The 105,136-nt window shown below is 51.7% G+C and overlaps 8 protein-coding genes across 8 annotated transcripts; 2 read left to right on the forward strand and 6 right to left on the reverse strand.

Moving 5' to 3' along the window:
• Positions 1 to 23,861: 23,861 nt before the first annotated feature.
• Positions 23,862 to 26,253, reverse strand: LOC133104187 (cystatin-9-like). The gene is made up of 3 exons (XM_061209839.1): positions 26,012 to 26,253; positions 24,723 to 24,849; positions 23,862 to 23,954 (listed from the first exon to the last, which is right to left on the reverse strand). The coding sequence occupies exons 1-3, from the start codon at positions 26,251 to 26,253 to the stop codon at positions 23,862 to 23,864; spliced, it is 462 nt and encodes a 153-aa protein (XP_061065822.1).
• A 3,649-nt stretch (positions 26,254 to 29,902) lies between these two features.
• LOC133104188 (cystatin-9-like) lies at positions 29,903 to 32,099 on the forward strand. Its single transcript, XM_061209840.1, has 3 exons — positions 29,903 to 30,152; positions 31,125 to 31,255; positions 32,007 to 32,099. The coding sequence occupies exons 1-3, from the start codon at positions 29,903 to 29,905 to the stop codon at positions 32,097 to 32,099; spliced, it is 474 nt and encodes a 157-aa protein (XP_061065823.1).
• A 3,792-nt stretch (positions 32,100 to 35,891) lies between these two features.
• Positions 35,892 to 45,762, reverse strand: LOC133104387 (cystatin-13-like). Its single transcript, XM_061210104.1, has 3 exons — positions 45,535 to 45,762; positions 37,702 to 37,815; positions 35,892 to 35,975 (listed from the first exon to the last, which is right to left on the reverse strand). Exons 1-3 carry the CDS (start codon positions 45,760 to 45,762, stop codon positions 35,892 to 35,894), a joined length of 426 nt encoding a protein of 141 aa, XP_061066087.1.
• Positions 45,763 to 56,641: 10,879 nt separating this feature from the next.
• CST8 (cystatin 8) lies at positions 56,642 to 64,134 on the reverse strand. Its single transcript, XM_061209841.1, is given in 3 exon segments — positions 56,642 to 56,722; positions 60,689 to 60,802; positions 63,904 to 64,134. Coding segments are annotated over 3 exon segments (426 nt in total).
• A 6,586-nt stretch (positions 64,135 to 70,720) lies between these two features.
• On the reverse strand, positions 70,721 to 74,809 carry LOC133104004 (probable cystatin-15). Its single transcript, XM_061209637.1, has 3 exons — positions 74,562 to 74,809; positions 71,809 to 71,919; positions 70,721 to 70,867 (listed from the first exon to the last, which is right to left on the reverse strand). The coding sequence occupies exons 1-3, from the start codon at positions 74,754 to 74,756 to the stop codon at positions 70,721 to 70,723; spliced, it is 453 nt and encodes a 150-aa protein (XP_061065620.1). The 5' UTR covers positions 74,757 to 74,809.
• A 4,180-nt stretch (positions 74,810 to 78,989) lies between these two features.
• On the reverse strand, positions 78,990 to 82,246 carry LOC133104283 (probable cystatin-16). Its single transcript, XM_061209920.1, has 3 exons — positions 82,046 to 82,246; positions 80,815 to 80,925; positions 78,990 to 79,121 (listed from the first exon to the last, which is right to left on the reverse strand). Exons 1-3 carry the CDS (start codon positions 82,244 to 82,246, stop codon positions 78,990 to 78,992), a joined length of 444 nt encoding a protein of 147 aa, XP_061065903.1.
• Positions 82,247 to 89,674: 7,428 nt separating this feature from the next.
• CST11 (cystatin 11) lies at positions 89,675 to 92,254 on the forward strand. The gene is made up of 3 exons (XM_061209660.1): positions 89,675 to 89,899; positions 90,472 to 90,576; positions 92,171 to 92,254. The coding sequence occupies exons 1-3, from the start codon at positions 89,675 to 89,677 to the stop codon at positions 92,252 to 92,254; spliced, it is 414 nt and encodes a 137-aa protein (XP_061065643.1).
• Positions 92,255 to 96,727: 4,473 nt separating this feature from the next.
• On the reverse strand, positions 96,728 to 99,993 carry CSTL1 (cystatin like 1). Its single transcript, XM_061209749.1, has 3 exons — positions 99,778 to 99,993; positions 97,469 to 97,582; positions 96,728 to 96,811 (listed from the first exon to the last, which is right to left on the reverse strand). Exons 1-3 carry the CDS (start codon positions 99,991 to 99,993, stop codon positions 96,728 to 96,730), a joined length of 414 nt encoding a protein of 137 aa, XP_061065732.1.
• Between the last annotated feature and the right edge of the window lie 5,143 nt (positions 99,994 to 105,136).

The following is a 105,136-nucleotide window of genomic DNA, read 5'->3' on the forward strand; positions in this document are numbered from 1 at the left end:
TCAGATTGGCAGCGTCTAAAGAGACCGTTTTGAAAAGAGCAGCGGTAAACACTGCCCAGAGCTGTCAAAATGAAAAGTCTGCAGGTTTCCGTACAGCGTGAGAAAGTGGCCCGGGCGGGACAGCCCCAAAGGCCCAGGCAGAGGGGCTCCGGCCACGAGGGAGGAAGGGAGGCGCTCGGCTGGCGGACGATCGCGTGGATCCTCTGCCTGATTTCATCCCAGGATAGAACAAGAGCCCAGGGCTGCTGACTTGGGCGTGGGGCGGGGACGGCGGGGTTCCGGGACCCCCAGTTCAGCGGGGCTGAGAGGCCACACACCACAGCTGCCTACGCCCCTCATGGGAACCTGACCCCAAGCCATGTGCAGGAAGAGGGGAGGGGCTGGGAAAGCTGAGTACCTGCTGTGGGGTCAGAACACAGGGACTGTACCCCGAGCTCCCCAACACGTGGAACTGGAAGCTGGGAGGGCGAGTTTGGCTGTCAGAGCCTTTCAAAGAGGCAACCATCCTACTCGATTCTCCAGGATGAGTTTTCTTGAGCTCTGATCCCAGCGTGAATCAGACCAAGGCCAAGTAGCAACGCCCGCCCCCGTACCTGCGTCCACCCCATCCTGGGGACCTGACAGGCAGTGATGGAGCCTGCAAAGCCCTCCTCTGCTGACCCTGTAACTGAGCAGGACCCCATGGGGACTTCCCTGGGGGGACAGACCCCTCCCCCATATCCTCTGCTTTAGCTCCTCTCTGAAGTACCTAGATAATAGTATTTGATGCACATTTCCTGAGTTGTTTTGCAGATGTAAACCACCCCCCCCCCACCGCAACAAATGGAAGATGTTCACTGCTTGGTGTCCAAGAGCACATAGCCCCAGGCCTCCTGGAGCCTAAGGACTGATAATGTTAACCCATGTGACACCGCCCTGCTACCTCACCATCAGCCAGTCAGAGAACTGTGCACAGGCTGATCACAGACCTGCAAGCCCCCTCCCTCACCTGGCTTTTAAAAGTGCTTTGCTGAAACCCTTCCCGGGAGCTCGAGGCTTTTTAGGGCATGAGCCACCTGGTGTCCTTGCCTGGCCTTGCAGTAAACCTTTCTCTGCTCCAAATTCCGACATTTCGGTTTGTTTGGCCTCACTGTGCGTAGGGCACACGAACGTGCGTTAACAACCCTACACCCCGTCGCACAACCCAGAACCCCAGTGCTCACCGCTGGTGACGAGGGTGGTCAGGACCATGCCTGGCTCCCAAGGGACGCTTGTCCCATGACCAGGGAGAAGCATGGGCGGCACGGAATTGCTTGTCAGCACCTGGCTCTGCCAGGGTCTCTGCGGTGCCATCCACACATTACCTCGTTCATCTCATAACCACCCTCCAGGCAGATGCCGGGTGATTCGAAATCTGTGGTCGTGGAAACAGAAGCTGACTTCAATCAGAAATGTGTCCCCGGGGCGGCGAGTAGGAAGAAGTGTAAATGAGGCCCCAGCTCAGAGGTGTCAGCCCCGAGGGCCTCCGTGGCCCTGCTTTGCCTCCCCCTGGTCCTGTGCATGGCCCCCACCTCCCCCTGCCGGCTGGACCAGTGGAGGAGGCCTCACAACCTTTGTGGTAACATTTATATTTTTCTTCTTCTTTTTGTCATTTTCAGATGCTGTTGTAGCTCTTCTTTTTCAGTTTAAGTTTGCTAGAAGTCTAAATGGCATTCCTTAAGTGAACAAAACTCAAAGTCATGTGATACCTGCGCTAAACGGGGGGGGGGGGGGTGTTGGGGCTGGGCCCGCGCAGAAGGGCTGATCCTGATACCGTCCAGGGTTCTTGGCCTTCCCCAATCAATAGAAATTGATCAGAGGCCAGACAAGACATTCAGGCACGGCTTTGTTGCGGCCCCCGCTGCAGCAGGGGGGGAGTGAAGACAAACAGGTTCCCTTGCTTGCTCGCTCCCTGAGGGGGGGGGGGCGGAGCTTGTTCCTTATATGGGGTGAGGGTAGGGGTGTGTCTAGGGGGTGGGGCTGGAGGTGTGGCTCAGGTGGTTTGCCCACCCCTTAGGTGGTGGTGTGTGCAGGGGGCATGCGCAGTACCTTGCTTGTGCTCCAGGATCTTCAAAAGTGGCAGTTGGGTTTTTTGGCCTCTTTGTATCTTTTGTCCCGAATTTGCCCCAACTTCCCATGCATGCAGTTATTTTTAGTCCCATACAGTTTCTTTGTATTTTGTTGCTGGAGGAGAGGTGTGTCCAGGTGCAAGCATCGCAGAACTGCAGCAAAGAGTCCCAGGTCCCAGCCTGTCTCATTCCCCCCTGAGAGACTCTACACCCTTATTCTTAAGGGGTAAGGGGCTAACGGTTTCTTCTTCTGAAAATTCCTCCTGCTGGACAGGGACCGCAGGCCCTAGCCTACCTAGAGGTGTAGAAGTCCCTTGCTGACTATTCCAAGGACCTGTAGGGACCTGAGCCACTTTCCACTGGAATGGGCTGAACTCCTTGAGCCATCATGAGCCTTACTTCAAACTGCTGCAGCCTAGAAGACTCAACTCAAACGAAAGATTAAATAAGGGCCATAAAGGAGAAGAACGACAATAGCTATTAAAGGGCCTAGAAAGGGAAGGAACCAGGTTAAATCCGGGAGGGCTTCCTTAATTGTTGACCAGACAGGGGAGATGTCACCCCTGCCAAGAAGCCATTCTGCTTGGGTGTATGTTTTTGTTAATCTCAGGCTTAATGTTTAACATGTTTCTCTATTTTTAGAATGGAAGGTCTGGACCTGTTGGTCCCAGGTCTCCTTCTTGAACTGAAAAGTCTGAGTCACAGGTTTACAACAGTAGGGAAGACAACTGAGCACTAGATGAAAGACAGCATAAATCAGTACGACTGAAAGGAAAAGGGTTATAAGAAAATGAAAATCTCCTGCCAGAAGGTTTTTTAAACCTTGTGGGATCCAAGAGAACAAACTAGAGAACCAGTTTTTAACTTCCCCACCCATATTGAATAGCGAGGATTGGTGGTTAATTGTCTGCTGAAGCCAAGTGGCTTGTTGTCGAATTTTCTCAATGTTCGTTGCTACGTGGTATGGGCATCAGGGCTGCTTTCTTTGCCTCCTGATCTGCCCTGTGGTTCCCTTGGGTAATTTGAGAATTTTCCTTTTGATGCCCGTGGCAGTGAATGACTGCTACTAGTTTTGGTTTCTTTGAGCCGCTTCTGTGAGATGTAAAATCTCAGCCCCATATTTTACAGGGGAATTTTTTGCATTTAAAAGTCCTCTTTCTTTCCAGGTAGCTGCGTGGGCATGTAAAACAAGGAAGGCATATTTTGAGTCTGTATATATATTTATGATTTCCTTCCCCTAAGGTTAAGCCTCAAGTTAGGGCTATTAGCTCAGCCTTCTGGGCTGAAGGGTTAGGTGGCAAAGGCTTTGCTTCTATAACACTATAAGCACTCACAATAGCATGCCCTGCCCTCCTGACTCCATCTTTAATGAAACTATTGCCATCAGTAAACCATTATTCCTCAAGGTTTTCTATGGCCTGGTCTGTTAGGTCAGGCCTACAGGCATAAACCTGGTCAAGGGTTTCAAGGCAAGAATGTGTTAGCTCTGGGCTTTCCGCAGGCATTAGTATAGCTGGGTTGAGGGTGTCACAAGTTTTGAGGGTTACCTCTGGGGAGTCAAGGAGTAAAGCCTGGTACTTAGTTAGGTGGCCTCCAGTTACCCAGTGGTGGCCTTTAATCTCCAGAATCCCTTGTACTTGAAGAGGGGTCTGGACTTGCAGCGGCTGTCCAAAGGTAAGCTTGCTAGCTTCTTCCACGAATAAAGCAGTGGCAGCTACCGCCCAGAGGCAGCCAGGCCAACCTCAGGTCACAGAATCTAGTTGTTTGGAAAAATAGCCTGTAAGCCGAGGAACTTCTAGCTTTTGCACAAGGACCCCCCAGAGCTGTCCCCTGTTTTTCAGCTACGTACAAGATAAATGTTTTTTTTTTAAATTAGGGACACCCAGAACAGGAGCTCTGGTGAGGGCCTGTTTGATATTATTAAAAGCTTTTCCTCGTTTCCCAGTCCAAAGTAATGGTTCTGTATCTGGGCCTTTAGTGGCTTCATATAGAGGCTTAGCCATCAGTCCAAATCCTGGAATCCAAATTCTGCAAAATCCTGCCATGCCTAAGTACAAAGATTCTTTTTGTCTTTGGGGCGCTTAGGCATAATATAGCTTCTTTTCTAAGCTTCTTTTCTATCTGGAGATAACTGTCTACTTCCAGGGTTTATAATAGATCCCAGATATTTAACTTGTTGTTTTGAGATTTGTGCTTTTTTCTGGAGATTCTGTAGCCCCGGGGCCACAAGGAAATTAAGAACTTCAATGGTATTCTGATCTGAGGCCTCCATGGTGGGACTTCATGTTCATATGTCATCTACATACTACAGAATAGCCCCTTCTTTTAGGTGTATTTCCCTTAGTTCTTTTCCTAGGGCCTGGGAGAACAAGTATGGGCTGTCCCGAAACCCCTGAGGCAATACTGTCCAGGTATATTGTTGCATTTGGCCTGAGTGGAGGTTAGTCCACTCGAAGGCAAAGAGATACTGTGATGAGGAATGAACTGGGGTGCAAAAGAAGGCATCCTTGAGGTCAAACACTGTAAACCATTCGGCAACTCCAGGAATCTGGACTAATATATTAAAAGGATTGGCCACAAGGGAGTGTATAGGGACCACTGCCTCATTTACTGCTCTAAGGTCTTGCACCCTTCAATATTTGGCTTAACAATTTGGCTTAACAATTGGCAGAATAGGGGTATTGCATGGAGACTGACAGGGCATCAAGAGGCCATGTTTTAAGAATTTATCTATGAGGGGTTGCAAACCTTTTTGCTTCCAACTTTATGGGATATTGTCTCTTGTTAGGATAAGTGTCTTCTGGCTTAAGTCTAAAGTTTACAGGTTGGGCATTTATAGCCTTCCCAGGGATTCCTTTGACCTAAACTACAGGGTTTACTGCATGTAGAATATGGCTGGGGACTAGGCCCTTGTTCTTCCAGCTGGTTTGTCTCAGTCAGAGTCAAGAAAAGCGGCTGCTCGGGGCCTCCTAACCAGAGTATGGCTCTGAGGGAGCCCAGAATGTCTCTTCCAGTGGTGGGGTAAGACACTCAGGCACAACTAAAAAGCCAAGTGAGATCAAATGCTGTTCAAATTGGCAAGTGAGAGGCCCAGTGAAGTAACAGGTGCAAGGCTTTCCATCGGCACCAGTCACAGTAGAGCTTTTGAAGAGGCCCAGAATGAGAGATCAGGACAGAGTAAGTGGTGCCCGTATCAATTAAAAAATTGATTTCCTTACCTGCCATGTCAAGGACCACCTGGAGCTCCTCGATGAAGATGTCCATCTCACTGCGGGGGAGCTGCCAGAATCCCTGGGCCACCTCAGGCATCTATCATGGCCATCTCGGGAGTGGGAGCCCCCCTTCCCCTTTGGGACTGGGGACAGTCCCACTTCCGATGACCTGTTCTTTTGCAGACTAGGGATGGACCAGGAGGTTCTTTTTGGCACTTTTGGGCCCAGTGGCTGGTTGACTTACATTTGAAGCAGTCCCCCTTGCTGGTTTTACCCCCAGGCAGATGGCTAAACTTCCTTGGCCCCCTTGGGTTGTCCTACGGTTGTAAGACATGGCTGAAAGCTATGGCCATCAGTTTAGCTTGAGCCCTGGCCTATCTGTTTTTACATCAGGTTCTCTCTTCCTCCTCAGCTTGATCTCATTTATTAAATACCTCAAAGGCCACCTCTAGGAGTTGGGGCATGGGGTTTGTGGGCCTAATTGTAACTTTTGGAGTTTCTGTCTAATTATCAGGGTTAGACTGGCTGATACAATGTTTTCCCAGCAGGGATTGACCCTTAGGAGTAGATGGGTCAATGTTAGTAAATTTTCTAAAAGGCTTCACAAGCTGTCCCTGAAAGAGGGCTGAATTTTCTTTTTCTTCTTGGGTCACTCCTTTAACCTTTTCATAGTTAACTGACTTTTTGATACACTTTCTCATCCCTTCTAATACACATTGGATCATGTGGTTCCTGGCTTCTGCTTCCTCCTGGGAATTATAATTCCAATGGGGCTCCTGATTTGGGACTGCGTCTCCACCCATAACAAAATGTTCCTGTTGGTCCCTGGCAAGCTGGTCACCGTGCCCCTGGGCTGCTGCCCACATTCTCTGTTTTTCCTCAGGGGTACAGCGAGTAGATAGGACAATTTGGACACCCTTCCAAGTTAAATCAAAGGCCAGAGTTAGGGCTGAAACCCTTCAGCAAGCTTACTAGCATCTTCAGAAAATCGGCACAGTCTCTGTTTGCATTGGGCTAAATCAGTTAAAGAGAAGGACACATGTACTCTGTCCCTTCGCCATTTGCCACTTCCCTAAGAGGGCACACTTTTCCTGATCCTGGGTGACAGGAAGTTCCACTACGAGTTACCCGGGAGGGACCAGTCTCTCCCTCCTGGGGTAGTGGAGGGTATAAAGGGACATAGGGAGGCGGAGCGTGGGATTGGTCAGAGGAATCTGAAGAAGTAGGTGGTTCTGGAGAAGCAGGGGAAACTTGGTTTCCCCCCCCTGAGAATTGAGAAAGGTTAGAAGGGGATCATCTAAAATGATGAGTGCTTTCTGATTCCCCAGGCTTTTGATTACACGAGCTGCTTAGAGCGGGATTTTGGTAAAGGACCATGAACATACCCTTGAACATAGGGAACCTCAGTTAATTTTCTCATCTTGTGACAGTAAAGATCCAATTGCAAGATGGTATTGTAACTTAGAGACCCATTTTCAGGCCATTTTTCTCCATCCCCCCAACTTATGTAAAGGCCAGGCAGTGTTACAGTAGAATTTAAGTTTTTCCCTTTTCAGCCTATTTTTAATTTCCAATTTTTAAGGATACATTCCAGAGGTGTCTCTTCTGGCTTAGAAGAGGATCCTCCCATGTTGAGTAACTGCAACCGAGAGCGCTCCTGGAGATAAAGTCCAGTGTCCCAGAGACATTTTACTAGGAGGCTTTTGCCGGAAGGGGATCGGAGTGGCCTCTGAATTCCCTTCTTACCTAATAGGATGTTGAGCATCCTCTACTCTCCCATCAATTCCTAACCAGACGTCTCTCTGGTAGACCCAGTCCCTCGTGCGAGGGGTCCCCAATAGGGGACATTTGAACCAATGCCAGTGTGTTGCCAGGGCTCTCCTTGAGGGGGATCTGTTGTCTATAAAGCTTATGTCCTATAACAATTTTCCCTACGTTGGGGTGTATTCCTCGAGATTAAGCATCTATAAAGCCTAGGATGTGGGCTGCTTGGACCAGCCCAGTAGGGAGTCTGTAACAGTGTATGGGCTGCCAAGGCCTGGAGTGAAGGAGGTGCAAAAAGGAACTCCTAGAGGAATTGGAGTTGGGCACAATGGAAAATGCCACGGGGTGTCAGGACCTGAGGGCCTAGAGTATCCTGTGGGAGTATTCCCACAGGAGATTTTTTTGGACATAGAGTAAGGTGCGAGACTAGACAGCAGAAGAACCCAAAACCGTTTCCCCTATCTGTTTAGCGGCTGTGATAAAATTGGGGAGAGCCTGATGATTCCATCTGACATAGGCAACAGCGAGTTTGGACACTGTTTCCCATGTAATTTAACATACCAAATGGACCCAATTAGTTTAGGATCTCTCTCTCTCTATTGTAAAATATTTACTTATTTATTTATTTTGGCTGCACTGGGTCTTAGTTGTGGCACACAGGATCTTTGTTGCAGCATGCGGACTTAGTTGCAGCATGCTGACGCTTAGTTGCAGCATGTGGACTTCTTAGTCGTGGCATGCAAACTCTTAGTTGTGGCATGCATGCGGGATCTAGTTCCCCAACCAGGGGTCGAACCTGGGCCCCCTGCATTGGGAGCGTAGAGTCTTACCCACTGGACCACCAGGGAAGTCCCAGGATCTCTCTTTAGGATCTGTCTCAAAGGGCTCCAGGGGCCCTTTGTAGCACCCCAAAGTTAGTTGGAGGTCAAAGGAACTTTAGTTAGAATTTGATATTTGGGAAGTCTGTCAAAAATCTCAAAAAGTTTTAAAACACTTGGTCAGATAGAATCATATGTCTCTGTGAAACAATTATTCCTTGAGCTAAGGTGAAAAAAAAGATTTCAAAAATAAATACAGATCACTTAGAGGCACAGAGACTCACAAAATCTGGTATCAAAAGCAGCATTTCAGGAAAACTTTGTTCTCTTATGAGAGAGAAACCAAATCCAGTCTTGCATCAGCCTACTCCTAATAAACTCCATTTACTTAATTAAATTTAATCCAACCGTAGAAAAGCCGGACCACATACAAAATTCTTTTCTCAATATTCCTCTTCCGCAAACCTTCAGCAACTTTCTGTAGCCATACTTTGTCCCTTATTCTTTTCCCATTCAGAAATAGCCAGCTCTAGGACAAAATCACCCTTTTTCCTTTAACAAAATATATTTCCATTCCTCATACTTTCTTTTTTGAAAACACGCATCCTACTTTCCTCAAGCAACCATGAACTGTCTTTTTCATTAGCATGTTATAGATCGGTAGAGAACATCTCAAAGTGGCACCAAACAGCTTTAGTTTCTCTCTCATAAGAAGACAAAAGTAGGCAAACTTATACCTGTTTAGCAATTAATGTTCCAATATTTTACCTTATTTGAAATGGCCCAAATACTCAATGAATTCTTATCATTTAACTTAATTTAGTTTCAGTTTACCAAGATTTGGAGAGACTGTTTTAGATGCATGCTTCCAGGACATAATTATTCCTATAGAGTTTACCAAAAGCTCTCATCCCAGTTACATTTACTTAAAAATTTAATCATATCAGGTTATTTCCCTGTTGACAGATTTTATAACAGGAACAATATGTCCTTCTGGACTTCCAGTAACCCTAGCTACAATGAAAGTATTGTACTTAATGCTGATGACTCTAAAGATGGGTCTGTATTAATTAAATCCACAAGCTTAAGCTAGACAAGTTAATTTCTACAGAACCAGAGATCTCATAGCTTTTCCGCTTGAATTTAAAATGGCCCCTTTTTTCCCTCAGTCTGGGGGACTACAGATGAATCTGGTAATTCCTGAGAGCCCAGGCAGAATAAGTTACATTGTAAAAGCAGAGAGAGATGCAAGCCCCTCCAGCTCAGGCAGAATGAATAGTTACATTGCAAAGGCAGAGGAGAGAGATGCAAGCCCCTTGAGCCCAGGTAGAACAGTTACGTTGCAAGAGCCGAGTAGGGAAAATGCGAGCTCCTTTCTTTTCTTTTTGTTCTCTAAAATCCCACTAAGTAACCCAAGGCTGGAGTCTCAGGCACTGTGGGCTGCGTTTGTATTTCAAGGCTTAAATGCTCCACCGTGCCCACAGTTTTGGCAGAGACTTGCAGGAGCAGTTAGACAGACAAAACTGAGACAGGCTTGGACCTGGGACCCTTTGATGCAGTGCTGCAATGCTTGCACCTGGACACACCTCTCCTCCAGCAACAAAATACAAAGAAACGGCAGGGGACTAAAAGTAACTACGTGCATGCGCAGTTGGGGCAAATTCTGGACAAAGGATACAACGAGACCAGAAAACCCAACTGCCACGTTTGAAGAGAACAAACGGTACTGCACATGCCCCCTGCACACACCACCACCTAAGGGGTGGGCAGACCACCTGAGCCACCCCTCCAGCCTGACCCCTGGACACACCCCTACCCTCACCCCATGTAAGGAACAAGCTCGCGGCCCCTCCGGGAGTGAGCAAGCAGGAGAACCTGTTCTTTGTTCTCGCTCCCGCTTGCTGCAGCAGGGGCCCTAATAAAGCCTTGCCTGAATTTCTTGTCTGGCCTCTGATCAGTTTCTACTGATTAAGGACATGAACCCTGGTCAGTAACATATTTTGTGGCCCCCAATGTGGGGCACTTGTCCACTTCTGGGAGAGGATCTGGACACCTCCGGGACCAGCGAACATTGCTTCCCCCGTGGGTGACAAGCGGCCACCTGAACCTCTTGTTTCAGCATCACTGCATTTGGTAAGTCTGCCTTCCTGGCCCCTGGGGGCCTCAGTACCCTCATTCAGGCAATGCTTTCCCTCCCCTCCCCCTTTTCCCTTTCCCTCTCCTGAAATCTCTCTACTTGTCTCTCTCTGTCCTATCCTTCCGAGAGAGTGGACATCAGGCAGCTACAGCATCACTCCTCTCAGATTGTGAGACCTGCTCCCTCTGGCCGGCAGAGGCTCACCTTGATGGGTGACAGGCAGAGGTGGGAGAGGCTCGCCTCACACAGTGCAGACTTTGGTCCAGTGGGCTCTCCCTCACGGCAGATTTATGAGAGTGATAGAGGTTCAAACCTCATATGGCAGAGTGGCTGGAAGTCCGATCATCCCAATATTCTCGACTTTATTTTCCTGCCGCCAAGAGAAGTCCCGTTGGGAACAGGCTGAAGCGGCAGATTTCTATATACTGGTGTATGCGGGGGTGAGAGTCCCACCTGTGGGTTGCTGTCCCACAGACGAGGTACAGCTGGCTGGTTTCCGGGCTTGATCACCCCGGTGGGCAGGGAACAAGGTCCTCCCTCCTTCACTGGCCCTTCCGGAAGCGTGCAGCTTGGTGCCTGAATAGACACCCACAGAGGGGCAGGTTGAAATGGCAATCTCTCTTTCTGTCTCTTTCTCTTTTTACAGTTTTTTCTGTCCCTCCTCCCTTTACCTCTCCCTTGGTCCTCATACCTGCATTCCCATCCCCTTCACCCTAAAAACTTCTTATTTGTGTCTTTAAGTTTTGTGATGATTGGTATCTTTGTGATGTAGTTCTGTCTGATTTGTGTCTTTAAGTTTTGTGATTGGTATCTTTGTTTGTGATGTAGTTCTGTCTGTCCAACTGCTCCTGCAAGTCTCTGGCAACATTGTGGGCAGTGAAACATTTAAGCCTTGAAATAGAAACAGCCCACATTGCCTGAGACTCCAGCCTTGGGTTACTTAGTGGGATTTTAAAGAACAAAAAGAAAAGACAGGAGCTTGCACTTTCCCTCCTCTGTTCTTGCAACGTAACTATTCTACCTGGGCTCAGGGGTCTTACACCTCTCTCCTGTTCCTTTGCAATGTAACTGTTCTTCTGCCTGAGCTGGAGGGGCTTGCATCTCTCTCTGCTTTTGCAATGTAGCTGTTCTACCTGGGCTCTCAGGAACTACCTGATTGATCTGTAGTAGGGGGAAAAAAGGGGGCCATTTTAAATTCAAGCAGGAAAACTATGAGATCTCTGGTTCTTTAGAAGTTAACTTGTCTAGCTTAAGCTTGTGGATTTAATTAATACAGACCCATCTTTAGAGTCATCAGCATTAAGTACAATACTTTCATTGTATCTAGGGTTACTGGAAGTCAATAAGTGCATATTTTTCCTGTTACAGAATCTGTCAACAGGGAAAATAACCTGATATGATTAAAGTTTTAAGTAATGTAACTGGGATAAGAGCTTTTTGGTAAACTCTAGGAATAATTATGTTTTGGAAATGTCTATCTAAAACAAAACAGTCTCTCCAAATTTTGGTATATTTGAAACAATTAAATTAAGTGATAGGAATTAATCGAATATCCGGGCCACTTCAAATGAGATAAAATATTGGAACATTGATTGCTAAACAGGTCTAAATTTACCTACTCTTTTTTTTTTTTTTTTTTCTTGTGAGAGAGAAATTAAGCTGTGAGTTGCCACCTTGAGATGTTCTCTACCAATTTATGGAATGCTAATGGAAAAGACAGTTAGTTCATGGTTGCTTGAGGAAAGTAGGATGCGTGTTTTCAGAAAAGAAGGTATGAGGAATGGAAACACATTTTGTTAAAGGAAAAAGGGTGATTTTGTCCTAGAGCTGGCTATTTCTGAATGGGAAAAGAATAAGGGACAAAGTATGGCTACAGAAAGTTGCTGAAGGTTTGCGGAAGAGGAACATGGAGAAAAGAATTTTGTATGTGGTCAGGGTTTTCTAAGGTTGGATTAAATTTAATTAGGTAAATGGATTTTATTAAGAGTAGGCTGATGCAAGATTTAGTTTCTCTCTCTCTCTTATGAGAATATAGTTTTCCTAGGAATAGGTTCAAAGTTAGCCTCTACCTCTGCCCCACAAGGCATTTACCCCCTTCGGGAAGTAGCTGATGGGAATGGAGGGGCTACTAGAGTGCATGTCCCCTTCTCGATGGGAGACTTAGGAATCTGTAAGGAGAAGTTTGGCAGGTTCTCAGACAACCCTGACAAGTTTAGGGATGAATTTATCAGGCTGGGATTGACATTCTCTCTCACCTGGCAGGACATCATGGTCATTCTGGCCCACTGTTGCACCCCAGATGAAAAGGAGCATATACTGAGAAAGGCCAGGGAACACACAGATGGCCTACTGGCCACCAATCCACATCACCAAATTTATCAGGTGGGTGGGGATGCAATCTAAGAACATGGCCCACACTGGGACTATGAAGATCGTGTAGGCCAGACTAGGATGAGACATTATATTACTTGTCTATCAGGAGGAATGAAAAGGTGTATGGTGAAGCCTGTAAATTATGATAAGGTCTGAGAGGTTACACAGGAAAAAGGTGAAAACCCGGCAGTCGTCCTGAGCTGGGTGACAGGCATTCAGGAAGTACACCAATACAGAACCGAGTCCACAGAAGGGAGGACACTATTGGCCATGCATTTTATCACCCAGGCTACTCCTGATATCAAGAGAAAATTATAAAAGCTTGAGGCTGGGCCCCAAACCCCATTGTCAACCTTGGTAGAAGAGACCTTCAAGGTCGATAACAACCGAGACTTAACGGAGGAGGCCAATAAGGATAAGTGGCTGATAAAGAAAACACAGCTTTTGGCTGCTCTGATTCGCCCACCACCCCGAGGGGACCCTGGAGGGCCGAGAAGGCTGGACTGACCACCAAGAAGCCACCTGGGCCCGAGCCAGTGTGCCTTTTGTCGGAAAAGGGGGGCACTGGAAGGGGGAATGTCCTGAGCGCCGTCCTGTGGGAGGCCCAAGGGGCAACCCCGACCTGCCCCAGTTCCTTGCGATTCCCGCACACCAACTGAAGGGGCCTGAGTGCCTGCCCAGCTCCAGATCCCACTCGATCCATCCTCATTACTCCAGCGACGCTTCGGGTCACCCTCCACATGGCAGGTAAGAGAACCGAATTTCTTGTAGACACTGGAGCCACCTGCTCTGTTCTGACTTGGGCAGCTGGCCCCCTCTCCAACCGTGACTGTACTGTGACGGGAGTTGATGGACGGCCAAAGGTAAGGCGATTTATATCTCCGCTTGCCTGTAGAATCGGCTCCATTATTATTACTCACTCCTTTTTGTATATGTCAGAATACCCTGTCGCTCTCCTCAGGAGAGATTTGCTAAATAAGTTAGGAGCTAGTGTGTTCTTAGGACAGGGTGAAGTCTAAAGAGGTAAAGAATCCAAACAGAGAATGCATGTATTAGTAGCCCCAGATGACCCACTTGCTGGGTATCAAAATATTCCCCAAGACATCCCCCAAGAAATTAGAGAACAGGTAGATCCTACAGCTTGGGATACCTCAGTGCCAGGAAGGGCAAAATGTGTTCCCCCAATAAAAATAAGGTTAAGGCCTGGGGGAAAATACCCCTGGAAGAGGTAATATCCTTTAAAGCCCGAGGCCCTGAGGGGAATCTAACCGCTGCTCAGCAAATTCCTAAAACATGGACTCATTAGGCCCTGCCAATCCGCTTGCAGCACCCGATCGTCCTAGTATAGAAGCCTAACGGGGAGCGTCGGTTTGTGCAAGACTTACGAGCAGCGAATGAGGCCGTCATTCCTGTTCACCCACTGGTGCCAAACCCATAGACCCTCCTCGCCCAAGTGCCAGGGAGCCCTCAGTATTTCTCTGTTTTGGACCTCAAAGATGCATTTTTCTGTATTCCCCTACATCCAGACTCTCATTACCTTTTTGCCTTTGAGTGGAGGGACCCTGACCCCCTGGAGGCTGCCCAATATACATGGACGTTGCTTCCGCAGGGTTTTCGGGACAGCCCCTATCTTTCTGGAAGTGCGTTAGCAAGGGAACTGAGGGAACTGAGCCTTGAGAAGGGAACTCTGTTACAATATGTTGATGATTTATTAAGTAGTGAGACCAAACAAGATTCAGATCAAAATACTGTTAGGGTCCTAAATTTTCTGGCACAAAGGGGATATATAGTCTCTCCAATCAAGGCTCAGATCTCACAGCAACGTGTTGAATATTTAGGATTTATTTTGACCCAGGCGTACGAGCACTGGCCAGAGATCGAAAAACAGCAATTAGCACATTACCATCCAACCACAAAGAGGCAACTCCGAGGCTTTCTCGGGATGGCTGGGTTCTGGTGTATCTGGATTACAAATTATGGCCTTATAGCAAAACCCCTCTATGAGGCTCTAAAGGGAGAACAAAGGGAACCCCTCCAATGGTATAAAGACCACCAGTGGGCCTTTGAGACACTAAAGACTGAGCTGAGCAGAGCACCAGCACGGGGGCTTCCACATTTGGACAAGCCCTTCACCCTATACGTTCACGGGAGGTCAGGGGTAGCTCTAGGAGTCCTGACCCAAAAGCTGGGACTGGATCAGAGATCAGTGGCTTACTTTTCAAAACAACTGGACTCAGTGGCCCTGGGATGGCCAGGCTGCCTGCGGGCAAGAGCAGCCTGTTGGTTAATGAGGCTTCCAAGCCCACCCTGGGCCAACACGTAGATGTGTTAACCCCTCATCAGGTACAATCTGTGCTGGAGGTCGAAGGACATCATTGGTTGACTGGAGGAAGGTTAACAAGATTTATCAGGCCCTCTTAATGGACACCCCTGCCATTACCTTAAAGGTGTGCCGAACACTGAACCTGGCAACTCTGCTTCCAACGGTCCAGAGTGGAGACTTAGTGCATCAGTGTATAGAGACCATAGAACAAACTTGCTCCAGCAGGCCTGATCTTCTAGATGAGCCTCTTGACAGCCCTGAGGTTGAATGGTTTACTGATGGGAGCAGTTTTGTAGAAACGGGAACCTGAAAGGCGGGGTATGCCATAGTTAGCCTAGATGAAGTCATAGAAGCCAAGGCCCTGCCACCCCAGACATCAGCCCAGAAGGCCGAACTAAATTGCATTAATGAGAGCTTTGCAATTAGGGAAGGATAAGAAATTAAATATTTTTACTGATTCTGAAGATGGGTTCCACCTGCTACATGCTCATGCTGCCATTTGGAAAGGAAGAGGAATGTTAACTGCTAGAAATTCCCCCTAAAACATAAAAGATTTGATTCTGGCTCTTTTAGAAGCAGCGCAGCTTCCTACCCAATAGCAGTAATCCACTGTAGGGGCCATCAGAGGAAGGATCTTTTGTGAGCCAAGGGAACAGCAATGCTGATGAAATTGCAAAAAAGGCAGCTCGATTGCAGGAACCTGAACAAGTTATGGCTCTAGTGATTGGCCCCCCTGAACTCCCTAGCCTTCCCCAGTATTCCCCACAGGAACAAGAAAATGCTGAGAAGTGGGGCTATGAGAAGGGAAGCACAGGCTGGTATAAAAAGGAGGATAACGTTCTAATCCCTGAGGCCCAACAATGGAAACTCACTAAGAGCTTACATGATGCCGCCCACTATGGGCGGGATGCACTATGGGACTTGAATGCAAAAGGCTTTTTCAGGGAAGGGGCTTAAAAGAACAGTAAAACAAGTAACAATTGCCTGTGATTTATGTGCCTGTAATAACCCACAGACCCATCCGATCCCCCCCTTCCTTACTCGGGCCAGTTCAACGCTGAGGGACATACGCGGGGGAAGACTGGCAGTTAGATTTCACCCAAATGCCCCCATGATCAAGATATAAATATCTTCTGGTGTTTGTTGATACTTTCACAGGATGGGCTGAAGCCTTCTCCACTGGATCTGAAAAGGCTCTGCATGTCTGTAAGTCCCTTTTAAAAGAAATAATTCCTTGGTTTGGACTTCCAAAGTCCCTGCAGGGCGATAACGGGCCCTCTTTTATAGCTGAAATCACACAGGGGCTCACAACGGCCCTACGGATAGACTACAAGCTGCACACCTCTTGGCACCCCCAGTCTACAGGGAAGGTAGAGAAAATGAACCATACTTTAAAGAAAACCTTAGCAAAGCCCTGCCAAGACACTCATGAATCCTGGACCAACTTGCTTCCTATTGTACTCCTCAGGGTCCGTGTAGCCCCCTGGGAGTTGTCTGAGGCTTAGCCCATTTGAAATGACCTATGGGAGGCCTTTTCTTACTACTGACATTCTACCGCATGAGGACGTGAACCAGGCCCTGAGATATATTATTAACGTAGGACAAGTTCAGAAGGCAATCCAGGACTATGCCCGCAAGGCACTGCCGGCTCCCACTCAAACTACAGAGGAAGGAGCAGTTCCTTCACAAATAACCCCGGGGACCAAGTTCTTCTTAAAACCTGGAAAGAGGGGTCCCCCGAAGACCAACTTAGGCCAAAATGGAAGGGCTCCTATAGAGTAATTTTAACCACTCCCCACTGCTGTCAGACAGTGAAGGATATCTAGTTGGGTACATTTGTCCAGACTAAAGCTTTTACCTCCAGAAACCCCGCAGGTCACAACAGAACAATACACCTGTGAGCCAGTGAATGATCTGAGAGACCTATTTGAAAGACAGGCACCATCAACAGATAGGTAACATGATGCAGTGGGTTGGCTCCTATTTGAAGCCTTAACGGGACTTGGGACCTCCCTCTGTTTCCTTGGCTGAGGTGGTTCTTGACAATCATCTGGCCCTTGATTACCTTCTGGCAGAGCAAGATAGAGTTTGTGCAACAGCTAATACTTACTGCTGCCCTTGGATCCATGCGACAGGACGTGTAAAAGTTAATATTAAGGAAATATACACCCAGGCAGAGTGGATTCATAATTTTGGCAGGGGCAATATCACCTCCCTTGTCTGGTCAACAGTTAAGGAAGCCCAAAGTTAACCTGGTTCCTTCCCTTTCTAGGCCCTTTAATAGCTATTGTTGTTGTTCTCCTTTTTAGCCCTTGTTTGTTTAACCTTTTGGTTAAGTTTGTGTCTTTTAGCCTCCAACAGTTTGAAGTAAGGCTCATGATGGGTCAAGGAATTCAGCGCATTCCAGCAGAGTGGCCCAGGTCCCTTCAGGTCCTTGGAACAGTCAGCGAGGGACTTCTACACCATAGGCTAGGGTCTGCAGCCCCTGTCCAGCAAGAAGAATTTTCAGAAGAAGAGACATTCGGCCCGTTACCCCTTAAGAATAAGGGTGTAGGGTTTCCCTGGTAGTGCAGTGGTTAAGAATCCGCCTGCCAATGCAGGGTACACGGGTTTGAGCCCTGGTCCGGGTAGATCCCACATGCCGCAGAGCAACTAAGCCCGTGCGCCACAACTACTGAGCCTATGCTCTAGAGCCCGTGAGCCACAACTACTGAAGCCCGTGTGCCTAGAGCCTGTGCTCTGCAACAAGAGAAGCCCGCACACTGCAACGAAGAGTAGCCCCCGCTCGCTGCAACTAGAGAAAGCCCGCGCACAGCAACGAAGACCCTACACAGCCATAAATAAATAAATAAATTTTTAAAAAAGGGTGTAGAGTGTCTTGGGGGGAATGAGACAGGCTGGGACCTGGAACCCTTTACTGCAGTGCTGCAACGCTTGCACCTAGACATACCTCTCCTGGAGCAAGAAAATACAAAGAAACTCTATGGGACTAAAAATAACTACATGCATGCACAGTTGGGGCAAATTCTGGACAAAAGATACAAAGAGACCAAAAAACCCAACTGCCACTTTTGAAGAGCCTGGAGCACAAGCAGGGTACTGCGCATGCCCCCTGCACACACCACCACCTAAGGGGTGGGCAGACCACCCGAGCCACCCCTCCAGCCCGACCCCTGGACACACCCCTACCCTTACCCCATCTAAGGAACAAGCTTGACCCTCGCCCCCTTGGGGAGTGGCAAGCAAGGCAACCTGTAGTTTGCTCTCCCTCCCCACTGCTGCAGCAGGGGCCCCAATAAAGCCTTGCCTGAATTTCTTGTCTGCCCTCTGATCAATTGCTATTGATTAAGGAGGCCAAAAGCCCTGGTCGGTAACAAAACTACATAAAACAGAGATACCAATGACAAAAACCTAAAGACACAAGCAGTTTTCAGGATAAAGGAGATGGGAGTGGAGGTATAAGGATCAAAGGAGAGGTAAAGGGAGGAGGGACAAAAAAGACTGAAAAAGAGAAATAGACAGCAGGAAAATAAAGGTGAGAATACTGGGATGATAGGACTTCCAGCCACTCCACGATACGAAGTTTGAACCTCTATCACTCTCATAAATCTCCCGTCAGGAAGAGCCCGCTGGACCAAGGTCTGCACGGTGTGAGGCGAGCCTCTCCCACCTCTGCCTGTCACCCGTCAAGGTGAGCCGCTGCCGGCCAGAGGGAGCAGGTCTCACAACCTGAGAGGAGTGATGCTGTAGCTGCCTGATGTCCACTCTCTCGGAAGGATAGGACAGAGAGAGAAGCAGAGAGATTTCAGGAGAGGGAAAGGGATAAAGGGGAGGGGGAAAGCATTGCCTGAATGAGGGTACTGAGGCCCCCAGGAGCCAGGAAGGCAGACTTATCAAACGTGGTGATGCTGAAACAGGAGGTTCAGGTGGCCACTTGTCACCCATGGGGAAGCTGAATTCAGTGGTCCTGGAGGTGTCCAGATCCTCTCCCCAGAAGGGGACAAGTGCCCCGTATTGGGCACCATAAATCTAATACCAGTCAGTGTTCTTGGCCTTCCCCAATCAATAGAAATTGATCCGAGTCCAGACAAGAAATTCAGGCAAGGCTTTATTGGGGCCCCTGCTGCAGCAAGGAGGAGGGAGAACAAACAACAGATTCCCTTACTTGCTCCCTGAGGGGGGTGAGCTTGTTCCTTATATGGGGTGAGGGTAGGGGTGTGTCCAGGGGTCGGGCTGGAGGGGTGGCTCGGGTGGTCTGCCCACCCCTTAGGTGGTGGTGTGTGCAGGGGGCATGCGCAGTACCCTGCTTGTGCTCCAGGCTCTTCAAAAGTGGCAGTTGGGTTTTTTGGTCTCTTTTGTCCAGAATTTGCCCTAACTGCATGCGTGCAGTTATTTTTAATCCCATACAGTTTCTTTGTATTTTGTCGCTGGAGGAGAGGTGTGTCCAGGTGCAAGCATCGCAGAACTGCAGCAAAGGGTTCCAGGTCCCAGCCTGTCTCAATTCCTCTGGCAGACGGTGGTCACGCAGCTCCGTCCTGGGGTTCTCTCTGCCCATTTCTTCCTCTGACCACGTGGACCCTAGGCACATCCTTGTTTCCCAGCTCCTGGGGAGCCTGGGGGATCTTGGGCTATTTGGGTGGGGCCCCGAGGGGAGTGTCAAGCAGGAGGTGGTCTGGAAGCCAAGCATGCGATCCTGGGCAAGGAGGCACAGACAGGAGGGGCCGGTCAGTCTGGGCAGTGAGTTCAGGGCACCAGACCCCCGGAAGGATGGCTTTGAGCTGTGAGTCTGGGGGCGTTGTCCGGGAGGATCATCGTGTGTCCTGTGTAGAGATGACCGACTGCTCACCCCAGCTCCCCAGAGAAGGGCTGGTGGTTGGTCCTGGCCATGGCCCACACTCTCTGATCCTTGAAAGGGATGCTTCCGGCACACAGAGCTGGGCTTCACGGAATCAGGCCCATTTCAGTGAGTACTTCTGGAGAACTCCCTGTGAGACGCCCAGGGAGTGCTTGGTGCCAGCAGCACGAACATGGGCATGACAGAAGCCCTGCCTCCCCCGGGAGACAGGCCAACTGGTGCCCATGACCCGGTCCAGGGAGACAGAGTTCTTCCAACGGGAGTCAGGACAGCTTTGGAAAAGAGGTGACACTTGGCCTGGGCCCTGAGGGATGAGTAGGAATCTTGAGAGCAAAGGTAGCCCAATCCCAGGTAGAGGCAGGGCCAGGCAGAGGGCCCCCAACCGGCATTGCACACCTTCTGGGTTTCCTGGGCCCCGGCTCTGTCTGTGTCCACGTCTCAGGGCCTCCCAGCCTAAGGCCCACATTCACCCTTCTTCCCTGGGCTCTTGTCTGGATGTGTCCGTAGCTCTCAGTCTGGGAAGGGAGACCACCAGACCACCAAGGACTCGGGGGCTCTGTACACATTTGTAAGGGCCAGCCGTGTCCATGTGCTGTGTCCCGGGCTGGCTGTGGCCACCCCGTCCTCTCCTGGGCTGCACCGAGAGGAGGGATGCTGTGCACAGGGGTCCACACCGTCCCTCGTGCGAGAGTGTGTGTGGACACCCGCTTTGAATGCACAGGGCTGCTTGCCCTCAGGACATGCACAGGACAGACCCATGTTTTTCAGGCTCCTCTGGTGACAAAGTGTGAGTGGCCACTGTGGGCATTGCTGGCCTCTGTCAGGATACTTGCTATCCATCCAGATGTGTCAGCACTCTACTCACTCACGTCTCCACAGCCTGTTCGCCCCGAAAATCCACTGAGACGTGCCTACAATTGCTGACCTCCTCATCCCACCCCTACACCTGCACATTCATTCTCCGGCAAAAAAAGCCATGTCACTTCCGTTTCCTTTGCAGTTTTAGTGAACTTACAGCCGTCTGAGAAAAGGGACAACCTGTTGTGGATTTTTTTGGTTACATCACTTTATGGAAAATATGACTGACAGACAAAAGCTGCACACATCCAATGTCTACACTTAAGGGTCTGGAGGTTGGGATCCATGTGAGAAAGCTCCCACTGTCCAGGCTATACACGGATCACATTCACGTTTTTATTTAATGTTTTTCTTTTCTGGTGTTGAGAGCACTCATTCAACATCTGACCTTTCAGCCCAGGTGCAGGTCCACGGCGGTGTCAGCTCCAGGCCCTATGTCGTAGAGTACACATCCAGAAATTGTCCATCTTGTAAGTCAAATTTATATCCTCTGACCAACATCCCCTCCAGTTGCCTCCTTCCAGCCCTGGGAACCAGCATTCCACTTTCCGCTTCTGTGACTTTGAGTACTTTGGAGTCCTCATGAAAGTGGAATCAAGCAGTGTTTTGTCCTCTGTCTGGCTTCTGTCACTAAAATTTCCTCCTGGTCCATCCACATTAATTCAACGTCCTTCTGTTTCAAGGTTGAATGGTAGTCCAGAGACACAACCTCTTTCAGGTTTTCCTGAACATCTGGCTGCTTCTCACACCTGATCATATTGTCTTGCTTCTTTGTTGCAAACACCAAATGGCAAAATGACATCTTCCAGCCAGGACTGAGTCCTGTGCTTGGACACCAGGGAACGGTGACCATGGAATCTGCTTGAAAAAAAAAAAAATCACAGGGAATTCCCTGGCAGTCCAGTGGTTAGGACTCTGAGCTTTCACTGCCAAGGGCCAGGCCAAGATCTCAGGGAGAAGTGGGAGAGGATGAGATGTGAGCTGGTCTCATGAACCTGGGCACCCCGAGGAGGGGGAGGCCTGGGCAGGGTTCAGAGCTCCCGCTCCTGGGAAGACAGCAGCTCTAAGCAAGTCAGTGCGGGGCGGCAGTGAGTGGGGGACAGAAAGTTAGGGTCAAAGCCCCTTCTCTCCCCCCATAGGCACCATCTACTCACTGATGCCGGGCTTCTGGAAACCCACCTTTTTCTCTGTCCCCAGGCGTGGTATTCTTACCCCTTCTCTGATCCAGAAACCATTCTCAAGCCCCCAGCCCCCAGCCCACACAAGTGACTGACTTCTCATTGTGACTCTGCTGTGGCCACTCCCGGGGACCCTGAACTGTGCTACTCAACGTGTGGACCAGAGGCAGGGACAGCACCGTCCCCTGGGAACCGACTAAAAGGCACATTCTCCGGGCCTGCACAGACCAGCTGGGTCAGGATCCTGGGGGAGGGAAAGGCCCAGGGTTGGGAGCATCCACAGGTCTCCGGGGGATGCTGGGCCCCTCGGAAGTGCTCCGGTAGCTGCGAACAGAGGCTAAAGGCCTGTTTCGGGGACACGGAGGCAAAGTCTTGTTTGGAAAGAGTGTGTGTGTCATCGTCCCAGAGCTGGTTTGTGCCCCAGCTGGAGGCTATGACGGTCTCTTCCTCGGATGCAAACCCAGCACACAGGAGTTCTGTGCCCGCTGAGCTGTGGCCCCGAGGCACCGAGACACTGGCGTCTCCTGAGGACTCAGCTCAGCCTCCTGAGCGCCTTGGCTTCCTCCCCTCTCTCTGCTTCCCCCTCACTCACTCTGCCTCCTCCGGTGACACCCCCGACAAGGGGGCACCCCGGGCCCAGGGTGTGTCAGTGGCCACCCTCCGGTCACACCTCTGGAGGGAGGGTGTGTCCGTCAGCCAGCCAGGCCCCAGGCTGAGAACCCGGGGTGGAGGGATTGTGTCACGGGAGACGCAGGGATTTGGCGGGAAGCTCCTGCTTCTAGGACCTGCAAGTCCTCTCCCCCGGCACCCGCCCAGGGGCCTGGGCGCCTGTGTTCCAGAACTCGAGGGGGCTGGGGGCCACGGGGGACGAGGACACACCTGCACTTGTCAAGACCTCGGCCCTCTGCTGCTTTCTTAGCGTGAATACGCTTCACCTCTGGGCAGGCCGCCTTCTGTCACCCACAAAGCTGGCTCTGGGCCACTCATCCTCTTTGGCTCTGTCCCTCGTCTTCTCGCTGACCCTCACCTACTGCTGTGTCCAGGGACCCCCTTCCAATTCAACCCTTTGCAATTGTGTCCTTGATTCGGCGTCTGAAACTGGGACACAAAACTCAGCCTCCCCTCCCACTGAGGTGCCGAGGGGGGTGTATGGTTGGGCTTCAGCGGCAGGGGTCCCTCCTCCACGGCTGGTCCTTCTCCACCCACCCTGCCTGGGTCTCGCTTCTCTTTCCTGAACAGGAGGCAATTTTATCAGCTTTGGATGGAGGAGGCAGGGTCACAAGAGGGAAGGGACAGGGTGTGACGCCAGAGGGGAGGACCAGGGCCAGGAGTATGTCCCGGAGCAGAGGAACTGGCCCAATGCCCAGGGAGGCTGGGTGGGAGCCGACGCGGGGAAAGGCGAAGCCTGGGTGCCCGGGCGCCCACAGCCATGCTGTGTCAGCAGTGGAGGTGCAGGTGGGCTCAGCCCTGCGCCCTGCTCCTGCTTCTCCCGTGACGGATACATCTGCCCAGCCCTGTTCTGGGAGATCTGCGCAGGGTCTCCATATCATTGGCATCACCAGCACCTCTCAACTTCGATAATCTGGTGGTCCCTGGGTTTAGAGAAAATGCAGCCTCCTTATCCAAAAGTCCAGAAACCCTGGGGCTGCATGTTTCTAAGAGGCTCCAGGAGACACTGCAGCTTCTGGTGGGTGGGCCCACCTTGAGTGGAGGCTGGAACCCCTCCTACATTCTGCCCCGCCCCAAACATCCTGGACCAGTGGGTGTGTGTGAGCAAGACCCCAGGGCAGGTGCTGAGGGGCCTGAGGCCCTGTCTGGGTCCATCCTGCACTGAAGGTTTCCTGCCAGGCTGTGCTGATACCCCTCTGAGGACGACGGTCATCCCTTGAGCCCAGAGACACAGCTCAGACGCACCTGTGCTCCTAGCTTGTGCCCCCTGCGGCTGGCTCAGGTGTCCAAGGGAGAGTGACCCACCCCCTGGGCCCAGCCGGCTGCCCTGCTGGCAGGACGGCCTCAGCTGCCCAGCACCCAACCTCTGGAACCAGGCGGCACAAAGCTGCTTGCAATGCTGACGTTTAATGACCAATTCTATGGGAGGAAATGGACAGGGAGGAATGTCCACATTGCCCGGATGTGACACCCAGACACCTGCTCATACAGAGGACAGAACCAGAGCTGCTCAGCCACTGAAGGGCCACGACAGGGCATCACTGGTGCCCAGGAGGAGGACAGCGGAGCCCAGGCTGGTATGTGGTCTCAGTCAGTGGAGCCCTCCGAGCAGGTGTTGTTCAAGAGTTGAAACTTTGTTCTCCATGGTTCAGTGTCGATTGTAAAGAAGCAGGTGATGGTCTGCGGGACAAAGCACAGGGACAGAGAGTGGGGGGAGGGGCCTAGGGAAGCGTGTGGCTCCAGCTCTAAAGCCAGCATTCCCCCAACCTTGCCTTCCTGGGGTGGGCAGCTGGGGGTGCAGGCTCTGGCCCTCAGTCCTGGATGTTCCCGACCTGGGACTCTCTCCTGACCCCAGAGGCACCTGGGTCATTCTCCCCTCTCCAGCTCTGTGGTCTCCAGGGACCCCTCCCCCAGGATGTCCCAGTGTGACCCACGCCCCCAGTGTCCCAGCAGGGCCTCTGATCCAACTCGGGTTTGTCCCGGGGCGGGGCTCATCCCCCTTATCACCAGGGCAGGGCCTGGAAGGGAGGGCAGTGGGGCTCCTCAGCCTCCACCCCTCGGGCTCTGGGTCAGTGGCAGGGAGACCCGAGAGGGGGCTACTCAGCCAAGGTGATGTTGCCCCCCCGCACTTCTCCTGAAGGCAGGGAAGGGAGGTGGGTGAACACCAGGGAGGGGACATTCCCGTCTCTGGCCCAGGTGACCTGGACCCAAGTAGTCAGGAGCAATCCAACCCCAGTGTGACCTGGGGTGCAGCGGCTAGAATGGGGTCAGTGAGCAGACAGGCCAGGGACATACAAGTGACCCAGGGCTGGCCTGCCTGGCTGGGTTCTGTCCTGCAAATGCCCCCTCCGTGTCCCTTGGAATGGCATTGTCATCACTCCCCACACCCCCTGCTCCGAGGCAGTGTCCACGGCCGTGTAACCTGAGGGCCACTGTCGCATGTCTTACATTGTTCCCGTCTGGACTTGCTTGAAATGGACAGTTGTCAATGTCTTCGTCAAATTTCCCACACCTGGTTCGGCCGAGCTGCAGCTCCGTGGAGAACACGATGCCATTTGCCTGCGTTTGTACAGACCTTGAAGTGGACGCATTCCCTGCCCCCGCACACACACACGCACACCTTCACACACACACACACGAGAACACAAGCACACAGGCACACTCACAGGATTGGGACACTGGTTCTATGAAACATCACCCCTTCTCACTAAGTGCACTCTGAAGGTCTCTGTCCTCTTCTCCACTCCCTGGTCCTTCAGCCTTGCCGTGTCTTCTGGCTCCACCCCGGCCTTTATTCCCAACACCCAGAGTCAGTCTTGGACTCCAGGCCAAAGACCATAGACAGAGGCCCAGCTGGAGGGCGCAGGGCAGCAGGACCAGCCAGGACCAGCTCCAGTGCCCACGGAGTGAAGCCCAGCAGCGTGGAGGGCCCTCTGCCTTCCTTCTATCACTCCATCCAGAGGTGCAGAGGGAGTGACGCCCCCGCGCCCCACCACACACAAACACTCAGACAAAGCACACGCACACAACCACGCACGCGCACACACAGGACCAGAAGTGCTCCTCCTGCAGAATGTTCTCGGTGTTCGGGTCTGCAGCCCACACGAAAATCGCACTCCTGGTTGCATTCTGTAGAGATTGCGTTGCTAGGGGAACATTTTAGGATTAAGAATGCCATCTGGGAAGAGTGTAAATCACACTCGGTCCAGTAGGTGGGGACCCAGAGGGAGCCCAGAACACGTGGAGTCAGAGGAGAGGCTGCGAGCTCCCAGAGGCTCCTCAGGACCAGGGGGGCCTGTGACTCCCGAGCCGCTCTCCCCCTCCCTCTGTGGGTGTCTCTGTGTATCTGTTTCTCTCTGTTTTTCCTAAATTAACCTATTTTAATGTTATTTCCATGAAATCTTTTCTAAATCTCTCTAATCCAGTATTTTCTGTCTGGCTCTTTTTTTTACTAAATAGTTTCATCCCCTCTTAGTCCATATTTGGCCATTCTTCATTAAACAAGGTCAAAAATGACAAAAACTAAAAACACACCTTACATGTGAGTAGATTGACAGTTTTAAAAATTCCCAAGTTATTTTTTTTATAAAACCTGAAACTAACCAAATAGAGTTTATGCCTCTGTATTATGGGTTTCAAATGGTGATAGAGATCCCTTGATGACACGCCCCTCCCGACCCTCATTAACAGCAGGTGTGGGCCAGTGGGGGAGGGGGGAGGATGTGGCACCTACCGGCTCCTTCCACGACCTCAGGATGCGCACCACCTTGTAGGCATTCCTGTCCTGGCTCCTCTGGTTGAATACATGTACGGCGTACTCCACGGTGGCAGGGAAGTAAAGCTCCAAGGTTGCTTGGTCTTCACCATTACCTTCCCCTTGGGGTTGCCAGCCATGAGTCACTACGAGCTGGGGACCTAAGAGAAGCAGGAGCAGGGCCCAGGGCTGAGCCCACCTGCACCTCCACTGCTGACACAGCATGGCTGTGGGCACCCGGGCACCCAGGCTTCGCCCTTCCCCGCGTCGGCTCCCACCCAGCCTCCCTGGGCATTGGGCCAGTTCCTCTGCTCCGGGACATACTCCTGGCCCTGGTCCTCCCCTCTGGCGTCACACCCTGTCCCTTCCCTCTTGTGACCCTGCCTCCTCCATCCAAAGCTGATAAAATTGCCTCCTGTTCAGGAAAGAGAAGCGAGACCCAGGCAGGGTGGGTGGAGAAGGACCAGCCGTGGAGGAGGGACCCCTGCAGCTGAAGCCCAGCCATACACCCCCCTCGGCACCTCAGTGGGAGGGGAGGCTGATTTTTGTGTCCCAGTTTTGGACGCCGAATCAAGGACACAATTGCAAAGGGTTGAATTGGAAGGGGGTCTCTGGAAACAACAGTAGGTGAGGGTCAGCGAGAAGAGGAGGGACAGAGCCAAAGAGGATGAGTGGCCCAGAGCCAGCTTTGTGGGTGACAGAAGGCGGCCTGCCCAGAGGTGAAGCGTATTCACGCTAAGAAAGCAGCAGAGGGCCGAGGTCTTGACAAGTGCAGGTGTGTCCTCATCCCCCGTGGCCCCCAGCCCCCTCGAGTTCTGGAACACAGGTGCCCAGGCCCCTGGGCGGGTGCCGGGGGAGAGGACTTGCAGGTCCTAGAAGCAGGAGCTTCCCGCCAAATCCCTGCGTCTCCCGTGACACAATCCCTCCACCCCGGGTTCTCAGCCTGGGGCCTGGCTGGCTGACGGACACACCCTCCCTCCAGAGGTGTGACCGGAGGGTGGCCACTGACACACCCTGGGCCCGGGGTGCCCCCTTGTCGGGGGTGTCACCGGAGGAGGCAGAGTGAGTGAGGGGGAAGCAGAGAGAGGGGAGGAAGCCAAGGCGCTCAGGAGGCTGAGCTGAGTCCTCAGGAGGCGCCAGTGTCTCGGCGCCTCGGGGCCACAGCTCAGCGGGCACAGAACTCCTGTGTGCTGGGTTTGCATCCGAGGAAGAGACTGTCATAGCCTCCAGCTGGGGCACAAACCAGCTCTGGGACGATGACACACACACTCTTTCCAGACAAGACTTTGCCTCTGTGCCCCCGAAACAGGCCTTTAGCCTCTGTCCGCAGCTACTGGAGCACTTCCGAGGGACCCAGCATCCCCTGGAGGCCTGTGGATGCCTCCAACCCTGGGCCTTGCCCTCCCGCAGGATCGTGACACAGCAGGTCTGTGCAGGCCCGGAGAATGTGCCTCTTAGTTGGTTCCCAGGGGACGGTGCTGTCCCTGCCTCTGGTCCACACGTTGAGTAGCACAGTTCAGGGTCCCCGGGAGTGGCCACAGCAGAGTCACAATGAGAAGTCAGTCACTTGTGTGGGCTGGGGGCTGGGGGCTTGAGAATGGTTTCTGGGGGCCACACTGGATCAGGGAAAGGGTCAGAACACCATGCCTGGGGACAGAGAAAAAGGTAGGTTTCCAGAAGCCCGGCATCAGTGAGAGACTGTGCTTGTCAGGGAGAGGAGGGGCTTTGCCCCTGACAGCCTGTCCCCCTGTCACCTGCACTGACTCGCTCACAGCTGGTGTCTTTCTAACACTCAAAAGTCATTCTCATATTTAGTCAATGCCTAAGAATTGACTGTTGAAGTTTTTCTAATTACAACTATTACAAGGAGTTTTTCTGTGAAAATTTTTTCTATGTATTTTTTATTGAATTACATTTGCTTTAAAATATTATATTAGTTACAGGTGTATATACATTGTGATTCAGTTTTTCACAGATATACTCCACTCAAAGTTATGGCAAGGAAATGACTATATTTCCCTGTGTTATATAATACATCCTTGTTGCTTATCTATTGTATACATAGTACTCTGTCTCTCTTAATGCCTTACCCTTCATTTGCCCCTCCCCATGCTTCTCCTGGCTGGTAACCACTAGTTTGTTTTCTATGTCTGTGAGTCTGTTTCTGTTTTGCTTATAGATTTGTTTGTATTATTTTGGGGGGTTCCACATATAGGTTGATACAGAGTATTTGTCTTTCTCTGTCTGACATTTCTCTAAGCATAATATTCTCTAGGTCCACCCACGTTGCTGCACTGGAAGAACTGCATTCTTTTTTATGGCTGAGTAATATTCCATTTTGTATTCATACCACATTATCCTTATCCATTAGAGCATTAGAGCTCATGATGCATGATGTCTCTTATGCCCATAACCTAGGCCACGTTGCTATGGAAGCTTGAGCACTCCATCCTGTCCTGAGCTGGACCAGTGCCATGGACATTCTCCTAGGTGCTATTTGACTAGTGACGGAGGTGAGGGAATCAGACAACAAGAAGGGACTTCTACAGATGTCTACACTTGGTGGGGAAGTCTTGTTAACGGGGACAAGTCTGCCCCCCGTGTCTTAACATGAGAGGGAACCTGAGTCGGACACCCCATGCTTCTGGGGTCCAGAAAGGACAGTGGGTGCAGCTCCAGCATGGGGGAGCCCAGGCTGTGTGGGGCGGGGGGCATCCCATGCGTTTCCAGTGAGTGAGGGGAGGGCGTCGGGGTGACCCAGGTGGGCAAGCTGGAGGAGGAGGGATGCGTCCTTCAGGTCCGGGGCTCCTGGCGCCCACCTGCCTGAGGCCTGTGTCCCGCCTACTCCTGCCGGGGCTCCTCCCCAGCCGACCTCAGAGGCCTTTGATAATCACGGTGCTGAAATCCCTCCTGGGTTCTGCACGTGGCTGTCCTGGCGAGCACATAGGGGTGTCATGGACCTGGATGTGACTTCCTCACCCGCCTCCTCACCCCGTTGTCAGAGCTTGGCCACAGGCAGTACCCGTGCCCAGCTGTGTTCGGGAGAAAAAGACCAGGCGCTGATGACCTGGCATCTTTCCCGTCCCCAAGCTCCTTCCTCTGTCTCTGACTCCCCTGGCATTTGATTCCCAAGCCAACGCCCACTTTTACAAAAAACCCCTCCCCTCTACGGCAGAAGCCCTCGTGGACCAACCTTGCTAGTGGCCGCTGGCAGCTGTCAGCACCTCCTGCCTTCCTCACCTCTCTGTCACGAGGCTGGTCTGCCTACAGCAAGGGAGTAGCACCAAGGAGGTGGAAGCCTAGGGAAGCCTACACCACACGGAGCCAAGGCCCCCAGCCTTCAGGCCGGTGATTCTCAGGCAGGAGTTTTGGAATCCTTCCCAGCCACTGCAGGCCACCTTCTGTCACCCACAAAGCTGGCTCTGGGCCACTCATCCTCTTTGGCTCTGTCCCTCCTCTTCTCGCTGACCCTCACCTACTGCTGTGTCCAGGGACCCCCTTCCACTTAAATCACTTGCAATTGTGACCTTGATTCATTGTCTGAATCTGGGGCACAAAAATAAGCCTCCCCTCCCACTGAGGTGCTGAGGGAAGCATATGGCTGGGATTCAGCTGCAGGGGACTCTGCACGGCTGGTCCTTCCCGACCCACCCTGTCTGGGTCTCGCTTCTCTTTCCTGAACAGGAGGCAATTTTATCAGCTTTGGATGGAGGAGGCAGGGTCACAAGAGGGAAGGGACAGGGTGTGACGCCAGAGGGGAAGACCAGGGCCAGGAGTATGTCCCGGAGCAGAGGAACTGGCCCAATGCCCAGGGAGGCTGGGTGGGAGCCGGCGCGGGGAAGGGCGAAGCCTGGGTGTCCGGGCGCCCACAGCCATGCTGTGTCAGCAGTGGACGTGCAGGTGGGCTCAGCCCTGGGCCCTGCTCCTGCTTCTCTTAGGTCCCCAGCTCCTGGTGACTCAAGACTGGGATTCCCAAGAGGAAGCGAATGATGATGACCAACGAGCCTCAAAGAACTACTTCCTTGCCACAGTGGAGTACGGCTTACACGTATTCAACCTGAGGAACCAGGACAGCAATGCCTACAAGGTGGTGCGCATCCTGAGGTCGTGGAAGGAGCCGGTAGGTACCACATCCTCCCCCGTTGCTGTTAACGAGGGGCCAGCAGTGGTAGGGGAGTTAACAAGGGATCTTGATCATCGTTTGAAGCCCATAAAATAGAGGGAAATATTAATACAATCTATTCGGTTGGTTTCAGTTTTTATAAAAGAAATAACTTGGGAACGTTTTAAACTTCAGTCAGTCTACTCACATGCAAGGTGTATTTGCAGTTTTCATCACTTCTGACCTTGTTTAATGAAGAATGACCAAATATGGACTAAGAGGGGATAAAGCTATTTAGTTAAAAAAGAGCCAGACAGGAAATATTGGATTAGAGAGATTTCGAATAGATTTCAAAGAAATAACATTAAAATAGGTTCATTTAAGAAAAATAGAGAGAGACAGATACACAGAGACACCCACAGAGGGAGGGGGAGAGCGGCTCAGGAGTCACAGGCCCCCCCTGGTCCTAAGGAGCCTCTGGGAGCTCGCAGCCTCTCCTCTGACTCCACGTGTTCTGGGCTCCCTCTGGGTCCCCACCTACGTGGACCGAGTGTGATTTACACTCTTCCCAGATGGCATTCTTAATCCTAAAATGTTCCCCTAGCAACACAGTCTCTACAGAATGCAACCAGGGGTGTGATTTTCATGGTGCTGCAGACACGAACACTGAGAACACTCCGCGGTAGAAGAACTTCTGGTGCTATGTGTGCTTGTGTGTCCTTGTGTGTGCTTGTGAGTATGTGTGTCTGTGTGAGAGAGAGAGGTGTGTGTGTGTGTGTGTGTGTAGCAGTAGCTTTGTGTGACATTTGTCTTGCTGTAGGGCAGGTGAAAGGGGTGACAAGGGGGCACAGAGGGGAATCTCCCTTTCTCAGCACTGATTTATCCAGCAAAGTTGGAGAGTCAGCACCCCACCCCTCAGGTCCCTGTCCTGCCTACACTGCGTGGATCTACTCTATTGGCTACATAACGGGCAGGAGGGCTGCGTCCACTTCAGTGTCTGTACAAACCCAGGTTGATTTCGGCATCGTGTTCTCCACGGAGCTGCAGCTCGGCCGAACCAGGTGTGGAAAATTTGACGAAGACATTGACAACTGTCCGTTTCAAGCAAGTCCAGACGGGAACAATGTAAGACACGCCACAGCTGCCCTCAGGTTACACGGCCGTGGATGCTGCCTCGGAGCAGGGGGTGTGGGGAGTGATGACAATGCCATTCCAAGGGACACGGAGGGGGCATTTGCAGGACGGAGCCCAGCCAGGCAGGCCAGCCCCGGGTCACTGGTACGCCCCTGGCCTGTCTAGCCGCTGCACCCCAGGTCACACTTGGGTCAGGTTGCTCCTGACCACTTGGGTCCGGGTCACCTGGGCCAGAGACGGGAATGTCCCCTCCCTGGTGTTCACCCACCTCCCTTCCCTGCCTTCAGGAGAAGTGTGGGGGGAGGGGGCAACATCACCTTGGCTGAGTAGCCCCCTCTCAGGTCCCCATGCCACTGACCCAGAGCCCGAGGGGTGGAGGCTGAGGAGCCCCACTGCCCTCCCTCCCAGGCCCTGCCCTGGTGATAAGGGGGGTGAGCCCTGCCCCGGGACAAACCCGGGTTGGATCAGAGGCCCTGCTGGGACACTGGGGGCATGGGTCACACTGGGACATCCTGGGAGAGGGGTCCCTGGAGACCACAGAGCTGGAGAGGGGAGAATGACCCAGGTGCCTCTGGGGTCAGGAGAGAGTCCCAGGTCGGGAACATCCAGGACTGAGGGCCAGAGCCTGCACCCCCAGCTGCCCACCCCAGGAAGGCAAGGTTGGGGGGATGCGGTTTAGATCTGGAGCCACACGCTTCCCAAGGCCCCTTCCCCCACTCTGTCCCTGTGCTTTGTCCTGCAGACCATCACCTGCTTCTTTACAATCATCACTGACCCATGGAGAACAAAGTTTCAACTCTTGAACAACACCTGCTCGGAGGGCTCCACTGACTGAGACCACATACCAGCCTGGGCTCTGCTGTCCTCCTCCTGGGCACCAGTGATGCCCTGTCGTGGCCCTTCAGTGGCTGAGCAGCTCTGGTTCTGTCCTCTGTATGAGCAGGTGTCTGGGTGTCACATCCAGGCAATGTGGACATTCCTCCCTGTCATTTCCTCCCATAGAATTGGTCATTAAACGTCAGCATTGCAAGCAGCTTTGTGCCGCCTGGTTCCAGAGGTTGGGGGCTGGGCAGCTGAGGCCGTCCTGCCAGCAGGGCAGCCGGCTGGGCCCAGGGGGTGGGTCACTCTCCCTTGGACACCTGAGCCAGCCGCAGGTGGCACAAGCTAGGATCACGGGTGCGTCTGAGCTGTGTCTCCGGGCTCAGCATCCCTGCCCCAGGGCGGCCATTCAGAGTTGGGTGTGCAGGAGAAGCCCGTGGCTGCCCTGGGACTCTTGGTAGCAGCCACGTGGACCTTCTCCCTCCTTGCCTCCTCTCCTTGTGCTGCCCACGATCACCTCCTGAATCAAAACCTGCTCCCAAGTGTGTGTCACAGGGTCTCCTGGAGAGGGGAGCCTTTGTGTGGTGTGAGGACTTCTTCAGGATGCGTCCTCCACACATACCTGGCTGACTTCCCAGGCCCGTGACTCCGGCAGAGCCAAGGGGAGCCCAGACACGGGCATCCTCGCTGTTGGTGGGCGTTGCTCAGCATAGGCACAGCTGTGCTCTTGTCCCCCTGCCACCTGGGCCTGGACCAGGCAAGTCGCTCTCCAAGACCCTCCCCCACCCCTCCTCCTTCTCCCTCTGAGGCCTTTCCTGACTCCTGGCTGTTTCCGCCAAAGGAAGCTTAAAGGATCCTTTACGCACTGTGATTCCCATCGTGTTTCCAAGGAATCGACACCACAATTCTCCTCAAGCAACTCCTGGGAAAGGGTCTCCTCTGAGGTCACCCCAGTGTGAGGAAGCTGCCCGGCCCTTCATGAGCTCACGCCTTTCCTGGGGCTGTGGAGGGACCCTGGGAGGGGCGTCAAACCCGGCTTCTGCCAGGGATGGTGTGCTGCCTGTCAGCCCACACGCGTGGGGCTTTGCCAGTGGATCTGCCCCTGGAGGGGAGCTGCAGGGCCTGGGTTTGTCCCGACCCCACTATCCCTCACTAGTCCAGAAGGTAGGCCACCTGCGCTGCTTAGCTTGGTGAGCACAGGTGTGGACTGAGGGGCCTGTCCTGGTGGGAGGAGCCTTCTCCCTGACCCTGCGCACCTCTGCCTGGAATGGCGTGTCCTGGGCCCCTTCCTCCCACTGGAATCTGTGTGCTGAAGAATCAGGGAAGTGGGTTTCTGGCCCTGTTGTCCATCCCTGGGCAACACCCCGCCAGAGGCAGAGGCAAGATTGCTGGGCTCCAAGCACAGCCCACAGCTCAGGCAGGCACCCCCCTCTCTTGAAACGAGAGCCTAGTGGGGACTCTGCCCTCCCAGCTGCTGACCTGTCGGCCATAGGCTCTGGGTCACCAAGGTTTGCAGCTGGGCATCGAGAGGGCCATGAAAGGAAATGCAGCATCAGTGACCAAATGCCTTGCCTCCAGACCCTGTGTTCTGCTCTGTGCCCAATTTCCCATCTGCCAGGGGGACATTCGGACAATTTCCTCAGCTTTTCCACATGTCAGCGTCCAGGCACAGCCCTGGGGCTCAATAAATAAGGACTCAACACAAAGGAATAAGCAAGTGGAGACCTTGGGAGGACTTTGCAGTTGCCCGGGCCTCTCCGGTGGACAGCAAGGGGCGGGGCTGTCAGGTGATGGACGCAGGGATGCACCCAGCAGTTGGCCTTCCCTTCCCTGTGTGCTCCTCAGCCCGCTCCCCCGTCTGCACCTCCCCCAACCCTGGTCCCCAGACTCCCAGGGACCTAGAACAGCTGTGGGATTTGGACTCTGGTTTCCTTGTGGCGGTGGTCAGCCCAGGAAAGCAACATGCCCTGCTGGAAGGTGCATTTGTGACTCTCTCTCCTTTTTAGTATATGTGCTGCCGAAGCGAGCACTCTTTCTCTTTTTTTTCCCCCCAAAATTCTTGATGATCTATGCTGGGGGGAGGGGGGTGAATGAAAAGGGCGAGGGAGATAAAGAGGTACAAAAGTCTAGTTATAAAAGAGACACAGGATGAAATGTCCAGCATGGGGGCAGTCAATAATATTGTAATAACTTTGTATCAATAGGGTGACAGATGGTAGCTAGACTTATCTTGGGGATCACTTTGTAACGTAGAGAATTATTGTTGTGCAGTTGGAAGTAACAGTGTTGTAGGTCAATTACACTGTAATTTATAAAAAAGAACTGAGGTATTTCTCCCCCAAGTCCTGCACTGGCTGAGGGCTCCTCTCAGGAGCATCAGGCACCCCGCTGTCCAGCCCGCCCCTCACAGATGCTCACCGCAGGCAAGTCCTGCCAGAGGAGAAGTCCCAGGGAGGGTTCACCTGTCAGCCAGGTGGGCTTCGACCTGCTCCTGTGTGGTTACTGACACTTACCTGGCTGGCCCTTACCTGCACACCAGTGCTGGAGTTGCCACACCTACGTTTTGGAACGTGCTTTCTCCTTGTCATATTAACCCGCTTCACCATCTCAGCCCAGCCCTACACATACACATACACACACACACACACACACACACACACACACACACACACAGTGAGAGCCTGCCTCCTCCATGGCCTCTGCTGAACCGTATCTCCTGGTCATCACACCTTTAAGCCTCCCCTCCCACACTGAACCAGAGCTGATCTAGGTGACCAACAACACAAAGAGGTGATGGTGTGTCACATCTGAAGCTGGGTCACCGAGAGCGCTGTGGCTTCCATCCCTGTCTCTTGGACACTCTGTCCAGAGGAAACCATTCCCCTCCCCCAGCGCACAGAGGCCAAGTGGAGAGGCCCGCACTGAGGATAGCAGAGACGACCTGCCAACAGCAACGCCAGCCAGCAGCCGGGAGGGCAAGCCGCCCGGAGAGGGGGTTCTCTGGGGCCAAACTCACCTTCAGACGAGGGCAGTGCCATCAGAGCCTGAGTGTGACCTCAGGATAGGTGACATCAGCCAAGCCACCCCAGACCCCTGGTGAACAGACACCGCGGAGACATAAATACATTGCTTAAGCACCAAGGGCAGGGTGATCAGTCACGCAGCATTAGATTATACCTCTTACCCTGTGCGAGCACACACACGCGTGCACACACACACACACACATGCACAAATGCAGCCTACTCTCCGTGTACCATCACTCTTGCATTTTTCTGCCTCAATTCAAAACCAAAAGTAAAACACAAATCTCCAAACGATACAGCTAGCTCCCAGGTTGGATCGGGGGTTAAAACACTTTCTAAAGCCATTTCGCTGTGTCTTGCAGAGTCCTGGGCAGGGAGATTTCTGTGGAAATCCGTGGATGGACATTCTCAATGCATCTTCAGAGCCCTGCAGAAACTACCCACCAGCCTGAAGCAGTGGAGGGGTGGGTCTTCCTATTAGTTCCACACAAAGAGCTGTCAGTGAAAAGTAACTTGTGCCCAGAGTTTGGTGAAATGTGGAAGCAGGTTCGTGTTCTCTTCCATTCATTGGGAGCAGACTGCCCCTGCTGGTAAATGCGTTGACCAAGCAGAAGACACTACCCAGCCCAGCACCACATTCTCAGCCTGCATGCCTGAAGAATGCACAAAAAAGCAAGAAGGCTACGAAATGAAGTCAATAGGTCAGATGTGTTATTTAAATGTTTTGTGAGTGTCTTTGCTTCTTTAAATGCTCATGAGAGCGGCAGAATGTGCTAGAAGACCATTAGACAGGCTGGCATTCTTTCTTCAGCATAGTGAGTTCAAAGTTCCAGGGTTTGGATGCCACAATAAAGGTGCAATGAAACATCTAAAAGAGACGAAAACAATAACCAGTTTGTAAGAAAAATTGCAAAACACAAAAGTCAAAAAAACCCAGAAGTTCCTATTTCCAGGTGCCAGGATTTGGCTTCAAGAGGGCCAAAAGGCCGTCTGAGCCAGCCACGCCTCCACAGACCCCCAAGCTGGTGGCCCAATGACAGAGCAGCCAGCCTCATGACTGGGATGGACCCCCAGCGGTTCACCTCCCTGAGAGCTGAAGCCATCACGGCTGTGGCTGCATTTGCTCCAGGTGGGCAAGAGTTGGAGCCCAGGACCAATTATCCTCAAGAAATCCTCGTGTCCAGCTCTGGCCCTTCTCCAGACACGCCAACTTCCTGCAGCCCATGGAGACCCCACGCGGCGTGGAGGGCCCAGTGGGTCCTTCCCAGGGGAGGCAGCACCACAAGAATAGCCAGGGTCCTGCACGCCTTGGAAAGCGGTGTCAGAGTCTGGCCAGATTCCACCAGGGAAAGCTTGCAGCTGGGGAGCTGGGAGGAGACACAGGGCCTGCGGAGGGAGCGGGGCTCCAGACTCCTGGTGTGGGTGAGATCACTGTGTCCCTCCTCTCATCTAAAATCTTTATTCTATTAGAATAAAAATATAAAGTGCGAATAGCTCTTTATGGCAACACCCCATAAAAATGAAGTTGCATAAGATACACAGACTGAGGGGTCAGGTTGAGGGGGAAATAGGACCAAGTGACCAGTAACCCAGACAGGCCACGGAGGAACTGAGGCCAGGTCGGTGGGGTGTCCAGGCCAGAGGGGCATCAGGATGGGTGGAGCTGGTTCCTGGCAGTGGCAGGGAGGGCAGGGAGGGCAGGTAGTGCGCTTATCAGAGGGTTAACTAATTGCTTAACTTGTGATCGCCAGGGTAGACAGGAAACAATCGCGAAATAAAGGGATTGAAAACCCAATTGTTAAAATCAACCATAGAGGATATTTTAGCACTGTATTAACGTATTAAAAATCTTTAAGAGGTGAAAAAATATTGGACAAGGAATTCAACTTCTTGGAACTCTGCCCACAAGGCAACAACAGTCAGATACACACACAAACAGAAATAAAGAAGAATATTCATTATGGCACTGTTCATGATAGCTAAAAATTAGAAAAACTTAAATAATCAATTCTCAGGGGCTGACTAAATAATATGTGGAAACACCATTAAACGAAGTCAAATAGTTTCATTACATAATGCCCTCAAATAATTTTACGGTTTTGGAAATCCTTAGATTTTATTATTAAATAAAAATCTAAATTGTGGAACAGTGTACAGTGTGAACCCCACTACACAAAAATACAAATGTAAAATATAGAAAAAACTAGGATGTATAAAAATAAGTTGACAGCAGTAAACTTTCCATAAAGGTATTTTTAGTTGATTGTTTTTTTCTTCTGTAGTTGATTTTAAGCTACTTAATACTTCGGAAAATTTCTAAATTTTCTACCTTAAGTGAATCGGGCCTATTACTTTTTAAAACAGTATCAGGTTTTAAAATTTATTTTCCAAGGAGCTCAGATAGTTACCCTTTCTTCCTTTCTAAGTCTCAATAAATAAAGAAAACAGATAAGCTCGAATCTATAGGAGGTCAGAAATGGGGAATCTCTAGTTCCATGATCCGTGCAAAGGCAGAGACTGGGAGGAATCCTTGGAGGGTAACAAGTGATTTTGAGCAAGATGATCCAAGGCTGTTGAACTGTCTTAGCACCTACCTTCTGCATTTTGGGATCCCGTTGTACTAAGCAGTTTTCATTTTCCCCTGAAACTTTCTTGCACATTGTCCGGGCAATTTTGACTTCAAGAAGGTAATCCAAACTATCCGTGACCTGTCCATGAGTAATTTAAAGTTAGAGATCATAAAAGAATATGTGGTATCAATTGTCATTTCTGATAAACAAACATGTCACTGACTGCTTAGGGAAAAAGATGTTTTCTCACCTCCTTCCCTCCTACAGTTTTTTTTTTTTTTGGCCAGAGTTTTGGAGTAATGTGGAGGTGGTTCTTACCTTGCTCTCTCTCTCTCTCTCTGTTTCTCAGTCTCTCTCATTATGGTATTTAATTTTAAAGTAATGACAACTGTCACCAAAATAAAGCAAGAAAACTATTCCCTAAAGACCATTTTCCTGGGAAAACTAATGGTTTGCTTATTGGAGCTTGGGAAATAAACAGCATTTTCATCGAAATCCACCGAAAGTGTATCAATTCCCTTTAAAGCTTTGGTAGTTTTAGTCACCCTTGCCTTATTCCACGTCATACACCCTCCCAAATCCCTGACTTTCTGGGCATCTCCCCTCCCTTCCCCTCCCCATGCAGAGCTCCCGTCAGCGCTGTACTCAAGAAGGGTCTCACAGGGAAATGCAGATGAACAATGGCAAATGTCCACTCTCATGATTAAAGAATGAACAGGAAAACAAAGTTTACGAGACGTCAGGGAGAGAACATGTGAATGACAATGACCAAGTTAGTTAAACACCATAACTGAGCCCAGAAGAATAAGAGATAATTTGGAAAATACAGTGAACATTTTGGAAGTTCTAGAAAAGTCACCTGGGCATTGAACAAAATGGGTGTAGGCAGAATTCTAAGTACAGTTTCATGAATATAAAGTATACTTAAAAATTTTCAGTTATGCATCTAAGTGTCTGAAAGGACACTTGTGGGGTGCCCCCAGGATTGATGAGTCCATGTGGGATGCAAGAAATCAGTGGTCACTTTCACTTTTTACTTCAACTACTTCCAAATGTAACCCTAGCGCATTTTTCATGACTGGATATTAAGTTTCTCTGCCTCAGCGCTGTTGGCATTTGGCGCTGGGTCCTTCTTGGCCATGGGGGGCCGCGCTGTGCCCAGAGGGTGGTGACCCACATCCCTGGCCTCCATCCCCCTAATCTCAGTAGCAGCCCCTTCAGTTATGATGATCAGAAACATCTCTGGGCATTGCCAAAAATGCCCTGTGGAGCAAAATCCATGCCCAGTTGAGAAGGAGTGCTTTAGCTTTGAGTTATATTTCCAAGTGAAAATTATCAAGAAAACAGACTTTCCCAAATCACACTCAACAACCACTGACCGACCACCAGCCCCGTCTTGACCCCCAATTGCCCAGGAAAGGGAGGCAGATGGGGATCCAGCTATGGAGGCAGCCCCTCACTCCTTTCATGGCCAGGCCTCTCTGACTCTCCTGGCATCCTGTGACACCGTCCCCTCCTGGCTGGCTGCAATGTTCCATCACCTTCATCCCATCCAGCATCACTCAGAGGCAGTAGCATGGGCGGATTAAGAGCAGGCAGCCTGGGTTTAAATCTTGGCTCTTCTACTTAGTAGCTGTGTGACCCTGGGCAAGTTACTAAACCTCTCTGTGCCTGTTTCCTCTTATGTGAACTGGAAAACCTGAGTGCACCTACGGAAAGCCACTGGATCTAGCACAAAGTAAACATGGTTCCAGGCTGCCATTGGTGGTCTTTCCTACCAGCCTTCGCCATGTGTGAAATCGGCAGCAGAACCCCAGACAGCTATGAACTGGAGCAGGCGACCACGTGCTTTTTCTTCAAGGGCCAGAGAGGAAATATTCCAGGCTTTGCAGCACAAATACAGCCCAGAGGACCCTCAAAAAGTGTGTGTGGCTGTGTCCTAATAAAATTGTGTTTATGGACACTGAAGTTTCAATGTAATGTAATTTTCATATGTCACAAAATAGTCTCCTTCTTTTGTTTCTTATAATCATTTGTAGTTCACGGGATGTACAAAGATGGGCAGTGGGCCAGATTTGGCTTCAGGCTGTTAGTGGCCACTGCTGATAAAGATCTTTGCACTTTTAACTTAAATCATCCAATGGAATAGAGCAGTTTTCTTTCTATAGCGCCTGGGCATATGTTATTTTTATCTGAATTTTCACCCAGCATTTTTCTGTTCGCTTTCGTTAGGAGTTATTTTTGTTTGGGGGGTGGTGCATTCTTCCTTACCCCCTTTCTTCAACATGTTTTCCAGCAGTTTGTAGCTGGAATGCCAAGGAGTGTTAAACACTTCTGTTCTAGCCTCTTTTTGAACCTGTTTCTACCTGATTCTTTTGCATCCTTACCTGAATTTGAGCTGACAGTCAACTAAGAAATAAAATGTACATTCGTGGCCTTCCCTGGTGGCACAGTGGTTAAGAATCTGCCTGCCAATGCAGGGGACACGGGTTCGAGCCCTGGTCTGGGAAGGTCCCACATGCCGCAGAGCGGCTAGGCGCGTGAGCCATGACTACTGAGCCTGCGCGTCTGGAGCCTGTGCTCCGCAACAAGAGAGGCCGCGACAGTGAGAGGCCCACGCACCGCGATGAAGAGTGGGCCCCGCTCGCCGCAACTAGAGAAAGCCCTCGCACAGAAACGAAGACCCAACACACCCAAAAATAAATAAATAAATAAATTTATAGAAATCAATTATAGGGAAAAAAAGGAAAAAACAAAAACACATGGAGGCTAAACAATACATTACTAAATAACCAAGAGATCACTGAAGAAATCAAAGAGGAAATCAAAAAATACCTAGAGACATATGACAATGAAAACACGATGATCCAAAACCTACGGGATGCAGCAAAAGCAGTTCTAAGAGGGAAGTTTATAGCTATACAAGCCTACCTCAAGAAACAAGAAAAATCTCAAATAAACAATCTAACCTTACACCTAAAGAAACTAGAGAAAGAAGAACAAACAAAACCCAAAGTTAGCAGAAGGAAAGAAAGCATAAAGATCAGAGCAGAAATAAATGAAATAGAAACAAAGAAAACAATAGCAAATATCAATAAAACTAAAAGCTGGTTCTTTGAGAAGAGAAACAAAATTGATAAACCATTAGCCAGACTCATCAAGAAAAAGAGGGAGAGGACTCAAATCAATAAAATTAGAAATGAAAAAGGAGAAGTTACAACAGACACCGCAGAAATACAAAGCATCCTAAGAGAATACTACAAGCAACTCTATGCCAATAAAATAGACAACCTGGAATAAATGGACAAATTCCTAGAAAGGTATAACCTTCCAAGACTGAACCAGGAAGAAATAGAAAATATGAGCAGACCAATCACAAATAATGAAATTGAAACTGTGATTAAAAATCTTCCAACAAACAAAAGCCCAGGACCAGGTGGCTTCACAGGTGAATTCTATCAAACATTTAGAGAAGAGCTAACACCCATCCTTCTCAAACTCTTCCAAAAATTTGCAGAGGAAGGAACACTTCCAAACTCATTCTACGAGGCCACCATCACCCTGATACCAAAACCAGACAAAGATACTACAAAAAAAGAAAATTACAGACCAATATCACTGATGAATATAGATGCAAAAATCCTCAACAAAATACTAGCAAACAGAATCCAACAACACATTAAAAGGATCATACACCATGATCAAGTGGGATTTTTCCCAGCAATGCAAGGATTCTTCAATATACGCAAATCAATCAATGTGATATATCATATTAACAAACTAAAGAAGAAAAACCATATGATCATCTCAATAGATGCAGAAAAAGCTTTTGACAAAATTCAACACCCATTTATGGTAACAACTCTCCAGAAAGTGGGCATAGAGGGAACCTACCTCAACATAATAAAGGCCATATACGACAAACCCACAGCAAACATCATTCTGAATGGTGAAAAACTGAAAGCATTTCCTCTAATATCAGGAACAAGACAAGGATGTCCACTCTCACCACTATTATTCAACATAGTCTTGGAAGTCCTAGCCATGGCAATCAGAGAAGAAAAAGAAATAAAAGGAATACAAGTTGGAAAAGAAGAAGTAAAGCTGTCACTGTTTGCAGATGACATGATACTATACATAGAGAATCCTAAAAATGCCACCAGAAAACTACTAGAGTTAATCAATGAATTTGGTAAAGTTGCGGGATACAAAATTAATGCACAGAAATCTCTTGCATTCCTATACACTAATGATGAAAAATCTGAAAGAGAATTTAAGGAAACACTCCCATTTACCACTGCAGCAAAATGAATAAAATACCTAGGAATAAACCTATCTAGGGAGACAAAAGACCTGTATGCAGAAAACTATAAGACACTGATGAAAGAAATTAAAGATGATACCAACAGATGGAGAGATATACCATGTTCTTGGATTGGAAGAATCAATATTGTGAAAATGACTATACTACCCAAAGCAGTCTACAGATTCAATGCAATCCCTATCAAATTACCAATGGCATTTTTTACAGAACTGAACAAAAAGTCTTAAAATTTGTATGGAGACACAAAAGACCCCGAATAACCAAAGAAGTCTTGAGGGAAAAAAACGGAGCTGGAGGAATCAGACTCCCTGACTTCAGACTATACTACAAAGCTACAGTAATCAAGACAATATGGTACTGGCACAAAAACAGAAACATAGATCAATGGAACAAGATAGAAAGCACAGAGATAAACCCACACACCTGTGGTCAACTAATCTATGACAAAGGAGGCAAGGGTATACAATGGAGAAAGGACAGTCTCTTCAATAAGTGGTGCTGGGAAAACTGGACAGCTACATGTAAAAAATGAAATTAGTACACTCCTTAACACCATACACAAAAATAAACTCAAAATAGATTAAAGACCTAAATGTAAGACTGGACACTATAAAACTCTTAGAGGAAAACATAGGAAGAACACTCTTTGACATAAATCACAGCAAGATCTTTTTTGATCCACCTCCTAGAGTAATGGAAATAAAAACCAAAATAAACAAATGGGACCTAATGAAACTTAAAAGCTTTTGCACAGCAAAGGAAACCATAAACAAGACGAAAAGACAACCCTCAGAATGGGAAAAAATATTTGCAAACGAATCAACGGACAAAGGATTAATCTCCAAAATATATAAACAGCTCATGCAGCTCAATATTAACAAAACAAACAACCCAATCCAAAAATAGGCAGAAGACCTAAATAGACATTTCTCCAAAGAAGACATACAGATGGCCAAGATGCACATGAAAAGTTGCTCAACATCACTAATTATAAGAGAAATGCAAATCGAAACTACAATGAGGTGTCACCTTACACGAGTTAGAATGGGCATCATCAGAAAATCTACAAATAACAAATGCTGGAGAGGGTGTGGAGAAAAGGGAACCCTCTTGCACCGTTGGTGGGAAGGTAAATTGATACAGCCACTATGGAGAACAGTATGGAGGTTCCTTAAAAAACTAAAAATATAATTACCCTATGACCCAGCAATCCCACTACTGGGCATATACCCAGAGAAAATCATAATTCAAAAAGACACATGCACCCCAATGTTCATTGCAGCACTATTTACAATAGCCAGGTCATGGAAGCAACCTAAATGCCCATTGACAGACGAATGGATAAAGAAGATGTGGTACATATATACAATGGAATATTACTCAGCCATGAAAAGGAACGAAATTGGGTCATTTGTAGAGACGTGGATGGATCTGGAGACTGTCATATAGAGTGAAGTAAGCCAGAAAGAGAAAAACAAATATTGTATATTAACACATGTATGTGGAACCTAGAAAAATGGTACAGATGAACCGGTTTGCAGGGCAGAAATTGAGACACAGATGTAGAGAACACACATATGGACACCAAGGGGGGAAAGCGGGGGTGGGGGTGGGGGTGGGAGTGGTGGTGTGATGAATTGGGCCATTGGGATTGACATGTATACACTGATGTGTATAAAATGGATGACTAATAAGAACCTGCTGTATAAAAAAATAAATTAAATAAAATTCAAAAATTCAGAAAAAAAAAGCTTAATAGAATAGAAAACAGTCCTACATCTGCAGAACTACCTCATGCTTGGCAGGGGTGACACTGTGGTATAGTGTAGAAATAATGCTCTTTTTCACAAATGGTGCTATTTGGTTAAAAAACAAAAACAAAAAAAGAAAACCACACACAAAAAATGTACATTTGTGAAATGAAGTAGCAAACACTATGAAATGATACGTTAGTCTTGAGCTATGTGGGTCTTTGGTTTATTTTATTATTAAATACCTGCCTTTAAAGCAGAACCATCTATATCTATTTGTGTAGATGGAGAGTGCAGATTAAAACATCCAAGAAAGTGGACTAATCCTGGGAAAGACGGGAACTTCACTAAGAGCAGGTACCAAATCTGAGCCCCCTGGGGTGTCGACATCCATGAGGTTTTAATTCAGCCACCCATTGGGGACGCACATCCTAGCCCAGGTGTCGCTGCCTAAAAATACAAACCACACAACTGGGGCCACACGGAGAACCAGCAGGAGCCCGGGGCCCACGGCCTGTGCAGGTGGCCAGGAGCCAGGTGTCCCGGCCTCTTAGGGGATCCAGACGCTGAGTGAAACTTCTGCCCACATAAGAAAATAGGAAACAGAGGCAGGTTGACGGTGGCTGGAGGCTGGGCAGCACAGGTTAGAGGGAAGATGGGGCGAGTAGAGGAGGAAGAGGAGCAGAGGTGTAGGTCAGGCCGGCGTCACACGTAACCCGGGCCCAGTGGGGCCCCCTCACCCTCTGCCGACCCCTCTCGTTGCTCACCCCACCACCTCCCATCTCGGGCTCCTGCATAAACCTCAGGACAACCCTCTTTCTCAGGAAACACAGCGCTGGTTCAATGCACTCTTTTTAGACATGGTCCGTGTTCAAATCCCTCCAACTGCCCTAAGAACATCCTTTACAGTATAATTTTAAATCCAAGAGACAAGACAGGATCACATCTCGCATTTAACGTCATGTTTCTTAAGTCTCCTTTAGTGAGAACCGTTTCCTGCTTTTTCCCCATCTTTCACAGCACTGATATTTTTAAGCGGTCTTAGAGAATGCTGCATAATACGGACTCGTCTAATTGTCCCTCGAGATCACCCTCAGGCATTTGGGGCAGGAACACCGTATACAGGCGACGCTGTGTCCTTGCAGTGATGTCACATCAGAGGCACACGGTGTCAATTTGTCCCATGTGTCCTGGTTGTAATTAATTAACAAGCAATCTCTATAGCGGTCTACCCCCCCTCCTCCTCCCCCTCCCCCTCTCCCCCCACACCGGGTGGAGGATTCATTGCTGATCTTCGGTCTGAGTTAGTTATTACCATGGTGGTTGCAAAAGGTGATTTTCTAGTTTCATATTCTTTCACATCTCTAAGTAGGCATTTTTCTGTAAAAAAAAGAGCCTTCCCTTCTGCCCTGGTTCCTTTTTACAGTGAAAGCTGGATGTGGAGTTTGTTCACTTATTCACTGCGTTATAATCCATCCCTGTAGCCACTTAGGTTGATGATATCAGCTCAAACTGTCCCAAACTTGACCCCTTCAGGAGCCCTTCTGGGCTCTTACCTGTGTTTTCTGATGTGACTATAACTAAGTTTAAGTTATTTGAATGGATATATTATGTTTTACCCCAGAATGATAAAGGAGGAAGTTTAATTAACTTTCTTCCAAAAACCCCTAAAATAAAGTTCATAAATTTTGGCTCAGGTGTCTCTCAGCTGCTCTCCACGGACGGCAGCCCTGCCACAAAGGTGAGTGTGGGGACAGAGAATGGGGAGTGAAAGCCACTAACCTGCTCCTGGGAATTCAGAATCTGCATCACCTTGAAGGTGTACTTGTCCTTGCTGGCCTTGTTGTACTCCTTCATGGCGAACCACAGTGCCTGCTGCACGTATACGTAGGATTTGGGGATGTCTTGGAATTTCCTCACCACCTTCGATGAACCCCAGGCCTGTACACCTCTGGATGCGAGGGCCACCGTGGCCATCAGGAGCAGCAGGCTGGAGCGGAGCCTGGCCATGGCACCTCAGCCCAGGGGGCGCGGCCGAGTCCTCCTTGCAAGGCTGGCAGGGCCCTGCTGCCTCTGCACCCGGCCCCTCCCAGCTCTGCTGCGGGCGGAAAGGGGAGAACAGCGGTTAACATCGTCTGCCCAAAAAAGAAGCCACCTGCGAAATGTGCAATTCAGTCTATTCTCCCATCTTGGATGCTTCCTTTCTGGAAGGAGACACAACTCTGTGCACTCACGTGTGGGAGGGATGCACACATACGTGTACACACACACACGCCTGTCCTTCCGGCCGGCTGGGTTGGGCCCTGTGGTAGGCACTGCACGTGCTGTGTGGCCTCTCATCATCAGAGCCCCGTGGGGCTGCGAAACCCTTTACACAGGAGGAAACGCCCACGGGGCTGCGTGTCTGCTTCAGACCAGGGCTGCCCTGCCTCAGTCTCACCCACGCGTAGGAGGGATCACGGCTTGTGAAGTGCATTTGCTTTAGAGGAATCCCTTCTTCCACAGAAGGTCACCAGGATTTGGCTCACGAGGCAGAGGCAGCGGCTAATGTGTCAGATGCAGGCAAGGAGCAAGCCACTCAAGACAAAGCAGAGTCCGTGGGTTGTGTTCGCCACAGAGAAATGGGGACAGAGTGTCTAAGCTGAACAGAGGACGTGATGGCCAAACCAAGAGATGCCTGGTGTCCATCAGGCTCTAGATACAGACACCCAGCACTGAACACTCCCGGGGTCTTAGCTCGGTTGCCCACCCAGGACACCGCTCTGGTCCACGTGCCCTCTGCCAGGCATCACCAACCAAACCCAGGCTGCGGGAGGTGACCTTCCCGTGTGCCTCCCAGAGATGGGCCTGTGGGGAGGCTGATGCGTGAGGACACCAGGTCCCCTCCGCCCGCCGGCCTGGCCCGTGGTAACCTGCCCCCTCCTGCCTGGCCTCTGCTCGACGGCAGCATTGACGTGACACGCGTGGGATTGGAGCGGTTCAGACCCACTCCGTGGCCTCTGGAGCAGTTGCCCAGACACACAGGGCGGTTGCCCTAGGCCGTCTTCCACCCAGCACGGCTAAACCTGGGACCCACCTGAGCACCAAGCTCCTTTCCACGATGCTGTGGCCGAGCCCTGAGCCGGCCGCCGGCAGCAGGCGGTCTCTCTCCTTCCTCAGGACCCGAGCTCGGTGGCTCCTGCCCGTGGCCCGCTTGTCTCTGGCACGCTCAGTTCACAGCCATGCGCCTGCTCAGGGTGTCTGTCGGTGTCAGGGTGTGTCTGCCCTCAGCTGCCCTCCCTGCCAGTGGTCACCTCTGTTGCCCCTTTGTGATGTAAACCCTGCCCCACTGATGCTGCCCAAGTGACCAGCTCCTCTGTGAGGGGACCCTCTGCCCTCAGAAGTCCACAGGCTCACCAGGAGCCCCCAGCATCTGCCCCAAGTGCTGAGTCCCAGCTCCCGTCCCTTGGCTCCTGACTTTCTAAATTTCTGCGCTTTGGATGGACAGCTGGAAGTGAAGTCACCTCCAGGGCTGTTTCCATCAGTGTCTCGTCATGTGGCCCCTCAGTCTTAGAGACACCAAGCAGCCAGGCTCAGGGGACCTGGGGCCAGAGGCCCTCAGGTCAGGAGGCCAGGGGTGGTGCCAAGGACACTAAGCAGAAGGCTGGCAACAGACTCAGGCGTGATGAGCCTCTGCGGGATGAACAGAGGGCAGAGCCCCCTTGGCCTGCCAGCCATTCCTCCCCATCTCCAGCCTTGTCCCTGGCAGGCTGCCCTTGTCCGGTTTCCTCTTCTGTGTGTGATTCTCGTCCCAGGCCAGGCTGCCCTGACGGTCGGGACTCCATCCCACTCTGCTTTTGGGGCCTGGCTCGGCCACAGAGAGGGGCTCCCAAGAACTCAGAAGTTGGGAAACCGCTACTTTTCTTTTTGATGTGGATAAAATACACATCAGCCCAAGGAGGCTCCTACCTGAGATCCATAAGATAAAATCCAGACAAGGCCTATGAGACCTGAGAGTCACCTGCTGGAGGGTCAAATGTGTGAGACAGAATCCTGGGCTGGAAATCAGGAGCCCTTTCTGAGCTTGTAGAAAACACAGAAGTCAGATGGAGAAGAACCATCAATCTGGCCACATATTTTGTACAGCACACACTCACACACGCACACACTCACACATGCTCTCGCCCCCCAAAGTCAACAGGTAAATGGGAACACAACACGTTATTTGGAAGATATTTGGCAAAGGGTTAAGTTCCCTTTTATGGGAAAAGCTCTCTTTTTTTTTTTTTAAATTTAATTTTAATTTTAATTTTTTTAGCATCTTTATTGGAGTATAACTGCTTTACAATGGTGTGTTAGTGTCTGCTTTATAACAAATTGAATCAGTTATACATATACATATGTCCCCATATCTCTTCCCTCTTGCGTCTCCCTCCCTCCCACCCTCCCTATCCCAACCCTCTATGTGGTCACAAAGCACCGAGCTGATCTCCCTGTGCTATGCGGCTGCTTTTAAAATCCGAAAGAAAAAGACAATTTCCTCACTTGTCTCGGCTCAAAGGGAGCCAAAGATATGAGCATATAATATGTCCAGAAGGGAGTCCATTTCCCCTCTTGGCCCCATGAATCGTTTGAAAACTGTGGCCTGGGCTGAGGCCTCTCTCCAGCCGCCCTGGTTGACCCGCCGTCCCCGCCCCCCATCTCTCCCTGGGAATCGGCACGGGCCCACCCAGCTGGTCTCCGTGAAAGTTCAAGGGCGGGGGCGGGGTGCCGACGCTGCGATGGCTGTGGACCCACGGGGCTGAGTCCTGGGCTGGTCCTCAGGCCTCCACTGACGGAGTACGGAGGGGAGACAGCCCCCGGGCCCTCTGGGCACGGCCCCACTCCCCTCCATCCCCCCCAGCGGGCTCACCCCAGCTGCTTTGGGGTCATCGGCAATGGCAGATACTGACTGTTCCAGAAGCGATTGCCCCTAACGAAGCATCTCATTCTGCCCCTGACGGTGGGAACTGGGATTCCAGGAGGGGCCGGCTGGAGCTTCTCACCCCGGCTGCCTTAGGGGGTGCGGCCAGAGGGCAGCTGGGACGCACGGGGCTCACTGCAGGGGCAGGGTGGTTTTTAAACAACTTTACTGAAATATAATTCTCATACCATACAATTCAACCATTTAAGTGTGCGATTCAATGACTTTTAGTATCTTCACAGAGTTTTACATCCAAAACCACAATCGGCTTTCCCAGCAAGGCTGAACCAATACCCTCCCAATCTCCCCGCCTCCTTCCAATCCTAGGCAACCTCGAATCTGCTTTCTCTATAGATTTACCTATTCTGGACATTTCCTATAAATGGAATCATACTGTACATGTCTTGTGGTGTATGGCTTTCTCTTAGCATGTTTTCAAGGTTCATCCACGTTACAGCATGAATTGCTACCTCATTTCTCTTTATTGCTGAATAACTTTCCTTCGTGTATGTGTGTACTGTTTCATCTATCCATTCACCGATTAGTGGACATGGGGGTTTTGACTACTTTTTGGCTATTATGACTAACACTGCTACAAACTTTCATATTTGGGCTTTTGTGTGGACATATGCTTTTATTTCTCTTGGTATACAGGTCAGAGTGGAATTACTGGGTTACCTGAACTCTGTATTTAAATTTTTGAGGAACTGCTAGATGGTTTCCCAAAGTGGCTGCAGCATTTTACCTTCCCATCAGCGGTGTATGAGGGTTCCATTCCCCTACATCCTTGCCAGCACTGGTTACTATCTCTGTATTTATTTATTTATTTATTTACATTTTGGCTGCGTTGATCTTAGTTGCAGCATGTGGCATCTTTTGCTGCGACGGATGGGTGGGATCTTCATTGCAGCACATGGGCTTCTCTCTAGTTGTGGCATGCAGGTTTTCTCTCCAGTTGCAGCACGATGGCTCCAGAGCGCGTGGGCTCTGTAGTTTGCGGCAGGTGGGCTCTCTAGTTGAGGCGCTCGGGCTCAGTAGTTGTGGTGCGTGGACTTAGTTGCCCTGCGGCATGTGGGATCTTAGTTCCCTGACCAGGGATTGAACCCGCGTCCCCTGCCTTGGAAGGCAGATTCTTTACCACTGGACCACCAGGGAAGTCCCACTATCTCTGTTTTTGATGATCGCCAGCCTAGTGGGTATGAAGGGAGACAAGTGGTTAGACTTTGACAAATGTGACGCAGAACATTTTAATTTCCATAATATCAAAGAGCTCTTGCAAGTAATTTTTCTTTTTGCAAGTAATTTTTAAAAAGACAAAAATCCAATAGGAAACTTGGAGAAAAGTAATCAACACAGAAGTCACAGAAAAAGAAATATAAATGTCTTTAATACATGTGTGAAAATATGCTTAGCTTCCTTAACAACAGAAATTCAAATGAACCCAACCATGAAGTGTCACTATTCTCCTACACTTTGGAAAAAAGTTAAAAAACAATGACAGTGTCTGGTTGATAAGGCGCCTTCATCAGCATTGGTAGAGTAGGAATCCAACGTCTTTGCTCAGGGTGATTTAGCAATCTCTGTTAAACATTTAAAAGTTACATAGTCCTCAACACATCCACATGCAGGAGTTTATCCCACAGAAATATTTGCCTACATGCACAAAAGGGCATGAGGACACAGTTTTTTCTTGGCTGGAGTAGAGTAGTTATTACCTAAATTTTTCTGTCTTTATAGACTGCCCCTATCCCGGACCTTCAGCTGGAGAGAGCAGGCTTGGGTTGGACAGAGGAAGAACACAACTGTTTACAAAATGGCATCTTCACCAACTTTGTCAGCACAGATCAGTTTCGACATCCTAGGCAGGGTTTAGGTGGAGGGGAGGGTCGCCCCATGGATACTTGGTGTGGAGGGAGCTTCACAACCTGTATCAGAGGCTGTGCTTGGGGAGGGAAAGGGATCACACTGACACGGGTCCCAGTCAGAAGCTTGGGGGGGCTGAGGGGTCAGCCGAGGGCCTTGGCCCCTATCGCTCCACAGTTCCGGCCATCAGCACCTTCTCCGCTTCTTCACGTGGACCATTGCATCTTTGTCATTCTTGTATAAACCGTGGGAAGCAGATCAAGACAAGTCTTGGACTCCTCTTCCACCCGGATCGATACAGGTGAACCCTCCTTGGCAGAAATTCTGGAGCCATTTGGGCTGTAGGGCCAGATAGCGTTACTGAAATAAGTTGTTTGGTGATTTATTTCCCCTTTCTGCAGGCCTCTGTCCCTCCACTCTGAACCACCCCCCCAAAGCTCTCCACCGTCCACCTAAAGTCATTCCCGACCTGCAGGATTGAGGGTCTGCCGGAGGCGGGGAGGCCGAGATCTCTCCCTGGGAGATGCCCCCATGAGAGGCTGTGCAGCTGAGGCCCAAACTCCACCATGAGGGAGCCCTGTTACGTTCAGGCCAACACCCTCGAAAGCAAAGAGCCTGGAAGGAAAAAGGCCCCATCACCTTTCTCCACATCCACATTTGCTGGCCGCTTACCAAGGCAGGTGCTAAGCAAGGGCAGCAGAAGCTAGGACGGCGCCCAGCCCATCTGGACTCACAGGAGGCACCGCCAAGGGCCAGACACCTGGCTCCAGTCCTAGCTTGGGAAAGTTGCCCATCCTCACCCGCACTCAGCCCGGCTGTGTGACATAATTCCCGCCTGGTTCATCTCAGTCGGTAGTTCTTCTTACAGCAATGCCCTTCAGTCTTGCTCCAGGGGTGGCTGAATTGGGAAAGATCCTGCAGAAATCACCCTCATTTCATCACAAATCCCCTTTCGTCAAGAGGAAGGCCACGGTCCAGTCCCCAGCACTTTGGAGCAATCCCCTGATCTGCGGCCTGGCTCTGGGCCTCTCCCATGGGTGAAGTTTGCTGTGACCCTGAGCAAGGTGAAACTAGGTCCACCACACAGCCAGTTCCATCTTGGCAACGGTCACAGCCCCACATTCTTGCTTTTTCCACGGACAAGGTGAGGGTGAGAGTGTGATTGCAGAAGGGGCTTCTCTGCGTGTGCCCAGGGGGCTGGCCTTGAGGCCTTGAGGTTCCCGGCCAGGAGGCGCAGGCAGGGTTCTGGAAGCAGAGCAAGCTGGGCACTGGGCATGTGCACACTTCGGGTTGAGCCCATCAAGTCAGACAGCTCGGGGGCTTGTCCCTGCAGTGTCCGTGGTGGGAGACCATGTGGAACAGAGACCAGTTCATTGTCGTTGACAATTCTTTTCCCGAGAAAGGCCCCCAGGTTCACGTTCCTGTCCTCCCAGGGGGAAGGGTAAACACTGCTGGCACGCCTAGTGTCCAGATAAGAGCTGGGGACGCGCAGACCCAAGCCCTCCCCATCCTCTGGTCCAAGGACCCTCTGTTCTTTGGGCAAGAGTCTTGCAGTCTCTGTTTTGTCCCTGGCCTACTTTGAAGTTGCAACAATTAAACTCTGTGTCAGCCCAAGAACAAAAGTGACCGTAGAACTAATGCTTTTCAAGTCTTTGGTGGGACAAGGCTGACAGTGGAAAGTGGGAGGAGGCAACAGAGGCCAGGGCTCAGGTCTCTGCTGCCAACTGTCCCTAAGGCCGCTCGCCGGCCTGACTCCAGCAGAAACCTGCAAATGTTGTGTCGGCACATGGATAGCAGAGCCGTCAGCCTCCCTCGCTGTAACGGACGTACATGCAGCTGACCCAGCACATCGCCTGGTCCTACCGAGCCAGCAGGCGTTCTGTCCTCCAGGATGAAGGCTAGCAGACTGAGGGCCCAGTTACACCGTGAGGGCTTTGAACTAGAAAGTGGCAGCGTTGTGACAAGAACTCCATCTTCTGTGCTGGCCTGTGGCTGTACCCCTGCCCTCGAGGTGCCAGCAGCCTACGGCTCAGACATGCTGGTGTCCGGGAGGTGGTCACACAGCCGACCCTGTTCCTGGCCTCACTCCCCTGGCCGGGGGGCTCTGTGACTCAACCAGGACTAGAGACTCGTTTCCTCGTGCTCAGACACGCTCATGCCCAAGAAGGGAGGCTGTTAGCTGGAACTGGTACCCAGGTAGCCAGGATCTGCCCGTAAAACGCTGTGGGGAGAGGGCCTGCCCCCTGCCAAGCCTGGCCCCGAGCTCCCCTGCGAGTGCCCTGTTGTCCTGGGCCCCTCTGTCCTCTGTTCCCCGTAGCTTCCTGGGCTCCCATCCTTCCACGGCCCAGGCTGGGCCCACAGATGCAGCCAGGAGTCAGGAGGCTGCCCGTCACGGGGGGCAGCCCCACCGAAGGTGGGGACATGGTGCATGAGTGCCCATGTGGAGTCTCCGCCGGTGGGCAGGGGGCCCAGGGTGGGCCATGGGTGGGCAGAGCAGGTGGGCATAAAATGCTCGGGGCACAGTGGGTGCACAAAGGCACTGTCCAGTCCCCACCAGCATGGTCACCGGCCCGTAGAGGGACCATCCAGGCCCTGCAAGTTGCCTCTCCTTCCAGATGATCCACACCAGTCAGTCTGCAGGAGGGGATGGTTCCCCGGGGGGTGCTGAAGAGCCTCTGGCTGGCCCTAGGTGACATCCACGGCAGTGCGTTGACCTGGCCCTGCATGTCCAGCAGGAGCCTGGAGATTGGGGCAGAGACGGGCTTCTGTGCCAGGTATGCTCAAGTGCACTTGACGGGCCGTGGACTACGGGAGGAGGGAAATGTCCTGCTCGGTTTGGTTTTGGGATAACACTTGCGGGGTGGCCCTGGCTGAGATTGGAGACGCCAGGAGGGCAGACAGGAGGTGTTTCTGGCCAGGCCGGTGCAGCGGCCTGCCTCCGTCCAGGACCTGCCAATGAATCGGGGAGCCCTCCACGGTGGACGTGCAGAGAGCTGGCAGGCGTGCCCTTCACCAAGGAAAGCAGCCTGCGGGCAAGGGACCCCTGGACCGCAGAAGGCCCGTCTCACCCCCTGGGCCTCTGCTCCGGCTGCAGCCCCGCTTCTGCTTACTCTCCTCTCCCCTGGCTGAGTCCGTTGGTCTCGGGAGAGGACCCAAATCTTTATCCCATGTGCCTTGGAAACAGACCGGCCTTGTTATTTCATTCCCGGGGTCGGAGGGGAACAGCTACTTTGCTGGCCTGGGTCCATCCTAGAGCTCCCACGTAGCCACCCGCCCCATGCCCTGTGCAGGGTGGGCACTGGTGGCCACTCCGCACACTTCCAGTGCCTGCGTCTTGACCCTTTGTCCCTGACTCCTCTGGAGACCCTAGAAATGCACCTCCTGTGTCTGCATATACCTGCCACATAGAAAGGGGAACACCACCCGCTAGGTGCACGTGGGTTATGAGTCTGTGCCCCTCCCCGTGGGCTCTCAGTCCAGCAGCGCCTGGGAGCCAGGCGGTCCCCACGCTGGCCTGGGTAAAGGCGAGCAGACCTGGGGTGCGGTCAGCGGTGCGGCGCCCAGTGGACACGGCAGAGCTGGGACAGGGCTTACATCTCTGAGACCAGGAGCAGGCTGCACTCTCCCAAGCCCACCTGGCCCTTTCCCAGGTTGGAGGCCCCGAGCTCCCTGCTGCTGCTACCCAGGTGATCCCCGGAGCATCCACCCCTGGTCCTGCCAGCTCTGGCCTCATTTCCCACTGGCCTGCGGCGTCTCCACAACCCGGTCCAGGATTGGGCTAAATGGATTCCTTGTTCTCGCAGAGGATGGCCATGACTGGTCACCAGCTGGAGAGGCCTTGGGTCCCCACAAGGGTAGGGGCAGGGCAGAGGGCGGGACCCCCAGACCAGTCCTGAGGTTGGGTAGCCTCCGAGGCCACGTGGCCAGTCTTGTTGGGCGGCATTTCCTTGATCTCTGTGGTCTTCCAGGGCCCCTTTGCTCCTGCGTTCCAGACTGAGGCAGACAGTGTTGGGTCCAGGGTGCAGGGGGGCTTCAGCAGAATGGAGTAGAGGCTATGGGTCTGACCTCCCACCGGGGAAGTGAGCGTGTGTGTGTGTGTGTGTGTGTGTGTGTGAGAGAGAGAGAGAGAGAGAGAGACTCCAGTAACATCTCAGCAGAAAGGACATGAAACCCAGCAAGGGAAAGCGAGGCCTGCCTGGCATCTTATTTCATGTGAATAAAGAGAAAATGAAAAGAAGAGACTTGGAGAGACAAGTTGAAAAGAGGTAAAGTTAGATTAAATTTTGATATAAGTTAACACACACTTAGAAATAGGCCTGTATGGGGTATCTCTGTCCACGTGGGAGGAACACCTGTACCAGCTGGGTGGCAGTCACCCCGCCCCCAGCACGTCCGGCTAGCCCCGCACTGTCCCCTGCCTGCTTGCTGCAGACACCGGATTCCTGCGGTTGCCACCCAACTGTCTGGAAGGAAGGACCATCCCAAGAGGTTGGTCCCAAAAGGCTGTCTTTCCTAAGGCGCCTACATGTGCCTCGCGAGCAGGGGGGGATGCACAGCTGTGGTCCGACCTGGGCACCGGGGCTGGGCAGTGGGTCTGTTGCTCCTGCAGGGGGCATCCCACCAGGGTATCTGGGGGGCACTTTTGGATGGAGCCCTCCTGGCCTGAGGGGAAGAGTAGTTTTTAATCAGGATAAGTGTATTAGGTCCAAGTGATGTTAAGCCTGTTTCATATCCAAATCCTGGGCCCTTACCTGGCGGAGGCTCCTGGGGTTGGGGGCAGAGCAGGAGTTGTGTCGGAGGAGAGCGGGGCACACATGGGTGGGCTGGGAAGAGAGACTAGGGGGGCTGACAGGGGGGGAAGAGACAATCAGTGGAGAGGCAAGGACTCTGCAAGGTGAATGCCACTTGTCCCCTGTCACCCCATGTGGCATGGTGTCTCCAACCGTGAGACCTTAATTTGGAGGAACCAGAGACAAAAGAAGTGGCCTTTGAGTCTCCAGGCCTCATTCTGTCTGGGGCAGGAATGCTGAATCCCCGCCTCCCACCAGGCCCTGAGGTGAAGCCCTGAACGTTGGAAACACAGTTGGTCTCCCAAATCGTACCCAACACCACGTTTAAAACAGCCTATTTATTTTAAAAAAATCTAATTGTGGTAAATACATATAACATCTCCTATCCAAACCATTTAAGTGTATAGTTCAGTAGTGTTGAGTATATTCACAATGTTGTGGCAACTGATCTCCACAAGCTTTTCATCCTGTGAAATTAAAACTCTATCCATTAAAGAATTCCCCCTCAGACACACCTATTTTTAATGATTAATTTCTTTGAGGGAGTTTTATCTCCTGTTATCATCTCTGTTTGTGTACTTCCTTCTCCACATACCCCCATCTCTCCTCCGTCTCTCTCCATACACACACCTGCATATGCACACCAGTACACACCTGCACACACCTGCACACACGTGCACCCACAGACACATGTGAACAGTGCAGCTTCCTTTGAGGGCCTTATTGTCCTCACCCCTCTAGATCTGTGACCACTGTTGACATTTACATAAAAAGAAACACAAATTCTCCCAATTCACAGACCCCCCAAGGGGAAGACTGCTGCTTCTGCCAGGGGGTCTCCCAGCTGCGTCCCCCTCATCTCCTACTGGTGACCCATCCACTCGGGACCCAGGGAGAAAGGGGTCTCAGGCCAAAGGAGGCTTCCAGAAGGAAACTGTGAGTACCCACTGCGTTCAGCCCTCTGTGGGGCAGGGGGATTACCAGATCAAAAAGAGATTCCTTCCCAGGGGTGTGGTGGGAAATGGAATCAGACCGCACCCCACCCTCTGTGCTCAATGACAAATGTTCCTTATTCCTGGGGGCGGGCCATCATGCCGGCCAAAGGCAAGTGGCCTCCCGTGAGGCCAGGAAGGAGGACTTGGTCCCGCCCATCTTTCATTACCACCTAACCTGAATCTAGAAAGCAGAACAGCAAGCAGGGGGACATGTATGAGGAAAGCGTGCTGGTAACGGCTCACGGGCCATTGCTGTTTCACAGACAAAGGAAGGGATGGTGGTAGGAGCTCCAGAGCCCCTAGGCATCCACACACTTCTTCATCACGGTGAAATTGCCGTGCCACGGGAGTGCGCCCACGAGAAAGGTGCACATTCATCTCTGAAAAAGACCACCACCACAGCAAAAGTCAGCAGTGTGCCAAGAGGAAGAGAAAAAAATGGCTCTGTTGCCAGGTGTCAGCTTAGGATGTTAAGTGTCAGCTTAGGAATATGTTGGAAGACGGGTCGTCACCCATCAAGGAATGCCCCCAGGAATCTGCTGGCTGGAGGCTGCAGACCTTTGTAGCCACCAGCAGGTACCTGGAAGGGTATCTGTCCCCGTCCCACCCACGGATAGACAGCAAATATTAATAATCATCATATTTTGGTGGGAGATCAGATGTAACCTTGATTTTATTTTGAATTCTCTTTAATATTTTCTACAATGTAGATTGTATGCAATTCTATGCCAGGTATAAACTAACGTAGGTCATCTTAATAATCAAACAATGCCTTTTGTTCTAACAACAATGTCAGGATAAGAGCAATTTAGAGGGTTCTAGAACCTAACATATCTTTTATTCCAGAGAGCCCTTCTCTCCCTTTCAAAATGTCATTGAGGGCTTCCCTGGTGGCCCAGTGGTTCAGAATCCACCTGCCAATGCAGGGGACACAGGTTCGAGCCCTGGTCCGGGAAGATCCCACATGCCACGGAGCAACTAAGCCCGTGCACCACAACTACTGAGCCTGCGTGCCACAACTACTGAAGCCCGTGCGCCTAGAGCCCGAGCTCCACAACAAGAGAAGCCACACAATGAGAAGCCTGCACACCGCAACGGAAGAGTAGCCCCTGCTCACCGCAACTAGAGAAAGCCCGCGCACAGCAATGAAGATCCAACGCAGCCAAAAATATATAAATTAATTAATTTTTTAAAAAAGCCATTGAAATGACAAATGAAATATTCTATGTGTGGGTGATAGACGGATGAGTGAGGGGAGAGATGGAGAGATAGATGAACAGGTCGGTAGCAGTCCTGGAAAAACAGCAAAGGGTATCTTCAATAATTGGCTGGAAACACTGGGGCATTTCAGGAGCTAAGAGGCAAACGGTGTCAGAGAGAATGGCGTTAGGTCTCCGCTGAGTTCTGGACACATGCAAAGGAGTATCATGGGGGCCTCATTCCCCACAAACCAACAAAATACCAAGTCAAAATGTTTTTATTGGCAAATTACATCAAGCCTTGAGAACCCAAAGCTCTTTTGGTCGTTAAACTGATCCAGATCACAGGAAAAAATGGAAAGCCCCCATTCTCATTACACCAGACCACAGAAATCCTGAAACCAAAATATAGCTGAGAAATAAATTATAACCCAAACTTACCTACTAAATAGCCTTAAAAAAATACCAGCAAATTAAAAGCAGCTGCATAGTAAACACTTACTGTCTCTAATGCAGTGCTTTTCAGCGTTCCTGTGACATGAAGTGTGTGGATGTCAGTACCCGGACATTCTGATTCAGTAGGTTTGGGATGAGGCCATGGAACGTGTGTGTGCCCGTGTGTGCGTGTGTGCGCGCGTGAGTGCATGTGTGCACCACACGCTCCAAGTCATTCTCTAGGGAAGTTTGACTGTTTAACATATAAAAGCAAAACTCCTAAATGAAAAGTGGCATATCGATCCCTCTGTATTCTAAGAGACAAGTGCGGACACCACCCACGCCACTGCTCCCTTCCAGCCAGGGCCCCACAGAGTGTCTCCACAAAGGGAGGTGACAAGAAGAAGGGGCTGTCCTGCCATCAACGAGGTGGTGACTGGAGAACACCCTCCCCATGTGCACAAGCACGGCCACAATTGGCCTTCAGGAATCGCACCCCACACTCAGAGAGACCCAGAAATTTGCCATAAAAGAGACGGGGATGCCAGGTGTGCGTGTCTACAGCAGGTTCAACAAAGCTAATCGGGTCAGAGGAATAAGGATAGTCCCCTGCCGTGTCCTTGTGCAGCAGTCATCCAGAAACCTTGCTGAAGATGCAGATTCACCCAACAAGCCTGCACACTGGTGACCTGTGTACCTGTCACCACTTTCAGTCAGTGTGGATAAGAACTAATCACGCCATTCAAAGAAAGTTATATTTATAGAAAACCAAGAAAAGACACGTGCTCCATATTCCAGACATGTAAGAATGACTCAATATTAGGGAATCTATTATTTAAATTTATTATAGTAATGGGTCAAAGAAGAAAAAATTATTCAATACACTTGGTAGATACTGAAAGAATAATTGATAGAAGAAAACATTCTTAATTTAAAAACTAACTCTTGGTAAAGAGGGAGCTGGAGGAGCTTCAGAAATCAACACTCGATACAATATTTAGTAATAAGGTATAAATACTGAAAAGAATCCCATTAAATCCCCCAGGAATAAGAGAGAATGCCCAGCATTACTCCTCTTCAGCATTATTCCAAACACTTGGAAAGAAAGGAACAAAGTTTTCATTATCGATAAATGTGTGCTTTAAAACGTGTGCTTTAAAACCAAGATGGGGGACTTCCCTGGTGGTGCGGTGGTTGGGGGTCTGCCTGCCAATGCAGGGGACACGGGTTTGAGCCCTGGTCTGGGAGGATCCCACATGCCGCGGAGCAACTGGGCCCGTGAGCCACAATTACTGAGCCTGCACGTCTGGAGCCTGTGCTCTGCAACAAGAGAGGCCGCGATAGTGAGAGGCCCGCGCACCATGATGAAGAGTGGCCTCCACTTGCCACAACTGGAGAGAGCCCTCGCACAGAGGCGAAGACCCAACACAGCCAAAAATAAATAAATAAATAAATAAAACAAATAATTAAAAAAAAACAAAAACCCAAGATGGGCCATGGAAACCTTACAGAGAATAAAAGAGTTTCCTGAAGACAAGTTTCCTTAATTCTCTTTGATGTTTTCTACAAACAGGTAAAAAGCGACAACGTTCCCTTATCCACAATGCTCCCAGTAGAAAATATAAACTTCAACCAACCATACTTGTACTACCAGGAAAAGATAAACAAAACTAACATAAAAGATAAGATGGCATCAGACACGCTCCCTGCTTGACTGTTTGCCCTTGAAGGGCCTCTATTCTGCTGGAAATGATGGAATTTGTTCATGGTGAGCTCACAGAGGCAGTTTTAGGCTCCTGTCAACGGGCCCTTGTGGTTCCCGTGCAGTGGCTGCATGGAGCAGTGGTTCTGAATATGGTCCCAAGGCCAGAGCAGCAGCCCCGGACCCCCAGCCTGGGGAGCTCGTGAGGAATGCCAGTTCTTGGATTCCTCTCCAGACCTACTGAATCAGACTCTGCAAGGGGAAACCCCGCCATCCAGGTGTGTCAAGGCCACCAGGTGATTCTGACATGGCTCACGTGGAGGACCACGGGTGTGAAGGAAGGGGCCCAGCTTCAGGGAGCCCAGGGCCTTCACCAACCTCAGAGGAAGCTCTTGGATGAGCCCCGGGTACTCCCACCCTGAGTCAGAAATACAGGCTCGAGGCCAAAAGCCCCCAGGCCATGTCAGCCCTCTGCTGAGAGCCTGGGGCTCTTCCCTGACATTTGTGGAAACCATGGCTGAGCCTGGGAGGGTGGGGACACCACTTGGCCTGGTCACTGCTTAATCTCCAGCACCCAGAATAGCGCCAAGTGCCAAGTAAGCTTCGATGAGCGGCTAAGTGAATGGACTCCCTTTTGTGCCTTCACAAGGATGAACGACTGTGGGGCTGGCAACAGCTGGGTGGTGCATCAGGGTCCGAGAGGGCAGACTCCCAGTGAATGTGTGTTAGCAAGTTTTCCTGCACCAGGAGCCTGGAGGGATGGAGTCCTTGCAGTAAGAGTGACCTTGACAGCATCCTGTCCCTAGGACAAGGGGTCCTCCACATCCTGCTGCCCTGCACCCTCTGCTCTGAAGGCCACAGGGCTGACCACTTCTGGGGCGAAACACTGGGACTGATGCCGACCTCAAGGAGAGGGTCTGTGTACCTCAAGGAGAGGGTCTGTGTACCCCAAGTTCTGCCTGGGGCTCAGAGCAGCCAAGACCATCGCAGACAGTTGGTTTGTCACCTACTTTTTCCAGTTTGAAGTTTTCCTTAACCATGCCGTTTTCATTACCGTTTGGAAGCTTTCTGCAGTTGGTGCGGGCAATTTCAGCATCAATAAAGTATTCCAGACGATCTGTGACCTACTGATTAGCAATCATGCAATTTTGTTCAAAAAAGCTTTTTCTACTTTTTAAAAGTTTCAGCTAACCCTTAACAAATTGCTCTCACCCTCATTCTCTCTCCCTATCTCCTCCTCCCCTCTCCCCCTCTCCAAACATATTTTTAGGGGATGGCCTATAACGCCCACCACACGCTGATACCACCACCGGGAGCTGGATGCCCGGGGGAAGGCTCCAACCAGCCTGGGGCCTTCTTGAAGGCAAGACCTTCTACTTCCAGAACCTGGGCTCTCCTGGGCCCGGGATGTTACCAGTTCATGTGTGCCCCATGGGAACAGGCCCCTCGACCACATAGGACCCCCTCCCTGAGTCCCTTCCCACACATACCCCCCTCAGATTCTGTCATCTGAAATCCCCTGTCCTTTGGGACTTCCCCACCCAAGGCCCCTCCCACCACCCCAGGGGCCCACGTGGCCGGGGTTTGTCTTCCTGTTCTCTAAGTGTTTAGGAAGCAGAACAGCAGTGATTGACAGAATTTGCTAACAATTGAGTGAGGTAAAGGCTGCTCATATGTCCGTTTAAAATCTGCTCCCATCTGGTTTTAAAAGATTAAACCAGGATTTAGAGATGGCCAAGCCCGCCATCCAGAAAATCCTTCTCCCATCAGCTCTTGGAATCACAGAAGGAATAAGGGCCGTCCTTCCACAGTGGTGTTCCAGGCTTCGCAGGTGGGGTCCCTGGCCCGGCAGCAACAGCATCACCAGGGAACTTGATGGAAATGCAGGTCCTCAACCTACTGAATCAGAAACTCCAGGGGTGGGCCCCGCAGTCTGTGCTTGAACAAGCTTCCAGGTGATTCTGATGACCAGTGAGGTCAAAAAAAAGATGACAGCAGGAGATGAAAGGTGTGTCTGCAGCTTGGGTCCAGGTTCACCTGGACTCACGCTTTTCTGCCAGGCCTTCCCTCACTGCCAACTCCAGCCTTTAACGAGGTCATATGACGTCTTAGTTTCTTTCCGAGGAACTAACAAGGGTGACTGGACTGTAGTGGGAGAAGCTGGTTAGCCAGCTGGCGGCCAACCCAGGGCTGAGACGGGGGCGTCGGGCACTAGAACGCGCACCCCTAACAGCCGTCCCCACTCCTCCAACCTCCCAGAGGTCCCGGCCTCTCTGCTCATCCGGCCACAGGAAGGAAGAGGATGTGCTGATTCCAGGGAAACGGGAACCTGAGCACTCACACCCCTTTCTGGAGGTGAGTTAACCAGAGTGACAGATTCAAAGCCCATATCTGATCACATGGATCCCAAGAACTCCCTGACCTAATGTTTCTCTGGCTTTTCATCCTCCTAAGGTGGCCTGAAAGTCTTGCCCACAGCCTACGAGGCCTGGCCTGGCCTGGTCACTGCCCACCCGTCTGGTGGCTCACACTGGCTCCCTAGGGTTGCTGAAATGGGTCACGCTCCTTCTTCCCCTCCCCCGCACCCCTAAACCCTCCCCACTCCCCTCCTGCAGCAGACGCCATGGGTGGGGCCCCAGGCACCCACCCACGCTGTCACTTCCCGGGGCTCCCTGTTGCCAGCAGGAGCCAAGGGCTCCTGGAGCAGCTCTTAGCCAATGACAGGTGAGAGTTTGTGGATGAGGAACCCAGATCCTCTCCTGCAGGTGGCCCAGCTCGGTGGTGCTGCCCCCTCTCCCCAAGGCCCCAGGGACCCTGAGCCCAGATGCCCTTGGTGGTCACCTGCTCAGTGGCTCCCCTGCACTGGCCACTTCCCTGCCCACTCTGAATCCTCTCCAGGCTGCCTGGTGCTTCCTGGATGGCCTCTCAAATAAACCACTTCACTGGAACACTAGCACTAGGGTCTGCTTCTGGGGACCCCCCAGAAAACACTGCCCACCAGCCTCCTTCCCCTGTAGCCCATCTGCCCTAGGGCTGCACCTTCATCTCTCCCTGGGGAGGTGGTGCTCAACCATGACTGTGTAGGGGACCCAGGTCCCACACAGGGATCCTCACTTAATTGGTGAGGATGCGGCCGCTGCAGGAGGGGACTCACCAGCTGTCTAAGGAAGCCCCTTGAAGCCTGGCCCCGAGCACCACGCCACAGACAGCATCCCAGCTCTCAGGCCTGGCTTAGCGGTTTGTCTTCTAATTGGTCCCCTGGCTCCCTAAAGGCTGTGATCACTTGTGTCCATCTCAGCCCCATCTAGAGCGGCTGGCACGGAAGGGCTGCATGCCCATGATGCATGGGTACCAAAGGGGAGAACTGTGAAGGGGGTGTGGAAGTTACAGGACCTGGGAGCCTTAACTTCAAAGGGCGGCGGGGTTGCCCCTGTTGGAGTGTGTGGCCATCAGCCTCGTGTGCTGGGAACACCGTGTCGATGGCGCACTTGTTCTGGGAGGTGGGGTCACGTGTAGACTGGCCCGGCTCCTGCCAACGGAGGCAGTGTGGAGTCCAACACCTGGGGTAAGTCTTTCTGAATGGCCTGCCTGCCGACTCTCTTTACAACTCATCCCTGCAAACCTCCGGTGCAATTATGCCCCAACCACCCGACTGAGGCTGGAAGTCAGCGGAATTTCAACGCCGAGGGCCTCTTCCTGGACTTGGCAGTCGGGGCCATGTGGAGCGTCACCCACGTGGGAATCAAGCGAGCAATGTCTCCCAGCCTTGGGCCACCTGAGGCCCTGCGAGGAGGGGTTCTGTGGACAGAATGTCTCCACTGCCACTAAAGAAATGTAGGACTGACAGAATGAAGGAATCTGGGAGGAGGCACTTTATGAGCCTAACTATTCGATATCAATCCACATTCCATGGGACGTGGATGGATTGAATGTCACCCGGGGCTGCATTATTACAAAATATTCATGGCGCTCAACTTGTCTCCCAGCCTTAGCAAACACGGACCACAGACGTGTGATTTGCAGTTTGGGATTTAACTGAGTTCACAGGTTGGGGCCCCTAGGACAGAGGTTGCAGCACGTGGAGAAAAGACGCTGGGCGTGGGGTCCGGCGCTCGAGTGTCCAGAACCGCTGGGTCCCAGGGATGCTCACACGCCCACTCTCTCAGCCTGGCTTCAGTCTGTGCTGCCAGGAACAAATATGCAAATTGGGAGGAAGCACCCTTACCTGCAGCTGGACCTGCAGCACCTTGACCACCTGGAAGAGGGATTTGTCCTTGCTCTCCTTGTTGTATTCCTGCATGGCGAACCACAGACACTGCTTCACGTTGCCACTTGAGGTGCTGATGGCCCTTGATTCCCTCAACACCTTGCCTGCGCTCTCGTATAGGAATGTGCTATCCACCAGGACCACCAGGATGGTTAGCAGGAGCAGGCAGGACCCCCAGAGTCTGGTCATGGTCCCTCCTTCCGGGGGCACAAGTGAACGTCCTCGTCCTCCCAGGGCTGGAGCTGTGGGTGGGGTGGGGTGACCGTGGATGCCACTACAGGTCCAGAGATCTTACCCTGAGAACATCAGCCCAGCTGGATGAAGACAGAGCTGTCAGGGTCACCTGGTGGGGCTCCCCCTGTCTTCCAAGGAACCCTGCCCACGAGAAGCCAGTTCAGGAGTCTCCCCCCACCGCCCCCAGCAGCCTCTCTCCTCCTGGGTGGCTCTGTGGCTCCAGGGAGAGCGCTTAGAGCTGGCGGGCCCGCACCTCCCCTGCGAGCCTCTCTGCCCACTCCTGTTTCTGTGTCTCAGGCCTGTAAGATGCGGCTGTGAAGGGTGTGGCTGCCCTGAGGTCTCCTGCCCTGGCCTTGTTTCCAGTCTGCTCCCCCTCCTGTGGAGATGGGTGCCCCAGCCCGGGGTTCTCCCGCAAACCCAGCACTTTCAGCTGCATCTACGCCCTGGTCTGGGGCCTCCTCGCTCCTGAGCCCTGGTGTGTGGTCACCGTCTGAGTCCATGCCCTGCAGGGAGGTCCCACTTTGTGATGTAATCCTACACCGGTGACCCTGTCTCAGTGAGGGCACCTCTCCCCTGCCGGCCACTGGCCCGTGGTCCTGGCAGCTCACACAGCAGGCAAGCCCCTCCTGCTTCTGCCCTCGGGGCAGAGGGCCCACCCACGCCGTGACCCTGGCTTCCTAAGTGCCTGGCCTCTGACTCCCTCCTCTGGAGCCCCAGCACCGCCCTCTGCTGTCCCGTCCTCCGGGGAGCAGTGGCCACAGCCCACCCTGCGGCTCAGGCGTGCACCTTAGTGGGAGGGGGCGTGGGCACCCCTGGGCTCTTGGACGTTCCTGGAGGGACAGAGAGGTGGGCATTGGTCCCAGGATGTGAAGGTTGATGGGCTCCTGACACTGGGCCATGTATGGGAAACCACAGCCCTGCTGCATACATCCGGCTGCTGGAACCACTGCTGGGTGGGAACCCTTCCTCCACGTTGTACTTAAACTATCGGAGGTTTGGTTGTTTCTCATTTTCAGCTGCTACAAACAGTGCTGTAGTGGACAACACTTTTCCAATATCTTTGAAAAATTATTCAAGTATTTCTGTATAATAAAAGACAGAGAGAGAATTGATGCAAAAGCTTTACACGGATTTAAATTTAGTATAAACGGCCAATTGCCGGTCACTTACTAGTACAGTTGACTCTTGAACAACGCAGGGGTGAGGGGCGCCGAGCCCCAGTACAGTCGAAAATCCACGTGTAACACTGGCCTCCCCCGAAACTTAAATGCTAATAGCCTACGTTTGACCAGAAGCCTTCCCAATAACCTAAACAAGTGATTGACACATATTTTTCATATTCGATGTATCATATACTGTATTCTTGCAGTAAAGTAAGCCAGAGAAAAGAAAATGTTATTAAGAAAATCATGAAAAAGGGGAAATTCATTTACAGTCCATATATGTATTTATTGAAAACAATCCATTTTTAAGTGGACCCGCCCAGTTCAAGTCCGTGTTGTTCTGAGGTCAACTCTAATGTATTCATGATTGTTGAATTTTGCTGCATATTAAAAGCACCAGGGGAGTTTAAGAGGTTCCCACCTTTAGTAAATATACAAATACATTATGATATGAATAAAAGAAGCCTATTACGTTGACTTAAAAACTAAAGAATTCTCAACAATGTTGGAAAATGCTTATCAAAAAAAGTGATGCACAAGATGCAAAACACTAAATGTGATCCAATTCTTCATAAATAAAAATGTGTTATGAAAAAATGTAGGAGAATCTTGACCACACTTTGATCGTGTGTGCCACCTCTTCACCCTCATCCCCAGCAGCCCCTCCCACTACACCGAGCACCAGGCTGGCACCCCACCTGCCCCGCCGGGCACAGCCTTCTCTCGGGGGCTTGGGGTTCCCCCCTCACCTCCACACAGCTGTTCATCCCGGCTCATCCGCCTGCAAGTCTCAACACAGACACCCCCCAAATCTCCAGGGCCTCTCCCGGCTCCGGTTGTTATCACCCTGTTTGTTCCTCTGTGTCACCCATCACAACCTGCAGTTAGTTACTGGTGAATATCTTTATTGCCTGTCTTTCCCCATGAGAAATAAAACGGACTTTCTAAGGGTAGGGAATTCTTCCTGTCACTCATCACGACGCCCCCAGATCCTGGAGCCAGGCTGGACACAGAGAGAACATGTCAATATTTGTGGACTGAGTGAGAAATGCTTTTGCTTTGATGAAAAAACATTCACTTCTGACTTTTCTTTATATTGTTTCAAGTTTTCTATATTATATACGCATTACTTCAATAATTAGGAAAAAAAGGAAAATAACCTTAGCAACGGTATGATGGTACGTAAATAAAAACAGGGTTAGAGCGAAGGGCAGTTCCTGTGCTCATGGCAGAAGATCGAAGAGGAACCGGGCCTGAGGGCTGACAATTTGTCACCTCTAGGGATTTAGCCACACATGCCCCTCTGCCCCTGGGATCAGGAGGTTTCAGGCACCATTGCACAAGGTCTGACCCAGGGGAGACCCCGCTCTGGGGGCAGATTAAGCTCCAGAGCCCACAGCGGCCTCTTCCTTGGGCCTCCACGTGCCTCCTGGGATCGGGGCACCTGGTCCCCCTCCCAGTTCTGTCATGGCCGAGAATGTAAAGCAGACAGGCCCTCTCCTATGCTCAGTGGTTCCCACGACCCAGGGAAACAGGGGTGAGGGAGGGCCCTCGGGAGGGGAGCCCATGCAGGCTGGCAGGCGCCCGAGGCCCTACTGGGCCCCTCAGGCCGGGGGGTCATGGAGGGCAAACCCCAGGACCCAGCCCGGCAGATGCAGAGCCTGCTTCGAGGGTCATCAGTGCATGGAGTCCCCCATCCCCATGTCCTCCAAGGCTGAGCTGATGGAGTAACCCCACCAGCTGCCCCTCAGCCCTTTCCCCATGAACTACCAAGTTCAAAGCACCTGCTGGACTCTTGTCTGACTCTAGGGTGCATTTGAGGTTTTTGTTTGCTCGCCTTTTTTTTTTCTTATGAACCCTAGTTGCCCAAAGTCAGCTTAAACATCATCTGTCTTGGTTTGTGGCACTCCTGGCGTTGGTCCACGCATAGCTGTATGACGCAATGGACACCCATGAATCCATCACCCAAGCCGAGAGCTGGAGTGTTATCAGTCTCTGACATGTACTCCTCAGCTGCCCTGTGACCCCACTCTGGATGTTGTGTTTCTCATCCCTGCCTTTACTCAGAGCTTCATCACCAGTGTCCGCAACCCTGACATGCCCAGTTCTGCTGGGTTTTGTACTTTGGGAAAAGACGAGTATCCATCATTGCACATGCAGCCCTGGGGCCTGGGCTGTCCATTCAAGGTTATGGCACCAACTGTTGTACACGGAAGCATCACTGTGGTCCTCAAGCCCTCCCTGGTTAAGACTAGCTCATCTGCACACTTTGCCCTGACTTCCCAGCCTCCCACTGCGGTGGGCCTGGCACATGGCTGGCTTCTACCTGTGCCGTGGAGGCAGAGTTGACAGCATCAGGACGAGGTGTGAAGATTCCTCCTACTCTCGGGTGGTCTCTCAAGGCGAGGGGTGCCCTGGGGGCACCTAGCTTGAGAACACATGGTGTGGGAGCTCTTAGCGTCCGGCAACCTGGTCTGGGAACTATTAAAGGTCCAGCTGTTTGGAAACACCTAGTCGGGGCCCCAGAACAGGTGGAACAGACCTGTCCGCACTCCAGGGTGAGCCCAGCTGTGCTGATCTGAAGGGAAGCCACACAGCCACGCCTCCGGTCAGCCTCAGACCGATGACTTGATAATGGACTCTTGCTGTGACGCACTGCTGAGGTCAAGTGGGGTTTTTAGTGCAGCATTTCTGTGCCAAGAGCTGATCAGTAGACTAAAATTCACCAAACTGAAGTGATATTTCTAGGGTTTGGATATTTTGTAGAAATATGTGGTTACTGTTGTTGATTTTGTAAAAGAACCAAATATTATGCCCCTAACACTCTCATAGGCCTTTGAACTTCACAAGCATATGCAAGCACACACACCAACAGCATGTTGATATTACCTAGAAAAGTTTAATTCTGGGCAGCTCTGAACATAATAATCCCCCTATCCTGCACGCCTGTCAGGAAGGAGTAATGCTTACTGCTATGTGTCACTGATATTTTGAGGCTGCTTCTTATGCAGCAAGAGCTAATTGATACAAAATCTTTGCATTGTGTCTTCCTTTAATTTTGGAAAATGTATCTCCATTATTTCTTCAAATATTTCTATCTTTTTCCTTTTCTCTTCCATTGGTGTTCCTAGGTTCGCAGTTCTACAGATGTTTGTACTTCAACTTTTATCCTTAAATCACCCCACTTTTCTCTCTCTTACCTCCTCATCTTCCCTGCTGCCTCTGCACGCATTCCCCAGTGCTGGGACTTGGATTAAGGAGGAGTCTCAGCATGGGTATCCCAAAGGGCCCTGCTTCTCCAAACCAGGTAATCCCAGAAAACATTCTGGGTTTTGTGGAAATCAAGAATTTCTAAAATACGTGTCCATTTTTCTATTGTGTGCTTGTACTGTGTATATTTTCACTCCCTATTGATTTGAGATGACTAGTGACTAGGCTAAATCTGGAGCGGTTCCTCCAGGACACGGTGACACAGGACAGGCCACTCCTGGTTGTGATTGACCCTAGGGAGTGGGCCATCATCCCCAACCTGCTAACGTGGGTTCGCCAATGACAACAGTGGTGGGCATAAAATTCACCAGCCCCACCAAGACCCTCACACGGCCCAGGACCCTGAGCCTCAGCTTGGTGAATGGGCCATGGTTTTAACCCCATATTCCCAGAGAGCAGGAGCCAGAGGCAAGATGCAGGCCACAAACAAAATATCCTCACTGCGGTTCACGCACCTTGAAATATTGGGCTTCCTTAGAAACCATTTCCCAATCTTGGGCACAAGTGCCAACCACCTGGGGACTTTGTGTGTTTCTGACATCAGGTAGCAGAGATGGGGGGAGTGGGTCTCTAGGAGATGAGTGAAATGAAGCCACTGGGTAGAAAATGGTAGAAAATGACTGACTTATAATGAAACAGAGCAGATGGCAGGCCTTCCCCAGGGGAATGCGGGTTGGGCTGAAGATGCTCACCTGCGAGCAGAGCCCGCCGGCCCTCAGGGCAGGGCTGTTTTTCCTGGGCCAGCGTGCGGCCCAGAGCAACGACCCTTGGAACTAAGAGCTCTAAGCCAAGGGTGGGAAACAGGCTGGTTTGCTGACCATAAGACTCACCCTGTCAGTGTGTACATGCCCCTATCAGGGCGTGAAGATGTTACAGACTCTACACACAGGCTGGACAAGGAGCCAAAGTTGACCCAGGCCGCTGTCTTTGTGACCTGCCCAGTGGAGCTGTCCTCAGTGGTCCTGGGAAATGCTGTCCCATCAGCACGGATGACCACTTCAAGGGAACCAACTGGCCAGGAAAGGATAGACTAACCACCATGGACACACAGATCAGATCCCTGAACTCAAAAGGCATAGGGAAGATCCCTCAGCCCCTCCCTCTGAAGTCCTCCTCCAGACAGCTTCCCATGGCCTCTCTGTCCCACTTAGGGTCCCAGGCCCCCATCCCTCGGCCCCTCCAGGGCTGCCCCCACCAGGACCCGGGAAGAGAGAGGTGCTCATGGGGGGCTCTGTCACCTCAGGGCCTGTCCCAGGGCTAGTGATCAGTGTTGACAGCCATGGAGGCCAGGCTGTGTGCCGATGGGGGAACACAGGGGTCAGGGAGCGGGAGGGGAGGGGATGACTGGAGCTGCCATCTTCTGAGCTGACCCAAGAGGCCCTGAGAAGATTTCTCATCAGTCAGGCAGCTCCAGGGCAGATGCCCTGATGGGGATCCACAGAGGACAGAACCTTCTGTCATCTTTGTCACCCACCTCCCACCCCTGTGCCTGGGCATCAACCCAACACCACCACCGCAGAAGGGCCACCCACTGTGAATCTGGCCTCAGAGATGGACACAGAAGGGACACAGGTGGCTGTCGCCTGGCAAAACTGTCTGGATTCCTCTTGAGTGGTATGGATGGGGGGTGGAGAGATTGGAGGATGATGAACAAAGGAATGGAAGAATAGATGCATGGATGGATGGATGGAAGCATGGTTGATGGAAGGATGGTTGGATGGATGGATGGATGAATGAGAGGATGGATAAATGGACGGATGTATGGATGCATGGACGATGGAAAGATGGATGGATGGATGGATGCATGGACGCATGGATGCATGGATGGACAGACGATGTACAAATGGAGAATATATGAATGAATGAGTACACACACCAATCATGAGGACCCTGCAAGAACCAGGAAGGGCACCCTCCCATGAGCTGAGGAGCTTGATTGACTCAGCACCCTGAACCCACAGCCAAGATGAGGACAACAATGATAAATTCTCCATCGCTTGTCACTGGCAGCAACATCCATGGAAATAAACCAACAGGGAGAATGCAAAACTGACAGGGACCCAGAATGTGCTCTGAGATGCCTTTAATTGCTCTGGTGCCACGCAGACCTAGGACTCCAGACCCTCATTCTTCAGGAGAAAAGGAGCTGCTGTGGGAGCCGGGAACTCCTCCGCCCATTTCTGCTGGCAGGTGCTGTTCAGGAGGGTGAACTGGGTAAACCATGGATGTGAGTCCACAATGAAAGTGCAGCTCACCTGAAAATAGTAATTTTATGTAAGACGTAAAATCAGAACAATGTAACAATGAGAGCGCTTAGCAGGAAGGACTTACTAGGAGCTCAAGGTGCATTAAGAACTAAAGAGGAAAGAAAAGCAGAAACAAACAGTGGCCTGGGGCTGGGCTCCAGAGCTCAAGTCTCCACCATCAAGGCAGGGGCTCCTGAGAGGGTGCCTGGTGGGGCCATCACCTGCCCTTCAGGGTCCCCCCCACCCAGGGCACGTGACGCTGCCTGAAGGGTCTCTGCCCCGTCAGCTCTTGGGGGAGCCAGCAGACTGCCCAGGAGATGGTCCAGCTGGTGCCCACCCCGCCATCAGCTGCAGCTGCAAACCCACCCCAAGGAGAGGCTGCCCCAAGGCTGGGGTCCGGGGAGACCCCAGCCCCACTGAGGGCATCACCCTGACTGAGGCCCATCCCCAAGGTTTCAGTCCAAAGGACCAGATGTCAGTTCATAGGGTGATGACAAGAGGTCTGACTGACCAGGACTGCTCCTTGCCGCCCAGGAGACCAGAGGGAGGGGTGGGGCGACCAGCAAACTAAACTGTCCTCCTGTCCAGAAAAATCGGAGCAAAGGAAGGAGAGGCCCACAGGGAGAACAGCGTCTTCCTGGACCCGAGTTCTCAGGAAGCTGGAGGCTGGGACCCGGGGAGGCGCCATCCAAGAGGGAAGGGCCCATGGGGGTCTGTGGGGTTCTCTGGTGGGCCAGCTGGGCTGTGAGCACAGGCCCCAGCTTGCTGCTGTGCTGGGAGCATCTCTGTACAGGGGGAGCCCTGGGACCTGGCCGGAAGGGGCCAGGACCTGTCATTCTGCCCCACGGTCATCCCTGACAACTTCCAAGCCTCCTCTCATAGACTCTTCTTGACATTATTTTTCATTCTCTGAAGATTTGTGATGCTTTTGGTTGATTTTACTCTCAAACCTTTTTCTGTTCCGGGCCTTCTTGCAAGGGGCAGTTGTCAATGTCTTCGTCGTGTTTTTTACAAATTGTGCGGCCCAGCTCCAGGTCCATTAAATATATCCACCTATACTTCTGTCAAGGAGAGAGTGTAGAAACTTCTGTGAAATACTTACTTTGCAGTAATGAGAGAAACACAGAGAACCAAGTAGAAAATGGGCAAATGGGTATGAATGTGCACATGTGTATAAATTGGGACAAACCTAGGTGCATTTTTCTTAGTTTTAATTTATGTATTATTTTACTTTTTCATTTTAATTCTCTACTCTTCTTACAAAAAGATGTCCCTGAGTGCAGCTCCAGCAGCCCTGGACTCTTCCCTGCCGCACCCCTCCTGATGGCTGGTACCCGGGAGCCACATCACCAGTACATGCCAGTGGTGGAGGGGGGGTGGTCACGGGAGGTAGGGCCCCGGCGCTGACAGCACGCGCACAGCACACCTGACACGAGACCCAGCTCTCAGTCGCATCAGCCAGACACATGGAGGGCATCGCACGGCTCCTTCTAGGGAGGAGGACGGGGGCGCTTCTCCACCGAGCCGCCCTCAGAGCTGCCCTGTCCCTCGGGGGCAGCATCCAGACCAGGACAGGGGGCTGGGGGCTGGGTGCTCTGTCTCTCCTGGGGCAGCTGCAGCACCAAAGGGCTCACCTTGTAAACCTTCATCCAGGTGGATGTTTGTGAACCGGGTGCTGCTCTGTGTGTTCCTCAGCTTCTCTAAGAAGTTAACACAAGATAGGATTTCATCCCCTACAGAGAGGTCGTGAAAACTCGGAAGAACTCCAACACAGAGAGGAATGTAACCAGAAACTTCCATAGGGAGGAGCACGGCCCTGACCTGGAATTGTCTAGAAAGCTGGCTTCCTTAGGGGCTCAGGAATGCCTGCAGCTGATGCCACCAGCCACACACACAGACACACAGACACACACACACTCACACACACATGTCCAGCCCCTTGCACCGCCGCTGGACCCTGGGCGAGGACAGGCTTAGGGCAGGGCGGGGGCGGCAGCTGAGTCCGCAGTGATACTCTAGGGGCCCTCAGCCTCCCCAGGTCCAGGGCTGCGACGCAGCCCAGAGGAGGGCCAGCCAGTCAGGAAATGAGGGCCCTTGAGGGAAGCCAGGGCCGTCTGTGCAGGGAGGGGGCCAGCCTCCAGTCCCATCAGGAGTGTGTGCAGCGGGGGACCTTCACATCAGAGCCCCGCTGTCCTGGGCCAGCTTGGGGCTGGCCATCCGGGGCCAAGAATGGGTCTGGGCTCAGGACTGTTGGACAAAAACTAATCCAGACAAAGTATCCGGGGCGGGGGAGGTGTGAGCATCGATGGGAAAGCGCTGCCCAGCCAGGTGCTAAGGACACCCACACTCCCATCGGGTCCCCTCTCTTCCCCACCCTGATGCTCTGTAACCCACAACCTTCTTTCCCAGAACTGCCTCGGGAACACTGACTGTGACAGACTCGGCCCGGCCATCTTCCTGTCTCCCCCGCCCCTCACTCTGCTCTCCGCCCACCTGCTCAGGACAAAGACCTGTGGTCTGTGCTTGACCCCCGCCCCGCTACATGCCACATCAACCTCCAAGCCGACTCAGAAGCCAGCTCTTCCTCTGCCTCCTGGTGTCCAGGGCCCAGCTCCTGCACCCTGGTCTCAACTTGCCCCCAAGCTGTGGAGCCCACTGCCCCCATGAGGTCCAGAGAGATGCTGGACAAAGCTGAGCGACCGCCTCCCGTGAGTCCCCGCTCCTCCGAGGATAACATCCTGACCCAGCCCTGGCACACGCCCGCCTCTCTGAACTTCCTTCCCTGAGACACGGGCCCATAGCCCTCAGGCTGGCCCCGCCGGGCACTCGCGGCTCACCCCGGTCCAGGGCCCTCTCCGGGGCTGGCCGCGCTTCTTGTCCCCAAACCTGCACGTGGCCGGGTCCTTCCAGGAGTGCCCGTCATGAAGAGCGATTCCCTGCCCCCCCGCCCCCCCCTCCCCTCAGCCCTGCGGTCCTACACTGACCACTCTTGTCCAGGTCTTCCACTATCTCACCCGAGAACTTGGGGCCTGTGTGCTTCTCACCACCAGCGTAACGACCCCACGAGATCACGCCCTGTCTGCCTCTGATGCCTCCTGCCAGGCCTGACCCACGGCGGCCACGTGGCCAAGGCCGGCTCACTTCACGAGGGGCCTCAGCCCAGCATCCAGGCAGTGATCCCGGCAGCTGAGGCCTGCGATCGGCTCCACTCTGCGCTGCCGGTCCTGCCTGGGCTTTGGTGTTGGGGCGCTGCCTCCCCTCTGTCTCCCTCCTCACCTGCCCTCTGCCTCCCTCTCCTTCTCTCCCTGTTCCAAGCGCTAAGCTAACACATCAGAAACTTGGAGCCTTTCTATTTTGTTACCTTGTATTTTTAAACATCCTTGACCAAATGAAACATCTCTCACCTTTTCCTGCAGACCGCGGACGGCCCCTTCCCCTGACCCCGGGCCCGGCTTCAGGGAGAAGGTGGAGTCGCAGACAGGGAGCCTCCCTCACCCTCCGGCCCCCACTCCCCACCCCCACCCCCCACTCCCACCCCCACCCCCACCCCCCACTCCCCCCACCCCCATCCCCCACTCCCACCCCCCACCCTATCCCCCACTCTCACCCCACCCCCATCCCCCACTTCCATCCCCACCCCCATCCCCTACTCCCACCCCCACACCCATCCCCCATCCCCATCCCCCACTCCCATCCCCCTCACCTTGCGCTGGCTCCGCCCCACCCAAAGCAGCTTGTAAGCGTACTCATCTGGCTCGTGTTCATTGAAGTGAAACACAGCAAACTCCACACACAAGCGGAAGTTTGGCGTACTCTTACTGATGTCCTCAAACTTCCAGCTGCAGACATGAGGCCCCAGAGCAAGAAGCCCCAGGAGCAGAGACAGCTTCAGGAACATGCTGTCCGGCGTCGGCCTGGAGGCCAGCAGTACTCGGTGGGCCGCCCTCCCCAGCTCCCCAGCCAGCGCCGCCCTGCCCTGCACAGCCCTGTGCTGCTGGCCAGGCCCTCTGCCCAGCTCCTCCTCTCTGTCCCTCCCATCATCACCCGACGGGAGGCGGTGGCGGGGGGCGTGTCCCAATTTCCACCCCTCATCACGTAAGCCTTGGGCCCAAGGACATGCAGGCTCCGTTCCGCCTCGTCTCCAGGGCATCCCCAGCCCAGCCTCGGTAGGGCCTGGGTGAGGGTCTCAAGCCCACTGGGTTTGCGCTCATGGCAGTGCCTCCCTGGGCTGGCAGAGTCACGGGCACTTAGGAATGCTGGTGGGTCCTGAGTCCCGGGAGCCGAGGAGAAAACCAGATCTATCTCTGACCTTGGCTGCAGCCGATGACCTCAGGGCACAACGGGAAGTTCCAGTGAGGGGCAGCACGGGGGCCGGGGCACCATCCTCTTCACCACCGCTGGCACCTGCTGACCTACATGACAGGAGGCCTGGCCGTGCTTGGCAGTGGGCAGGGGACAAGGGGTAAGCCAGCCAAGGCAGGGGCTCTGCTGGAATGGATGTGAGCGGTAGCCATGGGCAGGAGGGGTTCCAGGGCTGGGGAAGGTCAGGCCCTGCCTTGCCCCAGCCAATGTGCATTCTCACGCAGATCTGCCATCTGTGGCGCTGTGACCTCTGCCGTGTGGCTGTGTCAGTCTCTTCTCACGGGAACCGTGTTACTGATGTGCCCTGCCTGGGATGCACACCAGGCCATGGGAGCGAGCGGGCCGGGAAAGTGGGATGTGCTGCCTGTGGACGTGAGGATGCTCCACACTGGACATGGGGGAGACGGACTCCTGTATGTTAATGATGATCCCAGAAAGGATGCGGGGTCTGGGCCATCGCCGTGGGGACAGGTTGTAGGACAGGACTGGGGCTGGCCCAGGAAGAGAGGGGAGTATGGACACAGTGGGGACACCCTCATCACCACCCTCATGGTCACGCCTCAGTGGACGGCTGTCAGCCTGGGGTCTAAGAGACACGGCAGGGTCCCGTCAGGGCGATCCCGATGAGGATGCAGCAAGCTGCTCCGAGGTGTGTGCGGGCCTGATCGTTTCCTCCACAGAGAAGTTGCGGCCCCCATGCTGGTTCCCCACCCCTGGCAGCGGTGACTGTAGCATCTGTAGTCTTCCGAGATCTGCAGGATCTGTCAGGAGGCCCCGTTTTCCTTCCCACCTTCTCCACGTCTAGATACCTCCTGCTGGAGGAGCAGTCTCATGAGACGTTGCGAAGGGTCGGCTGTTGGATTCCTCGATTGTCTCCAACAGGCTCTGTTTTCTTTCCCGTTCCTTCTGCTTCCTTGTGATAGTTTCCTTCCACTGAGGGAGGGACAGATCACCGGCCATAGCCCTGTCCATCCGCGGGTGCCTGTGATGTCCAGATCTCACATTCCTTGGACCCAGACATCAGCAGCTTCTCGAGTATGTTTCATCATAAAGTTTTTCATCATTTACTTTAAACATATACCCCAACCTGAATCGAGAGGGCTTCTCCAGCCCGCATGTTACCTAAGGGTGTGTTGCTGAATTTTCACTTTCCTTCTTAATTTCAACCTAAACTTCACTGTGCCTGGAGAACTCATTCCATATGATGTAGGTTCTTCGAAATCCACTGAAATTTGCTTTACGGATCAGAATGTGCTGAATTTGGATAAATGTTCTCTCAGCTCAAAAAGAATACGTGTTCTGCAGCTGCTGGTGAATGTTCTACGTAATTGTTATTAATTTGTCAAATCAACACTGAGGTGCGGCCCAGGGCGCCTGGTGGTGAGCCGTGGCTCAGCAGAGACCACAGAGAAACTGAAACAGAGACGTCTACTGCTCACAGGCCCTGGAGGAGGTACCGGCAGTTTCCACGTGGTGTGGGCTGGGGGTGGTCACAGCCGGAAGCAGACAGAGACCAAGAGGCACACGCCCTCACCCGAGGCCTTGGGCTCCCGGGTAATGCCAGACTGGTCAACTCAAGCCAAGAAAGCAGGTTCTGAAAAGCTCCGCAGGGGTCTTATCTAAGGGCGGGACAGGGGCGGGCCCTGGGGGGCAGGGGAGCCTTTGGGGGAAGTCACACAAAGCCTTTTATTTGCTCTCTCGGGCACGTGCTCATATGAGGGGTTGGTGTCAGTGTAAGGTCCCCACAAGCCACCTGACCATACAAACTGGACGCCCCATGGAGTAGCTTAGTTAAACTCTCCACAGTAATCAAAATCAAATTTGTTAAATGAATTCTTATGTTTTTGTAAACATCATCTGATTTTCACCTGGTGGGCTCTGTCAGTTATTGAGAGGGTGCTTTCAGTCTCCCCCTGGGACCAGACATCTGACTGTTCTCCCCCTGGTCCTGTCATGTGTGACTTTACTTCTCCAGAGACCAGGAGAAGAGGTGGCCCCCCTGAGAGACCTGTTGTTAACTTCCTTAACCAAGCAAAGCTGTGTCAGTCAGTTCCCCAAAGGCCACGGTTCCAATCCTGTATGTGTTTAGAGCTACAGCCAGCAGACGGAGGCTGCAGTCAGCCTCTGGCACCTGCATTCGTACCCTGGTGCCCCACGGGAGGCTTGTGGTGGGTTTAAAATCACCCCATGACTGGGTCTGAATGCTGAGGGACATGTGCAAAGCCCCCCGGTGTAGTTAAAGTGCACCTGAGGTCAGACCACAGAAGATTTGAAAAGAGCAGGACACAGGCCTTCCGATGGGAAACGGGAGTTGAGGTGAAGGTGGCCACTATTGTTCAGGGGGTTCTGTCTGGCCTTGGCCGGCTCGGGGCCCAGGAACAATGGCTCCCCCCTCTGAGCCCAAGTGCCCTCAAAGGAAGCTTGGCTGACCACACAGCCACCCTTATCAGTTTGTACTTGCCCTTATCAAATTGTGGGGAGATGTTAGAAATCCCAAACACAGGTACTAAAGGACCAAAGCTGGCTCAGGCCAGCTGTGCTCATGGAGCTGCCCGGAGCTGGGGGGCAGGGAGGGGGAGACCTGTTTCACCAGTGCTTATGGCCACATCATGGCAATAGGTCAGTCAGGAAAGAGACAGCCTGCCAACCACGGAACACGCAAATCAGATCCCCGAACTCAAAAGGTGGAGGGAAGACCCCTCAGCCCCTCCCTCTGAAGTCCTCCTCCAGACAGCGTCCCATGGCCTCTCTGTCCCACTTAGGGCCCCAGGCTCCCATCCCTCGGCCCCTCCAGGGCTGCCCCCCACCAGGACCCGGGAAGAGAGAGGTGCTCATGGGGGGCTCTGTCACCTCAGGGCCTGTCCCAGGGCTAGTGATCAGTGTTGACGGCCATGGAGGCCAGACTGGGTGCCGATGGGGGAACACAGGGGTCAGGGAGTGGGAGGGGAGGGGGTGACTGGAGCTGCCATCTTCTGAGCTGACCCCAGAGGCCCTGAGAAGATTTCTCATCAGTCAGGCAGCTCCAGGGCAGATGCCCTGATGGGGATCCACAGAGGACAGAACCTTCTGTCATCTTTGTCACCCACCTCCCACCCCTGTGCCTGGGCATCAACCCAACACCACCACCGCAGAAGGGCCACTCACTGTGAATCTGGCCTCAGAGATGGACACAGAAGGGACACAGGTGGCTGTTGCCTGGCAAAACCGTCTGGATTCCTTTTGAGTGGAATGGATGGGGGCCTGGAGAGATTGGAGAATGAAGGAACAAAAGAATGGAAGAATGGATGCATGGATGATGGATGGATGGATGGATGCATGTTTGGATGGATGGATGGATGAAAGGAGGGATAAATGGATTGATGTATGGATGAATGGATGATGGAAAGATGGATGGATGCCTGGATACATGGATGGATGCATGGGTGGATGGATGCATGGATGATGGAAGGATGGATGGATGCATGGATGGACAGACGATGTACAAATGGAGAATATATGAATGAATGAATGAGTACACACACCAATCATGAGGACCCTGCAAGAACCAGGAAGGGCACCCTCCCATGAGCTGAGGAGCTTGATTGACTCAGCACCCTGAACCCACAGCCAAGGTGAGGACAACAATGATAAATTCTCCATTACTTGTCACTGGCAGCAACATCCATGGAAATAAACCATCAGGGAGAATGCAAAACTGACAGGGACCCAGAATGTGCTCTGAGATGCCTTTAATTGCTCTGGTGCCACGCAGACCTAGGACTCCAGACCCTCATTCTTCAGGAGAAAAGGAGCTGCTGTGGGAGCCAGGAACTCCTCCGCCCCATTTCTGCTGGCAGGTGCTGTTCAGGAGGGTGAACTGGGTAAACCATGGCCGTGAGTCCACAATGAAAGTGCAGCTCACCTGAAGAAAGTAATTTTATGTAAGACATAAAATCAGAACAATGTAACAATGAGAGCGCTTAGCAGGAAGGACTTACTAGGAGCTCAAGGTGCATTAAGAACTAAAGAGGAAAGAAAAGCAGAAACAAACAGTGGCCTGGGGCTGGGCTCCAGAGCTCAAGTCTCCACCATCAAGGCAGGGGCTCCTGAGAGGGTGCCTGGTGGGGCCATCACCTGCCCTTCAGGGTCCCCCCCACCCAGGGCACGTGACGCTGCCTGAAGGGTCTCTGCCCCGTCAGCTCTTGGGGGAGCCAGCAGACTGCCCAGGAGATGGTCCAGCTGGTGCCCACCTCGCCATCAGCTGCAGCTGCAAACCCACCCCAAGGAGAGGCTGCCCCAAGGCTGGGGTCCGGGGAGACCCCAGCCCCACTGAGGGCATCACCCTGACTGAGGCCCATCCCCAAGGTTTCAGTCCAAAGGACCAGATGTCAGTTCATAGGGTGATGACAAGAGGTCTGACTGACCAGGACTGCTCCTTGCCGCCCAGGAGACCAGAGGGAGGGGTGGGGCGACCAGCAAACTAAACTGTCCTCCTGTCCAGAAGAATCGGAGCAAAGGAAGGAGAGGCCCACAGGGAGAACAGCGTCTTCCTGGACCCGAGTTCTCAGGAAGCTGGAGGCTGGGACCCGGGGAGGCTCCATCCAAGAGGGAAGGGCCCATGGGGGTCTGTGGGGTTCTCTGGTGGGCCAGCCGGGCTGTAGCACAGGGCCCAGCTTGCTGCTGTGCTGGGAGCATCTCTGTACAGGGGGAGCCCTGGGACCTGGAGGGGAGGGGCCAGGACCTGTCATTCTGCCCCAGGGTCATCCCTGAGGACTTCCCTAAGCACCCTCCCCTCAGCATGCTGTGAGATAAAGAAAATGTGTATATTGGTCTCTGCCTGTATTCCTGGCAGAGAACACCTGGATCCCTTGTAAATTTCTAAGTGATAAGAACACCAGGAGCATGTTTTGTCCTATTGAGGTGACTCTGGGTGGGCTCCTGGGTGGGGGCTGGTCAGCAGAAAGACCAATGATGACCAGTCATGGGGCTTGGGATAGTCTTGCCTACGTGAGGAAGCCTCCCTAGAATCCTGATGGTGTGGGGTTCAGAGCATCCATGTGGGTGAGTACATCCACATATTGGGGGGAGGGGTGATACACCTCGATCCTCAGAAGCTCCTGTGCTCAGAACCCTCCCCCACCTCACCTTGTGTATCTCTGCATCTGGCTGTTCATCTGTATCCTTTACCATATCCTTTAATAAGATGGGAAACATAAGTATTTCCCTGAGTTCTGTGAGCCACTCTAGCAAATTAATCAAACCTGAAGAGGGGGAGATGGGAACCTCCGATTTGTGGTCAATTGGACAGAAGTTGTGGGCAGCCTGGGGACCTACTCCCTGTAACTGGCATCTGAATGGGTCAGGGTGTCTTGTGGGCCTGAGCCCTTAACCTGTGAGACTTGATGCCACCTCCAGGTAGGTAACTGGTGCCCCCAAGAATTGTTTGGTGGAGGAAAACCCCCACACATTTGGTGACCAGAAGGGTCGGGAGAGAGGTGTTCAGTGTGGGGAATAAAGGAGATGCACGGGAACTATGTGTTTTCCTAATACACCCTCCTTAATATGATTTTTCCTTCTCAGATTTGTGATGCTTTGGGTTGATTTTACTCTCAAACCTTTTTCTCTTCTGGGCCTTCTTGCAAGGGGCAGTTGTCAATGTCTTCATCGTATTTTTTACAAATTGTGCAGCCCAGCTCCAAGTCCATTAAATATATCATTGTCCAGTTCTCTCAAGGAGAAATTAGGAAACAGAAAGGCAGAGAATCCAGTAGAAAACTGGGACAAAAGACTACAATATGCACATGAATAGGACACACAAACCATGTTCAATTTCTCTGCAAGCACATAACCAACAAAAAGATGTCCCTGAGTGCAGCTCCAGCAGCCCTGGACTCTTCCCTGCCGCACCCCTCCTGATGGCTGGTACCCGGGAGCCACATCACCAGTACATGCCAGTGGTGGAGGGGGGGTGGTCACGGGAGGTAGGGCCCCGGCGCTGACAGCACACGCACAGCACACCTGACACGAGACCCAGCTCTCAATCGCATCAGCCAGACACACGGAGGGCATCGCACGGCTCCTTCTAGGGAGGAGGACGGGGGCGCTTCTCCACCGAGCCGCCCTCAGAGCTGCCCTGTCCCTCGGGGGCAGCATCCAGACCAGGACAGGGGGCTGGGGGCTGGATGCTCTGTCTCTCTTGGGGCAGCTGCGGCACCAAAGGGCTCACCTTGTAAACCTTCATCCAGGTGGATGTTTGTGAACCGGGTGCTGCTCTGTGTGTTCCTCAGCTTCTCTAAGAAGTTAACACAAGATAGGATTTCATCCCCTACAGAGAGGTCGTGAAAACTCAGAAGAACTCCAACACGGAGAGGAATGTAACCAGAAACTTCCATAGGGAGGAGCACGGCCCTGACCTGGAATTGTCTAGAAAGCTGGCTTCCTTAGGGGCTCAGGAATGCCTGCAGCTGATGCCACCAGCCACACACGCGCACACACACACACACACACACACACACACACATATGCCCAGCCCCTTGCACTGCCGCTGGACCCTGGGCAAAGACGGGCTTAGGGCCTGGTGGGGGTTGGGGGCAGCCGAGTCTGCAGTGATGCTCGAGGGGCCCTCAGCCTCCCCAGGTCCAGGGCTGCGACGCAGCCCAGAGGAGGGCCAGCTGGTCAGCAAATGAGGGCCCATGAGGGAAGCCAGGGCCGTCTGTGCAGGGAGGGGGCCAGCCTCCTGCCCCATCAGTAGTGTGTGCAGCGGGGGACCCTCACATCACAGCCTCACTGACCTGGGCCGGCTTGGGGCTGGCCATCCAGCAGCCTGGGCCCACGACTGCCACTCACTTTTTGCTGGGCTCGCCTGACCTCCAGCAGCTTGTAGGTGTGCCCCTCCTCATGGCCACTGTTGAACCAAGCCACGGCGAACTCCACAGACACCGCAAAATAATCGTGGTCCTTACTAATGTCTACAAATTCCTTCTGAATGGTCCGGACGTGAATGCCCACGACAGTGAGCCCCAGAAGCAGAGCTGCCTTTGGGAACATGCTGTCCAGAGTCAGCACGAAAGACAGGTGATGGGGGGCAGGGGGTGGGCGGCCTTCCGCAGCCCACAGCCCACGCAGCCCTGCGCTCTGGCCTCCCGCTTTGAAGATGCCTGTGCCCAGCTCCTCCTCTGCATCCCCTGTCTGTCCCTCCTGCCGGCACTAAAGAGGCAGAGCAGGGGGTTACATCCCTGCCTCATCACAGAAAGCCTGGATGCAGGGACACGCACAGAGCAGTCTCTGTCCCCCTTGTTTTCAGGGCTTCATCCTGACAGGGTCCCACTCCGCAGGGCCCTGCATCCCCCCTGCTTGCCCTGGGGACTGTGCAGGCAGGGACTGCCAGAGTCCTGTGATTTCCTGGGAGCTCGAGGAAGCCAAGCCTGCCTATGACCTTGGCTGGAGCCAACACCACCAGCTGGGCACAGGGGAGTACGGGGTGTGCAGCCAGCAGTGGAGGTGTCTAGGAGGAGTTGTCCTCATCACTGCCCTGATAGGAATTACTAACCATAGTTGATTTCCTAATTGTCTTTTCTCTTATCGACTTCCAGCTCAAGTCCACTACAGTCAGAGAACATACTTACCATTATGTCTCTTCTCTGAAATTTGTTGAGATTTGTTTTATGGCCAATATGCCACAGGTTCTTTTTTTTTTTTTTTTTTTTGATGTAGACCATTTTTAAAGCCTTCAGTGTATTTGTTACAATACCGTTTCTGTTTTAGGTTTTGTTTTTTTGGGGGCAAGGCACATGGGATCTTAGCTCCCCGACCAGGGATTGAACCCCGCATTGGAAGGCAAAGTCTTAGCCACTGGACCACCAGGGAAGTCCCCACATGTTCTTGAAAAGACTGTATGTTCTGCATTTTTCAGGTGCAGAGTTAGGTATTGACGTATCTCAGGTCGCCCATGTGACCAAACCTTCCACATATTGACTCTCTTTATTTTGTTTTGTTTTATTGAGTTTTCTTTGGTTTGGGTTTGGGTTTTGGTCTGTTGTTCTGTCCGTTTCTGAGAGATGCATTAAAATCTCTCACTGTGATTATAATTGTGGATTTGTTTGGTCTTCTTTTCTCATAATTCTTGCTGTATATATTTGAGACTCTGTCATTAAGTGCTTTTATAAACAGAACTGTTAGGCCATTTTATCCTCATCAATCACACCTCTGCCTCCCAGTGATGCTCTAGAATCAGCTTTGTCTGACATCAGAGTAGCCACATCAGCAATGTTCTCATTAGCATTTCCATTATGTATCTTTATCCGTCTTTTTACTGGAAGATGGTACCTTAATAATTCAGATGTGTCTTTGTAAACAGCATGTAGGTTTTTAAATCAGTCTAACATTCTTTTATTTGGGGGATTTATCCCATTTGCGATGACTCCTATTACTGATTGTTATCAGTATATTCAGGTTCAAATCTACCATATTACTGTGGGTTTTCTCTCCATATCGGTTGTCTCTGTTCCTTCTTTTCTCCTTTCTTGTGTTCTCTTGGATTATTCATGGTCTTTTCATTGTTCCGTTTCTTCCTCTCAATGGCTTTATTTGCCCTTATTTCTCTTCTCTCAGTGGTAACTCAAGCGATTGTAATGAGCACCACTGACTTAATTGAATCTACTGTAAATTAGCACCTGTACCATTTCAAGGTTGGAGGGAACACTATTGCTCTTAACCTCACTTCTGCCTGGTGTGTTATTGTTGTCATATTTGAAAGTCCATAGAACAATATGATTGTTGCCTTACGCATTCACTATTCACTTGGACTTAGCAACATACCTACCCTTCTGCTGGGCATAATTCCCTCAACATAACTTTTCTTCCAGAGGGATCATTTCCCCTCCCCCTAAAGAATTCTCTTAAGGATTTTGGGAGGGTTGGATATTATTGATACATCTTTTAGTTTTTGGAAAAAGCTGTCTTCTCACTAAGCAATTCTATTTCTATGGGAGCCCCTTGTTCTAGCGGTTCAGCCAAGTCTCTCTCCTCTCTCCTCTCTGTGTCCTTTTAGCATTGCTAATATATGAATTTAAGACTATAAATTTTCCTCTAAGCTCTGCTTTGGCTGTATCTCAGAAGTTTTGCTATGTCGTATGTTCACTATCTTTCAATTTAAAGTATTTTCTTATTTCCTATATGATTTCTTCTTTGATCCCTGGATTATTTAGAATGCTACTGCTACATTTATGGGCAGCTAGAGGTTTTCACATTAAGTTTTTATTGCAGTTGTCTACTGTGAACAGAGAACATACTCTGAACCATGTCAATCTTTTGAAATTTTTGAGATTTCTTTCCTCTTTTGTTGTCTGAAATGTTTTTATTTAGCCTTCATTTTTGAAGACTATTTTTGCTAGCTATAGAATTCTAGGTTGTTACTATTTGATTTCAGTTCTTTGAAGATTCAAAGTGAGGCTTCTGAGAATGATCTACTCCCGGTTGACTTTCACTCATAGAATGCAGCCCTTCATGGTCTCAACTGAAATCCTGGGATATTTACCACAGCCCTTCTTGGCAGGTTCTGAACCCCAGGTTTTGTTCCCCCAGTTGAAGCAAAGAACATGCCTTTTCTCCAGTGACATTTCTCCCCAGCATCTGGCAAAATACCATTGTGAACATCGTAGGGAACCTTGCTGAAAAGGAACATGGGGGCTGGAAAAGCAGAGACGTTGGCTAAGGCTGTTCAAAAGCCCAAGGAGCAAACCAAAGCCAGCAGGCCTCTGCTCTCCTGCCTCATCCTATGACTCCGACCTTATCCTTGGGATGATAGAACTGTGACTAAACATGCAACTACAGGACATGCCTACTCCTTATCTCTCAGTGGGTCTGACTGTTGCTATTTCAGAAGTCGGGAGAGACGAGGACAGCTGGCCAAGCACCCACTGGAAGAACAGAGTTGCCGTTTCTCGGGGCAGCGGGGCTGGAGGGGGTCTTGGGTGATGTCCGGGAGTGGGGGGTGAGGGGGGTGCACTCACGGAGGCCAGTGGGCACAGACAGGAGAGATACACAGATCACCCTCTGCCCTGAGAGAGCACGAGCCATGGTGCTGGGCTACTGTCCACATTAGGGAAACAAAAATTTAGGGAAACTCTACAAAATAATGACCCTTCAAAAGCACCAAGGTCGTGAAGTCAATGAAAGACTGATCGTCCCAGATGGAAGACGATCAACACATCCTTCTCTATAGGAGCTCTTGGCAGGAAAGGTGCTTCCATGTTCTGGTGCTCGGTCACTGGCTGAGGCAGAGGGTATGCATGTCCCCTGACACCAGACGGGTCTGAGGACCAGCAGGGGGATCCCTTGGTTGCACTGCAGTTGGAGAGGAGGACCCACCTGTGTGTGGGCCTCACTCACTAACATGCTGGGGGTGATAGGCAACACATTGGCAGCTTCCTCTCCGAAGTTTCAAGGGAAACACTTCTTTGCATTGTAATTACAGCATTTCCCTAAGTTTGAGATTCTTTTAAAAATGAAACCTATTTTTGAAAACACAGCAGGACTGAGACACAGCGATCCCCTCAGTATGTGGATATGGGTCAGAAGAGGGGAGGCGAGCCCAAAAGGATGGGGCTGTCCCCGCACCGAGGGATACCAGCTGCAATGGGGGGTGTGCCCGGGAAGTGCTGGGACCACCACTCTTGATCCAGCAACAGGAACACGCCTTGCTGCTTCTGACACAGAATCACACGTTGTTGCAGCTGGAGGTGACTTAAATACAGACCAGCGCCACCTCCACGGGGACAGGAGCAGAGCTCCGTGGGAGCGTTTCTGGCTGAAGTCCCCAGGCCATCAGAGGGGGCCCTAAGCAGAGCTTCAGGCCCGCCTTCCTCAGGCAGGTGGAGGCCCCACGGTGCTGGTGGCGCTCAGGGCGCACAGTGAGAGCGGCGGAGGGAAGCCAGTGCGGGGATGCTGGCGAGCAGGTGACACTGGCTCCGTTCCTCTAGGGCTCCTGGGAGACAATACGGAGTGTGTGCCTCGAAGGGGCCCACCTGAGGGGGGTATCAAGTCTCCAGCTCCTGTCTGTCTTGTATAGAGGCTGCTCCCACCGCCTGCCGCTTTGGCCTGTCCCCACCCGTGGGCACACATGCCCGCGGCCAGAGAATCCTCAGGCAAAGCACAGGGCACATGGTAGGAGGCCTGGTTCTGCCGGGAGGCACGTCGGAGCCCTCTGCTGCTCTGTCCCCTGGGGGGTGGCCCTGTCCCACGCCTGGCAATGCCCTGGGGCAGGAGGGCTGTGCTGGCCCATCCCCGTGTCCTTGCTCCAGCCCCTGTGAGGGGAGAATGGGGAGAATGGGGGCTTTCTGGAAGTGTTCTGGGGAGGGCTGGCACATACCTCCCGACGCCCCATTATTACCGGGGGTGGAGCAGGCGTGCCCATCCCCGTGTATGTAGCTGGGGCTGAGCTGACAGACAGCTCTGGGAGAAGCCCTCTAGGAGCAGGATGGGGAGCTCGCAAGCACAGGGACAGTGGGAGAAGTCCTGTCTTTTCTCTCCTTAGTCCTCTCCCACCCCAGCCCCTGGGCGATCCATGGCAGCAGTACTGAGAGCAGAACACGGACGGCAGATACTGCAGCCACATAAACATTGGGGGAGGGGGGAGTCTCCCTCTTTGATCAGAGCAGCTGTGGTTCTAAGAGGGTGGGGCAAACCTCCACTGCTTTTTCCCATCTCTGTCCTCCTGCTCTGTGGCCCCAGAATTGGGTGTAGATGTGGGCCTGCAAAGCTGAGCAACATGAGGAAGATCTGGGGAACCAGAAAGGACCAGAGGGATCATGGGAGCTCAGGAAAGTGAACCCTGAACAGCACAAGTGTGGGTATAACCTTAATGGCACACGAAAGATGTGAACTGAAGGAAGGGACAGACCACCACCCAGCCAGCCCAGCCCCTGGAAGAACACACATGCACAGACCCAAACAGCCCTGCAGAGGGTTGACACAGAGCTGACCTGACGCTGAAATCATGACCCCCAGAAGGCTGATCAGAATTTGCACCCTGAATGCAGCTGGGTGAATCACTTGCTGAAACAAAAATACCAACATTCCCCAAAGAACATAAATAAGATACAGAGTCTCATAACACAGTTTTCAAAACACCCAGGATACAACCCAAGATTACTTAGCATATGAAGAATCAAGAAAATCTCAGCTCTCCCGGGGAAAAAACAATCAACAGACGCTGATGCTGAGATAACTCAGATGTTGGAAATATCTGACAAAGACTTTAAAGCAGCTATTATCAAAAGGTTCCTAGTAAGGGTAAACACTCTTCAAAGATTGGAAAAGTAGGAACTATTAGTAAGAAATAGAAGATATCCATAAAAACCACATGGATATTTTACTGATATCCTGCAAAAATACAAAAACCAAAATAAAAATCTCATTGGATGAACTCAAGAGCAGACTGAAGATGTCAGAGGAAAGGGCCTGTGAATTTGAAGCTAGGTCAATAGAAATTATCCACTATGAACACTAAAGAGGAAGAAAACATTAAAAAGCATGAATAGAGCTTCAGCAGCCTATGGGACAATATCAAAAAGTCTTTCATGTCATTGGACTCCCAGAGGGAGAGGAGAAAGTGTTGTGCCAGAAGAAGAAGAAGGAGGAGGAGGAGGAGGAAGAGAAGGGGGGAGGGGGAGGGGAGAAGGAGGAAGGAGAAGAAGGAGAAGAAGGGGAAGAGATAATGGCTGAGACTTTCCCAAATTTGTCGAAAACACAGATTTAAGAAGCTCAGAGAACCCCAAAACAAGTAAATTCCAAGAAATCCACAGCAGAGCACATTATACTCAAACCACTGAAAACTAAAGACAAAGGAAAAAACCTGAGAGCCATTAGAGAAAAGACATAATTTACAGAAGAACAAAGATTTGAATGACTGCAGATTTCTCACCAGGAACACAGAGGCTAGAAGGAAGTAGAACATGATTTTGAATTCTGAAAGACAAGAACGGCCAAACCTGAATTCTATATTTAGGGAAAATATAATAGTGGCATAAAGATGTTATCAGATGAGGAAAGGTTAAAGTATTTCATTGCCAGCAGACCTGCTATAAAAGAAGGGCTAAGGGAATTCTTTAACAGAGAGAAATTTTCTTGGTTCTTCATATGCTGAGTAATCTTGGATTGTATCCGGGACATTTGAAAATTGTGTTATGAGACTATATCTTATTTACGTCCTATGGGGAATGTTGATATTTTTGTTTGGGAAGACGGAGGAAGGGGGCCCAGGCTGAGCAATGCCTCTGGAAGCTGGAAGAGGCAAAGAAAATGTTCTTCCCTAACACCTCTGGAAACAGTGTAGCCCTGCACACACCATAATTTTAGGACCTCCAATCTCCAGAACTGTGAGATAATAAGTGTGTGTCGTCTTAAGCCACCGTTGGTGGTCACTTGTCACCGCAGCCACAGGACACTAACCAGGTACCAAGAGAGGAGAGGTCACTGCTGTGGAGGCTGGGGGAGAACAGGGAAGGGACCCGCTTGGCAGTCAGCTCTAGAATCCCACCGGGGCGGGAGCCCCACAGCTGGACCTTCCCAGTCCCTCCCCTTCCTCGCCTCATCCAGACCAGGAAGGTCCAGGACCCGCAGGTGGTGAGACGGGAGGCAGGGCAGACAGAGGGCAGGGGAGAATGACAGAAACCATCTCTCTCTCTCCAGGCAGGCCTCCAGGATGGAGAAGAGCAGCTCCAAGTGCCTTCTAAGCTCTGGGCATCTGAAGACCCTGGCCCCTTGGTACTGGACCGAGGGTGCATGTGTTGTACAAGTGCCACAGAGGGTCGCAGGGATGGAGAGCATGGCTGGTGCATCCACAGGGACAGCAGGACATGAACACAGAGCCGTGTCGTGGCCACACCCGCAAGCTTCCCGTACGGGGCACACCCTCCGTTTTCTGGGGAGTATCAGCTTCTCCAGCGAGGCCCAGGTACCTCCCAGGGTTAAGAAATATTAGCAGGAGGAAGATGCCAAGGTTTGGGCTTGTGGGTGAGCTTGCATCCCAGCCAGCCTGGGGAGTGGGGAGGGGACGACCAGAGGAATGTCTGAGGAAGATCACAGGGACAGGAGGACGAGGTGTTCAGGGCTCTGTCTCGCTCCACCGCCCTGGGATCTAGTGCCCCCAAGTGCCCATCGCTTCCTGCCTGCCGCTCAGGCCTCCCACGGCCCGGCTGGGCCAAGCTCAGCGGACAGAAACCCCTGGCCTGGCTCCCACCCAGAGATGCTGGGGCAGCAGGAGGGTCTGTGCTGCTGAGAGAGCATTCCCCCAAAGAGAGAGGGGAGTTCAGCGTGTGTGTGCATGTGAGATGCGGAGGCCTGCGAGGAGGACGCGAGCCTGCCCTGGTCTCTCCGCAGGCTTGGCTGCAGGTAACGAGGGAGGAGGACACGCATGGGCGTCCCCGGCTGTCTTAAATCCATCTGGGCGGAGCAGCCTTGGCAGGGTGAGCCACGATGGCCAGACCTCAGCAGGGCGCCCGGCTGCTGCTGGCCATCATGGGGGCCCTGGTGGCCCTCACCTACCAAACAAGGAGGAAAACCTTCATAAGTGTCCACGAGGTGCCCGTGTCAGATCCCGTCGTGGTGACCACCCTGGACTTTGTGACCAAGGACTTCAACCAGAAGAGCGAGGACACGTACAACTTCCGGATTGTGCGCGTCCTCAAGGTCCTGAAGAGGGTCCGTGTCCCCCTCCCATCGCGCCAGGCACCGCAGGCTCGGGGTGGCCACGCAAGTGAACTCAGCCTCGTTTAGTCCAAAGTGGAGGTTTTAAGAGAAGCAGAAATCCCCTGGAGTGGATGAAGTGGAGCTGCTTAACTGATACCAAGGACCAGGGCTGCACACCCCGGCCTGAGGGCCTGAGCCGCCTGTGGCCCCGTGTGAGGGGTCCCCAGGGTGCCAGGCGCACCACATGTGTGCACGTCGGGGGCTGTTTCCACGTGGGGCGGCAGCGCCACGACCCGCAGCTGAGACGGGCTGGCCCTCAGAGTCTGGGCTGCTGCCCTCTGCCCTTTACAAACCATGAGCATCACGTGGGTCACCCAAGGGCGACTTTGCCCATGGAGTGGCTTCTGGGGAATTCTGCTCAAATGGCAGAAAGAGGCACGGGAGGCAGACAGGGGGTGGGGGGAGCCCATGGGTCTGTCCAGTGCAGGCCCTCGACCTGGGGCGCCACGCTAGGAGTCCCCAGCCCTGGAAGCTACAGACAAGGGAGAGGAGGTCCTTTATCCCCCTGTCCTTGCCTCCGACAGCTGACCGACCACATGGAGTATCGCATAAACCTGGAGATGCGGCGGACCACCTGCCTCAAGATGGAGGTGAACAACTGCTCCTTCCAGGAAGGCGAGCTCTACAAGGTACTGGGCACGTCACCCAGAAAGAGCTTATTTCTCAGTGCTCTGCTCCTTTGTCACTGGAAGAATGATGAAGCAGTTGGGGGGTCCAGAGGGAGAAGCCAAGGTGGCTGAGCTGCGGCGGAGTTGGGGGACACTCTGGTCCCGAGGGAAGTAGCTGATTTTAATAATATTTTAGCAGCCGGGGGACCTTGTTGGTGCACCCACTGGATATCTGAACCTCAGCCTGGCGTAAGACACAGTCACTGGGCTGCAGCCTCTGTTTCTTTCATCCCACAGTGTTTAGGCAAAGAGGAGGAGGAGGAGGTGGGAAAATGCGTTCAGAAATAGTTCAACCGGTGGTGGGGTGGGTCAGGGAGGGGACAAGCCTGCAGGCAAGTGACCCGATGCAGGCCCACCTCCCCAACAGTGGCTTCGTCCCCACCCAGTGTTGTCACATCAGGGAAGCCGGCTGGGCCATCATCACTGCAAGTGGTGGACCATCACACACACACACGCGTCAGGTGGGCCCACGTGCTCAGGGGCCTTGAAGGTCCCAAGTCCTACAGGCCCTGCAAATCTCTGCTCTTTACCCAAAGGAACTAACATGACGGTGATCACATGACCCACCTTGCCTAGAACAGTCCTGATTTGTGCCCAGCTTCTTAGTGTCATTGTTAACAGCATCCCCATTTGCCTACAACATGTCCTGGTTTGGTTCATAGATTCCATGGTCACCCTAGTTCTAATGGCCTAGGTGTTCTCAAGATAAACACATGTCCATCCACGGGCTCCCCACTCCATGGAGAAGTCTTCAAAATCTAGCAAGTTAGACGTTTTTGGTTCTTCCCTGGAGAAGATCATGAAATCTATGAAAAGACTAATTGACGATAACAGTAAGGTAAACTTAGAGAGTCTCATCACTGTGAGAGATTAAATTGTGGGGTTAATATTCTGAATTCTACTTTAGGAGAAATGTCAACGTTTACGCCTCCCACGCCACCTCTTCCCCCCCCTGGCTTTCCAGCGAAGAGCAGGAAAGAAAATCGCACTACAAAATGATAATAATGTGCAAAATATGTTGATTGATCTTTCCTTGTGGGAGAAGAGGGAGGTGGAGAAGAAAGGGGATCCTGGAATAGAACAGGGAAGGGGGAGGAGAGGATGTGACGACGGGTGGAAGGACGGACGGATGGATGAAGGAAGGAAGGAAGGAATGACAGCAGGAGGGAAGGAGAGGGGATGGGTTGGGTGGGAGGAAGGGGAAAGGAAGCAGGAAGGATGAGGTGGGAGAGTGGGTAGAGGGAGGGAGAGAGGGAGCCAAGTGAGGGTAAGTGTGACGTGAACAGCACATGAGCAGAAAAGAAGAGGAAACGTCAGTCATTCCCATGGTGATGTGGGCGGGTGGACACTTGATTTCCAGTCTCCAATTCTAACCACAAGCAGAAGGACGTTTTGTGGGGTGGTTTCAGCAGTGACACTCTCAAGTCATTGAAATCAAAATAAAGATGGCCCCACCTGTGGATTGGAGGCAGGGTCATTTTCCCCATCTGCTTGTCTTACACCTTCCTCTTTCCATGTTGATCTTTTTTATATTTTGCTTTCTTGTCTTTTTCAGAAAATCGATTGCTTCTTCTCAGTATTTGTTATTCCCTGGTTTGAAAAGTATAAAGTTCTGGCCAAAAACTGCACGGATGGCTAGGCGTCCCAGAGTGCAGCCCACACGGAGTCACTGTGTGTAAAAGAACCCTGCATTAAACAGGAGTTCTCAATATAGAAAATAAATGTTGGTCAGCCTATGCTCTTAACGCTTTGAACGTTTATGTTTCCACTCTTTTTTTCCCCCAAATTCTTCAACTCATAATAATATGATCTGAAGGTCTTCTGGGCTAGGGCAGTTTGGGGGTCCAAATGAGGTGGCATGTATAATTTTTGGCCTTATAGCCTATACTCGCGAGATAGCAGACCTTCAACCTCATCCTTATATCAAGTAGGATTCTTTAGATTTTAAAATAAGGAGATGAGAAAAGGGAGAAGGAGAAAGAGGGAAGATGCTCTAATTACTTAAATGAACAGCTAAGAGATATTGGCAAGAATGCCTGTGATGACATCTCTGAGGGACCCAGTGAATCTTCCTTGCCTAAAGCGTGAAACAAGGGGAAACAAGGAGAAATAATGCAAGTAATTGAAAAGAGGAGGGCCTTTGTTACTGGTAAGAGCTAGGTTGGGAGATGTGCCTTATTTTTGCAGGCACGTGCACTTTCTGATACCAGACTCCACAATTAGACTCACACCTCCAGCATCAGCAACATTGGACCAGAGCAGGTCTCTTCCCAGAGGGATTCCTCTCCCAGAATTGGCAAGGAAAATGTGGGTGCCTGTGAGAGGAGGAGGACGTGGGTATAAAGCCCTGTTTATTCTTCCCAAACAGACCCATCTGATGAATTCCTGCAGGAGGGGAATGATCGAGGGCAGAGTGAAACCAGGAATGCTGCATTAAAGTGGTGCGCTTTTCATGGATGTCACATTAGCAGTGAGGAATAAGCATCCCTCACCCACCAGCTTGATTCAGTGTTTCAAATAATGTCATCAGCCTCAGCTCTCCCCTCGACTTCCTCCATGTGGTCTCAGGACGGTGCCAGTAGTTCACTGGGTCACATCTGCCCTCGTTCACATCCAGTAGGGAAAGGACGAGCCCATCCGCAAGAGTTCGGGCAAAAGCCTTGGGGTTTAATATCGCAGGGGAATTCTAGGGACTCTGTGGAAAACACACCGGCACACACAGCATCCATCGACTGGCAGAGAGAGGGAGCTGGGGCATTTATCCCCAGTTACTGGCTGCAGGACAGCTCCTGTGGGGCATTAATTCCCTGGAACCTCTGGCCTGGGGTGGCTCGAGGGCAGAGCAAACAGCCAGAGGTGACAGGGCACAGGTGTTGGAATCTGGAGCTGGTGTGCACAGAAGGATGAGATGTGAGAGGACACGGGCAGAACACCAAAGGGACAGGTGAATCGTGAGCTGACAGCGGCCACCCACGTCCCCACCAGCTGGAGAAGGCTGGAGCTTTGAAAGAACAATGTTTTTCAACTTCTACTCTCCCTATGAAAGTTCCAGAGTCCTCAGGACCCCGTTTCAGGTGGGACCCAGGTGAGAGTTCCCTCCGCCAACTGTCTGGAAAAATGCTAACCTACAATTTCTTCATCTTTAAACAAGAATGACTACCTATTTCTTGGAAGAGTTGCAAAGATTAATGACGATAATGCTTGTAAGTTCCTTAACACAATGCCTAACACAAAGCAGATATTCAAACAAACAGTGATTCGTAAGAATACGGGCACTAGCAGTCTAATTTAATATTAATCAGCCATGCAGCTCTCTTCTGGCACTTTGGTTACTTTGCCTGGAGGTGAGGGTTGGAGGGGAGAATAAAGGAAAGGTAAGACATCTGTGCTCATTGATTTTGGATTTCTCAGCCCAGTGGGTTTTTGAAACATTTTTTATTTTGAAATGTAGATTCACAGGAAGTTACAAAGCATACAGAGTGGTCTCTTGTACCCTTCATCTAGCTTCCTGCCATGGTTACGTCTTTTGTAATTACAGAAAAATATCACAAGCAGGAAATTGACACCGTACAGTGTGTATGTGTGTCATTTTGTCATATGTGTTGATTTGTGTGGCCACCACCACGAAGACATTCTGCACTAACCCTTCTGTAGTCACACCTTTCCTTCACCATCTCAAACTCCCAGCAACCACTCACTTCTCCATCTTTATTACTGTGGCAATTCAAACATGTTGTATAAATAGAATCATACAGGGTGTGCCCTTTGGAGACTGGTCACAATGCCCTTGGGATCTATCCAAGTTGTTTCATGCATCAGTAGTGTGTGCCTTTTAATTGCTTTGTGGCATTTCCACGGCATCCTCAGTACCACAGTTAACTATTTACCTATTGTAGGCGTGTTAGTTGTTTTCAAGTTTTGGGCTATTACAAATGAAGCTTCTACGTACAAGCATGTAAGGTTCATGTGTGGACCTAAGTTTTCATTTCTCTAGGTTAAATGCCCGGGAATGCAATTGCTGACTTGTACGCTAAAGTATATTTTAGGATTTTTTTTTTAAAGAAACTGCCAAACTTTTCCAGAGTAGATGTATCGTAATCTTCCTCTCTATTCCTGGTGATAGTCTTTGCCCTGAGCTCAACTTCATCTGATATTAATATAGGCTCTCCTGCTTTCAATTAATGTTCGCATAATATAACCTTCTTCACTTTTTTACTTCCAACCTACCTGTATCGTTATATTTAAAGTAAGTTTTTTGTAGACAGCATACAGTTGGGTCACTTTTTTAATCCACTCTATCATTATCTGTCTTTTAATTGGCTTGTTTAGACAAGTTACATGTGGTTTGTACATACCATGCATGACATTATTAACATGTCAGGGCTTACGTCTATTTTACTATTTGTTCTCTGTTCTCTCTGCTTTTTATTTGTGTTTTCTTTATTCTTCCTGTGAGTTTCTTGAACAGGTTTTTAAGAATTCCACTTGCTCGTATCTATACTGTTTTTGAGTGTATCCCTGCATAGCCTTTTTAGTTGTTGCTTAGATGTTACATTATGTATGTATAATTTGGTCTACTGGTGTCAGTATTCTACCAGTTTGAGAGAAAGTTTATCTTCCTTTACATTCCATTTCTAGAAGTTCAGCCAATAGGCCAGCCTTAGCTGGGATGTTAGGATCTGGACAGAGTTTACTTTGGAGGCTCCTGGCCTGTGATGTGGGGATAAGCTGCCGTTTTATAGGGCTGTCAAGTAAGGTAGTGAGGGCAGCAGGCAGCACCAGGCCCCCAGGCAGCCCCCAGTGATGTCAGATTTGCAAAACCAGATGCTTCCAGCTTCTCTCTTTTTTGCACAAGAATTTCACCACCTTTAACCCTTCACCTCCATCCTCCCCTCTGCCTCAGGCCCCTCCGGCAAGTGTGAGTTTCTGGCTTGTGTGTTTACTCTTCCCCCTCCGGAAACACTCTCTCAAGTTGCCATTGTGACTGATGGTGGGACTGCTCCCTGGGGAGGAGACCAGCTGGTCTGGGGGCACATCTCAGCCCACAGCCGCTCCCTGTGTGTGGTCCAGGGCACATCTTCTCTGCTTGACTGTGAGTCACGTGATGGAAGACACCGTGGGTCTCACTCCACCAGCAGTGAGCCCGTGAGCGGCTCGAGAACTCTCTGTCAGGAAGACCATCCCATGGCCAGCCCAAGACACGGGGTCCTTGGAAAGGCCTGCTTGCAAAGTTGGCCTTGACTGGAGTCTGGGAACTAGGACGGTAAACCATTCCCGATATAAAACTTTCCCTAAGTGATAAGAGGGCCTCACTAGGTCTACAATGTTTATACAAACAATGGGATTTATGCTGAGCACCTGCTTTCTTTCCAGAAATCTGAAATTTCGGTACATGCTGGGCAGAGGCTGCCTATGTGAGCAGCTCCAGTGAAATCCCGGGGCACTGAGTCCCTGGGGAGTTTCCCTGGCACACAATTTATCTAATTCTTGGAGGAATGAGGCATGTCCTGTGTGGCTGCCCCCGGAGGGGATCCTGGAATCCTGTGCCTGGTTTCGGGGACTTCTCCCCACGAGCCTCTTCCCTTGGCTGATTTTGTCCTGTATCCTTCACTGTAAAATTCACAGCCCTGAGTATGACTGTACACCTGTCAGGTCCTGGGGATCCTCCTAGTGAATTCCTGAGCCAGAGGGTGGGCGTGGGGACCCCTGGCACACTCACAAAGACAGGTGTCAGTCACAGAGTTGTACGTGCGTGGGACAGAAACTGGGCTCTCCAAGCTCAGGCCAGAGTCAGGATGCGCCTGACTCGTGAAAAGCCTCAGAGATGTGGGCTGGAGGTAGAAACTAAGTGATGAGCTTCTCCCAAAGGATTAACAACCTTCTGCTCAAACCACATCAGCCGCCTAAAGACCATTGACTCTGGGCATGAGTGTGTGAGTTCACACGTGTGAGTTCACACGTGTGAGGTTTGGGTGGCTGTGAGTGTCCATGTACGTGTGAGCGTGTACTAAGATCCTGATTCAAGGGGATTCAAGGGCCTTTCAGATTCTACAATGCAAAGCACACAGCACGACCATCCAACGTTTCATCAAGGATCTTTGCACATATGCACCTAGGCATCCAGACAGGAGTTGTTCCAGAGCTGGTAATGGTTCATCCAGGGTACAGTGTATACCAGAAAGTCACAAATGAAACTCTGTGGAAGGAGAAAGGAAACAGACAGTCAGCTTTCAGGGAAATATTTTTTTTGAAGGCAACAAAAATTCCTGCCCCCACCACCAGCCCCTGCCTGGGGAGTCTGGACCCAGCCTGACACCTGGGCAAGGCCAGATCTACTCACTGGCACATGCTGGGGGTGAGAGGGTCAGCCGAGCTGGCACAGGAATATCACCCTGGGCTCCCCCGCCCAGTCCTCCTGCACCTGCCAGCTTGCAGGAGGTGCTGCCAAGAGGGACCAGGAGGAGCACATAGATTGGAAGACAAGGAGGTGACTGGACAATCCACAGGGACCCAGCGGTGCAGACCCAGACAGAACAAGGTCCCCGAAGAAGGTAAAGCCGCTTCCACCTAAGGGCCAGGGAGTGTGCCAGGTGGGTGAGGTGTCCAGCGGCCGGGAGGCCTGGGGCCAGGGCTGTGCCAGTGCAGGGTGGGGAGACACCCAGTCAGAGGGCTTCCCTTCCCCCCCTCCCGGCCCCAGGCACCACCGGTGGCATCAGGCAGCCCTGGGGCTGCGTCCTCGCTCCGTCCCAGCCACACGGCTGCCAGAGCTTCCGACATCCTGTCCATGTTTCCTTGTAAAACGTTTATTCCCCCCTTGACTGGAGCGCCTTCTCAGACAGCTGCCAGCACACACCTTATGCAGCTTCTTCTTGCTCTGAATGGGGCACCAAGTGTTGTTCATGCTGTTCCTCTTGCACTTGGTCCGGCTAATTTTCACTGTGACTAGGTACTCCACGCCTGTCGTCAGCTACCAAGAAGCAAAGGCTATTAGATTTGTTTGTTTGTTTGTTTTTTAAATATTTATTTTGGCTGCGCCAGGTCTTAGTTGTGGCACATGGGATCTTTAGTTGCGTCATGTAGACTCAGTTGCAGCATGCACGTGGGATCTAGTTCCCTGACCAGGGATCGAACCTGGGCCCCCTGCATTGGGAGCGCGGAGTCTTACCTACCGACCGCCAGGGAAGTCCCAAAGGGCTGTTAGTTTTGACTCCAAGCATTGCTGATGCTCCCCAGGAGGAGCTGGGTTGGAGAGTGAAGTCCCAGGAGCCTCTGTCCCCATTCCCTCCTCCCCTCCTGGCTGGAGGATGCCCAGTGGTCCCCAGTCAGCGCCCAGCACGTGCGGAGCCCGGTCCCTGCTCTGCACCGGCTCCACTGCTGCAGCCACAGGTGGCTTCGCACCTGTCTCCCTCGCATCCTTGGGACCAGGGAGGCAACTTGGCTGCAGCCCCATCGTACCCCCTAGTCTGCACAACGGTCCTCAGAATGCATGGATGGAGCCTCATCTGTTCCCTGGGCTCTGCCTGTGTTCTCTTCCTCCCTCCCCACTGCCTTGTCCCAAAGTCAGTGGTCAAACCAGTGAGAAGGCTGGGCACTCTCTGGGGTAGCCCCTGGGAGGACAGCCCCCGGGAGGGCAGCCCCCCAGAAAACCTCAGGGCAGAGCAGCAGGGGAAGGGGCCTGGGGCAGGACCACCGCCCTGGTCCTGGCAGCCACTGGAAGGACCACAGGATGCAGGGCTTCTGGCTCTCCATCGAAGTACGGCTCTATCCAGCTTGCAGGGCTGGTGCCAAGAGGTTTCACACTGACCCTCAGCACACCCCGCATGTGTGAAGAAATTAAAACACTGGTGGTAAATTTAACTAACATTTCAGAGTGCACAGTGTTTTCTTATTCATTGTTAGGCTTGTTAGTTAAATAATAATAGGAATAATCATGATGATACAAATGTTTTCACAGGTGTCACTTCACTCTTATTCTGCCCACTTTGCAGGTCAGGAAACTGAGGCCTGGAGAGTATGGATGGTGCTTGACCAAGACTCCACGATTAGGAGGAGCTGGATGTCAAACCCAGAAGGGGGACCAGGAGCCCAGCAGAGACGGCCACCGCGTCCCCTCCCTGCCCTCTGTGAGGTACAGATGGACACAATCACGTGGCAGCAGGCGATTGTCACCCAGCTACCCAGGGGTGCACCCGCTCTGTCCACTAATCCAGCTGAATTACATCAAAAGTTTGCTTATAAACAATGATTTCAGTTAACTGTTAGTGATAAAGGACCAACTCCACACAACTGGCCTCCCTGGGTCCCAGTTTCACCCCAGAGACTGATGGGGGAGAAAAATGCCAACTTGGGCAGAATTTGGTGGATGGCCGCCACCTTGTGGCCATGTCACCTCAATGTTCTTGGCGCCGCCTTGCAGCAAGAGTGCGTGACTCAGGCAGACAGGCTGCTGTCCACGCCCTGTGAGGCCCCTTAGCGTCATACTAGCACTGCCCGCCTGCCCTGCCCGACCCTGGCTGGTTTCTGTGTTCCTGCCGTCCCTCTCTCTAGCCCTTTTCTCCTAGTCAGTTTTTTTCCAAATCCAGTTAATTGAATGAAGATGCATTATTGCGTCTGCCCTAACACATATAGTTTACTATCTAACCTTGAGGGCAGGTTGGACCAACAAAAGTGGTTTTTTAACAACTTTTCTTTCCTCTATTATCCTTCAATTGATGTATTTCAGAGAAACTTTATATGTAAAATAAAATAAGAGATGACGTGCACCTCCAGGTTCCTATAGGACTCTGCTAGAGGTCCTCTGTGTCATTCCAGCTTTCTGAAGGACACGGCTAGAACATCCAGACTCAGATTTTACAACCCTGGACATGGAAAAGCTATCGCTGAGGGGAACCTACAGAGAACACTTATGTTTTGCCAAACGACAGGAATAATAAAGGAGGCGAGACCATCCTCATTTGCTGCCCTTCTGGCAAATTTCTGAACGAAAGCGATTCTTCCCTCAGGAGAGCAGCTAAGGAGCTCAGGGACATTTCCGTTCAAATGAGAGTAGCCTCGGTGCTCAGGCGGCTCTTGGTCTGAACAACCCTGCTCCTGGGAAGGCGCCCCCTGGTCCTCTCTGGGAGACACACCTGTGCCCACGAGGCCCTGCGCACCCGCTCTCACCTGCACCTGGCTTCGGAGCAGCTGGTCCACGCGGAACAGGTAGGAGTCATTGCTATTGTTGTTGTATGTCTCCATGAAGAAGGCGAGGGTGGAGTTCACGTTCTTCGGGCTCGTGGACTCCTGGAAGCCGCTCCACTGTTGCAATTGACCCAGCCTGGCCACCAGGGCCAGGGCCACCAGCAGCAGCAGAGGGTTCCCCCAGGGTCCAGCTCCCATCTCTGTGGCCTCGGGAGCCTCCTCCCCACCAGGCCTTCCAGGTAGAAAGGTGCTAGCCTCGTCCACTCACCCTCTCTCCCCGCAGCCGTCGCCCACGCAGGCTTCCCCAGGAGATGCCAGCCTGCCGTAAAACAGAGACTGAGGCCCCAACCCCTTCCTTCGGGGCCTGCCCATGACTTGACCGGAGGACCCACCGGGGAAGTCTTCCCGCGTGGCTGCCCAACCCGCCGTCAGCTCGTTCACCTTTCTTGCCCCTTGGGTTCTTCAGTGATTGAGGCAAGCGTGATTTCTAAACACCCACCAAGGCGGGCAAGACCCTCTCGTTACCTTCACACCCAGTGAGGACAAAAGCCCCCAGAACAGACCTCACAGGCAGGAAAAGCTGGTGTATCAGACAGAGAAGGGCTATTGGTGGGACTCAGGGAAGGCCATGGAGAAGGTAATGTTTGAACTGGGATGCAAGGAATCAGGGACACAGAACAGGATACATTCCACATTACCTACACTGGGTTCCAGCTGTCTAGCCTGGCCATTCACTATTCCGTGCTTCCTCTAGACACTGGATCTCTGACACCCACTCACCACAGAGTTTGGCCTGCTGGATCCCACTGTGCCTGCACCCCAGCACTAGCTCTTACCATCTTGGTGTGACCCCAGCAGAGCTTTGTGAGGTAACCCCAGCCCTTCTGTGAGGGAGGAATGAGCTGTGAGCCTTATTCAGAAATTAATCCTGCAGACCCCTGAAGGTTAGGTGTTGCCCATGTAGGGAAGGGAAGTGTCCTCTCCCCTCTTTGGGTCTCTGGCTGAGCCTAAGATTTAAACTGACAGAAGGCAGATGAACAGGAGACAAGTATACAAACTTTACTGGCTTTGACATGTACGTGGGAGACTTCACAAGAGAATGAAGACCCAGAGAAGTGACCAGAACGGGGAGCTTTCATACTACATACATATTGTGTAGATAGGGACACAATAAATCTGTGAAGTTACCAAGACAAAGGGGTTGGGCTCGGGGTGCCCAGTGGTGAAGGGGTAACAAGTCAGCTTAAGCAGCCTCCTTGGCCCTGCCTTCCCGTCTCTGGTTACCAGGACATCCTCTATCTTCATGTGCAGAGAGGGGACCTTTCACTTGGGACATTGATCTCCTGTTTCAGGGAGGAAGGACCAGTAGGAGGTCAGAGTGACCTTCCTGCTTCTGCCATTTTTTCAGACTCCCCCAGCTTAAGACAGTCCATAAGCCAAGGTGCCATATTTGGGGGTAGCATGTCCTGAACCCCATCACCTGCACCCAGAAGCCTGTAAGAGCTCCCTATTTTTTCTTTTTAAAGTGCTTCTATAGCACCTTGTGTTTTTTTTTTTTTTTTTTTTTTTTTTATTTATGGCTGTGTTGGGTCTTCGTTTCTGTGCGAGGGCTTTCTCCAGTTGCGGCAAGCGGGGGCCAATCTTCATCGCGGTGCGTGGGCCTCTCGCTATCGCGGCCTCTCTTGTTGCGGAGCACAGGCTCCAGACGCGCAGGCTCAGCAATTGTGGCTCACGGGCCTAGTTGCTCCGCGGCATGTGGGATCCTCCCAGACCAGGGCTCGGACCCGTGTCCCCTGCATTGGCAGGCAGATTCTCAACCACTGCGCCACCGGGGAAGCCCAAGCTCCCTGTTTTTAAACCACTCATTAAGGTGGGATCCTGAATGGGGTTCTGCTCCAGAAAAAGAACATTAGTGGGACAATTGATGAAATGTGGATAAAGTCTGTAGATTAATAGCATAATACTGCTGATACAAATAATCAATAACCAATCTGTAATAGGAAGAGAAAAGAGTTTTATCTGAGCCAAACTGAGGACTGTAGCCTGGGACTCAGCCTCTCAGATAACTCTGAAGAACTGCTTCGGAGAAGCATGGTTTTCAGCACAGTTTTATATCTTGTCAGAACAAAAAACATCAACAAGTCAGGGATACATTCCTTCAAGGTTTCAAAATAAAAAAAAAAAAAACTGGATCAGAATGCATACAGAGAGTCAGTACAGCCTTGGCACCTGGGAAGGGGGTCTTATCATCAAAGGAGTCCCAGCATTGACGTCCCAGGAAGGAAGGCATTTATCTCTATCTTCAGACATTCTTTACTTCTGGATAGCGTGCCTTTTTCTTTAATGATTAAAGCAGATATGCAATGTATGTTTGATGGACCACAAACAGGCTGTTTTAATTAGCAGAAAATTCAAGTCAACTCATGTATAAGCCAGAATGACTACCTCTTATCTCAATATGTGAACATTTCTTCCATTCGTAAGAATGTTAACTCCCTGGTTTCCACCGTTGTACTGGAGTTATGCAGGATGTTAGCATGAGGGGAAGTGGGCTACAGGGTATATGAGTACACTATGCTATTCTTGTAATCTTTTTTGTAAGTCCGAAATTATTTCAAAATAAAGGTTAAAGTGTTCAAAAATAAATAAATAGGATCTTGGACTTTGAGAAGCAGCATGATATGGCGGGGGAGGCACAGGCCTTGCAATCTGGCTCTCCTGGGTTTTTGCTGGGTTCTGGGAGAGCTGGTTAGTCTCCCCAGCCTCAGTTTCTTCATCTGTAAGATGAGAATGGGGAAAACGACTAATCTTGGATTAGGGTGGAGACAATCAACGTAGGCGAGAAATCTGTTTCTCAAGCCAGGCAAGAACACCCTCCGTGTTATTCTGCTGTGACTCTGAACCCACACGCCGAAGCCCGTGGCCTGCCGCACCCCAAGTGTCCTGGAATCCAGACCACCCTCTGGCATGAAAGTCCTGCTAGGACCTGTCACGGTGTCCCCCCTGACCCCACGGCCTTGCAGGGCTTGTCCAGCTGGGGGAGGTGGCTGCTTTGGAATACCTGAGCCCGGGCGGCCGGAGTGCCATTATGAAACAGATACGGAAGGATTGAGAGTGATGTGCGGGATGCTTGGGCCTGGACCAGCTCAGCCCGCCCTGGACGTCTGGGTGGACAGCCACCCTGGACATGCCATCAGACTGTGGACCTGAGGAGGGGAAGGTGACGTCCGTGAGCCGTGTTAGAAAACCTGTGAACGCAGGGTGACACACACACCAAATAGATCTGCTTAAGAAATGTGGGCCTTGGCGACACCCATAAATTAAGAGAAAATGGGACTCTGGTGATTTCCATGGAATGAGAGGAAAATATAGACCCTGGCTATGTCCGTAGAATAAAACTAAAAGAAGCCTTGTCGTGTCACTCCTGGAGTTCTTGGGCTCGTGGCAGTGTCACTCCAATCCGCGCCTCTATCTTCACATGGCCTCCCCTGTCTCCCTTGGTCTCAAATCTGTCTCATCTTTCTGCTATAAGAACATCAGTCTTGGGGCTTCCCTGGTGGCACAGTGGTTAAGAATCTGCCTGCCAATGCAGGGGGCACGGGTTCGAGCCCTGGTCTGGGAAGATCCCACATGCCGCGGATCAACTAAGCCCGTGCACCACAACTACTGAGCCCGCACTCTAGAGCCCGCATGCCACAACTACTGAGCCCACGCTCTAGAGCCCGTGAGCCACAACGACTGAGCCTGCCTGCCACAACTACTGAAGCCCACGCGCCTGGAGCCTGTGCTCCGCGATAAGAGAAGCCACTGCAATGAGAAGCTCACGCACCGCAACCAAGAGTAGCCCCCACTCGCCACAACTAGAGAAAGCCCACGCAGCAACGAAGACCCAATGCAGCCATAAATAAATAAATACATTTTATTTAAAAAAAAAAGAAAATCAGTCTTATATAATCTCATCTTAACATCCTTCACTTCATTAGATCTGTAAAGACTCTGTATCCAAGTCAGTTCCCATTCACAGGTACTAGGGGTCAGGACATGGCCGTATATTTGGGGGGTAACACAGTTCTACCCACTGAAGCGCCCATGGTATAAAAAGAAAATTGAGAGCACAGGGTCATGTGTATTTGTTTCTGTGCCTACTATAACACAGCGCCACCAACTTGATGCCTTAAAACTACAGAAATGTATTCTCTTGCAGTTCTGGAGGCCAGAAGTCTGAAGTCATTTTCACTGGACCAGAATCAAGGTGCCGGCGGGGCCTGTCCTCCCCCAGAGGCTCCAGGGGAGAATCTGTTCCTTGGCTCCTCCAGCTTCTGGGGGCTGCCAGCGTCCTTGGCTCATGGCCTCATCACGCCAATCTCTGCCCCTGTGGTCACGTGGCCTCCCTGCTCCTCTCTGCCTCCCTCTTATGAGGATAGAGGGGCGACACTCAAAGCCTGACTGGAGAATCCAGGATGTCTGCCCACCTCAAGATCTGGAACTTCATCACTTCTGCAAAGTCCTTCTTTACCGTTTAAGATTATGTTCACAGGTTCCTGGGGTTAGGATGTGAATATCTTATGGAGGGACGTTATTTAGCCTATTACACTATGACTAGGGGAAAATCAGAGGCTGATTATATCCATGGAACAAGGGGAGGACAGGGGCCCTGGTCACGTCCCAGGAAAGGGAGAAGGGGAATGAACACATCCGAGGAAACAGGAGGAAATGGGAGGAAATAGGAGGCCCCATCAATTCTATACCTAAGGGAAAAGTAGGAGTCCCGGTCATGCCTGTGGAATGAGGAAAAAGCAGGGCTACGGTTCTCCCCAGGAGTAAGGATGCAGCAGGGCATGATCATGGACTAAGGGGAAAACGGCATCCTGGTCCCGTCCATGGAAAGGGAAGAATAGGGGCTGGATGACACCCACGGGGCAAGATGAATCAGGCAGCAGTGCTCCATCCATGAATCAGAGGGAAAATACAGAGGACAGATTGTTTCCATAGCTGAGAGGGAAACTGGGGCCTTGGTCATGTCCACGGTGGAAGGGGAAACAGGGGCTTGGTTAAGATCATGGAATAAGGGAAAATAGCTGGAACACGCTGCGGGGGAAGGCAACAACTTAATGTCCATAAAATAAGGGGAAACCGTGGGCCTGTCATGTCCGTGAAATACGGTGGGAATAGGGGCCTCTGTCCACAAATTAAGAGAAAAATATTGAGACTGATAAAATGCATAGAAAGGGAGAGTATGAGGCCTGATTCCTTCGTGGAGTCATGGGACAGTGGAGCCCTTGGTGTCCAGCAGTGAGAAGAAAAGAGAAGACACGGCTATGTCCGGGGAATAAGGGGGAAC

Source organism: Eubalaena glacialis, chromosome 13 (assembly GCF_028564815.1).
Source record: "Eubalaena glacialis isolate mEubGla1 chromosome 13, mEubGla1.1.hap2.+ XY, whole genome shotgun sequence".
Lineage (NCBI taxonomy): Eukaryota > Metazoa > Chordata > Mammalia > Artiodactyla > Balaenidae > Eubalaena > Eubalaena glacialis.

Excerpts from the sequence above, each read along its gene's own strand:
- LOC133104187 (XM_061209839.1), bottom strand. The coding sequence starts at position 26,253 with ATGCTGTGTCAGCAGTGGAGGTGCAGGTGGGCTCAGCCCTGGGCCCTG. Across the intron at positions 24,850-26,011 it reads ATCCTGAGGTCGTGGAAGGA|GTCTGTACAAACGCAGGCAA; the intron begins GCCGGTAGGTGC and ends GTCCACTTCAAG. Across the intron at positions 23,955-24,722 it reads CAAGTCCAGACGGGAACAAT|ACCATCACCTGCTTCTTTAC; the intron begins GTAAGACATGCG and ends TTTGTCCCGCAG.
- LOC133104188 (XM_061209840.1), top strand. The coding sequence starts at position 29,903 with ATGCTGTGTCAGCAGTGGACGTGCAGGTGGGCTCAGCCCTGGGCCCTG. Across the intron at positions 30,153-31,124 it reads GTCGTGGAAGGAGCCGGTAG|TGTCTGTACAAACCCAGGTT; the intron begins GTACCACATCCT and ends CGTCCACTTCAG. Across the intron at positions 31,256-32,006 it reads CAAGTCCAGACGGGAACAAT|ACCATCACCTGCTTCTTTAC; the intron begins GTAAGACACGCC and ends TTTGTCCTGCAG.
- LOC133104387 (XM_061210104.1), bottom strand. The coding sequence starts at position 45,762 with ATGGCCAGGCTCCGCTCCAGCCTGCTGCTCCTGATGGCCACGGTGGCC. Across the intron at positions 37,816-45,534 it reads TTCTGAATTCCCAGGAGCAG|GTCACGGATAGTTTGGATTA; the intron begins GTTAGTGGCTTT and ends ACTCATGGACAG. Across the intron at positions 35,976-37,701 it reads GGGATCCCAAAATGCAGAAG|ATGTTTCATTGCACCTTTAT; the intron begins GTAGGTGCTAAG and ends CGTCTCTTTTAG.
- LOC133104004 (XM_061209637.1), bottom strand. The coding sequence starts at position 74,756 with ATGTTCCTGAAGCTGTCTCTGCTCCTGGGGCTTCTTGCTCTGGGGCCT. Across the intron at positions 71,920-74,561 it reads TGGGGCGGAGCCAGCGCAAG|AAGTATAGGTGGATATATTT; the intron begins GTGAGGGGGATG and ends TCTCCTTGACAG. Across the intron at positions 70,868-71,808 it reads AAGGCCCGGAACAGAAAAAG|GTGAGCTGCACTTTCATTGT; the intron begins GTTTGAGAGTAA and ends TACTATTTTCAG.
- LOC133104283 (XM_061209920.1), bottom strand. The coding sequence starts at position 82,246 with ATGTTCCCAAAGGCAGCTCTGCTTCTGGGGCTCACTGTCGTGGGCATT. Across the intron at positions 80,926-82,045 it reads TCAGGCGAGCCCAGCAAAAA|AACTGGACAATGATATATTT; the intron begins GTGAGTGGCAGT and ends TCTCCTTGAGAG. Across the intron at positions 79,122-80,814 it reads AAGGCCCAGAAGAGAAAAAG|GTGAGCTGCACTTTCATTGT; the intron begins GTTTGAGAGTAA and ends TACTTTCTTCAG.
- CST11 (XM_061209660.1), top strand. The coding sequence starts at position 89,675 with ATGGCCAGACCTCAGCAGGGCGCCCGGCTGCTGCTGGCCATCATGGGG. Across the intron at positions 89,900-90,471 it reads TCCTCAAGGTCCTGAAGAGG|CTGACCGACCACATGGAGTA; the intron begins GTCCGTGTCCCC and ends TGCCTCCGACAG. Across the intron at positions 90,577-92,170 it reads AGGAAGGCGAGCTCTACAAG|AAAATCGATTGCTTCTTCTC; the intron begins GTACTGGGCACG and ends TGTCTTTTTCAG.
- CSTL1 (XM_061209749.1), bottom strand. The coding sequence starts at position 99,993 with ATGGGAGCTGGACCCTGGGGGAACCCTCTGCTGCTGCTGGTGGCCCTG. Across the intron at positions 97,583-99,777 it reads TGCTCCGAAGCCAGGTGCAG|CTGACGACAGGCGTGGAGTA; the intron begins GTGAGAGCGGGT and ends GCTTCTTGGTAG. Across the intron at positions 96,812-97,468 it reads GCAAGAAGAAGCTGCATAAG|AGTTTCATTTGTGACTTTCT; the intron begins GTGTGTGCTGGC and ends CTCCTTCCACAG.